At 44.0% G+C, this 117,356-nt stretch overlaps 3 protein-coding genes across 12 annotated transcripts in view; 1 reads left to right on the top strand and 2 right to left on the bottom strand.

Moving 5' to 3' along the window:
• BOK (BCL2 family apoptosis regulator BOK) overlaps nucleotides 1-2,444 on the bottom strand; it is a 17,712-nt gene extending 15,268 nt beyond the window's left edge. Inside the window, exons 1-2 of one of the 3 annotated variants that reach the window (XM_083848212.1) lie at nucleotides 2,122-2,444; nucleotides 867-1,240 (exon numbers count right to left, since the gene is read on the bottom strand). In XM_083848212.1, coding sequence (XP_083704338.1) covers nucleotides 867-1,089 — 223 coding nt within the window. In that variant the 5' untranslated portion in view covers nucleotides 1,090-1,240; nucleotides 2,122-2,444. The remainder of the gene's footprint in view (nucleotides 1-866; nucleotides 1,241-2,121) is intronic. The other 2 variants (XM_083848213.1, XM_083848211.1) reach the window with 2 other exon arrangements.
• A 13,406-nt stretch (nucleotides 2,445-15,850) lies between these two features.
• STK25 (serine/threonine kinase 25) lies at nucleotides 15,851-35,662 on the top strand. Its single transcript, XM_083849233.1, has 11 exons — nucleotides 15,851-16,184; nucleotides 21,959-22,189; nucleotides 23,742-23,798; nucleotides 24,860-24,968; nucleotides 26,129-26,286; nucleotides 26,555-26,740; nucleotides 26,917-27,062; nucleotides 27,722-27,836; nucleotides 28,127-28,198; nucleotides 31,780-31,916; nucleotides 33,494-35,662. Exons 1-11 carry the CDS (start codon nucleotides 16,155-16,157, stop codon nucleotides 33,531-33,533), a joined length of 1,281 nt encoding a protein of 426 aa, XP_083705359.1. The 5' UTR covers nucleotides 15,851-16,154; the 3' UTR covers nucleotides 33,534-35,662.
• Nucleotides 35,663-36,925: 1,263 nt separating this feature from the next.
• On the bottom strand, nucleotides 36,926-116,844 carry FARP2 (FERM, ARH/RhoGEF and pleckstrin domain protein 2). 8 transcript variants are annotated; one of them, XR_014588363.1, is made up of 29 exons: nucleotides 116,716-116,844; nucleotides 112,084-112,307; nucleotides 94,410-94,514; nucleotides 92,972-93,014; nucleotides 88,076-88,154; nucleotides 86,050-86,147; nucleotides 83,703-83,817; nucleotides 75,827-75,974; nucleotides 75,253-75,348; nucleotides 73,701-73,864; nucleotides 73,490-73,558; nucleotides 71,510-71,567; nucleotides 70,532-70,781; nucleotides 60,733-60,846; nucleotides 58,206-58,384; nucleotides 52,515-52,604; nucleotides 51,096-51,229; nucleotides 49,818-49,899; nucleotides 48,749-48,986; nucleotides 47,831-47,961; nucleotides 46,952-47,020; nucleotides 46,476-46,565; nucleotides 45,677-45,759; nucleotides 43,889-44,007; nucleotides 43,010-43,173; nucleotides 41,762-41,874; nucleotides 40,709-40,816; nucleotides 39,762-39,913; nucleotides 36,926-38,595 (listed from the first exon to the last, which is right to left on the bottom strand). XR_014588363.1 is itself a non-coding variant. In XM_083849227.1 (28 exons), exons 2-28 carry the CDS (start codon nucleotides 112,285-112,287, stop codon nucleotides 38,505-38,507), a joined length of 3,273 nt encoding a protein of 1,090 aa, XP_083705353.1. In that variant the 5' UTR covers nucleotides 112,288-112,307; nucleotides 116,716-116,844; the 3' UTR covers nucleotides 37,447-38,504. The 8 variants fall into 8 exon arrangements, 6 of the variants coding, with proteins under 6 accessions (XP_083705357.1, XP_083705353.1, XP_083705355.1 ...); XM_083849227.1 differs by lacking the exon at nucleotides 41,762-41,874 and having other exon boundaries at nucleotides 37,447-38,595; XM_083849229.1 differs by lacking the exon at nucleotides 41,762-41,874 and having other exon boundaries at nucleotides 37,447-38,595; nucleotides 75,259-75,348.
• Nucleotides 116,845-117,356: the final 512 nt, after the last annotated feature.

Raw genomic sequence — 117,356 nt, 5'->3', positions numbered from 1 at the left:
TTTGGGATAACATCAAACAGAAGAGGAAAGAAAGAGGAGAAAGTGGAGAAACCAGTCTGGTCCTGAGTTGGTTAGGCCCAGTTGAAGGTTGCTTCACCAGACTTATTTGAACTTTGGTGTAATTAAATCAGATGCAAATGCTAATGGTAGCTTCCAAGCCAGATGTGCACTGATATTCCAGCCTGCAGGCAAAGAGGGATGTTGGAAGCCACCTCCAAGAAGCAGAGTGCTGGGTCTTGCTGAATAAGTAAGGTAAACAACGGCAAATGAAACATGCCATTAACGCACTGTCACTGGAAAGCAGCTTTTGTAAAATCTCCAGTGCACGCAATCTAAGCAATTACCCCAAATTAAACAGCCCTGCAGTTAGGTGAGCTGCTGCTGAAGCCCAGGTGTGGAGCCACCAGTGCCCTACCAGACGCCAGGCTGGGTTGCGTCACGGCAGCCAAGTCACCAGTGCCTGGAGAAAACACCGCAAGACCTGTTTAAAATGCAAAGCTGACAAAAACTACTGAAAGAACTAAAACTCTTACACAGCTGCAGTCTTGTGCAGATAAAATTGGTTTGCTGTTGGGTTTTGTTGGACTGCATCATACTTTTTAGCTGTCGCAAGTCCTCAGAAAATGAAGCTCTGCAGAACCAGGGTGCTGAGCGATGCCCCAGGGAACTAAGGAAATGCAAGGAGCTGTTCAGGGAAATCACCAAAAGCAAATCCCAGAGCTCACAGCAGAGAACAAAAGCCTCTATATCATCACACAGAAAGCCTCTTGGCACTCATCAGTCCCAGAAACCACACGCCCCTTCTTAGTCTGGTCTGAACTGCTCCATGCAGGACTCGCTTCGCACCCGTGCGCGCAGGGACTTACCCAGCCGCAGCAGTATGGTGGACACCTCGGCCAGCTTACCGCCAGGCACCGGCGCATTGCCGTCAGGTTTGCTCCAGCTGACACCTGCTCGAACCAGCCTCGAATTTATGTAGTCTCTGCAGAGGGCCTTAGCTTGGGACACAAGCTCCTTGTCAGTGGGAGACCTGTCGAACACCTCCATCACCTCTGCAGCGAAGACTGAGGATCGGCGAAGCACTTCCATCCTCCGCTGCTGCACCCACGCCTCTGCACGCACTCTCTGGGAGGCTGACCCGATGCCTTAGGGTCTGCAGGAGCTGCGTGGCAATGCACAGCTCTCCTGATCCATCACAGCTTCCAGCAGCTATTCTCAAAAAGCCGGTCTTTCATTTTACCTGACGAATAAGAGCATCTGTAAGTCCTCTAGGGCCACAAAGATGCAAATCAGAAGCCCAAGTATTATACTGTACAGCTAAGCTAAGCTCAGTAGTATCGCACTTTGAAAAGATCTGTCTCAGTGAATCTCACAGACAAGTGTCCACGTCTTCTTCCTTCAGCTACTCTGACTTCCACTGGCAGCATGGCCCGCAGAGGGGCTGCAGTTGTGCACTACCTGTGTGTTTTCTCTTTTCCCTTTCAGATTCAGCAGCCCTAGAATTACACTTCAGAGAGACGGGATGGTCAGGACATGGAAACAATTCACAGAATGTGTAGACAACCTCAGCTTGTTTCAATTAAACTGGAAAAAACATGAATCCTAAATACCAGCTACAGTAACCTCAACCAGATGCAGACAGGCATTCCAGCTCAGTAGGTCCGGGATGTTTCTAAAGAAATGGCCCTAATGAATTGCAGGAACATGGGTACGGGAGCATTTCAAAGGTCTTATTAGTCCTTAACTCCAACAGAAGACCAGGTCTTTACCAAGGTCAGCTTTTGGTTCTGCAGCTTTTCTTTCTTTTCCTATTTTTTAAAGCAACATACATATTACTACTCAAAATACTTTAGCAACAGCAGAGAGAGCGAAACAGAAAGCAGATTCCAAAGAAAGTTTCCAAGTGTAAATGCCTAAAGAGAAAATATAAAATTTCTTCAGTCACCTGAATTCATCTGTTGATCTTTTTAACCCAGTGCAGCTTTTGAAATCAGTCAGACCAAAGCCTTTATTCAGATATTTTAAATCCCCAGTTTTAGACAGCAGCGTGCCTCAATGAATTTCCAGCTAAACAAAGCCCACTCCTTTTGTCCTTCTCCACAACAACAAAAATGCATTTACCTCTCACGTTGCGCTTTTTCCCCCTCAGTGATTGCTTTTGGGGTTTGGATCCGTGCTTGCTGGGAGGATGGGGACCAAGGAGCCCTGGACGATGCTCCGAGGCCGCTGTCACAGTGCCGTGCCACCAGGCAGGCAGTGCCACTCAGCCTCCCGGGGCTCCGAGGCCACTGTCACAGTGCGGTGGCACCAGGCGGGCAGTGCCACCCAGCCTCGCACTCTCCTGCACCCGCCGGGAGCCCTGGGGCTTGCCCTGCTGCTTTTAAGGGACCCAGAGGCAGAGGAAAGCTGCTGGCTTTAGCCTTGTAAGGAAGATGAAATAACCAGGAGGTGGGGTTGCTGAACACGCTTTCTCCTCCCCTCGCGTCTCTCTTAAGGAGGTTCGCTGGCAGCCTTGGATGCTCTGCCGAGACGCGAAGACAGGACACCGGAGTCGGTGTTGGCCAGCCACTGGTGGGTCCAAAACACTGGAGGTGTCGAACGGAGAGCTACGGCGTGGGGCTACACAAGTGATGCTTACCTTCCCCAGAGCCAGGAGCAGCCAGGTTCAACAAAATCGAAGCGACTTTGCCAGTGGAAAATAGTTTGTCGGGACTGCAATGCTTTGCAGGAACGTGCCCATTTCATTGTGTTAAAAAATCTAACATACAAAGTTTAAAGAAAACATTCCAATTTGTTCCAACATATTCCAAAGTTATTCTCAACATCAGCTTCTTGCTGCATGACCATTGTATTAATGCCATGATTCTCAGCTTTGTTCCTCTGGGCGTGTGATACCATTTCACCTCAATAGACTGTGTGCAAATGTTGGATTTTTTGTTGCTGTCAATTTGGAACAAAGGAAGTTTCAGAAATAGAAGTTTCCTGCAGAAAAATAGGTCCTACCAGCCCAAACACAAACGTTCCCCAAGAAATACGAAGCTGTAGGCTGATAACTAAGAACATGGCATGTTCACAATGCTTCCTTCCCAAAAGGAGGTCAGAAGCAAGAGGGTAACCGCTGCCATCTCTCGCCTGTCGCCTTTGAGAAAAGACAGAGGCACCTCTCAAGGAGTTGATTACCAAAAACAAGCACAACCTGCACCACTGCCGGTCTCGAAGGAACAACCAACCTGTATGTAAAACCTTGCTGTACGATATATCGAGCACCTCGCCTAGCAGGGTCAAGTCGACATACGCGTATGCAGCAGCAGTTAGCTCAGAACCCCTGCCTTGCCTTGCCACGAAGTACCAGAAGTAGTTGCCCAAAGATTCTCTCTGAAGACTGTGTTTTTATCCTCTTGCCTTCCTCAAATTTAAATGTAATCACTGCAAACTGAGATCTGTCCCATGAAAATTGAGATCCTGAGCTGCTGCCCGTCCCTAACGCACACCTTTGCAGCAAGCAGCCCATGGCCTCCTGGAAAATCATACTTTTGCCTTTGCAATTCTGATGGTTGAGGGATCATTACAATTATGTCTAAGCCTCCTGCGGCAGCTGACAGCTTGAAGCTGAAGTCTTATTTAAACTGCTCCTATTCAGCACAGCTCTGAAACAAAGATGAGTGCTTAAATATCAGGATTGCTTAACTAATGATAATGCTTGCCAGAGCTCTGGCAGACGTGTGAGTGCCACGGAGCCTCCCAGCTCTCCGCAGTGCCAAACCCGTCCCACATGTTCCCTGCCCGAATGCCACAGCATCCTGCACCCCCTCAACTTCCACCGTGGGATGTGAGTCTAAGATAAAAAACTAGAAACACGAAGGCTGTGTATAATAAACCACACTTTGTATCAAAAAATACAAACAAAAAAACCCACATCCGTTGCATGCTATTCTACTTTTATTATTTACACACCAAAATATATCTTCACCCCTCTGTAAGTAATAACACATGAAGCTGCAGCACACGGTGCTTAGCTGACCACAAAGGAGCAGTGCTACAAGCCAAGGAGCTGCCAACACAATGTGAGCTCCTTTTTCCATAGTATGTGTAGGCTACAACATTTAGAGGCTAGATGTATGCTGGAAAATCCCTTGCGGCAAAGGAGTATCAGGAAACGGTTCAGAAACACTCATATCACCCAAAACCACTCTTCCCAGTGGAGGTATTACTGGCATGACAGTGTTTTGGCTCCAACAGTCTCCAAAGCGTAGCTCCTGCCTATCTGGGATTACACGATCAAAAGGACTTGGAGCACTCATTTCGTAATACAAGAGCAGAAAAGAGATATGATTAAGTCTTTTAGAAACAGCAAGTGGAAGCGAACCCTGGAGAAACCACATCAGTAAGAAGGCAGCAACAGTCTAAATATATTTATGGACAGCTTACGCTCAATATTAAATAGTTCAGCCATCAGAGAAGCAAGTCTCTAGAAGGGACTTATAAAGCCACAGTGGAGGAAAAATAGCCAGACAAACCCTTGTGGCCTAGGAGGCCATTTCCAGTCTCGTGTTCATAAAGCCTGGTCTCTCTCAGACGGATTGCTTTATTTTACCTCTCGGTGCTGATCCCAGCCATTTTCCCAGATGCCTACAATTCCAGCAGAAATGCAGGGCTGATGTTTTACCCTGCAGAACAAGGGCTCAGGAGAAGCGGAGGGATGCTGAAGAGCTGCCCAGAAAGCCTGGGGACCAAGCCAGTTACAAAAGGTTTCCCTTCGGAGAGGTGATCTGGCAAAACACTGGCACCATGACAGACCAAAGCCTTCTACCAAATCATCCCTGAACCTTCTGCATTATCTCAGCCCGTTGTAACATACCATCCTTCCCCCCTCTGCTTCCTCGTGCCTGATTTTGGCAGCAATACTTAAATCAGTGTTTGTGAAGGGATCATTTATCACTGTGAAAGCACCTGCGGGGTCAGGCTTCAGGCTGCAGTGCCACCAAGGGAACCAACAGGAGGAGCAGGGGGGTTGGAAGCAGCAGTTCTTTTTCCACAAAAATATTTTGCCGGCTGCCAAACAATACATGGAAGTAGCAGTATAATGGAGCCCAAGCCAAACGTTGAGTGCTTTTGACCCTTCCTCTCAACTCTGAAGGGCTTGATTCAAAGCCTGATCTTTAGATCATCTAACTCCAACCTTCTCTTCTCCAGGCCGAACAACCCCAACTCTCTCAGCCTGTCTTCATAGCAGAGGTGCCCCAGCCCTCTGATCATCCTTGTGGCTTGTTTCGGGCCTCCTCCAGCAGCTCCCTGTCCTTCTTGTGCTGGGGTCCCAGAGCTGAGTGCAGGGCTCCAGGTGGGGTCTCATGAGAGCAGAGCAGAGGGGACAATCCCCTCCCTCGCCCTGCTGCCCACGCTGCTTTTGGTGCAGCCCAGGGTACGGGGGGCTTTCTGGGCTGCAGACACACCTTGCCAGACTGTAATGGCCCCATCTCCACCTGTATTCCTGAATCTTACTCTGGAAATGTTTCCCAAGAAGTGTGCAACCAACCATTGCTACTCAGGTATCAAGCCAGCAGCCATCCACTGTAAAAGAGCAGCTTGTAGCTGTTGTTCAACAGATATAGCTTCATTTTTTTATTATTATTTTTTAAAGCAAATAAAATATTTACATACAGTACCACTAAAATAGAAAAAGCAAAAAACACCTAATGAGCTGCTGTGGTGTAACCCGGCCAGCAGCTCAGCACCATGCAGCCGTTCGCTCACCCTCCCCCCTCCCTCTCTGGGATGGGGGAGAGAAACAGGAAAACGAAGCCTGTGGGTTGAGATAGAGACATTTTATTAGGACAGAAAAGAAAGGAAAATAATAATAATAATAGTACTACTAATAATACTGTGTACAAAACAAGTGATGCACAATGCAATTGCGCACCACCCGCTGACCGATGCCCAGCCCAGCCCCGAGCACCCGGTCCCCCCACCCCAGCCAGCCCCCCATATAGTTGTCCAGCATGACCCCATATGGTGTGAAATACCCCTTTGGCCAGTTGGGGTCAGCTGTCCTGGCTCTGTCCCCCCCCAGCTCCTGCTGCACCCCTAGCCTGCCCGCTAGCAGGACAGAGCAAGAAGCTGAGAAGTCCTTGGCTTGGTGTAAGCACTGCTCTGCAACAATTAAACATCAGTGTGGTATCAATATTATTCTCATCCTAAAACCCAAACACAGCACCATACCAGCTACTAGGAGGAAAACTAACTCCAACCTAACTGAAATGATGATGAGCTCACTATCCCCAAGAGATCAGTGAGGATGTTTTCTCTTCAAACTCTAAGCCCCAAAAGCAGCAGATGAGCCTTTGTCTCATCCTAGCAGTCGATCACCCATGAGGGTTGGGAATCACTTCACGCTTCCATGCAAGGACAGGCACGCATACACGGACAGGTGAAGACAGGCAGGTGCCTCTGTCTGCAATGACCCTGAAAGAGCTTGACGTGGGTGCAGGTACTGCTGCACTAGCTGAGCAACATTTATGAGCTCTGACACATTTATCTGCTGCTTAAAGGCATGTGCTGGGGCACAGATGTCCTACACAGGCAGATGGGTTGCTGGATCTGATAAGCACAGATCGGGAGTCTTTGCCCTGAACACATCTGCATGACCTAAGCATGCCCCAAAGTATTTTTGCACATCCAGGATGTAGCCCTGCTCTGAATTAAGCCATTGCTGAATTCCAGAAGGGCTTAGGCTCTTCAGTCTTAGCCTCTAGTGCTGGACAGGGAATCAACTCGGCTTTCAAAACTCTGCCTTTCCAACTGCTCGCACAAGGGGGGTAGGCTGATGTCGCTGGTCTGCACAGATCAAATTTGGAGCACGATTGCTTCAGTTGGTTACAGCGTGCCTCATTTCAGCCATTAGGACACACGGCTCCGTGCTGACTGCCAGCAAAGCATTTCTACATGCCAGGTGCACCCTGAGAGCTCGTGGGACTCCATGCTGCCAACAGTTTTCTTGCAGACTGCTTTGGCTAGCAAGATTTACCTCTCTTACTCAGACAGAAAGGCTGCTTCTTTTTTTCAGGAGCAGCTAAAGTAAACTTAGAGCAGCTTGTTCCCTTCCCAGGTCGTCCCCCCTCATTGCGCCGCTCAGTTCTGTGTGTGCTGGCACTGTGAGCTGGTTCAGGAAAGTGACTGGTTATATTTCACCTGGACGAGATAAATCTTCTACCTAAAGCAGCCCTGCAGACAGAGCTGAGTCAGTACAGCAAAGGTAGCTACAAGCAGGAGGAAAACATCTCAGCTTTGCCATCAAGACAAGTGTCCATGAAACCATATCCCTAGTACTGTTTCTGCATATAAAAATGCAGCTGTGATGATGTGGCGCTTCCCAGTCCACTGTACAAGGCAGAAATCTGCTGACTGAAGGTAATCGTCAGATTCTTCTGCAAGATCAGCGGCTGCTCACTGTGTGCGCTCACCAGCATGTTTAAGATTATAGCTTTCGTGAGTCGTGATGGGAAAGATTTTAATTGAAAGAACAGAAAGAAAGAAAAGAGATGGTAACTTCTTGTTACTTGACACTGAGATATCCAAATCAGGTGTGTACAAAAGTGAGCCTGGACAAAAGTGAGTCCTTCCCTCTGGCAGAATCAGAGAATCACAGACTGGTTTGGGTTGGAAGGGACCTTAATAATACTCTAATTCCAGCCCTCTGCCCTGGGCAGGGACCCCCCCACCAGCCCAGGCTGCCCCCAGCCCCATCCAGCCTGGCCTTGTCACTGCCAGGGATGGGGCACCCACAGCTCCTCTGGGCAGCCTGGGCCAGGGCCTCACCACCCTCTGAATGAAGAATTTCTTCTAAATATCTAATCTAAACCTACCCTCTTTTAGTTTAAAGCCATTCCCCTTTGTCCTGTCACCGCATTCCCACCGCACTCTACCCCCTGACACGGTCCCTCCCCAGCTCTCCTGCAGCCCCCTTCAGGCACTGGCAGGCCGCTGAGAGGTCTCCCCAGAGCCTTCTCCTTTCCAGGCTGAACTTGGGACTTCCTCTGGACCCGCTCCAACAGCTTTTGAAGACACCCTGCCACTACCTTTAGAGGTCCCCTCCTGGGCTCCGCAGCACACCGTGGTCACTGCCAGGCTCAGTGGAGCTGCCACGCGTCCTGGACCGGCGGTGGTTCAGCAGGAGCCGGGATCTCAGAGCCCTGCTTCTCACCCAGCCCTTTAGAGACGTTCAGGGTGGACCCACTTCAGTCGAAGTGATTCAAATCAATTTTAATCGTATTTGAGAATCAGCAAGCAGGAAATCTTGTTTGAGGTCCTTGATTTTAATCTGGTTTTGTATTGGTTTCTCTGAGAGGGTGAGTCTCAGAGGCTCGCAGGAATGAAGACCTGTCTATTTGCAACCGAACACAGCTCAATGTTTTCCTTCTCAGCAATAAAGGCGTAAAATTATGTGTACTTAAGCAATTCTACAGCTGATACAAATGAGAAATCTGAATGCATCCGGGATGTTAAACATACCGTTTCTACTTAGTAGGTTATTTGTTGCTTGCGTACACCCCCTTGAAGGGTGATCCAAATGCAATTAGAGATAGAAAAAAGAATGATGTCTTTATGTGCTAAATTAAATGAACAAACATGGCTTGAACAGGCTTTGAGAATGCATAAAGGCACATGAGACAAAACAAAAAAAAAAAAAAGAAAAAAAACCTTTTTATTCTACTGAACTGAATCAACTGTTGAATTCAATATGCAGTTTGGGGACAAATAGCATTTTCTGGGTATAAAGTCAAAGCTTCAGAGACGCCTTTCTTATCGACCTAGTTCAGTTTGTAACTTGATTATGAGGAACCAGTCAGGTAGGGGGAAAAAATCTACTGCTTATTGTCTATGAGAATCACTTTTCACACAAGGCCTGCAGAACAACCTCAGCATAGCAGTGCTGGGTGCCTGTATTTTGCCAAGCGCGCGCTTTACATCACTTCCGAACTTCAACAGATGTTCACAGATTTAATGCTTTTGTTTTACAGCAGACAAAGGGCTTAAAGATTCTCTTACCTACTCTACATTAAAACTTGCACTAAAAGTTCCCTTTAAAATTCCAGAAATTTCACCTTTGAGTGCAGTATCCCACAGCTTGTGCGGATTAAAAACACCAGCAGTACGCCAGCCAACTCAAATCTGAAGTCAACCAGCAGCAAGTAGGAGGTTGATCAGTGAAACTAGAATTAGGTGAAGTGTTTTCAAAGAATGAAGTCAAAGTACAAAAACCCAAGTTCTGGGGAAGAGAGGTATCTCATTCGAGTGACTGGTTTCGGCTGAAGTGTGCGGAGGAAGTTTCAGACCCAACCAGACGGTTCAATAATGGCAAGTGAATGGTTAGTTGTTCTAAGGGAGGGAGTCAGTGCTGCTTGACGTTGTCCCACGTGGTAAGGACAATTTGAAAAAACCACATACACGGTCAGAGCACACGTTTAATAGCACCGGAGAGCAGCAAGCAGTGTGTACCCTCCCAGGCAGTGAGTACCGCCAGCTGCTGCAGCTTTCCAGTACAGCCAAGACACCTGGAGGAGTGATGCTGACCTTGAGCTATCAGAGAAAAATCAGCTTCACACAGACCTGCACAGGGTCTGTGCCCCATATCTTGTGTGTTCTCCCAAAGAATATTTACACAAAATGTCTGATTTCTCATTTCCTGGTAACCATAGACCAGTCTCCCTGAACAGAAGCCAACACAGCACAACATTTCTTGCTGGCACTGACACACGTACAGCATTTTGTTAGGAGAAATACATCTTTGTGATTTCATGAGAATTTCACTTCTAGAAGAAGCCATGAGATCAGGCCACTGCAGCGTGTGAGACCGATTAAGTAATTTACATAAATTATCACTTAGCCTTGCAGAAACTCATCTCATAGAGCTGTTAATGGTAGTTTTGGTCCAGAGAGCAGAGGCCAAGGAAGTTATTGTTATTAAACAGAATTTTGATGGTGACATTAAGCCCCCCATCAGAAAGATGCATAAGGGAGTAGGTGGCATGCTGACCTCAGACCCAGGGAGCAGCATGGCAGTGGAGAAGCTGTGGATCTCAGCACAAACCAGGGTTCGAGTTTCCTTTCCAAGGAGTCTCCCAGAGGCTCCCATGCTTCACAGCTGTCCTCACAAGCAGGTCAGCTGATGTAAAAGCATCAGAAAGACGTAGTAGAAATTTCAAAGAAGAAAGCTTGAACTCAGAAGGGGTCACAAGCATCTCAGAAGAGTGATTTAGGCTGTCATTTTGATTTCAGAGATCTTTCTAAACACAAGCATGACTACACTGAGGTTTTAACAGAATTATAGCTAAGCTCTGTTCCTGGTTTGCACATGAGTGAGAAAGCAGCTGTTTGCTCCATCTGCACAGGCAGTAGGCAGGCAATTAAAACCAGTCTCTTTCCTCCACTGATTCTGGCTGGTGCCATCTCTTTCTCCTCATTTTCCTCAGTGAGCAACTCCACACGGATTCGACCACATCTAGTGGCTCCAATTCAAAAACATGTAGGTAACAGAAAGTCATATGACTTTTATCAGTTCCAGCAGAGCACTTTGTTCTCTGTTTCAAAGAGCATTTACACTAATATCCGTAGCTGTGTCATGGTTCCAGACAAGACAGTCTCTTCAAACACCCAGCAAGTGCTGGCTGCACCCCCAGACAGGTGCTGGCTGCCATTCACCTCGTCCTTTAGCACTCGCTCCCATCGTTTGCTCAGAAGCCCAGTTAAACAGGGGCCCACCCTGGGATCACCCTCAGCATATGACCTCCAGGGTAGTCAGAAGACACTAACTGGAAAGAGAAAGCCTGCCTGAAAATACATTAGCCATATCCTTTCCTGCCTCAGCAGAGGACAGACGTCTGCAAGAGCCTGGGATTCAAGAGCCTCGGATTCAGCTTCATCAGCTGTTTGCTGCTGCTGCACAGGAACATGGCTTGGAGGAACAAGTACTCCTTGCTCTCAGCTTGGAAGAAGCCTAGTTTAATTCTAGGATTAGTCACTGGCAGGAAAGGGATGCTGAGCCAACCGTAGTGTCAGCTGCACTCTGAGCTTTGCAGCTGCAAGCATCACTCTTGCTTATCCCACTTTGCCAGAAGAATTGGGAGATAAAGGCTCTTTTCTTTGATGAACACTCAAAACAGCCTTAAGAGCCACAATATCAGTAAGGAAAGAAAGCCCCACGCAGTCAGTATTGCAAGATTTGTAGTGACACAGTCTGCAAGCAGGAACAAGAGTGCTTCAGTTTTAACAGGCAGCTACAGTCTCCATGCAACTGGTGATCTCAGGGAGGGCTATCGTCACAGCGAGCGGACTCCCACAGTACTAGCTCAGTCTGATTTATCTTGGAAGGGGACGGATTCCTCCTGAAATTCCTCCTTTCGTTTCCTACAGGGTTTAAGGCCTGGAGAAGTCCATTACTATGCCCATCGGTGGCTGTGATGCACCCAGGTAGAGCAGAATTAATCGGCCCCATGCCTCACACCAAAGGGAGGAGCAGTTTAGGTGTAGATGACTCTCTGCTACCACTTTCCTTTGCTATATTCAGGCTAGACACTCGCTGTTTCAGTTCAAAACCTTCACCAAAAAGAAGGGTGAGGGGTGAGAACATCTCCATTTAACACTGTCAACATAGCTTGCAAATTTAGACAGAGACTTTTGGTATACAGAAGCTTAGCGGTCAAGTCCAGATACCAACCAGAAACCATAGTGAGGAGGAAAACTGCTGGCAACATCCAGCTCTTGCTCCCTTCTGTCCAAGTGCATTCTTTCCTAGGCTTTGAGAGTTCCTCTTGGGGCTGGACAGAAGCATAGACATTGGGAGGGTGACAAAAACAGTAACTTTTTCCTTTCTTTCTCTAGTTTTACTGCTTGAGCACAGCACGCAATAACAGCGCTTTGCCATATTGCTGATCTCCAGAAGCACAATACAGAAAACCACTTCAGCCCCTCGGCATGCTAATGAAGCTACAAATAGCTCCTCTCTGAGCAAGCACTGCAGCATTCAGAGACTTAGCCTGTGACGCTTTTTACAATGCAGTTTTAAGCCACCTACCCTGCTGAGTAACCCTACTGAAGAAGGAGAGCACTCGACCCCTTGCACTCACCCTAAAGCCAGCTGCTGTGCTTGGCACCTTCTGAGGGGGCAGCACCACCACTCCACGGGGTGCCCAAGGTGCCCGAGCTGCTGCTGCAGATGATGTCCGGCGTGCTCAGCGCTCCTCTGCGCTCCCTTGCAATGCTGCCTTTTTGAACAGGGGTACAGAGAGCTGCAGCGGCACAAAACCTGGTGACTCACACATGTCAGATGCAGCAGCTGTCGCATCGGGGACCTGCCTGCATCTCTGAGATAGGTACGGACACCACGTGCTGAAGGAGCTGCAGACAGACCTCGGCGCTGTCCTCGGTGGAAGAAGGGGCCAATTCAAGACAACTCACCAAGTCACAAGTGGGGAAAGCAGCAGCTTTTATAGATCAGGGGTAAGAAATGGCCAAGCTTTACATACAGAGAGGACTGCACACAGTAACACAGAAGGAGCTGGGGCAGGAGACCTCATGTCACCCAGCCACCACATAACCACTTAGCAGCTCTTTCCACCTGTGTGCATCAGCACCACCACCCTCCACGACGCTCACTTTACTCTCTGCTGTTTTGCCCTCATGGTGCCCGAATTGCTGTTACAGTACCCAGGGCAGACACGAGATGCTGGCCATGCAGCAGGAAACCCCCAAGGCCCAGCCTGGTCACCAAACCCCTGCCAACACCTCCCTGTCCTCCACCAGGCTCTTCTTTGCAAGCCAGACGTGCACAGTGTTCAGTTACTGGCTGCAAGCACCACCTCCCACTAGAGGCAGGCCGTGACCCACGCAGAAAAATGAAGCATTTCAGCCAGCAGCAAGAGAGCAACTGGAATTTGGCAGGGCTGGGTGCCATTTGCTGCCTTCCTGAAAGAAGCACGGGCTGCAGTCCGTTGTTGCCACCTGGTGGCAACAGCTAAAAGCAAACCAGGTTTGCTTCAGAAACGCACCCGCCAGTCCCTAGAGCTGCCAGGCGGCTTGCTTCGCCTAGCAAGGGCATCGGAGTGACTCTCCTGCCTCTGCTGCACTCTGCGAGGGGGAGAACAGGGTGGAAAGCCCTGCGGTGCCGCAGGCTGAGCCAGCCCCAGCACCTGGACAACAGCACCAGGCTGGTGTGCTTATCTCAAACCCGAAGGGGCTGCCACACACTGCAGGGACTGGAGGACATCCGTATCAAACCGTGCTGCACCACTCTGCTGTTATCCCAGAATCACGGGATGGCTGAGGCGGAGGCACCTCTGGGTCCACCCGGTCCAACTCCAACAGAAGAAAATCCATTGGTGCTTGAACCAACCACAGACAGCTTCTTGAAAGAGCTTCATAAGCCAGAGCGATTAAGATCTTGAGTTAAGCGCTTGAGTCCTTTCTTCACGATTTGTTTTGGCCCCAAATATTTACACCACAAGGCACGTCTGCAAAGGCACTGGACACTGTTTACTCACTAGCAGTCTTCGCTTTTTTCAGTTGACTGGGCTCCAGACCGACCATCCTAAAGGGGTCTTACCACGCTTCTTAACAGCCCCCCACCCCCCAATTATTGTCTGACCCTCGGAGCATTGCAATAGCTGAAGATATATGAATACAACTGCAGCACCTTTATCTTCAAGTCGGGAAGCAGCTCTGAGTTGTCTCAATGAAGAATTTCTTGTTCTCCAAATCACCTGGTGAAGGGCACTGAACACTGGGAGAGGAGGCTGTAGGACCCCTTGTGATGCAGTCAACGCCTCTAACAAAAAGTAAAAGCTGTGCTACTTTGGTTGAACAGGAACACATCAGTCAAGAAGTTCCTTGTAGCAACTATTGACACCCTTCTCTGGACTCCCCAGAAACATAACCAGCTGTATCAGCTACTGGACAAGAGTTTGAAATGCCTGAGTAGAGATTTCTCTGTTGTGAGAGACATGGGTTATCTGAAGCAGTGTCAGCAGAGTACAAGTTTTCTGAAATAATTACTTTGTATAGAGCGCATTAAGCAATTTTATTAGCACGTTACAAGGGCAGGTTATTTTCCTCAAGCTACCCTTAAGTGCCAGTAGCCTCAAATGGAGAAAAACTTAAGTACATACTAGAAGTGACTGTACTGAAGTACATACATACAGCCCAGAAGCAGATGTGCAAGTGTCAACATCATAGCTATAACCCAGGAAAATTATTGTGTTTTGAAAACTTTCTCCTGGATGATCTAGAGATGAAAGCTCTAGATGTCATTCCAAAATAATAAAATAATGACCCCCTCGTCCCCCACAAAAGCTTGTGTTCTGCAGACAAGAACAGAGCAGGCTTCAGGGTCAGGAAGAGCTTGACTTAGGAACGGGGGCTGCAGCGTGGCTTGTTTCTAAGCGGCTTTCAGAACTAGGGTGGATGTTTTGCTTTCATTTTGTTTAGCAGAAGACTTGTTTAAATACTTCTGTCACCAGCTTTTGACCTAGTTTCTCTTAATTCTGGATGTTCATCCCTCTGCTTTTAACAGGAAGAACTAGAAATGGGAGAAGAAAACCCAAACTGACCCAGTGTATCCCTTTTAAAATAATACTTTTTAGAAAGCTATTTCTTCTCTACCGTGAGAAGAGCCCCCAACAACACATACAGACATGTCGTTTTTAGCTATATTCTCCCACAGCATACGGCCACACAACACACACAGACAGCAAATACGCATGCTTTTGACCATATGCATTTGACATTTTCCTGCTCATAGTTTTAAGCACTTGTAATCAACTTGGGAAAAGGAATAAGAGCCCCCAAAACAAAAGTTGTTTTCTCTTATTCTTTTTCTTAAGGACTTATTCTAAATTAAGCCAACAAAACAAGTTAATTGCTGTTCCATATCACTGTTAGCTCATCACTGTGCCACATGCTAGGCCAGGCTAAGCTCTGTGGGCAACGTTAGCGTGAGAGATTTTGGTGTGTGTCCAGGCTTTGCATATGATTTAACTTAAACATATTTTTCTGAGCATCCTGCCAGATGTCAGGCATCAGGCTGGTACCCGTCTAAACCCCGCACCACCCAGGGGGGTGACCCGTGGGTGTGCACGTAGAGCGTTTCACTCCGTCCTTTCTGTGGCAGAGCCGGAGCAGAACTCCATTTTCCTTCCTTTCTCTGGTAGCCGATTTCTTTCCCACTTCTCGATTCCTCTGTGTGTTCCTAGGTCTTTCAAGTCAAGGCGTTGGGCTGGAACAGAGGTGTTTGTGAGACAGCACTATCACGTTTTGTGGGGCTGGTCTTAATGGGATGAACTCGACAAATACAGGAATCTGGCAGGTGAGACCTTTGTTGAAAACCTTTCAGTTAAGACACAGTGCATTTAAATTAAAATCCAAGAAATTCTCTCATTACTGGGAGAAACCCCCTCATACTGGGAGAAGTTCCCTCATACTGGGAGAAACCCCCTCATACTGGGAGAAGTTCCCTCATACTGGGAGAAATCGCTTCATACTGGGAGAAGTTCCCTCATACTGGGAGGAATTCCCTCATCCTGGGAGCCCCCCGCGGGGGCTGCTGGGCCGTGTAGTCCCCACCGCCCGCCCCGCCCGCGCCGCCCACCCCCGGCGGACTCTCCGCCCCAGCAGCCCTCGCGCTGTCCCCTCCCCTCACCCCTCCCCTCCCGCTGCCCGCCGGGCTCTGTAGTCCTCAGCGTCTCCCCGCGGAGCGTGCGGCGCGGCGGGGCGAACTACGACTCCCGTCAGGCCGCGCGGCTCCGCCTCCCCCGCCCCGCGTCGCCCTCGGCGCCGTGTTGTTGCGCTCCCGCCCCCGCCGCGGCCGAGCTCGGTGTCCCGGGGCGGCCCGGAGCGGGCACGGGGGGGCGGCGGCGGCTCGGCTCGGCGCGGCAGGGCCCGGCATGGCGCCGAGCCGCGCTTCGCGGCGGCACCACCACCACCATCACCACCACCGTCGGCCCTAGGGGCGGCGGGGGCCCTGAGGGAGGGCCCGGGCGGGTGAGGGTCGGTGCCCGCGGGGCCTGTGAGGGGAGCCCCGGGCTCGAGCCGCCGTGAGGGGAGCGGCGCCGTGAGGAGAGGAGAGGAGAGCGGGGCAGGGCGGGGCAGGGCAGCGCCGTCCCGCCGGCATGGCGCACCTCAGGGAGTTCGCCAGCCAGGTAAGCGCGGCCGCGTGTGCCGGGGCCCGGCAGCGCCCCGGGGGGCAGGGCTGCGCCGTCCCCTGGGCATGGCCGCGCTCGGCCCGCTGCCGCCGCCCGCCGCCTGTGGGGCCGGTGCCGGGCCGGCGCCGAGGGCGAGGTGCCGGTGGCCCCCTGTGAGGCCCGCCTCTGGGAGGGGACGAGGGAACCCTCGGCTCCCTGGGGCTGCCGCGGGGCGCTGGCAGCGGGAGGGCTGAGGGGGCGGGCGGTGCGGGCACCCCTTGCGGAGAGGGGCCGGGGGGGAGCAGGGCCCGGAACCCCGGCACGGGAGGGGTCCGGCGCGGAGCCGAGAGCTGCCGCCCCCGGGGGGTGCCCGCAGGTCCCGCTGTGACGGCGCTGAGCCGAGGGGACGCGGGGGGGTGGTGGCCCGGCTCGGGGCTGAGGGCTGGGCCGCGGGAACGGCCTTGGCTCGGGTCTTCGGTCCCCCGAACCTGGCTGCGAGGTGAGCTTGGCGACTGGCAGGCGTCAGCGCTGAACGCGGGGCTCTTTAAAGCGCGGTTTGGGAGAACTTCGGGCGGTTTTCTTTGCTGCTCCTAGGTGTGGTACCACAGCGCTGAAAGCTCCGGTAGTCTGAGGCGATGCTTTCTCCAGACCTCTTCTGATTTAAAACTGATTTGCAATGCAATCGAGTTTGCGTGCTGTCTTTCACATAAACCGTGTCCCCAAAGCGCTTATGGAATTAAATGCAAATATAGTGCCTGGTGAGTCACGGTGCAGGGAGAGGGCTGAAGGGACATGGGAAGGATAGGATACTGTCTGGCTGAGGCTGAGAACTGAGCTCCATAGCTGCGCAGTGGGTTGCTCCAAAGGTTTTTGTACACAGTACTCAGCAACGAAGCTTATCAGAGTTCCAGGGGTCTAATCCCTGAATTGTGAGTGTCAGGCACTCCCAGATCTTGTCATACCGTGACTCTCTGATCCTGGGATAGGAAAGCAGTCTGTTGTCCATCCCTTGGGTCTCTTCAGGAATCCTTGGTGGGATCTCATAAGCTGTTTAGTCGAGGCTCGCTGGCAGAGCGGTAGGAATTGGCCTGAAGTTCCCTTAACCACATTTTAAGGAGTAGTGGGGAGGTCCTGTGAAAATTGTGAGGCTGTAGGACTTGGACTGGGATGTCCGGGGCTCAAGGCGTGTTGGATTCCCTGTTCTGTTGCCCCTGTGCTGAGTTACCTGAGGCACGTTCTGAAGCTGCTTTACCTCTGTGCCTCTGCTCTCCTGCCTGGGCTTATCAGGCGCTCTTTCTTTTCGCGGTTGCCCTTTGCTGTGTACATACAGCACAGCGGGCCTCTGGTCTTTGTTGGGAGCTCTGTCTGCTGGGTGCTGTATTTGTATTACAGTGTTTAAAGCTTAGAGGCCAGCTGTGTTTCCAGTTTTGTTGTTCCTTTATGTGACCTTGAAAAAACCTCTCATGTTCTCTGGCCAATGCTTTCCAACCCTGAGGCAAAAGAATGCTGTCTGTGAAGCAAGCTGGGAGTCCCAGACAAATTAGTATATTTGTGTTTCAAAGTGTTGAACAGGAATTCCCCTCTTGCTTATACTCCAGAAGTCCAGAACTGTCTCAGGTTCAGCAGTTGAAAAGAGGTGTGCACTCATTTCATATTGGGAAGCTTAAAATGTTTCCAGATCCAAACTTGATTTCCCTAAAGAGATCGCAGTGCCTGCTGCAGACGTCTCTGATACGTAGCATGCAACGAGTAGAGATGTTGGGTGGGAAGCAGGGAAGGAGAGGAGGCAACGAAGGAAAGAAGGTCAGAAGCTGAGGTTTGTTAAAACCAACTTCACCCTTCGTCCGTGTGTGGCAAAGGAAAACGATGATTGCTTGTTGGGCTGGTTGGGAGGTACTGCTGTCAGAAGTAACGTTAAATGCTGCCGTGGTTCCACATAAATCTCCGGAGGCTGCCAAACTCCCAGTGGGCTCCAGTTCTTAAAGTAGCTCAGAAAGGGACTTGGCAGCACCTTCTCTATTACAGACTTCTCCCACGTAGAACAGCGATTCTGGGCCTGAGCAGCCCCGGACCAAGGAGCTCTGGCTTCCAGCAGGGTGCAGGCGCCTCTCTGCGCGCTGCGGGTGTAGGGCTGACTGGCTCATGATGCCGAACACAGCTCTTGCAAGCTGGACGTAGCCTGGAGAGAAGACCCTGTGGGGGTTCCAACAGTACTTGCTTCTGTTCCCAACACACGGCTCATCATTCCAGGTTGTAGCTGTGAAATGAGGGCAGATGTTTGTCCTTCTCTAGCCTCCTCTCAGAGCTCGGGGATGTCCTGCCGCTGACCGCCCGTCTCTGCAGCTGGAGGTGGCAGAGCTGCCAAACCCACCCTTTACCCGCGCAGCAGCTGGTGTTGCTGCCGGACTTGTCTCACAACACGCCACGACGTTCAGTTCCTGACGGCTGCAGGGAGTCGCTCTGCTTTAAAACGTGGCATTGTCAGTCACGATGGCAAACGCCCCCGTACCTGCCGTGGCAGGGCGTCCTTCCTGCGCTGCGAGATTAGATCCTGGAGGGCGCAAGCAGAGCGCGTTACCTGCAGGTTGTCCTCATCCCTCTCCTGCTTGTGCTTTTCCTCTTCCTGCGTGTACGACCAAGATACTGCCCTGGGTGTTCTCAGAGCTCCTCCGTGCCTGTCTCCAAGCCATCTCTAGCGTCCGACTGCTCTCAATGGGGAGAAACAGCGTGAGACCTTTTGCCCCAGATCTGCTCTGTAACTGGCATTCAGGCAGGCAAAAAGGTGCGCTGAGGCGATGGTTCCTCAAGAAGCGCCGCGTGCAGAACGAGGAGCCGCAGTCCGTCAGCTCTCCTGGCTGCGGCCTGGAGCTCTGCTTCGCAGCCCTGCTGGGCTCTGTGAGCGCTGATGGAAGTGGAAAGGACCCAAGCCGGTGACCAGCTGCGAAGCTGACAGATGCTAAGGAGCTTCTTCAGGTCACCTGTGACTGTTCATTGCAGGCGGGAAGTGTTTCATCTGGCTCCTGTTACTTTCTACGAATGATCATTTTTTCGGGTGTCTTTGGAGCTTTTCGGCTCCAAAGCACAGATTTGCAGCCAGGGCAGAAACGTGGCAGCTCCAACAGGAGCTTTAATGGACGAGAGCTTCTGAGCAGGTGTCCCGTAGACAAGTGTAATTTCGCCTGGCACCGTTTGTCGTGGGAAGTCAGGGTTGCCTCTACCTCTTGCTACCTGGCCATGTCTTCCGTGGCATCCGTGATGGTAGTTCATAAGGTGTTCCGCTGGGCAGACAGCAGGCTGCTGGAGTCGAGGATCGGCCTATTTTTCTGTTTCTCACCCCACCGCCTCCTTTTTTTCTTTCTCCCTGTTTAGAGAAAGTGAAGAAGTTCATTAACGGACTCTGGTCCGCAGCAGGAGTCCAGGATACTGTAGCGGTGGCTGGAGCGACTCATTCCATCAGGTCACGCTCCTGCCGTGTCACCTAAGGTCTTTGAAGTGTTTCCAGGTCAGTTTTGAAGCGCCAGGCACTGACAGGGTAAATGCAGTACCTACAAGTGACCCTGTTCCCCCCTCGTGTGACGGGCTGTGTCTCTTCCGCCCATCAGTCCCTTGGGCAGAGTTTTCTTGTGCTCGTCAGGTAGGTCTGTCTCCTTCACCACCTCTGCCACCTCCTCGTTCCTCAGAAGACGTGATAAACCTGCATCTAAGTAAGGAAGCTTGTTCAGGAGGTTGCCCAGGATTACAGAGCCTGCAATGCAAAGTGCTGGTTGTCCGGGAGCCAACTGCAGCAGCCAGTGCTCTTCTGCTTGATTTCCCACTCCCGAAGAGTTTCAGTCCTTGTTCTTGGATGTGCCGCGTGAGGCTGAGAAGGGGAGCAGTAGCTTATACCTCATCGTTTCTTTTTTTCTTAGAAAAATGATCGAGGGAGGAGGAGAGGAAGGTTTCCTTGCAGGATTCCTGGGGCTCCTGTGGAGCCGGGTGCTGCTAGGAGACGATCCTCTTTCTCTCCCTGACGTGTGGAGAGGCTGATGTGGCGAGTGGCATTTCTGCAGCGCTGCGGGAGGCTGCAAGGTGACATCTGGGCCACCCTGCTGCCCCTTCCTGTGAAGTCGGTGGAGAGGCGGAAACTGCTGCTGGCTTTTTGGGAGCCTGGGTTAGCCAGACTGTTCTCTCCTGCGCCGCAGCCACCGTTCTTGTGTTGTCTTCTGGCATTTCTCAAGCTCAGACCCTTTCCCCATCCCCTCTGCGGTCCCCGTTACTCATCTCCAGCTCCTTCCATCTCTGCACATCCCCTCCGGTCTGTCTGCGGCGCGCTCGTTCGACGCGCAGCCTGTTTGGGTGTTGCCGTGGATGCAGAGGGATATTTGGTCGTCCTCCTGCGCCTTGGACTGGAGCACCCACGGCAATCCCGCTGAGCGAGCTGCCTGTGAAGCTGACCCCGTCCAGCGACGCGCCGGGTTAGGAAGGCAAACCACCTGCCGGGGCCGCCTGGCTTCATCATTAAGTGGCACCCAGGGCTGCTCGGTGGTGCCCTGCTGCTGGGACCTGGCAGTGGGTGCAGAAATGCAGCTGCCCTGCTCTCAGATAAAATCTCTGCTCAGCCCAAGGTCCTCGCAAGGGAGCGGTCCCTCCGGGTGACGTCCGTGAGGTGAGACGGAGAAGTGCTGGGTGCGGAAAACTTGCTCCAGCAGCTTGCCTGCTTCCTGCAAGTCGGGCCATATTTTCCATGGTTTTTTTCTTTAAAAAAGACTTTTTTTTTTTTAAGGTAGAAAACCTACTCACAAAGCAGAGCAGGACCTCCTGGTCTGCAGCTGGACAGAATGAAACCGAATCAGAAAATCATTCTTCCCTCTCTTGTCCGTGTTTGTCCTATGAAGGAGTTAAACTTTGAAGCCCAGCTGCTTTTTCAGAGGCAGTACTTCTCTGAGGAGGCCGTTGGTAGCTTCCCAGAGGATGTGCTTATCTCAGGAGGGAAATGCTCCTTGCTCTTGCACCTGGGGGTGCCAGCGAGAGCAGAGGCTGTTCGGAAAAGCAGGGCTGCAGGTGGGGTGTCCGTTCAGCTCCCCCATCTCCTCTGGGGTGGCCGCGTGCCTGGGCTCCGTGCTGCTGGCCCTCCCGAGACGTCAGGCTCTGTCCGCAGACGTCTGAGGAGAGGCTGGGTGCTGCCTGACGGCAGGGCAGACGGCTGGTGGGAACTGGTGTTTGTGTTCCCAGCACACGTTACCCTCCACGTGAGTAGGGCGAAAGTCTTTCAAATCATTCAAACCTTTGAATGCAGGAAGGCAAACTGGAGAAACATCCTCCTGAACCTCCGCTGAACCTCCGCTGGCCTCTCGTTTGTGTCCATTTTCTCACCTCAGCCGTTACACGAAGGCTGGCTCTGGTACACCTTGCCTGCCTTTTAGTCAAACACGGATGAGCGCTCGCTCGCGGAGCTGCTTTGGCACCAGTTCGGTGCCTGCGATTGAGCTGCAGGCCAAAGCAGTCCTGTCCCAGAAGGGCTGATGCCATCTGCAGGGGTGCTTGCTGACCTTCTCCTTCCTGGCCTCTCTCCTCTTCCTCCCCCGACAGTCTGCAGGGGCAGAAAGCCCGTGGAAAAGCCTGCTTTGGTTCTCACCTTGGGTATGGTCAGCAAGTAATTTCGGCACGTGGAGACCGTTTAGGGTACGGGGGTGAATTAAGTCAGGTGAATTACGTGGCGTGGGCAGGGAGGTGCGATGACAAGGGGGCTGTGTGGGTGTTCACGGTGCTCTGCCCTTTTCGCTGACTTCTCCCTTCTCTCCCTCCTGGTCTAGCACTCCAGGGTGGATCCCGAGGAGCTGTTCACCAAGCTGGAGCGGATCGGCAAAGGATCGTTTGGAGAAGTGTACAAAGGGATCGACAACCGCACCAAGGAGGTGGTTGCTATCAAGATCATTGATCTGGAGGAGGCGGAGGATGAAATTGAGGACATTCAGCAGGAGATCACGGTGCTCAGCCAGTGTGATAGTCCCTACATCACCCGGTACTATGGCTCCTACTTGAAGGTAGGACAAAGCCGCGGCGATTCTTTTGCCAGCAGTTTGGGAGCGGGTACTGCAGCTGGTGGTGGGCAGGTGCCCAGGCCGTGAGCGTCAGCGTGGCTCTGCCCGCTGCGTTCATGCGGTTTTAATGCGAGGCTGGGATTTGAGGCACTTGCAGGGCACGTGGAAATGAGGTTCCTCAAGTGGTCCCAAGAGCACTGCAGGGAAGAGCAAACTTTGTGCTGAAGAGCTGGCTCCATCCCTGGTTTGACTGTTCTGGAAAGGAAATTTGTGGAATGCTTTTTGGAAATACCATGGTTTTAAGGTTGTACCACTGAGGGCTTTATATTTCTAGAAGGATCCAGGCTGGCTCTGGAAAGAAGAGCTTGAAACTGTGCATCATGGTCTTGTGATCATGTGATACTTCTTCCCAACCCCCTGCCCTCCCAGACAACACAGCACCAGTTACTTTTGGGTACATAGCGCATGGAAATCCTTGCCAGGAAGGGGAGTGTGCTGTTCTGAGGGGAATGCCTAGTTCTCTGCTTTCCAGTGGGAGCTTAGAGCACTCCCTCCGGTAGCACACAGCTTCCTCAGTATGAAACACTGCTGCCCAAACCCCGAACTGCCCTCTGGGCAGTGCTGCCCATGTTTCCACTGCCCCAAATAGGCTGCCAGAGCACTGGATATTGTGGATGGCTCAAAACCACGAAGCCAGTTGGACTTCCACTGCAAACTAGCCTGCAGGCGGGTACAGGGCAGCACTTGCAAATTAACCCATCAAGGACTGCAGCTCTCTTGCAGCGGTCCTGGCCTTGCAGGGAGTTGTGTGGTGAGGGGCTGCAGAAGTGGTGAAATGAGCAGGATCTGAGTCCTTGAAGGAGCGGTGAAGCAATAATAAGGTATTGCTCCCACTGAAAACAGGTTCAGGAATCCCTAATGGAAGCTTGTAGTGGTGATCAAAGTGGCCGCTGCGTGCCAGCTGCTGGAGGTGTGTATAACACTGAGTCTGTGAACGCAGCTCTTGACCTCTTTGTACCTTGATAATTCCTTACATACTTCTCAAGGGCGATAGTGCGTTTTCTCAGCCTTCTGCCAAAAACACCGAGAAAGCTGTGATTTCATGAACCTGCTGCTTATCTCCTACCGGTATCTGGTGAACCTCGGTCTGGAAATCTCTCCTCTGGGGAGGAAAAGAGCGTCTTGCTGACTGTACCCTTCAAGCTGGCAATCCCTTTAATGAGATCAAAGGCTGCAAAGCTCCCCTGTCACTGGCAAGACGTGCTTGATCTTTAGGGTGATGATGAATGGCTCCGGCCTGACAATATGCATATCTCTAGGGGCTGTGTAGTCTGGTGTCTGTAGTGGCACAAAGCTTCTTCAGATAGAGCTGAGGACCAAGAGAAAGAAATGTCGAGGGCGGGACCAGGTCCACTGCTGTCTCTGAGAGCTGTGGTGTGCAGCATCTCTTAGACTATATACGGGGGCTGTTCACGCGTCTCGCTGCCTCGGGTGTTGTACTTGTCTGCCCGCTCTTATTACTGTCTTTGCTCTTGGCTTGTGCTCTTGCTTGCAGGGCACTAAGCTGTGGATAATTATGGAGTACCTGGGAGGAGGTTCAGCCCTGGATTTGGTAAGTACGTGGTAAGCTGTGGGTCCCCAGAAATGTTTGCTGGAGCCTTGGTTTGTGAAATGCCCTCAAGCCACACGCTCACTTGCCATATGACATCTTTTTGACGGCCCTGTGCCTGCAGGGTAGGCAGTGCAGGGCAGGGGAAATGTTTGTACTTCGACAGCTGAGCTCCGTGCAGTTCTCCAGGGTGCTCTGCTGCTTCACAGTGGAAAAAGCCAGTGAAATAAAATTTGACAGCAGCAAGTTGGTTTTGAGCAACACACATATATAGCTCACCCAACCAAAGTTATGGGTCTGGAAAGAGTTTTGGGGATTGTTTAGTGCTTGCATGGCATCAAGGTCAGAAGGGGTCTGGTCTACGATCAGGATTTCCAGGTGTTAAACAATACAAATGTCTAGCAAGCTGCCCCAGATTTTATGGGAGTGCAAATGCAGAGTAAACACATGAAAAAAGTTCTTCTGTGCTGTATTCTTTCACAGGATTTTGCTTTTCGCCTTGGGACTAGAAAGCCTGTTTTTCCAGAGCAGTAACTAAGGTCATACAGTGAAAACTGCTGAGCCTGCACTGATTTGGAGGTAGGGTGCAGTTAGGGGGACCTGTAATCAACAGGAGGCAGGACTAGTTTAGAGGAGAATTCATTAAAAGGAGGAAAGCTTTGGTACAGTACCTTACTGCCCCATAGCCAGAGGGGAAGAGTTCTCCCTGGTCTGTTGCAATGGCTGAAATTCAGCCCTTGCATGCTAGCAAAGAGGTGTATGATCTGGAGAAACTGTGAAGATGTTCTGTTCATCAGTGTATTTCCAAGTCAGAGCGAGACACGAGCGTCCTGCTGTTGTCTGGGAAGCCTTTAACAGGCTGACAGAAAGTCCTCCAAGGATTTCCATTTAGTGTTGGCAGCACAAAGTCCAACGTTCTGCTTGCAGTGTGTGCACCAGGCTGTACAGTAGGCGCTTCCCGCTGAATATGACCTGCTTGGCAAAAGGTTTCCGGGTAACAAATGGAGAGGCTTGTGAATCCAAGGCATTGCTCACCCCTAAATCATCTCCCTGCCCTTTTTCAGCTAAAACCAGGGCCCTTGGAGGAGACTTACATAGCTACTATCCTGAGGGAAATCCTAAAGGGCTTGGATTATCTACACTCTGAGAGGAAGATCCACAGGGACATCAAAGGTAAGAGGAATATCCTTTACAAGAAAGAGAGGCTTTACAAGAAAGATCTCCACCAAGACAGATCCCAAAGTGTTATACAGAACTAATCAGAGAGGTTTCAAAGACTCTCTCCTAGTACTGCTTTCCCTGTTGGGTTGCTTGTTTCTGAATCTGGTGTTTGTCACTTTATTGCAACTCATGTTTTTTGTCTGTAAGGTGTAGAGTAGCAGTAAGGATCTGTAGCTCTTTGGCATTTGCCGTTTGGGCAGGCAGGGGGACTTAAGCAAGGAATCAGTGAATGGTGTGCTCAAATATCAGCTGGCTCCCAGTTACGTCTTTACTGCTGGACTCCACGGCACGTGTTTGCTGGTCATCGTGTAGAGAACTGTCCTTACGCAGTGTCCAAAGCCCTAGAAAATCAGGGTAGCCTGTTTTGTCTTACCCCGTTACTGATTTTCCTAGGCACTGGCTCTGTGCAGCGCACCTGAGGAGCAGTCTCGTGCTGAGCACGGGGCACCAAAGGAAAGCAGGAGGGCAGGAGGACAGTGCTGTGTAGGTGGTGGCCGGAGCAGGGTGCTCAGCGCTCCGACCCTCTGCAGGAGGGCGTGTGAACAAACAGCAAAGAAACCTCATGCCATCTCAACCAGGAGATGGGTAGGGAAGATTTCATTGCATGTGTGAGACCGAGAGTTTGCAGTGCTGCAAGCTTGCAGTCCTACAGCCCGTCCCCTCCCCAGGAACCTGAGCAGTGCGGCTCTCTTCCACTGAGTGAGTGGGAAGCAGTACAAGGCCAGGACGAGTGAGCTGCTTTGAAGGATCTGCAGTTTAACTTGTGCTGAATGTTGCTCTGAAAAAAAAACATCAAAACCATTTGAGGTATCTCAGGCCAAATTGCCTCTTGTTGGCAGGAATCGTATCTAGTGATTGTGTGGCCCTTCATATCTACTCCTTGCTACTGCCCCAGAAATATTCCCCTTCTGATCCAACCAAATCTACAAATTTGTTCCGTGTTACCCAGCAAAGGTCAGAACGTGGGAATGGATCTGGTACTGGAAATCCAAACTGAGAGTTTTCATGGGGCAAATGGGGATGTTACCAGAGGTCCCTTCTCAGTACTCAGTTCTGTGTGGGTTGCAGATCATTCAGAAACCATTGGACTTAATGCTTATTTGTGTGAACAGCTGCCAACGTGCTGCTTTCGGAACAAGGAGATGTGAAACTGGCTGACTTCGGGGTGGCCGGACAGCTGACAGACACGCAAATCAAGAGGAACACCTTTGTTGGGACTCCATTCTGGATGGCACCGGAGGTTATCAAACAGTCTGCTTATGACTTCAAGGTGAGCTGGGAGCAAGAGACCAATTGCTGCTTGGTACTGCTCTGTGTCGTGCTAGGGTTAATACAGGGACTGGAACTGTTGCTTGTAGCCAGAACAATGCTTTCCTACTATGGTTCAGGGTCTGTTGGAGAAATTTGTCTGTTAAGCGTGAAGCATCCTGTCTGATTTTATGTTATGAGCCCTTCAGCTGTGTCAAAGCTGCATGGTTCCATGTTGTAGAATTGCTCCTTGCTCTTTTCTGCAGTCACTGTTCTTGCTCCTCTCTCAGGCAGACATCTGGTCCCTTGGAATTACAGCCATTGAACTAGCAAAGGGAGAGCCTCCAAATTCCGACCTGCATCCTATGAGGGTTCTCTTCCTGATCCCCAAAAATAACCCTCCAACACTCGAGGGTCACCACAGCAAGCCCTTCAAGGAGTTTGTGGAAGCCTGCCTCAATAAGGATCCTAGATTTGTGAGTATTGCTGTCCACCTCAGAACCTGGGTAGAGTATTTTAGAGGCAATGCATCCTCTCTGCTGGAGAAAAAGAAGTGCTGAGCTTGCAGAGTGGACAGGGGAGCCTGGCAAGTACTTGCATGTGTAGTGTACAGACACTGTTAGATGCAGATTGTTTTTCTTATTTGTTCCAGAGGCCAACAGCTAAAGAGTTGCTAAAGCACAAATTCATCACACGCTACACGAAGAAAACCTCATTCCTAATGGAGCTGATCGATCGGTTCAAGCGCTGGAAGTCAGAGGGCCATGGAGAAGATTCAAGTTCTGGTGATTCTGACATGTACGTGTATGTTCCCTGCTGAGGGTTGTCCCTGCTATGCCGGGCGTGCCAGGGGCAGCCTGCTGCAGGCAGCTTGGGTCCTTTTCCCAACCTGGGGTGGAGATCATATGTAGCTCGGGGAGGCCTGTGAGCTGCTGCTGATGGGAGTCGGTGACTGCTGCCTGAAGGAGCAGGCTTTCACCTCCTCCTCAGGGGGACCCGGTAGTCTGTACTCCTCTTACTTCTGCAGTTCCTTTGAGTATAAGAAACCAAAAGTATTAAGAAGAAACATCTGTGTGTAACTAGTAAAACAAGGCTCTTGTTGCCTATATTTTACGCACCTTCAGTTAAAAAAATAGCCTTTCAAAGAGTTATAGGCTTTCTAACTGTGGCAACAGGTTGTGTATGTGGTTTTGTGTGTTCATGTAGGTGAATTCGTAAGGTGGTTGTAGTGATTTGGAAATATATATTACTTGGCACAGGTCTGTGACGCTGTATATGGGCTGTAGAGACTGACGTGGTTTCTCTTTAGGATTTTCTCTGGGGTAGGGAAATGCTTGAAGCCCTGTGGTGATGTAATGATCAAGTGAGGGAGAGCTTGTGCCTGTGGAAATGCGTGGGTAAAACATACAGCGTACGGAGCTGAGGCTTTGTCTTGACCTTCCCCTTTCTGTTTGCAGTGATGGAGACACAGAGGATGGAGACCAGGGTCCAATCTGGACATTCCCACCAACTATTCGTCCCAACTCCTTGAGCAAGCTGCACAAAGGAATGGCTCTGCATGGTTCCCAGAAGGTCTGTTTGCCATCGCTTCCTTCAGAAGTGGGCTGAACTAAAACAAGCTCCGAGGGTCTTGGGGAAACTACCAGTGACTCATGTTCTAAAACTTCCTGTTGTCTGCTATCAAGGGCTAGTGCTCCAGAGCTGCATCTTCCACATTCTTGGGGTAATGCAAGCTGTAGTTTTCCTGAGACCCGATGAAGGGGCTGCTGTTGAGGTGCTGAGAAATTATCAAAGGCTTAGTGGTTTGCGTGCCCTGGAAACCATTGCCTGTGCTTGAAACTCCTTTTCGTGTTGCTTTCTAGCCTACGGAGCCCATCAAGAGGCAGCCACGGTCACAGTGTCTCTCCACGCTTGTTCACCCAGTCTTTGGGGAGGTGAGTAGGAGACTTTGCTGTCTGTGGTGGCTGGAGATGAAGAGATACCTGCTGTGGATATGTGAACATGAAGGGTTTGGAGAAGGGAGGTGGGGTGAGGTAGCTAGTTCCTTAACCCCACTATCATACAATCACAGAATGGTTTGGGTTGGAAGGGGCCTTTAAAGATCACTTAATTCCAGAGCATTCTGGATGTTTTTCACTGGATTAGGTTGCTCAAGGCCCTATCCAACCTGACCTTGAACACTTCCAGGGCTGGGGCATCCACAGCTTCTCTGGGCAGTCTGTGCCAGTGCCTCACTGCCGTGAAGCATTTCTGTCTCTGTTCAGAGGTCTGTGCATTATGTTGGGAAAGTCAGTGTGTTCCTGGAGTATCTTTTCCAATGCACTTGTGGTTGTGGAAGCACAGTGTTGTGTTGTCTTCCGGTGAGGGTAAGGTACAGGTGTACCTGGTTTTTATCTGCATTTTAGGCTTGCTAGTGCCTGGGCAGCTCTGAGCCCTGCTGTTCTGGCCTGTGTGGCTGAGTGCAGCTCCTGTGAGGGCAGGCAGATAGTTGAGCTTGCTGTCAGGGTGTGATCCCAGCTCTCACGCCACCTGCAGTTCCACCCTGCTACATGCAGCTGCCCTCAGCAGAGGCACTGAGGGGAATGTGATCAGACCATGAACTGGCTTTGCTAATTTCTAGGCTGTCGTCTTGATTTATAGATGTCTGCTATTGCTAGCATGCCAAGACCAAGGTGGTACCTGCTGTATGGTGTCTGGAAGGTGGACAAAGAAAAGGGTTTGGGAAGTCCACCCTGTTCCCTTTCCTTGCTTTGTGGATGTGGAGTTGAATTAAAAGCTACGATTATTGACGGGATAGTTTCAGTAATTGTCTTTCCAAGTGGCTGATGTTTTAAGGGAGCAAAAAAGGAAAATGATCATCGGGGGTGGCTACAGGCTGCAGCTGCTGTTCCCAGCAGGACAGTAGGAAATGAGGCTCTGCTCAGAAAGAAAGAACTTACACAGACACCGTGTGTCAGGGTCCTCTGCCTCTTTTCTTGAGGTGCTGGTGACAGAAACCCTCTCTCTCATCATAATGACTTGCTCTTTTCTGTATCCTGATGCTGTTCCGGGGTGGCCCAGCACAGGGCTGAGCTTTTTTCAAGGATGGTCTCTGGACTTGAACTTTCTTCTCAGGTCTAGTGCTGTGTGGAAAGAGGGTTTTGCAGGGCAAAAAAGCAGAGGCTGTTCTGAAAAGCAGGCATTTGGTGCTCTTGAGGCAGCACTGCTTAGGAAACTGAGAATGTTGCTCACTGGCCTCTTCTGTAGTCCGCTGGGCTTGACTTTCAGAGGCAGAAAGCCTAGCTGTCATAGGCCTAGACCTGTGTGGTAAAAATGGGTACTCCTGGTTTCTGATGCAGGCAGTTTGTTCATACAGCACAGTCACTGACTGCTGCTCAGTCCTTTCTGTTTAGGAGCCTTTTGGGGGGGGCACTTGGAGCTATGAGCTCTTCAAACCAATGAGAGCATCTTTGTGCTTCTCCTCACCTACCTTGCTGTGCCGGTTCCCTGTGGGAGGTGACTTCTGGGCCTTTAATTTCTGCTGCTTTGACTCCCTTGCCCCAGGTTCGCTGCCCCTTCCCTCCTTGGATTACACTTCCCGTGGCTCTGCCCATCCTGCTCAGCGAGGTCAGGTACGGAGGAGGTTCTGAGCAGTCCTGAAACAACCTGGCTTCTGCATGCAGGAGCAGGGGCTTGGAAGAAAACTTTCCTCCAAGTCTCATAGGAAATCTGCTTCACTGCCGGTTGTGCACGTTGTTCCTTTCAGCATTGGCTTCCTCCCAACAGCAGGTTTCTTCTCCCTTGTATTAGTGCCTCTTAGATCTGCTGAGTTTTGAACGTGTCTGTCCGTAACAGGGCTGGAGCTGGGCTTTGGGAATCGAGGTCTTAGTGAGATGCTGCTCATAATCTTTTATATGGCTTCCCTGTGTCTGTATTATCGGTTGTTAATGCTGAAAGTGACCCACAGGGGGTCATTAACACAGAAGTGGGCAGTTGCAAATCTGGAAGCCTGTCTGCTCCTTCTGGGGAAGAGAGGACAGGCTCTGGGTGAAGCGTTTGGGCTTGAGGGCCAAGCAGTGAATAGCAGCCGACCCAAATGGCTTTGTGTGGCGCAGCTCTCAGCCCCCTGCTAACCTTCAGAGAGCTCTTCTGCAGTGCAGAGCACAAGGTAGCACAGACTGCACACCTAGCTAGAGGTCAGTGGCCTTGCCTGTCACCCTGGGGGTGACCCTCACAGGGTGACGATGAGCTGAGCTCTCCTGTGGGACAGGCCCCGGGTCTCCTTTTGACCCTGAGGCAGGCAGCCTTTGATCAGGTGGACATCAAAGCAAATCCTTGGCTTTAGCAAGGATACTGTTAGCTAAGAAACGTGTCCTTGATGTGCAGCTGAGTTGCCCTCCATGCCCCCTGCCACTTCTGAATGAGCAGGGGAGCGTGCAGGTTGCTCCCGCAGCTGAGGCTGTGTCCCTGAGCAGTTACCCCGCTGGCGAGGCAGCAGCTCCTGGCTGGCAGCTGTTTGTTTCTGCTGGGAGACTTGGGCACAGGGCTGGCTCCAGCTGGGGGTTAGCATTCATGTTTTCTCCTGGGGCCAGAAAGCAGGACAAGGTGAGCTCTAACAACGAGAGAGGCTGATCCTCAAAGTGCAGGCAAAGAATTGTGACGCTTATGGAAAGCTCCTTAATCAGCACAGCCTAATTGAACCAGGCAGTGGTTAGCTGGCAGACACTGCTTGTTCAGCAAAAGGTTTTGATTTTTGTTCAGGTCACTGCATAATGGTGCACGCTGGGCAGGGGCATGAGTTGCTAAAGTGGAGAAGGTGGGGACATGTAGAAAATAGGACTGCGGGTTTTCCAATAACACACTCCTTCAGGCTCAACATCAAGATTTCTGTAATGATGGAGGTTTAGCTATTTCAAACTGTAATGGTGAAGATTTAGCGACTTCAGATTAACAACAGGAATCATGTGCAAGCAGACTTGCTACTGCTGAGGCCCCCTGAGAGCGTGCTAAAAATGATAAATGCAAACAGGCTTTTCACTTAGGTCATACACTGCACGCAGAGGTCTTGGTGTGTGGGCTTTGTTCCTCAGTTCCCTTGGGAAAGCTCTCTCTTGGTGAGGAGTAATCCTGGCCTTAGGGTTATTTTCTACCCTTTCTTTCTGGAAGCCTTTGACATGAGTCTGGGTGCTAAGCTGTCCTTAGCAGCAGAGGTGACTGTACTGGTTCAGATATGGCTGGAGTTCTTTGTTGTGTCACTACTCGTGGTTTTGGGGCTGTTGATCCATTGCTAATATTGTTTAGGTTGTTTAGCAGTACATCAGAGCCTGCTTTATAAGGACTTCAGTTGCTATTAGTACCTGGAGGAAAGCCTGAATTCCAGACGTCAGGCTTCCATCTTCTTGATTGCAAAAAGACTTTTTTTTTCCCTGAGGAATGTGGGTGTCCTCCTGCACCCTCGTGGAATCATCCTAAAGGGGAAAGGGACTTAACGTCTGCACTGCCTGACAAGCTAACACGCTGTTCCTGGGTTTTGCAGCTTAAAGATAAGCACAAGCAGACTGGAGGCAATGTGGGAGCTATGGAGGAGCTGGAGAACGCCTTTAGCTTGGCTGAGGAGTCCTGCCCAGGCATCTCTGACAAACTGATAGCACACATGGTGGAGCGGGTACAAAGGTGAGTGTCCTGGAGAGTGCGAGGTGAGTGGAGCTGGAGTGAACTGCACCACGGTCATACCCTGTAGCATACCCTGTAACTATGTTCAAGTTTGCTACTGAGCAGTCAAGGCATCTCAGATGTGAATACTGATGACAGTTGACCCAATAGCCCGAGTCACTTCTTCTAAGTGCTTCTCATTTAAAGGAAGCAGTTCTTCCCGCCTCAGGTCCTTTCTCACATTGAACAAGTTTCTGTGGTGTAGGTGAAAGCAGCAGAGCACAGAAAGATGCTGCTGCTCACCTTCATCCTTCATGTGACATCGCGGTGGTCCTGTTACCCATGTGGGGAGGACAATGCAAAATGTCATCAGGATCACTTCTGGAATATGGAACGCCTGATTCATTGTAGGGAATGTGCTTTACTGCACTGCTTGCAGTTGGTTGTTTTGCTTGCTCAGTTTCATGTATCAGGAATCTTTATTTCTATTGGAGGGAATTAGTTATTAAGCCAGTGAAGGAGTATAGTCCAGTAGAGTTAAGCTCTGTGCTGCTCAGTATGTGCTGTGCCAAATTTGCCCCCACTACTAGCACCATGTTCAGTCACATCTGTGTAGTGCAGGCAACAATGTCAGGTCCTGCTCCCAGCTTTATTAGGCTTTATTTAGCATTAATGTGGCTTTTCTCCCTTTCACAGCAGGCCACCAGAAAATTTCCCTCTTTCCTTACTAACCAAGAAACTTTACTTCTAGCTTGCTAACCAGTGAGGGGCCAAACGTTAAGTATCTTGCTGTTTGTATGACCAAAGGAGCCACTCTGTGCTCTGGATGGTAATGGAAATACAACCCAATCCATACATCTTTGAACTTGGGCTTTCTAAGCTTTTATTTATGGTGGTTTTAAGCTGGCTTAGTTGCTGCCTTGTAGCTGAAGGGGCAATTGGAGGCTGTCAAGTGCAAAAAAAAAAAAAAAAAAGCGTTAGATACTAAGGACTGGAAATGCTGACCATCCTCAAGGCTTTCTGTTACTAAGTCATTAAAGCTTTCAAGCAAATCTACTGTGGGTCTGCTCATCCCTCAGAGCAGGAAAGAGAGCTCTCTTCTCTGTTGAGAGCACAGAGGTCACAGAATGAATGTGTCCTGCTGATGCTTGCAAAGGTTTTGGCCCCTGGCTGAGCAGGGGATGCTCAGATGTGCCTGGGGTGACTGCAGATCAGCTGGGCAGTGTCACTGACTCGTAGCAGCCTAGCAAGGGCAGTGCAGGATGGGGCAGAGGCATTAGGTTGGCGCTTTCTTGGAGGTTTGTAAAATCGCAGAGCCACTTTTTTGTTTCTTGCTGTAAAACAACAATGCTCCAAGTTTCTTGTTAGCCTCAACTTGAATCTTAAAGGCCTGTGGAGAAAAAAAAGCACCTTCTTGGCTGTTTTGTTAAGTTGTTGTTTTTCTTTCAAGACTTACAGCTTTATCTAGATAGAAAAAATTAGACTTGCCTCTCAGTCCCCAGAGAGGGCAGCTGGTGCAGCGCGCATGAGCAGCCTTCAGGTGAGGGCTTTAAATGGGCAGCAGTGACCTGCTCCTCCTGTTCTGTTCTTCCTTGCAGGTTTTCACACAGTCGGAACCACCTGACCTCTGCCCGCTGACACAGACATTCCCTGCTGCTGTTTTAAGGGGGGGAAGGATTTTTTCCAGCTTCATAAGAACCACATCTCTAATCCAGACCACCATCTGCTGTTGGATATAACATTGTGTCACGGACTCCAGGACATTTCAGAGCCTTCATATTACACGTGTTTCCATGATAACCCAGGGTGGGGTTCGCAATGCAAGTACAATTTAGACCTTTTGCAGAGCCCGTGATGGGTGGTCTAATTGTTTTTACAATGTAATCAATGCAGTTTTTAATTGTTTCCCTATGGATGTATCCATGTTGGCTTGGTTTGATTCACAGCTTGTTACTGATAAATGGCCGCCTGCTGGAAGAAGGGGAGATTGTCTTCCCTTCAGCTATGTTTCAAAGGCAAGTCCGATGGGTTTAGCCTCCAGCCCTTCATAAAGAAGTGTTTGTGAGCAGTAATGTGTGAGTGCAGGTATGTTTGCAAGCTCTAGATGCACTACAGCCTCTGGGAAAGTTAGAACAGCTCTCCAGTTGTTCTGGAGGATTGTTTCAACTCCTTCATACACTAGTAAAGAGAAGCTTTTAAATTACAGCAGCAGACACGAAAAAATGTGTAGGTTGCTGCTGCTCTTTTCTAGCTTGTTTCACAAGAGGATGGGTTTGTTGACTGCTGCTGTTTTGGCTTTGGGACGTCATTTTGTATTAAGCCTTGGTTTGTCTAATTCAGGCAACAGCAGAACTCGCCTTGGGTCTCTAGTGACTGGGCAAAGTGGTTACATTTGGTTTGGGAGCTGCTGGAGTTCTTTTCCTTGGTGCTTTCTGCAGCTGAAGTGATCAGATACTCGGCTTTTGGCAGTCGTCACCTTTAAGCTCAGTGAACACCTACTGCATGTGCTCAAATGTTGCAGAAGGATTAAAAAGGGAGTGGAGGGGAACAGGACAGCCAGAGACCAGTACTGCCAGGGCTTCAGTTCTTCGAGAGGCAGTACTACACGGTGGAGCAGTTCTTAAGGCAAGATGCCAATTGGAGGGCTAGCAGCAATGGTGTCTGTATGCTGTGGTTGGGAGTTTGCAAAAAAACCTCTAGCCCTCTCTCCTCTTCTTGTCACTTTACTGCTCTTCCTTCAGCCTGGGATGTAATCCTGCTGAAGCCAGGGCTCTGCTCCAGTGTGGTGGTGTTTGCTAGCAGAGAGATGAAAGTATCTGCGGCCCTATTGCCTGCTTAGAGGTATTCCGGTGGAGCCATCCCAATTAGCTTTGCTTTCTGTATAGTACTAGTTTATAAAACAAGTTTTTAATTCGGATTGATACAATCTATACTTTCAAGGTCTAGAAAAAGACTTAGGATAATAACTTCTGATAGCTGGTTGCTTAGCAATCTGCTCTCTAATTGTAAAGGTATTCCCATTAAGTCAGCAAGACCTTAGACATGCAGATCTTTCTGTCTGTGTTTGTGTGTGAATGATGTGGCTCACCCCACAGCCACTGAGAACAAAAGCTGCAGCTGTTCAGCTTTTTTTTTTAAAGACAGATAGGCCACAGTGTTAGTAGTAAGGCTTGGTTTTTGGTACTTTGAGTCAGACCTGCAGATTGTAAGTGCTGGGCTAAAAGTAGCTCAAAAGGAGCATACATTCCCTCATCCCCGTGTGCTGCATTCACTTTAGCTTATGCCTGTCCTTTGCTGTTCCTCTCTGATGGGTAAATACAGGCTTAGCAAACACTATGCTCTCTTCTGGCAGAGAGAAGGTGCTGCTGTTTCATCTTGCCAGACAGCTGCTGCGGAGTGGTGTTTCTCTGTGAGGTGAGCAGTCTTGGAACCTGTATTTATGAAGAACAGAACAAACCCATTTTTTTGCCTCTGGAGGAGGAGGAGAAGTTGTTAATGTACAGAAACAAAACTTACTGAGGTGGAAGGCAGAGGCTGCAGCCTAGCAGAAAGGGCTCCTGCTGCTTTTAAAGTTGCTGTTCATGACGGTAGCAAATTGTGTCAGTAAGGTACCTTGTATTATTACTCACATGCACCGCAGTGTAATGAGTAATTTTTTTAAAGGAAACAATCCCCACAAACTTTGTCCAGTATTCAAAGCAACAATGGTTTTAGTTCTTAAAAACGTTGAAAGGGATCTGCCACTTTCAATAAAGTAATGAAATGAAGGAGGTTGGTGTAACTTTTTTCTTACTAGGTAAGAAGTATTCAAGCTGTGCTTTCTTTCTGTTGTGTGGTCCTCCCCTACATCGTCCAGCCTCGTGTACTACTCCCAGCAGTGACTTTTCTGCTATGCAGCAGTGAGTGGAGGATCAGTTGATGGTAGGTGTTCAGTCTCTGGATTAGCCATGCAAGTACCTATGAGTTATGTACTAACACCTTCAGGGTGTATCCTTCTGCTTTGTTCTTTGGTTCTTTTTCTAAATGTCAAAAGCTGTTTCTCCATCTCATACGATACGGAAACAAGTGGGGGTGAAAAGATTACTGGAGCATGCAGAAAATGCCTCCAAGCTGCTTGCTTAGGGTGAGGCTGGCTTGTTACCATTCATGCAGCGTCTGGTAACGTGGGGTACACCTCACAGTTTAATTTTTAAAGTGTGGTGCTAGGGAGAGGGACTACTGGTTTATGGAGGTAATTTAAAAAAAAAAAAGTCTATCCAATTTTCAGAAGGTAAGCTGTCAGCTATTTCACCCCAGGCAGAAAAGGCTTTGTGCTCCCCCTCTCTCAGAAATATGCATTTCTCCACCTTTCCTATCTTCCTCTCTTCTGGCAGTTAGCCATGTATAATGTCACAGTATACGTGCCAGAGCACGTGAACCCAACAATGCTGCCTTCTGGCAAGCACAGCTTGCTTTTGGGGACCCCAGGGCCTCTCTACTGAGCCTGCTGCTACACAGCTGCTTCGGCTCCAACCCATAAGCCTTGAGCTGCTCCCCCTCAGCTGGTGCCACTGAAAAAGGTGTGCACTTCTGTCCCAGGGGTCAGTGCTGGCCCTCTGCTGGCTCACAGCTGGTGCTGGGGGAGCTCAGAACCATAGTCCTGGCAGCCTAGTGAGTGACTCAAGCCTGGTAGCAATGTTTTGAACTCTGGTGCTAGAAAGCTACAGTAAGTGAATGCCCCTAGTGGCTGTTGACAGGGAACCTGTTCCTGCAGAGGTTCCCTGCAGGAGACCAACAAATGGTCCTAATTGCACAGGGACGTTCTCGTTAAAGAGGAAAATGCTCCTGCTGAAAGACTTCAGCTGTTACCTTGACAGAGGCATAGTCAGCACCATCCAGGAAAACCACCGAAAGCAAAAACTCATTAATCAAGAGTGAAACGTCTTTGGTTGGGGCTGAGAAAAGCAACACTTCTGTGGCGACGCTGTCCCCTCTCCCCGAGCGTGGCCCTTGGCAGGGAGCGCGAGCTCAGGAATAAGAGGCTGAGATAGTTTTATATCAAGATGCTATTTACTTTCAACAGTCATTCAGCGAGATTATAACATATCTAGTCAATCCACATGTGTACACCTAGGACAGTTATTTTTTTTTTAAAAAAGACACTAATAAATTAAGTACATATAACTTACAGGGACAATGGTCATTGTGACAGTGGTAGTGAAGAGTGATCTGCAGCCACCTGTCTTCCCTACAAGGCAAATGCCAAGTGAGCAGTCTGGAAAATTCCTCTTAAGCCTCCTACCTCCAGTCTCATAGACCACAACCCTAAAATAGCCTTGGAGAATGCACAGGTCGGCCTCTGTATGTCCCGTTTCCTCCATCCTCACAACAAGCAACACTTTCTTTTTTCTTTCACTACACTACTTCCTTGTTCCTTTTTCTACTACACAAATACTAAAATAAAAGCTCATCAAAACCATGTCCAACAGCATTTTATGGCATTTACCTTACTTCAGTCCATCTGTAGAAGCCAACAAATACAACAGCTTTACAAAAACAGAAACTGCAACCATTTCAGCTTTAATACAGAGATTTAATAGAGTCCTCACACACTAATTCTCCATCTAGAATCCAGTGACTTTTACACCTTCATTAGAAATGGAAGATGGATCCCACCCCATATTTAAAGGTATGAACAGGGATTTTCAAAAGTCTTTACATAACACAGAAGCACAAGCAACAGTGACTTTCAGAGAACCTTGTTCTCCTATATTGCTTAAATGCCTTGAAAATATCACCCACATAAGGGTGAAGAGTGTTTCCCATCCCATGCCTTAAGTAATGCCTACTACAGGATAAAAGAACTCTGGAGCTGTGATATGAGAATAGCAAGTGACCCTCTCAGCATGCACCATAGCAGAGTTCGGAGGAAAAACCACGCACCCTACCTGTATCAACCTGCAATATACTGACATCTCAACAGCTTAGTTCATTCCTTCCCCTTCCCCCAGAAAATCCTTGCCTTGGCAGCTTCCAAGTAGCAGAATTGTTCTGTAAGAGCTGCTGTTTCTGTTCCCAATGAACTCTTTAAGCTATATGTGTATCTGTGGGGCCCCCGTTAGTCTAAGGCAAGTGCGCCGGCAGGTTGACGTTAACAGCAGCAAGAGTGGCTGGGCAGGCAGCCGCGAGCATCAGGGGAAGGGAGCTGCTGGGAGCCAGCAAGCCTGACGCCAGCACCTGGGAGCTGATCACACCACTGGCAGCTGCTGGTTTCCTCCCACATATGCCGATCATCCAGTCAAAACGTAAAAACAAGGTGTCCTTTGCCTTCAGGGCAGGCAAGGGTGTTAGGGTACAGGTACAACTGGAACAATATACCTTCCACAGTGTGTGCACACCAAAGCTCTGCAGTCGTTAGGTTCTCTCTAAGTGGGTTCAACTGGAGCAGACTTGACCCTCTCCCATACCCTTTGGAGTGGATGTGATCCCTGTCTGCAATTCCCTAGCTCCCCCGTTCCATACCAGGTGGAAATGAGCTTCCTGGTTCTTTGCTTTCTCAACTCCAGAGACTCCTGTTTCCACCTGCCTCCTTTCCTGATGTTTATGGCAGAGATCCAGCTCCGCCCCCCTTCAGTCTGAGTGACTATCCTTCTTGTCCTTCGGAAGCAAGAGACTTGACCTTGCAGGAGAGCTGGTTGCCCTCTTGATCACCTCCATCCACCTGGCAAGAAAGGAGTAACAGGGCATTAGAAGTGCTTAGCCCCTCCCTCACTGACACAATCTCATGCTTTTGTTATGAGTAGGATTACTTTTACCAAACCTCATGAAATATCTGTTTCCCACCATAGAGTTGTGGCAAATACACTGCAGAACATGGCTGCCTGTTCAAGGAACAGCTCTACAATGCTTTGAGCTCCCAGGAGCTTTTATTAGAGCAAATCATGTTCTCTTATAAGTGTGCAGAAGGTGTTTAGCTGAGGAGGACAAGCTACCAACATTTTTCTTAGCGGTATGGATTGTTTCTTACAATCAGCTAGGTTACAGACTTGCTCATATGGAATAAAATGAAGCAACAATGAAGAAAACAAGACAAACAGCAACTGTGAATTACATTTTTTCCCCTTGAAATTACTCTCTGAAACCAGTGGATTAAAGAACACAACTCTGCTGTCTCAGGTAACTGATATGCACGCTGCTCACAAGTGTGTGCTGCTCTTCCCAAGGAAGGGGAAAGTACATGGTGTTTTCTCTTTCTCACTAAAAGCACACTCAAACAAACAAGCAAAAACCCCAAGAAATACCCTGCAAGGCAAAAAGCAACACAAGGGTTTTAAACAGCTAACGTAATAGCAAAGTTTTGTATGTGATGGATTTTAAACACAATTCACTTTGGACTGTATGTGTAAGCCCCTGATAAACTTTATTACAGAGAAAGCAGTAAACTGAAAAGCACCACAGCACTCACTGTTCTCAGCCTTGTGTTATAACTTCTGTTTCTTTGGAGACTGAGAGGAGGAAAAATAAAAGGTATTCTTACCAGAATTTTTACTGAACTATAAATCTGACTCCCTAGACCCAGTGGGGCTGAGCATCTCACAGCCCTTCCATCCATGTTGCTCCCCAGCCCCAAGAAAGCTCCAGACTCTGGAGAGAAAGCAGAGCCCACAGCTCTAGGTGTAACCACCAGCCTTTCCCTGCAAGGATAGCAGTTCTGTTTACGGGTACGAAGAGGAAGGAAACTTCATTACTGAGAATGTGCTGGGTGTTCTGTAAGGTCACTCAGACCAGGAAGTAGTCGGGAGTAAAGAGAGGGCTCTGCATTATCAACCAGTGAGTTAACAGCACATTATATACTAAGAAATATATACAGAGAAAACATAAAATTACCTCTCAAAGGTGTATTTGCTCTCAGCCCTGAAGAAATACACATGGGATTTGAACTGCAGCTTGAAGACATAATCCTTCTGAATGCCATCTGCCTCTACAGGAGAGCTGACTGCGTAGCCAAGCAGCGGGAGACTGGCCAAGGGATAATCGTCCTGGAAGAGCCAAACAGCACGGCCGTACTGCGAGACATCCCCTGCCACACAGCTCCCAGCACTGCTGCACTGTATAGTTTAGGGGCTTTGTATTTTTGCTTAGGAGCGAACGGGAGGAGGAGCTGCCTCTATCTCTTGTGAAGTCTGTGCTAGGCGATAAGATTTCCCCCAGCTCCTCGCACCGTATTACAAGAGTTACTCGCTGCTCTTCCCCTGCCCTCCACTGCCTGCTGGGCTCTCCCTTTTCCCCTCCTCAGCAGCTCTCTGGAATCCCAAGCACAGATCTAACGTGAAAGCTAAAATATCCTTCCCAAAAGAAGTACGCCCCCAAGAAGCCAGAAAAGAATAAACAGGTTTGGGGGTTACTAAGATGAAAAGGCAGGCATTGCACTGCAGCACAGCTCGTTACAAAAAACAGATGCTAAATACACCCCTGGCAGAGAAATTCCTGACGCCTGCGTAACTGTAAACTGTGCTGCAGCCCCCAAGTGAGAGCAGGTAAGAGACAGAGACTGCCAAAGGCTGCTAATTCCCTGACCTCCCTTAGTGGAAGCATCGTGAGACCTCTTTCCCCTCTAATACAGCAGGTGAGCCCCATTAACAGAAATGGAAATCTTGATTACATGCTGCAAGGAGGGCCTGCAGCCTTACAGAGACTTGCTTCGTCAATTACTACCTAGTCTTTCACTGGTTACTCTCCAAATCACAACGAGAAGGGCCTGTAGCTGAAAGCAAAGGATCTCCAGGGTCCCCGCGCTACCCCAAACACCGTCCCTCTCAGCTACGTTGGCTCACCTGGTGCGTTTTGTAGAAGAACAGGCAGAAGTTGGTGAAGACGACCCACAGTTTCTGCCACCCGTTGCTGTTTTTGAACTTCCTCAGCAAGTACCCAGAGAGCTGGTTCTAGCACAGAATGAAAAAGAAAACTGCCATGAAACCACAGATCTCTGTCTTTGGGAAAAATAAGTCAGCTGATGCAGTTAAAGAGCCTGAGGCTCTCGGATATAACTGTTTCTGCATAAAACAGCACTTGCTCCCATGTTTTAAAAGGCCTCCTGGATATTTCATATGGTAACTGAATGTATCTTCGCATCACCAATTCTAGAAAACAACTGTGCTCTGTTCACATGCCAGTGATGAGCAAACTAGCAATTTCTCTCCCCTGATACGAAGTTACTTGATGTTTAACTGCTCACTGGATCTCAGTGTCACATCAGGCAGCACATGGCAGAGTGCCACACAGACCCAGCCGTCCAGCCCCCACTGTCCTGTGCACTCTATGGCCAGGGAAACAGCGATAGCCACAAGGGCATTCAGATAGCCACAAGGGCATTCATCCCTTTATTCACTTTTTTTTTAAAGGCAAAAAAATAAGTACAAGACACTGCGTGAGAAAGAAAATAAAGCAACAGAGGAAACAAAGGCTGGTGATGGAAGCCAGAGCTGTGGACAGGAATGCAGCAGCTAGCTAAGCCAAGCCCCACGTGAAAAGCAGGCTGCAGGGAAGTGCTGTGCTAGTTAAATGTTGCCATTCTGGAGGCAGAGTCACCCAACGTTTGGGCGGTGGGGTAAGGAAACCTACAGCATGGAATGAAAGCAAATGGATTTTAAAATTAGAGAAAGACAGCACACAGCAGAATTACACAGAGAACCACTCTGGGAAGCAGAAATAGAAGGAAATCCTGTACCAACGAGGCAATATTGCAACTCCTCTGCTGGATAAATGGGGCATCCTCGTGCTAGCACAACACACGGGTTCACTAAGCAATTATGGAGTGAGAAGTTGCACATTTTACTTGGCATCCCATGGCTCCTCCCACCAGCGCAGAACTTGAGAGGCATTTTTACCTGGATCATGCACAGGTAATCAGACAGGGATAGGCTCTGGTTCCGGTACCAACAAACATGGGTGATTGTGTTGGGCCGTTGGGCCTGGCCCAGCAAATAGCGAGGAGGAAGCTCTGGAGAAACAGCAAGAGAGCAGAAAACTGAGCAGAGAAGAGGGGGAGAGAAAGAGAAAAACAGACCATTAGGATAAGAAAAGTGATGCCTGTTAAAGGAAAATGGATCGTGGAAAAAAATGACGGTGTTAGAACACAAAACAGAACGATGTGAGAGGATGCTGCAGGAATTCACAGGTTTAATCCCAGAGCCTGTGGGGGCAGGTATTGTTATATGGGTACAGAACAGTGAGAAGGTGCTTTTCCCAAGGGTATCATCAAGGAAAGGAAGGCTTCTTCCCTCCAATAGAAACCACTTTCTTTGCTGGCTGTAATGCCCAACTTCTGGACCCTAAGCCTGTAATCTGTAAGAGCTCCCTTACTGAGCTATTAGTACGTGCCACACACCATGAAAACGCAGAAGCCTCGCTGCCCAACTTTTAAGTTCTTCCATTAAACAAAAAATACCTTCACTGCAGGGCAAGGAAGGCACAAATACACAGATCCATTGTCTTATTGCTGTTTGCCTAGCGAGTAACCTCCTTTTTCTCTTCTTGGTATTTAGGGTATCTCCCACTTCTGGAAATCTTCCAATTATGCCACCCTCCAGGAAGGTTTCCTAGCCAATTAAACCCGCTGAACTGCCTCCTGATGTTAAACTGAGATGCCAACGCAAGCAGCACGCAGAACAGACATCTGTCTCAAACCGTGCAGGCCTCAGAAACAAAACGTGCCGTCAGTGCTGCCCCAAGCCACGCCAAGGGGTAAGGCCCAGCAGAACAGCAGCCCAGCAAACACGTAATAAAGCTCTGTTCGGCCTAACCCAATACCGGTCTAAACTCCCCCTGCAAGGTTCATTAAACCCAAATGAATAATTCAGGCCTAGGATATTAGGGTTTCCTATGAAATTTCCCTCCTTCAGCACATTTTCTGAAACAAAGGCCTGCTGCAGGGACAGCGCGGTGCACGTGTTTGGCGGACACGCAGACATGCATGAAGGTGAGCAAACATGCGGCGGCCTTTTCATCACCCATGCTCTCCCACAGACAGCAGAAGTGCTTCAATGGCAAAATGGAGCATGTAGTGGAGGATGAGCAGAGGCTGAGCGAGCCAAGACGGACAGAGGAAGACGTGAGAGCTGCGCCCTGCAGGGTACCTCAACAGCCACACTGTGGTCAGTCATGGAGACGCTGGTGTTGCGGTACCAGCACACGTGCATGGTTGTGTTGGCACGGTGGTGGCTCTGCCTGTCCAAGGAGCTACGAGAAGAGTGTATGTCATCTTCGGACTCCTGTTCTAGAGAGACCTCATCAGAGGATCCTGGGGGAGGAGAATTCAGCAGCGGTTTAAGAAAACTGTGCAATACAAAGAGCAAGAGGAGCAGGGATTCCTGTAAAAAAGAACAACTGTCTTTCCTCTTGCAGTGGCCCATTTCTGAAATACATCAACTTGAATGTTACACAACTCCTAAAAGTCACTCCAAGCAGATAATTTTGGCTTTCATTACTCAGCTCTGCTTGGGGCAGCTGACTCAATGTTCTAGGGCAAGGGAGGAAAAATAAAAAAGTAACGAACAAATACCCCACACTTCACCTTCAGCTGATCCTTAGTGAGGAACAGAAAGCACTCTAGGAAGGGATACTACAAATTTCACCATATCCACAACACCAGAGATATGCACAAAGAATGCTGGGCTATAAAACAACTTGCTGAACTCCAAAGAAACCACTGAATTTAAGGACAAGAAAACACAACCTGGTTAAATGGAGAAAGTAGCTATATAAGAGATGAATAAGGACCTTATAAAATTAACAATTCTGCAGCTGGAGCATCTCTGCTGCAATTAGAGCTACCAGCAACATCAGTCAAGGAAGACAAGCGTATTTACTTTAACTAAGACATGACAAGAGTACAAGAGCTCTCCAATAGCATATGAATAATAAAATACTTCATTTATGTCATCGAATTTACAATGGGAAAAATGAGGAGGACTCAATGCCTGACACATTTCAAGAAGGTAGGAAACATCACTTACTGTTGGAGCGATTGCATACGGAGTTGTCCAGAAGCATATCAGATTTCTCAGTAGATTTCTTGGCCATTTCAATTGCCATGTTCAGGTCTTCCATCCACTTTCCCATCTCCAAGCGGGTGCTGCAAGACAAACAGTGTGAATGGCGACCACCCCAGCCTGGAGCCAGGGCAAAGTGCAACATTTCTAAACAAAGGCAAAAGTAACTGTCCAATACAATGAGCAGTCCCTTTCCATTAGAATAAAATCAGAAAATTCCTCCAAAACACAAACTTTTCAGACAGGAAGCTGACTTCACATAGCCTTTACCACTATCTTCAAGCCTTGAAACAAGTTTAAAATAACCATTTTAAAACTTGGGCTTCACAAGAAAGAGAATGAATAGGCGGCCGAAGGGCCACATAATATCCCCATTCAGACCTGCCAGAATAATTTCAGTAATAGTTATTGTTCAAGACAAGGTTATTACCCAGCAGAGAAGCCTATAAATTTGAGGTTTAGTGCTCCAATTCTGTACTTTAGCGTACCCAACTCCAGCTGCCTGTTAGGGGACAAAGCCTTCTAAAGCTGATCCTGAGAGAACAGCTGTAGTAGATATCTTAAAGTACATTTCAGATAAAAAGGCAAAAAAAGTACAATGTTGAAGAATATCACTGAAATACAAATACGTATGGTGCTTGGACACCAAACACAAAGTGCTGAACTAAAAAGGCAGCACAGTCTTAGTCAAATATTTTGCATACCCTGTCCTTTACAGCATGAATTGGTCAGGTTAGCAAAAAGATCAGTATAATTCATACATCAGCATACCAAAATGAATTACGCTATCTTCAGATGGATTTACTTGTGGTTAAGCAGAGCAACTTGCCTGATTAACAGCTGAATTAAAGCCTGTATGATTTGTGTGTTAGCTTATGTATTCCACTGTGAGCATTTACAAAACCATTGCACATAAGCAAAGCCTGGTTCTATACATTGCATCTCTAAATGTGCTACCGATCCTCCTTGCCCACCTTTTTTACCATTCAAAACACAGAAGTGTGAGTTACTGCAGAGACAGTTTTGGTGCAAAGGCAGCTTGGCATATTCTCTCCCTTATGTGGTGAGCATCCTGAGTGCTGCCAACCAAATCCTGTCATTTCTGAGCATTTCCACACTTGGGAACTAGCACCAGCTGATGCAGAAACTGCTTCCCACAGAGACTGCTGGGTCCCAGCGGTGCTGCTCTCATCCTCCCCACCTCAGGCTTTTCTTGAGCCGTTGTAGCTGCACCTGCCTGATGCAGTAATTCCTCACACCAAGCTCGCTGCATAAATGACACTGACAAGAGATCAGTTCTCTCTACAAGCAAGCCTTTACTTTTTCTTCTCATCTCCCAGCTTCCTCCATGAGATCTGTGAAGGAACTCTCTCCTCCTTGCATCAATTTGCATGTTCTCAATTTTAATTCTTTTTGGTATTCTAAAATATTTGTCCGCTCACATTTCAGTTTGCCTTCTGCTTTACAGCAGTTGTTTAGAGGATGCCACTGGCAGCTCAGCTAACTAGAAAACAATGCAATAGCAACGTTATTGCTGCTGCTGTGTTTGATAATACACCATTCTTTTAGCTAAACTACTCCTTCCTAAAGCACAACATTGATGAAGGAATTATGAGGTGTCATGCATTTGTTTTTAAGTCATGTTTTCCAAAGGACACAAGAAACACCCCTGTCTCTACACCGAATCAAACAATAACTCTTTGGAGAAGGTATCTCTCAAACCTACATGCATTTGAGGAAAATAAATGTTACCTTGCTGCCACTACTATGGTTTTTTGTGCTGAATAGATTGTGAAGCAGTGTGGGACAGCCCATTCATTCTCACTCTCCTCCACCTGCAGAAAAAGAAAAGGTTTTTCTCATCACTGTTCAGTGATTGGTAAAGACTAAAAACTCTTCCCTTTGGCTGGCTAGGAATTTGAGTCACAATATGACTAAAACTCAGTTGCAGGGAATGCAAAAACAGCTGCTCTTTTATGAATATCACCTACTTTAAGTCTGTTTTTGCTCTCTATAAAAATCTTTATGGTGTGTTTCTACTGCCTTATCTCTAGCCGCACAGCACGACACTCAACAGGGTGAAGAAAGGAGGATTCTGAGCAGGATTCAGCTTACTACTTACCGGTGGGTCAAGCACTATCAGCTGCATATCAAACACAAAAAGAACAGTCCCATTAGAATATGGGGGGCAGGGACACAAGAGGATTGATTTCTTGCCTAAGTATGTACACAGCAAAAAAAGAAAAAAAAAGACAAATCCACGTTCCCAGATAAGCTTCTCAGTGTGGCATGAAAATTAATGGTCAAACGTGCTCCAGCTGCTTTGCTAATGAGATAGAAGGAATAAACTTATCCATGCAGACAAATCTTTGTTTAGCACATAGGCTGAGGCACATGAAGGTCCAGCTCGTGACCAGCAGTACCACAGCTGCTCCCACTTGCCTGAAAGGCGTTTTCTGGTTCAGTCCTCACAGCCCTGGAGCAATGCCTCAACCTGACTTAAAGCATCCCAGTGCACAAGGAAATGACTTTGCAATTTCAAACCCCTTACCAACATCCCATGCAGAGGAAGATGTCCATGAATTTTGAATTGATTTGTCCCTGTAACCCCTTTGCTTGTGTACAGTAACATATCTGAGAACTGAAAAACAGAGGAAGAATACAATCAGTATTCTGCAAACAGCAGGTTGTAACAAGTATTTTTGACATTTTAAAAATCTGTTGTTTAAACATTACAGACAGAGGGAAAACCACCATTTCTTCATCAGTTTGGCCTGCTTTCCTTAAAACAATCCTATTGTTTATTTAGAAGAGAGATAATTAAAGAATTCTGTTAAAACTATCTGCCATTAAGGAAACAGGCTGAACAGAGAGCACTATCACAGTCACCCTCTGTAAAAAACCTTCAGAATAAATTTTTAGCTATGATTGCTTATTTTCATCATAAACACATGAGAACACACTTTCCACAACAGCTTTATCTTGAAGACCTTGAGCAGCCTGCAGAAAAGCAAAAGTAGCACCCACCAGAAAGAACATCCGCTGCTGTAAACCCTTCTTTGTGAGCTTGTACAGGCAACCTTCACGGATAAATTCCTGCAGAGGAAAAGAAAAAGTAAGGCAAAGCTTTATCTTTCCCAAACACAGAATTTTTATGGTTCTTTGTTTTCATCCCAGAGTGTACAGATGTTGATTGGTACCCAGCAATGATCCCGAACAGATTTGTTAAACGCCAAACACCATTCCTTCTGTTTGGTAACATGAATCAGCCCCTTGCTGCAGCCAGCATTTAAATCAGTGAAGCAAGAGAAGGAAAACGAGCAGAGTTCCTGTTGGATTTCAGCAGTTCACCTATTACACTTACATCCCATTGCAGTGATTGCCATCACATCCCAAAAGCATAAGCGATGCTCCTGGGCTTATGCTCAGTATATCTAGCAAAAACAAACAAACATAAAAACCAAGCAGGAACTAAACAAGCTCCCACAAAAACAGTCACCAATGCGGCTTTGTCCAGTGATGCTCCTCTCACCACTGCTATGTTGCCACGTGGTCTCAGTCCGCAAAGAGAGGTTGCATCAGACATACATAAGCAGAGTTGGCAGTGGACTTGTATCGAGTACATGACATACTGCTTCCCAACCAAATACAGAGTGCCGCGTCCCAGCACACCCAGTTTCTGCCATAACGGAAACATGAAACTGTAGCCAGAGTCTAAGCAGAAGCATTTTTATCTATTTCCCTACAGCATCACCAAGGGCTCAATGTGACCTGCCACGTAGACAATTATTATACGAAGCCTTCACAGGCATTCTGGTAGAGGTGCTTACAGTAAATACCTTGTTGAAATGGATTCCTTGGCAATAAAAACAACAAAGGCTGTAGAAACTAAGTGAAGTTACTTACCCTCCCAGGTGCCGTGAGATTATCTATACCAATCAAGTCATGCTGTAGCTCTGTCAGTTTCTGGAAATTCTCCAAGCGGATAAGACTGTGCTGTAGCTGAGAGGTCATCTCTGTGACTTCCTTCAGTGCATCTGTAGGGAAAATGGCACCAAACAGATCAGAATAGAGGAGACAAACTCAGGCCACAAATTTTAACCCTGGAAAAATGAATCTGAAATCAATAGCCAGATTTATTCTTAAGAAACATTTCATAGCTACACAGGGACAAAACAGAGATTAATTAGCAACTGCAAAGCGCTTCCTATGCTTCTGGAGATTATTTGGTATATGAGACATAGCACAACTAAAAAGTAACTACCATGTAGCCAAAAGTCAATTCCAAAATTCAGAACAACTATTTCTGCCAAAGATTCCTTTATAAAAAATAAAATGAAATCTGCAAATGAAATAGTTTCTTTGAAAGTTCTCTTTTGCATTTTCCAGACTAACAGTTAAGGTAATTTTCTATCTGTTGCAGAAAAATTCAGAGCCCTGCACCAGAGCATGGCAGGAGACTGGCAAAGCCTGCTACTCAAAAATTTTAAAGAAGAACAAAATTAATTTTTAAACATAGCCTGAACATTTTTTGAACTAAGCTGCCTTCTGACAGTTTTCTGCTTGATGTATTCTTTTTTCTCAGAAATTTAAATTAGAGAATTCACTTTGCAGTTGTGTTTTCAACAATCTAAATCAAAACTTCTGTGTATTTCTCACAGTTGTGTATGAGAATAAGAGATCCTGAATGAAGAAAAGGATAGTTTACATTGAATGTGTAGATAGAAGTAATGCTTACTGTCTCCCGCAGGGTACCTGCAAAATTTGTTATGTACAGGGGAATGGGATTCTGCCTAGCACATATACAGCTGAGTGCTCACTCACTCCGGCAGTCTGCAAAGTCCCGGTGCTCCGCTGTGTAGTGCTTGCAAAGTCTCCCCAAGATCAGCTTGTAGTGCATTAGTCTCTGGATTGGTTTGAGCAGAAAAGTATTGAGTGGCAGATAGCAAACTTTCTGCAGCTCGAACTCCTTATAAACCATTTCCAGTTTCTTTAGGCGTTTAGTTGCTTTCTCCAGTTCTGTCAGGACCTCATCATGCTTCTGCAAGTAACTTGTAAACTCCTGTTGAATCATAAAAAATTACTCAGATTAAAGGAAAGTCTTCTACAGACTTCACAGTGAATAAGAAACAACTTTTCCCCTCTTTGCTTTTGTCTCAGACCATGACTTTGTAATCCAAGACTGCATACACTGTCATAAATACTGACAAAAAACAGCATTGACTACATTATATGTTTTAACTGCTTTGTTAAAAAAGCAGTATTAAAATTAATAATATTTTCTTGATTGTCAACTGTTTGCTATTTATGTCAGCTGGGCTGATGTTTGCCTTCTATGAAAACTGACGGTACTATCACCAGTTAATGCTTTTCCATTCCAAGACAATTCTTGTTGATTACTGACTTCTTTCAAGTTAGGACAGGCAAAAGTGAGCTGAGGAATGACCGTTCCTCTACTGCAACAAAATGTGACTGTCCCACAAAGGTCCTCTATTCCAAATAAAGGTGCCTTGGATTCAGAACAAACTACTCCAGTTAAAATTATTCACATTTTGGAATTAATCAACCATATGAAACAGTGCCTCCATAGGGGATGGTTACAGTTATGCAAGTATAGCAAGACAGTGAAGCTAATTTAACAATCTTTCCTTGTCTTCTGCTGAGTAGCCAAAAAACATAGTCTTTCCTCGAGGTAAATGTAGGTGGTCAAATAAGCAGCAGTTGTATAAAGCCTTGTTGTAAATATTATGTTTTATTTTTGCTTAGCAATGTTAATTGTTTGCAAGTCATTTCAAGTTAATTTAAAATCCTAAACCTTGAAGTATCATCCTTGACAACAGGATAAAAATGAATCAACAACGCTGAGATTCCATTATTTAAATCATTTAGCTACCTTTAGCGTACGCATATTCCTGAGCATGACATCTCCAATGCGTTGATAATCTCCTTTCATGTGAGCATTGGTTTTTCCTTCCCTGAAAAGTATGTAAAAAGATGAAATAAGAAGATGTAGTCCATGAGAGAGGAATACATTTCCATTTCCTCCCTCCAATCCACCCATTATTTCAAGACAGAATCTTTAAAAAAGGCTTGCCAGGTATCTGCATATTTAAGAACTACTTTTGTAAAATTATGGGAATAAGTACTAATGTTAATCCTTCCTCTACCCATTTTTAGCTGCATTTCCTTTCCCTGCATTTCCTAGCATTTCCATTTCACTGCTTGGGTTGAAAATTTGGTACAGTAAATGTGGAAGCAACATGTAGTAACAAAAACAAAAGCCACACTTGGAAAGCAGAGAAAGGAATAGAAATGAATTTTCCTGAAAGTCTATTACAGAGTTTAACCCTTCAGACTTCTGAATAAATGATGTATTATGATCCCACCCAAGTTTATGAATTTATTTTTTGTTCATACTTTGCTTACTATAATTTTTCATTTCCCTTACTCCAGATTCAGGTTGCTTTCATCTTATACAATGATCTGGATTGTTCTCTCTAGAGCAGAAAGCTTTCCAAGTGAGGCAGAATACCTGGGTATACAGCAGGCTACTTGATTCACCAACATAAAAAGGAAGAGAAAAAAAATTAACTAATGTTTCAATATCACCAAGAGGAGGGAAAATCACCTTCTTCTGAATGATAATTAGATTCTTTATATATTACATCTCAGGCCAGGAGAGATTAGATGCTTTATATATTACGTCTCAGGCCAGGAGAAAGTAATACATAGATTAAAAGACTAAAAACATGCTCTTTAAAGTAAATTGTGCTGCAAGACTGAACTCTAATTACAAAAAGTGTTTTCCAGATTTTCACCAGAGATTCATTAACTGGAAGATATTGAAAAAGCTCACACATTATCTTTTTGACCTTGTGTTCCTTCTCTTTTCTAAGGCTAGAGAAATAACAAGAAGTTATATTACAAAACCCTTGGTCTGGCACACAATTCATATGAATACAGGATAGCATGTACAAGACAGTGCTTGGAAATTTTACTTATTTATTTTTTAATCATAATTAAAATATTTTCCTTGACTCTATTTAAGCAGAAATACCAATTCAAATAGAGAAATACCAATTCAAATACAGACGAAGTACATTTTTGATGTGAGGACATAAGAAAAGGTTCTTTCTGACTGTTGGCCATGCACTGTACTATTAATGCTTACCAGAGCGATAACCTTTGCTCAATTTCTTTCAGAAAGCCTCGATGAAACTCATAAATTGGGTCTATGTTAGAGAAGAGTAATGTCATCAGGCCTTCTGGCATAGCATTCTCCTTGATGACTGCACTGCGAAACCACTGCAGAAAGAATCATAAATTACGTTTTTTTTCTCTGTTTAAGAAACATATTCTATTTAAGGAATTTATCACCAGCATAAACATGCTTCTGCAGGGATGGGGGAAGGAGAAAGTGTATGAACAAGGAAACAGCAGAAAGGAAGAAGAAACATTTAGGGAAGATCTGAGAAAGATGAACAGATGTTATTCCTTTCCTTGCCAAACATTACAAATATGAGGCTTGTTATTGTTTCCAGGCATAAGCATGTTTCTTAATGCAATGATGAGATGGTTGGTAACGACTCTGAGGCACAGCAAATTACAGAGTAACTGCCACAGCTGATGTTTTATGTCTGCTTTTACTTCAAGGCAGAACCACAGCTCTTTCATAAAACTTGTAGCCATGTACAAGTTATTTAGCAGCTCGAGTTGTGTGTCACATATGGCCCTTTATTTTAAATCACTTTTAGTTCCCAGCTTTCTGTCAGGGATGGGAACATGACAGAAATCCTCTGAGGTACCATATGTTCCCCAGCCTTTTAGGAAAGTTCTGGGAAGTCTGTAGGAGGAACCTCAGTGAGATGATGCTCGCTGAATTCTCACAAAACACCTCAACTGACGACGTATGGCACAAAGAGCACAAACTTCTCTTTGATGAAATTAAAGCAATCATTTGTAGAAACACAGCAGCCACATCATGTTCAAGTCTGGAATAAGTAGAGAAATAGCTCTTAGAGAAAAAGAGTTGGAAACAAAGTTGTCATCCAAGCCATCCAAAGCTGTCATCCAACTCAGTCAGCTACTCTGGTCTTTCTCGCCTCCTTAAAACGAGGAGGGGTAAAAAAAATAATAAAGGACTAAACCTCTCAAAACTCCATGGATCCTTAATACTCTTTGAAATTGTCATCTACTCTCATCATCTGAAGGTTCACAAGGAATCCCAAGGTGATGACAGCTAGATTATAAGCAGAGCTGACAGCAACAGCAATCGGTGAAGCTGAACACGCAACATTTTTAGGCTATCCTGATGTACCTCATGTTCAGAATTTTCTAAGAGAGATTTTGCCTACACCACGAAATTATAAGATGTAGCTATTCGAGCTAATGATAAGGAAGTCTAAAGACAATATCTGCTCTCCCACACAAGGGCCTATATAACAAGGAAGGTAAGACCTACGAGGCTCAAGAATCACAGTTTATTGGAAGACCTTCTTCTGCTATCTGGAAGAAATTCCAAATTCTTCCAAATTAATTATTACAAATCTTAAGAAAAAGAAAAGCATTAAAGAAAGCTAAAACCCATTACCACTGTAATAACTTCCAGGTCCTTTAAATATGTCCGTTCTGTAGCAAGAATCTCCTTCGCTATGAAGTATGCCTTGTCAGTTGGATAGCGCTGAAAGAATACACAATAATCAATAGATAGTAAAATACACATGTTCTATTTATTACTAAGCACAAGCTCAAATCTTGCATACGTTCTTCCTTGCTGTAGGAAAACAGAACATCTGATTACTAACAGGACATCTCATATATTCTCAAACACTGAATTCGTTATCAAGTATTTCAAGATTATTAAAAATAGTAATTGTTAAACTTCCATTTCAAAATCAAGGGAGTACTTTACAAAGATATGGAAATGGTTATTTCAGATTTCCTAAACATTTACGTAATCAAATGAAGTACAGCAGATTCCCAGCGCTGCCCTTTTCCAGAACTAGTCTATTTCCGTGTACAGCTTTCATTCCAACCCTCTGAAGACCACATTAAGCTCCCACAAAAATCAGACTGTATGGGCTGTTGGCTGCATGGCTGATCCACAGTCACGAGAGCATCACACTGCTCTGCCGATGCGATGGCAGAGGTGCAAGAGCAGGTGGTGGGTCCCAGGGCCTTCCAACACTCCTGTCCCCAGCTGGAGCACTGCTTAACCTAAAAATGCAGATGCACCACAGCTCAGGGTCAAGCAAGTATCCTGAAAGGACAGATCTGACAGTGCCAGTAAGTGTACCACAGAAAAATCACCATGTAAACACCTTGAAATAGGAAAAACATTTACACTTGGAAAAGGTTCTCCCAGTTTTGCAAATGATATTTTTTTCAGTGTAAAAAAAAAAACAAAAAAACAAAAAAACATGGAAACGATCACTGTATTCCATCACCTTTGCAGTCATCTCCTCCCTGACACCAGGCTGCTATTTAAAGAAAAGAGAACAGAATGGACATGGAAGCACAAAGGAAGGAAATGGTGCAAACAGATGTTCAGGCATTGCAACGAACCAAAATCAGAGTTAGCAAGAAAACATTAATAAAAACCATGAAAGTAATATTTAGAAACTAATCACGTTTCAAGCTAAGATGCTGCATTGTTTCCTCAACTCTCTGCCGTTCCTCAGTCCTGTGCTGAATCCTCGTGTGGTGAAAGTAAGTGATGGGTAAGCCATCCAAGTTATGGGAAAAATCTGTCTTCACCATCTCTGTTCGTCTTGTGGGTAACATCTCTGATTTTTTTCTTCTCCCTTTTCCTTGTATGTATCAAGTTAATAAAAAAATCTCCTTTTTATTAATATTTATGTTATATTGCATCAAGTAAAGCCACTTCAGTTAACACTGGTGAAATCATGGAAGAAATGAAGAACATGGAGAAATCATGGAAGGTCAGTCCACCTCCAGGGAACCTCAACTGGAACAGACACAGCACTGTACACTGAAACTGCTTGCTGTCGTCATGGTTAACAGGGACACAGAGAATCCTGTCGTCATGGTTAATGTGGGGACACAGAGGAGAACTCGAGGTTGTTGAACATTTGAAGTTCATTTTTTTCCCCACCAGTACAAAGCCTGATGGAAGTCTTACCTTTATCTGTGCTGTGACCTTATTTTACAAAGTGTTTCTAACTTGAAATAACAGGCAATGTTCTTGAATATAAAATCTAATTAGCTAATACATACATGCCCTGATTAACCAAGTAGAAGGACAGCAGCATTGCTACCCTTAAAATCAAAGCTCTATTAATAGTGATTTCCAAGATTACATTTTTCTTACACAGCAAGATTGCAAAAGTGCTGTGAAATTTCACTTAAAATATTGGCTTCAGCCTGTGCTTGTTTCACTTAAAATGCTGCCTGTGGAGATTGACACCTTTGAGGTCTCAGCAGCTGGCCAAGCTTAAAAACAATTACAATTTAAAAAAAAAAATCCCCTCAAGGCTTATAGTTTTTATCCACTAGTTTCAGCCCAAAAGAGAACTCACACTGCTTAGATATCAGACTTTGCAAAATGAGATGGAAAGGATTGGACTTCAGCATTTAGAACAGACAATGAAGATACTCTTCATTATTTCCAGGCTATGTTATGCCTGTTATAAGGATAAATGAGAACAAGCATTCAGAAAAAAAAACAAAAACAAAAAAACCCTGAACTATTAAAAATTAATAGTAGAGCAATCTGCCAAAGCTATAAACTCGTATGCCAACCTACAAAATAACTGAAACTACGAGTTCAACCTTATCTACTACAGAACAACTTATTTGTATCTGGATACACCTTATGATACTCCGTCTATTACAGTGTTACATCCACACACAAATTACTGAAGCTTTTCAAAATCTAGCTGGCTTTGCCCATACCTTGTCCTATATCTGCCTTACAAACGCAGCACAAAAGGCCCCATTTTATGACTCTTCGCACTTCTACCTCGAAAGAGTCTAACTTAGACAGCAAGGCTGAAAGTTGGGGTAGATGGGTGGAAACAACCCACAGAATTTCATCTGAACTCCCCGTTACGTGTTAAACCTTCCTCTCTCCTGCAAGCATTTTTCACAGCACGTTCACAATATGGGTGATTCTTAGCAGCAGCACACAGTCTGATGCAGTTAATCTGGAGTCTCCAGAGCTGTCCTGCCAAAAGCTCCCTATTCCTCGTACACTGCAGCACTTGGCTCCTTGTAGCTTCAGGACAGATCACAGAAAGGTTACCCTACCGTTAGAGAACAACCACAGGAGAACTGAGCTTTGGAAGCACTAACACCAGAATAGCGTCTTTGCTCTTGGTGAGATTTCTGTGTATTTGCTGCTTTATTTCTGTATATTACCTGCAGCAGCTGAGAGCCTGATCTCACTGTGTAGAGATCTCCATGCCTTTGAACAGCACCAATCCATTTTGGGAACAAGCACAGGTCAAAAACACCTCTCTATGGGCTTTGGCAAAAAACAGCTAGGTAATAAAGCAAGTTAAAAAACAATGCATTGACAATGCACTGCCCCTTAACTAACTGAAAATACTTCTTAGCAGGAAGGCTGGATAGCATCACGGAAGTGTGTGAATAAAGACATTCAAACCTTCTTAACACCACGTGAAGTCCCCATCACCAATTTCACAGTATGTTTCAGAAAAATAATAGGGAAGCGGGGCTTGAGATCAAGGAGACAAACCAGATACTCTAATTACTGGAGCTGGTGCACGACATCAAGTCTGCTTGCAAAAAGAACTGAGATGAAATGAGAGGGAGTAAGCTTGCACCTACCTGCTGGCACCAAGAAGCACCCAAAGACATGGTGAAGACAGCAAACAGCATGGGCCTGTGGACTTCTTGCCCGAGGATCTTGACAGAGGTAAGATTAGAACGTGAGATGGAGAGAGCAGAAAAGCAAGAGCAAAGAGCACATGAGGTAGTTTCTTCTTGAAGGCTGCAGCGTTGCCATTGACTCCATAAGGAACGGCGCTCAGATGGCAAAGCCTTACACGCACTGTAATGGAACGCCCTGGTTCTTTCTTGAGTACAAAAGATACCAAAAGCCTGGCTGATCGCTAACACTCTGCAAAGCAGGCCAAGCAAGGCAGCTTGCAGAGAAATGGTCAGAAAAGTCTGCTGTTGGGTGGACTTCTGTATCTCACTGGCAAAATGCAGCGCTCTTAGGAACGTAGTTTGTCAGACTCCATATACCATGCCCTTACAACAGCAAAGCCTGGTCATTTGTTATCCAAAAAATAGTCAAAGATTGTGTGCATCTGTGTATGTACACACACGCCCGCACACACAGACAGTTCTCCCAACTGCATCTAAATGCTCAGAGTCACTGCTTAAGAAAAATGAGCTGGCTGGATTCGGTTTCAAGAGGTTCCTTCCAGCCTCAGCAATTCTGCAGATTCTCATTACTGCCAGCAACAGTTACTAAGGCCTGGTAACACGGTACAGTGTGAGTAAAAATGAAGCTCTGAATCACACACTGGCATCCAGTCATCTCTATCATTTTGACAAACTGTGGAGGCACATGAAGCCAATGCTTACCAAAGCACAAGTACAGATGGCAGGGTGAAGTGGTTTATCAGCTTTGCTACATACACCCAGAAGAAGACTGCTGAAGAAGTTCCTGGGAGACTTCAGTCTGAATTTGAAGATAACCACTACTTAAACCTTTCAGAAAGGCTCTACAGTGTTCCTGTGAGCAAGAGCATACATAGATGGTGCACTGGGGAAGAGAAGCTTCATGCTCAGTGGTGCTGAAGCACAGGGTGAGGAGCTGAAGTTCCAAGGCAAAGGCAGAGAAAGGCCTCCAGAACAAAAGCATTTTAAAATTACAATTACTTGAAAAAAGTAGGGCTGAATCCCGAATGCTACACGGGGGCAAGGAAAGCTCCACACCACGAAAACGTGCACCTCCCTCAACTTAGCAGCTTCCTGTGGTGATGCTGTGGAGTTCCCAGTGTAAGTAGTGCTTATTGGTAGTAAAAAAGGAAAGAAAGAAAAGCAGTCTAGACTAAGGATCAGCAGCTAAACAAAAGCACATATTGAAGACCCAAACTTGTTCCTGCTTTGAGACTTCTTGTACCCGCAGAGGTCACAATTATTTTTGCTTACCTCTTTATAGAAAAGAAGAGAAAAGAAAAAACAACTCTCAAGCCCCTGCAAGGCCCAGAGCTTTATCAACCATTCACCAGACCAAAGAACCAGTCACACAGAGAGTAGCTTCAACAATATAGCCACCTCTGGTGAATAAGCCCATGACTGACTAGGTGTAAAAGGAATCACCTTAATGCCTGCTGCTGAGAAAGCTGCAGTTGAGATCATGTCCTCTACAACTAAAGAGGAGACACCTCAACACTGCTCTAAAGGTCCTGTTAAGATTAGAAAGAATGGGTTGGAGGACTGACATACATGTTGCGAGATTTTACAGAGGTAAAGAATATAAGAATGTACATTATACATTAACAAATGTTTGCTCTAAGCTACTCTCTATGTGGTACATTACATTACTTTAGAACACATTTTTTGTGAAGTGGCAACACTTTGCACTGACAGCACAGTCCAATAAATTGACACAGATTAAATTTGACTGCATTCAGCAAAGACAAGGCCAGGTTCAATGTTACCCCGTGACATAATTCTTCGTTATTAAATCAGGCAAAAGCAACTCATTTCCAAAACCTACAACCATCTCTTCCCACAGCTTTTCAATGTACTACCATGTTGAGAATCACCTTAAACGTTTCACTTCAAGTGTCCTTTCAAATAGTTTCAGCACAAGGATGAACCTTTTTTACATTCTACCATAACACAGTTACAGTCCAAAATGCATCAAGTGCACTGTTTTATACCAAATATACATCAACTGTTCCCCAAAAATAGCTCATCTTGGGAAGCAGCATCTCATTTCCATTCTAAGGTAGAAAAGACAGGTTGTGAGAAGAGCTTCCTGCTGCTCTGGGGCCCTCTGCAGTGAGCTCCTGCTAAAATACCAGAAGGTCATCCCAGCAACCAAAACAGAATCCACCAAGACCAACAAGGCAGGGGGAGACTCCTGCCCTAACAATGAGACAAACAGGCTTGATTAAATCTTCAGCACTGGAGTTTTTAACATTAATAACCAAACACACTCATTTTCCCAAAAAACATAATGCAATGAACATTCAGTGACCAGAAAGCATAACTCCTCACCTGAAATGATCATTTCACTCATTAAGTGACTAAATTATCTGGAGTGTCATTATCTCACCTTACGTTTCATTTCGTCATCCTCTTCTATCCTGGCACCGCCAGCATCACTGAGGACCGGACTCAGAAGAGGAGATGAACCCTGGCCAGCTGCATTCAAATTCACCTGAAACACTGTGTTCAAACCCAGGGGACTCTTCAGCACAAGTGAGGAGAGCTGAGAATGGTCCACTGGGAGGCCTAGAGGGGAAGAGAATGAGAAGATGGAGCGGAAAAAGAGAAAAAAATTTTTGAAGATACCGTGTCTAAGACAATTACCCACTGTTAGTGTAAACCATAATTGCTATTTCAGAATATATATATATATATATATATATAAAGAACATACATCCAAATACTTAAGCATGTTTTTCAAAGTAAACAGAGTTTTCTGTGCAAACCAGCTGTTACATGGCTGTGCAGTAAGGATAGATGCCTTCAGAACTACATTTAGTGGTAGAGATAAATTGCTTACAGTCTAGGAAGAAGTGCTCAAATCCCACTGGATTTTGTTGCATAACAGGGTTCACAACGTAGGATTATACTGCAAGTAGCAAGAACACACCTTTTAATTCTTCCTTTTCTAAAATAAGAATTACTTTTCACCCCAGTGAAATCTAGGATAAATCCTTGTGCTACTTCCCACTCCAGAAAAAATCCAGAAGACAAACATAGTAAAAAATACTTTCTGAATTCAGGGAATCTCCAAAACTGTATTCATGGGAGAAGAAAACAGTTGTAGACGAAAAGGGACCACGTGACAGATTTCATTCCTGGCTCTTCTGCTATGTGTATAAATGGAATAATCCACTGATCTCAGGACACCGAATTTGCAGCACTACGTAAGATGAGCATTTTAACTGGATGGATACAACCCTGTACACAGCAAAGCACGTCCGAAAGAGGAGCAGCATGTGCTGCTTTGCTCTGGATTGGTAATTTTATTTTTTTTAATTTTATTTGTGGACCCTTTAAAGATTTCCAATACTTAAATAAAGCACCACTACAGTGAATTTAAAGCCCATTAGTAGTAAGTAGCTGCTGTCCTCCGTTTTGCAGACTCCCTAGATACAACATGCAGATACCTGTGGGGCCCTGCAGTGAGCACGACTGCAAAACCTGCTTTTTCGGACCAAATGAAGGCAACAGACACTCCAATTATTCACACTAGAGCCATGACATTCCTACCTAAATTGAACCTTTTTTTTTTTTTGACCTTCCCTATGATAAACAGCCAAGCTTCATCAGATCAGACAACTAAGCAGGCACTCAGTACTTCAGTATCTCTCACTTCTACTGCACTGTTCAAACGTTCAGTCACTCTTGCAACACTCCCTGGCATTATTTTTTGCATTCCAGGCAGAAAGCAAGAGCTAAATCACCTGACCAAAGGCCAACAGAAAACCGAGAGCAAGGCCAAAAATATGAGCTGCATTATCAGCCCTGAGCCTCGAGCTGCACCTCCCCAGGCATCAGCCTGAGCAGCTCCTGCAGGCGTTCCTGAAATTTCCTTCAGTTCTGATTTTCTTGTCCTGACAACTGCTAACTCCTGTCCCCCAGGGAATTCCTACCTGCCCACAGAGAGCAGGTTGACATCTCCTACACTTTCCTTCCGTATTATCACTCCCACCGCAGATTCAACTTTGCACGACTTCTGCATGAGACCTCTGTATTAACCCTCCCATTGGCTTCACTAGTCGTCCTCTCCCCGTTAGCAGACCACTTAAAAATCGCCTCAAAAAATCTTTTCGGACACGCACACCCCACGGCACACGTGCTGGGAGAGAAGTATGAGCTTTCTCGTTCCCAGCGGGCAGGAGCCAGCTGCTGCTCTTTGGCTCAGGAAGCAAAACCACTTAAATGCGCAGTTGCGGCATGACAGTGACGAGGAAGCTGAAGTGCGTAATTTTCACATTGACAAATGCAGGAAGCTAAACAGTGCTGCGCTCGGTCACCTGGAAGAGATTCAGCTGATTAAGGCTGCGGAGTTAACTATTAATACACTAGCCAAGCAAAGGCATTCTGAAGCGCACGTTGCTCCTGCCTGTGCATTTCCTTCATTCCAGCTACTTTTAATGTTAACACCGGGAAGCGACAACGTCTGACATTTGTTTCACCCATGCGGGGCCAAGAGTCTGTTGGAAGGCTGCTTTTCCATGTCACGGACGGTGAAACAGCTTCAGAACAAAAAGGTAACCAGTGCTAGAGGGCAGGAGGCCCTTTAAATTCCTGGAGTTTAACACGATGTGGCCACACGTTCCAGAAGCTTTCGTATTAGTTACTTCTGGGTAGACAGACCCACTGTTCAGACATGCGGGGAGCAGAGGGATGTGATTTACCACAGACACTCCACCGCCCGCCTATCTCCGTCAAACCATCTGGCTTTCACTTTGTCACTCCGTCAGGAGAAGACGGCCATTAAATCTATTTAAAACACTCATTAGCTCATTTGTATCTGACACGGAGATCCCTGTTCCCTGCAGACAGAGTAAAACGAGAAGCCCAAAGCAAGGGCCACGGTGCTGGACGCGAAGGCAGAGCTCCCTCACCCAGCACTGGCACCGGGGCCTTCTCTGTGGCAGCTGCCCGGAACATGGCCGCCCTGCTGCCCACACACAGCCTCGGCTCGCTCCCCAAGGATGACAAGGCACCGGAGGCAGACTCTGTAAAAGGGACATTCCTTGGTTAACGTGCCATCCAAAGTTTGGCTTTTCTAGGAAAGGCTGCAGACCATCATGCAGAGCTGGGATGTTTTTTTTTAATTGTTGCTATGTTTGGGGATTTTGTTTGTTTGCTTGCTTTTTTCACTGCTTTCAGCAGGCATTGAACATAGAAAACTCCTTGTGAGGTGGGGACAACACAGGTGGGAAGGTGACGGTGCGGGAACACGTCCCCAGACAGCACGGCCCACAGCAGCAAGGTGGGCAGGGGCCTGCTCGCAGCGGGGCCGCCCAGGTGCGTTCTGCACCAAGCAGAAACCACTTCTCTACAGTCAGCGCCCAAGGCAAAGGTCTGAAATCGGGGAGCCCTGCCGTGAGCAGGAACGTGTTTCTGAGCAATGACGTGGGTATTTCCCTACGTAAAGGAGACCCTCAGACACACGACTGCGTTCTGTGCTTTCACATCGCATACAAACATCAAGACATGGGAATTCAATGTGACATTTCACATTCTCTAAATAAAACATTTAAGAACATGAATACTTTCTTAGTTAATTATGCTATATGGTTAAAACTAAGTATCCTTAGGCAAACAAAACCAGGGTTTCATAACAAAGACCAGCGTGAATATAATTAAAAAAAATTCACATCTAACAGTAAAACATTCCATAAGCACTGGATTTGATGAGCACAGCCACACACTTCAGTGAGAATGCCAGCCTTATCTTTCACTGCTACCGGATAATATTGTCATTTTTTTTTAATTATTGTTTACCTTGCCTTCTTTTGTCCAGCTCAAAAATGTGAAAGCCTCTACCTAATATACAAGACTATGACTCAATATAAACATTTTCTACTCTATTTTTTTTTACTGATCTTAAGTATATACAGATGTGAAGATTCAAATTAAAATTTGAAATAGAAAAACATTTAGAGTATTGTATGAAACCAGTCATAGAAGGTGCATTATTGGATTATTTTAGGTCTACTTTTAAAAACCAAACAAATCAAACTTTAGGCCAGCTGCTATAACCATTACCTTACCTTGCATTTTCATCAAGAGTACTTGAATCACACCTCTCTCACTGGCATTATTAAAGTTAGCATGCATTTGTGTTTTTTTATGTTTGTTTCTTTTTTTTCCTGTAGTTGCATCTATTTAAATTCACGCCCTATATCCAAAATCCATTTGTAATAAACTAGAATTGTCCTTGCAGAAAAAGCAGCCACACATTTCTTAGTGGCCTTGCTCACAGAAATACTGCAGAGATCTTCTCTAACCTGTCAGGCATTTCACAGGGAATTCACATCTTTGCCCAACGCAAACCTCAGATGTGGGTAGTGGAGGAAAATTTTGGAAAACCACTACCTGACATCAGGGACTAAGCATTTGTGCAATCAGCAACAGAGAAAGCAAGGAAGAAAGCAGAGGACAGCCAGGTCTTAGGCCTGACTTGTCAGTGAGCCAGTTTTGGTACCACATTAGGGACAGCAGTGGGGAGATGTGCTGGGGAGATCCAACCACCTTACTGGTCAAACTTCAAGAATGAAGAGGAACCAATATATGAAAAGTTACAGTTAGTTTCTATGAAAAGAAAGAAAAGCTGAATATGTGGAGAATCACTGGCTAGGTTATACTTAGCCATAACACTGACCTTTATCATTTGAACCATCTAACTTCTGTTGTCTAAAATCAGTCATGTGATGTTCACCCTAGTAAACTGCTAGTTGTCCACATATGTACCCACTAAGATTTTTTTTTTTGTTCCAGTTATAAAACAAGCTAAATACTTATACAAAAGTTAGGAGAGAATACTTCACGCCTTTGTTCTCCCACACATGGAAACATCAAATAATTAAAGATTTAAAATTGTGTGCCTGAGTTTTAATTGTGGTTTTAATTTTAAAAGTGGTTCTGGAAAGCCAGCATGCTAAACCCAACAACTCTCTTTCCTGTATGCCTTCAGAAGCATGTCAGATGGCATTAAGAAAAGAAAGTTTTTGTCTCCCACCCATCCTCTCATCAGCACTGTAAATCTTTAGAAATGCAACACAAATGTGTTTCTTTTTTTCAGTGAAAAAATCTGCTCTTTAAGAAACGTTCAGATCCACCAGGAAAAGGGAGATGACTGAGGTGGAATTTGAACTAAAAAAAATAACTGTGAACATAGTTATGCTGGCTGAGAAGACTGAAGTTTGATTTTCAGATCACAGAAATCAAATGTAAGATAGATCTGTCCTGTCTCGCATTGCAAAGATCACTGCCTAGACGTTTCAGAAAATAGAAGAGAAGCACACAGTTCACAGCTCCATGTGCTTTCCTCTGAGATTAACACCATTTAAAGTGTTAAAGGTTCCCACTAGAGGACTAGACCAGTACGTTAGAGCACTGTTTTTGCTAATTATATTGACTAGCTTTTACTAAAAGTTTAAAGAGAAGCAGACTTCATTTGATCTAGATGGAGTCAACACAGGGTGAAGGTTTTGGCATCACTTCTCAGTTATTTTTCAGAGGATATTTCCATTCTTCAGTCCAAATTAAAGCACTGCACATAAAGCTACGCTTGAACATGAAGCTTGATAAAAAATAAGCTCAAGCCAATATTGACCTGTACGTGTTCAGATTACTACTTCACACAAACCTCTGCAGCACAGCTGATGTGAATGGTCAAGGTTTGGACCTAAATGGTTTATTTGTTGCAGGTACATTATTTTCTTGATTCTATGTGAATATTGGTTTAACTTTGCAGGGAAAACAGTCCACCAAATTCAGCCCCTGTAACAAAGTAATATGACATGGTAAGTTCTAAAATCTCCTGATATTCCAAAGGAAGTCAGTGGCAATTTGGTTAAATAATTCCTCCTTGATGAAAAACAAAGTGCATTAGAGTGGGTGTTTTTATTTCTAACTCAGTAAATATCGTATTGAGAATAACTCCAAAAAAATACACAAATTCAAGTTAGCCCAGAAACCTGCTCAGTTTACTTATATGCGTACTACTGACTTTTTTTCATCAAATGCTTACGTGATCAAGGAAAAGATTTACCCACATCTTTATCACAAATTCCTGAAGGTGAACTCTGAACCTGGAAAATATGAAGCAATCAACTGTCTGCATACCCCATGTTTAGAACAAAGGATAGGTCTTCTATAAAAACAAATATACAGAAGACAGTCCAAGGGTCATATCGAGCTTAAAAGAATATGAATCCACAGTAAGATTCCACTCTAGCAATTATATTTAATTTTTACTCCCATTTCTATTCCAAACAAAGGTTTGCAGAAAACAGTAATCTGAAAAACACACACCAATATTTGGCTGTGCTGGTACTTTCAACAAAAGGATGTAAGAGGAAAACTGCCTTGAGAAATCTGTTAATAAAACTCTAAGATGCTTTGGCTAGCAGAACAAATATTCATTCTATTTCAAACACAAGGGTAACGAAAAATAAAGCTAAAAAGCCCATGATGTCATTTATATCCAAGTTTTCCTTATTTTATTGCATAAACAATTAAAATTATGAATTAGTACAAATCTGCAGGTTCATAACTGGCAATCTCAACAGACACAAAGATATTAAAAGTCCCAACATGTAATTCAATAAAACATTTACTGTATAAAAGATAAAAATTCAAGAGATCAGATAAGAAATTCCAGCCCTCTTTGTTTTCTTAATGTAATCCTTTCCTGAAAAGAGTAGCACCTAGTAAACTGGGGATTCACTCTAACCAAAGCACGTGTGTATCTGTACATATTGATAAATAGGCATTTCTGGTTTCTTACCAAGCTGCAGAACTGTCACAAACCACACTCTTGGCTGCCATCTGAGACTCGCATATTCAAACAACAGTAGAATATTGTGACTTTAAAAAATTTGTAGCAACACCTTCCCACAAACCAGGTACAATGAACCATGTTCCAAAGCTACAGCTCGCTCTGTGGTCTAATTCTGCAATAGCCCACAAGCAGATAATAAATTAAGTGGATTTTATGACACACGTTTGGAACTGTAAAGTCTCCCCATCTTCATACATATAGTATATACGTAGGCTCATACATATACACAGCATTTGGACAAGTTCAATGTAGGATCTACTAAATATAGGTAATGACAGCTAAAAGTCTACAATGAAGATTGTGTTGTGTATTCATTCACTCAGTCGATACCTGATAATTATGGCTTAGAACTTTTTGCAAAATGACAATAATGGGAATGACTTACCGACAGGTTTGCACCAAATTGCGTAGAATAATGACTTTTATTATCTTCTCCGCAAAATCTTACCCTTATCAAGGTTTGCAACTAAACAAACTACCACCACCACCACAGAAAGAAACCACCGACCAAAAAAGAAAAAAATACAAAAATCAACCCTTAAACAAAATCACCTATGATCACAATACAAATATACACAGGAAAAAGGAAATCAATACTTGGTATTATCCAGCGAATCTGAAATTCACTGGAAATTAAAGTGAAGGTTGAGAGCAAAGCAATGTGTTGCCCTATTCCATTCTAGGATAAAATATGGTAATTCCTGGGAAATATACAGCAAGTATTACTCTAATAATGAATGAGTATTTTAAAATTACAAAGTATACACACAAGCAATAATACAGGCTAGTAAGGTTTACCAATGTTTAAACGGGTGGCTGATAGGTCAGAGAATATTCTATGACCAGTGTTATGTGCAAATTAAAAGAGATCCACTAACTACAACATACACAAAGATCAAAATGTTCTCGTGTAGTGCTTTACATTTAATAAATGCACTTAAGAGCAGAATGGTTGTAAATAGGCACATACGACAATATAGGCGCAGATTAACTTATCCTTTTAAGACACTCATTTCTTCATGTCTTTTAGTCACGCTGCAAGGCGCACACTGAGTACCGCAAGAGAGCTAAATCTACAAACCTAACTCACTTGGAAAAGCCAAGAATATTGACATACCCTTTATGGCTGCATATATTTGCTGAAATAGGACCTACCCAACAGAAGGGAATACAGAAGCAAAAGGATGGAGAACAGGGGCAATGGGTCAATGGCTTGCTCCCCCCTTCTCAAGCACAGCCGTGCCCGTTGGTGCACCGTGTGGAGCAAAAGAACAAACCTGACAACCCCAGTGGTTCTTTCTACTGGAAAAATGCAGCACTAGAACTGCACGTCAACGACAAATCTAAGTACTTTGAAGAGCATGACGTCCCTCCAAGCCTTCCAGAGGCAGGGGCAGAAAGTAAACATGAAAGAACATACCTCCATGAACGACCACATCAGGGAGAGGAGAAGACACCCATTCACTTGCCATGGACAAGTGAAGTTTTGCAGCCAGGGTTTCACCTGCTCCTACCACAGTTCCTCGTATTCCTCCTTCTCAAGGTGAGCATGCACCATAAAGATCTCCTGATTCTTCTTATATACTCTCCCCCCTTTTTAATATCATGATCCCTGCAGCAGCTTTCACTGCTCGGGATCCATGGGGGTCCCAGCTCCTGATGCTGGCACTGTTTCAGCACCTGCCAGCACCCCGCTCATCTTCTTGACAAGAAAACTTGGGTGCTCAGGAAAAAAATGAAACCAGTACGAGGAACTAAGTTTAAGCAATTTCAACATTGTAAAAAGACAACAAAACAACCCCAGGAGTAACTCGGGCAGCACAGCTGGTATTCAGGACATAACCGCACTGCACCGAAGTTCACACATTACCTTACACTATTGAAAGACTGCGTACAAACAGAGAAGGGAAAGCCCTTCCTTCTCTCGCCTTCTCCTGCCATATCAGGAGGTTGCTGGGGGAGAAGAGGATGCCTGGCATGACTCTAATGCACCTGAACAACTGGTAATTGATGCGTAAGTCACTGTGCAGCACTCAAAGGCAGGCTGGTTTTTACTCCCGTCTCCATCAGAAAATAAATCTGAAATCACTCCTCCGCAGGAAATCAAGAAGCTTTTCTCACAGCTTTCCTGCTACAGGGAAACTGTGACATACAAACTAGATTTTCTCCTCTTCTGTGCCTATGTGGAAAACTGTAAATAAAAGAAAATAGCCAATCATGCAACAGTAGGCTTCAAAAGCCATATAGATCTAAAAATCAGAAAAGGCCAGGAAAAAAAACCACCGTGACAGCCATAAGCTACCAGTTACCAACAGCAAAGATGTAACTAGCAGGTGCCAGGGGCATAGGAAGTAGTACTGAACCCCTACAGAAATAGCATTCCAGCAGGGTATCAGCTAGTACTGAACTCTAGCTCCTTTAACCAGGTGTGCCTGAGAAGCACATGTCCTTTCTCTGCTTCTCCACATCCCACACCTGGGAAAGGAGAAAGCAGTACACTGCCTGCAAGTCCACCACAGTGTGCGATCCTAGCAAAGGACACTGGTTTTTAGGTGCTGACCAGCATTGTCTTTATGCAAGCATCCCCACTTCAGATACAGAGCAGAGTCAGCAGATGTGAAAGATCAGTGCTCCTGGTGACACACTTAACTAAAACCTTAGCCTGAAGAGCCTCGTACCTGGATCAACGCTCCCCTTCCCCACACCCATACCCCAGCCCGTCCTCTCCTGTGGTTAGACACATCTTGCTCTAAAAGCTAACAGACCGGGACCCTAGTCACTCCAGCTCCTTTAAAAAACAAAATGGGTATCAGATTGAGACTCTTACTACTAGATTTTTTAAAAAAATCCCTGAGATTTAAAATTGCCAACAGAAATTCTGCATAGCTGCAAAATACAAGGAGAAGAAAAATATTAAAGGCACTTCTTGGGACTGACTGCTCTGAAAGACAATATATCAGCAAGCCTCCTCTCAGGCTTACCAAGCGCACTTATTGAAATTACAGAAACAAGCTTTTTTCTCTTCTTAAGATCTTTGGAAATTCTAGAGAATTTAGTTGGATTTATTCCTATATTAAGCAACTGTAACATATTTAGAGAGAATGCTTGTGATTGAGGTATGAAACATAAAACAGACGCAGACGTACTTGTATGAAAATAGTTCTATCTTGATTTTTGCTTTTTGAAGATCAAAGACATTAAAGGCTGCCTTCTAAAATCTTTATCCACATTTTAGTCCCTGACCCTACTACTTGTAAGAGAGTTAGTAGACAGAAGTATTTTTTCTGATTTTCTTTTTCAAGTTACATAATGTAGTTGTGGGAAGGAAACCAGACCAAAGAAAAAAAAAGAAAGGAACCAGCTTTTGACACAGCTGAAGACCTCCTCCAAGTGCCTATTTACAAAAGTCACATCTATGACAATTTCCACAGGTATGAATAAAGTCAAATCAAGAGCTACAGAACACACATTCAACAGGGGAAAAAGAAAAAAAAAAACACAACTCAACACACATAGCACTTACAAACAAAAAAGACCAATTAAACAGCTGCACATCCCTGTAAGTTCAAACTAGTTCTAAATGTGCTTTGATTTTCTGTGCCACTGGCAAATGCGACAAGTTTCTAATGGACCAACAGTGATCCCATTCAAACACAACAACCACAATGCTAATAAGTACCGTGAGTACTAATCATGTCTTGGTTAAGTACTAAGCTAGAAGAAATGGGTGACTAAAGGATGTTTTACCTTGTCATGTTCTACCACACATTGAGAGGAATTCCCTTGAATTTTTAGTTATCAGAATTTTGTGAAATACTGGTATTTTGTAAATGTTTGACTAAGAAGGAAGGTCTTTTGGCAACACATAGAGACAACACGTAAGAAAACTGATACGAAATATTGAATATAAAATTATACTTATCGCAGTAAGCTGCTTATTCTGGAGGCATTGATTGTACTAGTACTGCACTATCTCCTCCTTTTAATAAAAAAAGTCCATATTTTAAAGAAAAAGTTAAAGCTATCACCAGATTTCCCTGCACCTGTCTTTCCCCAGATCAAGTAGACTTTTATGAGCTAATTTGTAGGCACTTTTATGCAGCATAATTAAATAAAGAAAAAGGATTAGACAAAAATGCAATGGGGATTAAGTGCTTTCGCAGTCTATGCATGCATCTCCAAAGTACTGAAAAGCAGAAGTGTACTTTTTTGTTGCTCGACCGTTGAAGGCACTTCGTAGTCAGAAAATACAACGATTGTCTTCACAAGAAGTTTTGTTGGCTCCCATTTTCATTTGATCATGTTGCATAGTTCTGTATCTTAAAAATATCTTTCATAGTTGACTTGAAGATTATCCGTTTTTGTTTGTTTTTTGATTGTGGAAAAACAACAACACAAGGACTCTCACTGCAGTGCAGGACAGCAGCTAATTTACTGGATGTGGCTGCTCATTAACAAGCATCTGCAAAAACAGCTGTTGTGTTCAGCATATTATATCACTCTTACAGACGTGTTCCTAGCCAAAAAAATCCTTCAACACTATAGTTTGTGATGAGTCTGCATGAGTGAGCTGATGGTTCTTAAGTTCTCCGAAATCAGTGGTTTTTCCTACCTGTAGTATTTTGAGGACATTGTAGCTTGTTATGACACATTCTGGATGTAGTTTGATGCATATAATGCAGTACCAGAGCTAGGATGCTTTAAGAGAACTGAAGAGACACAGGAAAAAAAATCACTTATGGTATGTGATTTAAAATCCAGCCACTGGATTAGAGTTTTCTCGTTTAAAGTGACTGACATCACACCTTTCTGGCTTCTAAGCCTAAACAGCTTTGAGAAATCCCTCCTAAAAATCAAGAATCAATGATTGACATGCGCCTTCTCTGTCCAATCTTCCTGAGTGAGATTTTTTAAATTATTCTGAAAGTCAAAAGTAAAGTTCTCACCAGTTGCTTGAGCAAAAGGATTACTAAAGACAAGGTTTACATCCAGTGGTGCAGCAGTTTCAGAGTCCCAGGAGTCTGTATCTGTACTGCTAGAGTCTTCCGTGGTGGTAGGTGGATAGCTCAGCTGTTCTAGCTGATCAATGATGTCACTGAACTGGAAGGCTGAACTGGACTCAGAGCGGATTGAGTAGGCTGGGAAGTTCACCATCGAGCTCGCCTCCGAGTGGTTAGCGGAGCTGTATGTGTGCAAGGAGGACGTACCGTTTAGTGGTAAATTATTGAGGGAGCTGCTCTCAGAACGGTTGTTGATGAGCGAGCTCGTTTCAGAAGGGCTCAGGAGGCTTTGCATTCTGCTTGCTTGTGCCTTAACCTCAAACAACTCTGAGGTATCTGATGGCCTCTCATTGCCATTGAAATCACTCTCTTCTTCAAATTCAAACTCGTCTTCCATATTCATATCTACCGCTTCTGTTGAGTACCTGTCAGGGCTTGACTGAGAAGAGACCGTATTTTGTTGAAGGGCATCTTTAGTTAAGCCAGGCAACTCTGACGCATGCTTTGAAAAATCTGAGCCCTTTAACTCCAAACCACTGTACACGTATGAAAATGCCTCAGAGCCCCCAGCAAAAAAGGAAATTTCTGCTGGGTCGTCATCAATAAATTCCTCTGACACCTGTAACTGTGAATTTGTCAATGTGAAAATAGGGGCGCCCCTACTGCAGTGCTGATGCTCTTTTTCAGCGACAAAACCACCTGTGGTAAAGTCATCCTCATCATTGTCATTTTTACAAAGAGCCCTACTCTCCTTACTGCTCTTCTCTATGTCTAGATCTAAACCACAACCACTCTCAGCAACAGGACAAGCAGGGTTACAGTTTCCTGCAACACTACCAAACCCAACACCTTGGAATGACTGGAACGTGGGAGATCCGGGCTGCTGCATCAATTTCCTCCCTGTTTCTTCTACAGGCGCTGCAGTATTTTTCTCCGGAATCCTTGTGTATGGCACTCGGGGGTCCAAAGAGGAAGGGCTGGTTTCTGCAAAGACGGGCAGGACAGTAGTAGGAGTGGCCGATGAATGAAATGAGTGGAAGGGGACAGTCGCTGAGGCAGGAGACCCTGGGGTTCTCAAGCCCTCAGTGAATGCAACACTCTGAGGAAAAGAAAGTAAGAAAAGAACAGGTAACGAGATTTTTATAATACAAACAAAACAAAACCAATGTCTGTCTCCTGACGCAAAAACAATGCGTGCTTCAACAAAGCTCACTTTATAGCAAATAAAACTTTGCGAGTAGAAATAGATCTAGCATCCCCAGTAAGAGGCAAGATCTTTTTTCCCCAAATTCTGGTAACCAGATGGAAAATTGAAACCATGTATTTTATAGCCTCTGCTGAATAGCATAAACAACAGAAAATAACACAAAACAAGAACTGCCAAATCTTCAGTGCTTCCTTAGCCTCTCACATGTAATGCAAGCACATTCAGTGAAACAATAAACCGTTGCATTTATACGTTTATTTCTTGCCTGTGGCTGTAGAAGGTATCCATACAATGAATTCAAGACTTCCACAAAAAAAAGGCAGATAGTAACTGAACACAACCTAATCCTCTGAAAGAGTAACATACTAGGAACTATGACATCTTCTGAGTTAAACTGAACTCTGAAAAGGAAAATATTCACCTTAGATTCCATAAGCTACAACTATCAAAACTGCTACTACTTGCAAAAAAAGAAGAAAAATTACGCATCAGAGACAAAGATTAAACAGTGCAACTGATTCCAGACAAGAACTGCACTTAATCACCTTCCTATGCAGTCACCCTGGAAAGGTGCTTGTCAGCTCTACTGATTGCACTGCCTACAGTACTGCAGAACTAACCTGTTTTGGCACGTCTGTGTTTGAAGCATGAGAGGACACTCTGACTTTGCTGTGCCTCCTGCAGAAAAGAGAGCATCCTGTGAGCATCCAAGACATCAATCAGCCTTCTCCCTTCCCTCTTCAGCTATTTACATTCTAATAGCCAATAAAAAAAGTCTTTTACTACGTTCTGTTAATAACTAGTTCAAGATTTTAAAATTGACAATTGTTCTAAATTGAACAACACAGGAGTAAGAAACATACAGAGAAGCAAGATCCAGATCATTCACACCACTGATCTCAAAAGCAACACGGGGCAAAAGGATAGATTAAATAGCAGATTTAGATTATTCCTTTGTCCTCACTATAAACTTCTAATTCATTCTGGTTTTGAAACTATTCATTTGTAATCTGTAACAATGATTATAAATAATATTTCAGTCAACCATCTATTTAATGGCATATAACATTCTATATGTTAAACTCAAAAAAGTGGTATCCTGCATCACAGTCATGGTTAAAGTTATTCTATGGCAATCATTTACTAGAAAATCAACCTATCATAGAATCATTCAGGTTGGAAAAGATCCTTAAGATCAAGTCCAACCATCAATCTAGTACTAAACAAGTGACACTTGTCATCCAGCAAAGGAGCTCAACTGTAGTCCAAGACATTAAGTAGATGAAATGCAAACTTTCTGAAATTCCTATTAAGCTCTTAGAAACTTTCAGATAAACAACTGTGAAGAGTTTCCCACATGTGGATAGAATGGGCTTCACAGTCAAGTTTAAGTGACATAATTTCTTAATAAAAATGCACACTCCTCATGTACGTGTTTAGAAACAAATGACTATTTAAGGTCACTCTTTCATACTTGCAGAACCCAAGACCAACTGTATGCTCTACCACAGGCTACTCGTGTGATTTTAAACACAGTCTTAACTATGCTTCAGTTTTCCATCCGTACATTACTAAACACAAGGTCAAAAAGGGTATATATATTAATTACTGAGTATTGTTTAAAATTACTTTGCTGTACATCTTATCCTACACATCAGGTAATATCTGTAAATATCAGTGATCGTCACCATCAGTATTTAGATTGACCTCAGGGTGCAACCTCTACGCAAGAGAAATGACACACTACTGCCCAGGGATACTAGTTGCATTACGTTCTGAAAGTAACAATATGATGAAAATTGTGTTCAAGAATTGAGAACTATGACAACGCCATTTTGGATTTAAGCTTGAGTTTGATGTTACTGCCTCAGCCGTTCTTCGGTGTCCTTCTATCAAGCCACTCTAATTTCTAATACTGCAAAGCAATGACGATGAAGTGATGAGGACTCAATATTTGCAACTTAATACTGCCAAGAAAGGAGACCACTCTCCCTGTGGCACTGTTCCCAAATTTATTTTGGACTTTTTAGAGTCAAATCAACTCTAGTAGTTATTGTATTGCAAAATAATTTGAATAAATATAATAAAATGAATAAGTCTTTCACTGCCCAGTTAGCAAGTTGAACTGTCTTACCTTGTGACAATATAAATACTAGGACACAGGAGACAGGGACACAATAGGTTCATCACTGTTAATATGTGGAAGTACAACATTGAAAAGCATCAGGCTACATCAGCTTCAGGAAGAATGGATGAAAACAGGACGCTTAATTACCGCTACCCCTTGCTCAAACACATGAACAGGGTGACATACATGCGTCTTCAAAATACACTGAACTTCTAGATTTCTAAATCACACGCTGCCCACTTAAATTAAAATGCAATACTGAAACTTTTATATGCTTCTTTACATCGTAATGCGATTACAAGTTGGCAAAAAATTTAGTTCAGCTACCTTAAATTTGAAGCAGGCCTTAGTAATGAAGAAGTCAGATAATGAAAATGCCTCCAAGAATCATTTAAAACCATTGAAATTTAAGAAATAAGGGTACTGTGAAAATCTCAACTACGTTACACCTTACAAAATAATTTGCATTTACCTTTCATACGGAGTTTTTCTCATCCCACTGTCCTTAATATAATCCACTAGCTGCTTCTGTGTTCGTCCACTGTCAACCCATAAAAGAACAAACATTATGAAATGCAGTGAACAAAAATTATGAGATTATTTTAGAATACTTTTTCCTTTTGATCTCATTTTCTAAGATACAAGTAATTCAGCTTTAATAAATTTGTTATGTTTCTTCATACCTGTATCTGAATGATGACCCTCTGGTGAAGAAGACTGCTTTAGCCTTTGGCTTTGGCTGATCAAAGAGCCTAAAAAATGTATGATATTCAACACAGATTTTCCAGAAGTTTTTACACTCATCCCTACTTCCCAAAAGAAACTCCAGCGTATCTTGATATGGGCCCTGGGAACAGAACACAAAAACCAAGTAGCACATAAAATGGCAACGGAATAGAAAAGGAAAGTACAAATACATCTCAACAAAAAGGCTCAACTACAGTGAGATACAGTACTCTGCTAAATCACTTCTCATATGCTTTAAAGCAATGGATATGATTTTGAAAGCAGTTTAAATCATTTAATAGCTTTCAAAAATATTTGTTAACATGGAAAATGGAAAAATGCTTAAAATGCACTCAACTAAGACTTTAGTAGCATGCTGGATATATTCCATGTTAAGAAACACTGATTGTAAAATTTGCAATTTGAAAGAAATTAAAATATTGAAGTGAATAATTAGTGATTTTAGAATACTTTTTCCTTAGAGGTTCTGATGTTTGTCTCTCACTTCATGAGATTTGGAAGAGGCAGGAAAACGCTGCATACATCAGAATACAGTTATCACATAACATTTCTGAGGGTTTCTTTGTGAGACATACGCAGCCAACCTGTCCCATTTCAAATTTCTGAGCTACACATATCTATATGATGCCCATATATTTTTTTTCCATTCTAATACAACCCTAAGTTGAACATAAACCTTTATTACAGTGTGGAAGTAACAAAGGAAGCACCAGTAACTCTGATGACATCCGCAATAAAAAACATCTATTGTAAATCAGCCAAGCATGAAAAATAACACTTCTACTATACAGACATATAAAAAAGATAAGGCTGTAGTAAGAGTAATCACGTAGTTCTTAAAAGTAAGCTCCAACAATATCATCTCAGCCAACTACTGTTTCCTGAGGCATATCACGTTACTTTATTCATATTTGAATCAAGAGATTATGTACCAGATTTTTTTTTATTCAAGCAGCTTATATTCAACAAGTTCCTGGATAAAACAGTCATAGAAAGTAAACGTCTTTTGTATCAGCAGTGTACTAGATTGTTGTCCTAAGGAGCTACAGTCAAAAGCACTCCCTAACAAGTTTTTATCTGAAACAGAAAGATTTATTATGTCAATGCTTAATTTAGCTCAGCTCAGTTTGACTGTAATGGAACAGAGGGCTCATATGAGGCATTCATATCCAAGAAAAATATTAAATACAACTTTTTCAGAGTAAAAGTATACAGACATTACACACCAAATACTTTATTTCAATTTTTTTTTCTGTCATATTTACACACATGTATGCCTATGTCAGAGATACAATGAGGCTGATACACAAAGCTAAAATCTTTCTTAACAGACATGGAGTGAGAAAGTAAAGATTTTTACTTGAATAGTGAAGCCAAGCCTAGTTTTCTGAAAATGTTTTAAAAATTAAAAACTCTAAAATTTTTCGTAAGAAAAAAAATAAATATTTTTTTCAACAATGACAAGTCTGTTATTATGGCAGAACTTACACAGACCTCTGGGTGGAGTTTAATAAGGAATCTTTTCCTCTTGAAGCTTAGTTTTCGGACCTTTGACCAGTTAAAGGTATTGATTTTTGTATTGCCCTGAATTGAAACGATAATAGTTAAAAGTGCAAAAGTTTCAGAAGAGCAGCAAACAGAGTTCTGATGCAGGCATACAGATACATGCATGTGCACACACACCCCATCCCATTCTGTTCAATTCTTATTTCTTGTAACAATATCCTGTTAAGCAATTTTATCTTTTAGTACAAGACTAACTACAAAGCTTAATGTTTGTGCGTCTCTGAGCAGACACTAGAAAACTGAATGGAAACCTAGAAAGTTGGAATGGAAAAGAACATTGTAACCCCACAGATATTCAGGATATCTTACCGTACAAGCAAGATTAGGGTTTCATTTTACTTAATACAATAATTTGTGGGCCTAAATGAGACTTTGTTGACCATAAAAAATGTGCTATATTTTACAATCAGACACACTTGAAATTAAAATGAGACTTACTCCCAAGACACGCTAATGAAAAGAGACAGATGCACCTGGTAGGCTCTGCCCACCTTACCTGGAATACCAGCACACCCATGTGTGAAACAGCTAGGTTAATTTTTGTGCCCTCACGGTCAGATGCAAGGTGAAATCTGATGCCATACATCTCCAGTTTCCGAGCAATTTCAAGCACTTGGAAGTCTGATTCAGCAGGAGTTTGACCTCTGTCATGAGGAAGAAAAAGAAGGTTTTAAGATCAATTTCGTTGTACAACACTGACAACATAGCTAAAATACTTAAGTTGTGACTCTGGCACTAAAGCAGAATTTTCTGTCTAATCCAGTTTGGCAGTTTCACTTCACGTTAAGTACTATACTGAGATTTTTTTAATAGGAGGAACATGCAACAGCAGATGACCAACCTAAAACGTCCCACAGACCGAGGCACTGAAACAAATGCTAACTAGTTCAGCTTCAGCTTTTTCAATTTAGGAACAATAAAGTTCAGCAAATGAGAATTCAATCCACAATACCCCTTATTCTTCTTGCTTGTATACACATTAATAATAACCAGGCAAAAAGTGAGAGATGGAAGTCTTACGTAACCAGCATGACAAAAACAAAGCAAACACTGCAAGAGTTTCAGGTAGGGTTTCAGGATTGCATTAGAACTATTACACTAGCACGTCTGGGTGTAATCCTTTCCCCCAGTCTCAGGTGTTTTATTTCCTCCTTGTCAAGGAATAAAGAGAAGGATTTTTAGAATTGTTTCTGAAGTATCATTTGTTGTTGAAATAATGTTGAAACCATGAGGAAGATCGATACAAACACAGCATCCCCTTTCTGAGCATGCATAAAGTCCAAGCAAGTACGGAGAATATTACAGATCCTGTCAAGCACCAGTCACAGATTCAGCATCTATTTATTTCCCTGTAAGTTTGCTAAGTCCAGCACGTGAAAATTTATTTTCCTGTACTACACCATGTCCGGTATTTCTTTTCCCACAAATTTTTCTCCACGAGGGGGAGTTTGCTGGGTTTCTGCACATTTTCCTGCTAGTGCCTCATGAGCAGCAGGCTTCCTGCAAGCAGGGGTGGCTGCCGTCAGGCTCCTCTGCACAGTGAACACAGGAGCAGAGGAACCCTTCGAGCTGGAGACACGGAGCCGCTAAAACACCTTCTTGGCCCTGACACACAGGTGGGGCAGGGCTCTCAAGCCACTGAGACAATAATTGTGAGGGCCAGGACACCAAAATATGGACCACCCCAAAACGTAGCTCTTAAAATCATCCACTGAAATACCAGTCCTCATATTGGTGAGACGTTTTCCTTATGATTCAAAACTGCTTGTATCATTCTGGGTGGGTCCAGACTGGAGTTTTAGGATACTCCGAGAGGAAACAGAGCTGCTGTGGAGATCAAGGAGCTCTTGCTGTACAAAGTACTGCCATTAGGCTGCAAAATAAGAAAGCCCTTAATGCAAACACAAGCCTGTTGGCACACTGAGTGCCTATTGCAGTCTCTAAACTAAAAGCACGGCAAGGCAATGCTGCAGGCCGATTTGGGGCATAAACGTGGTCCAGGAGAGCAGGCTGTGATAGCGAGGCTGAAGGCCTTCTCCAGCACCAACACCGCAGCACCACAAGCAGCACAGGAGCTGCTGGGGCACTGGTAGGCAGGACTGCATCAGCTGCAGCCATATGGGGGACGCCACCGTCTCCCTGCTGAAAATGCTGAGAAATAACAAACATCACATTCCTTCCAAGCAAGAGCCGCAGCAGCCATCCACACTCCTGCACTGGTGGAACCATTCCTGCAGCATACAAGTTTGCTAGGATAAATGTAATGCCACAAGGGAGACATGAGAGATAAAACCGATGATTATTCTATTTAGGACCAATTAGGGCTGAAACCAGGTTAGATTCCTGCACACACGGTCAAAGACAAATTTTTAAAATCCCGTTTCCACGGACTTGCCTTCCTTGCATAAATGTCTTCCATCTCATTAAAACAGATGACAAACCATTTATCCCATGATCTATTTTTGTGTACCACGTAGTGCCAACCAACGCATCAGTTCCAAATAAATTCTCCTGCTACCCTGGCTTGCCTTCCCACACATTCTCCTTCTACCTATCTATAGCCATCTTTTAGATTAAACCACTTTCTTTTAAATACAAATGGAGATTGTTGAAGTAAATGGTTATTAACATTTAAATGTAGTAAAACAGGAACGACTACAATATTTATATTAACTTCATGTGAGAAATTCACATCTCAAACTCAGAGTACAGACAGAAAACTTACTTTTTATAACATTTTTTAAATGGGAGTTAGAAGAAATAATGTTTCTTTGATTCTTAGTATAAAATACTCCTTAGTCTAAAGCACACACATACATAAAAGGGCACTGAGAAAAGTAAGCCTGAAAGCACATATACTTGACGATATGATTTCAACAGTTTTCTATTGCCTTATTCATTCTGGAGAAAAAAATCCAAAACACTACAACAGGAAATCCATTTTTTTTCTTTTCCTTCCCCCCCCCTCCAACTGGAGAAAGCAAGGATTCAGTGAAATTCCTGACTTCGCAAATTCCAACCTTATCCCAATGTCAAAATTATATGACCATGTATGTATAAAGCAATTGTAAAGAACTGTGAAGCACAAAAGAACAAAAATCTAGTTTCAAATGGAAAAATAGATGTCAACCAAACTCCATAAAGAGCAGTGGAGTAGTATTTCAAGCAGTATTAACACCACATATGCTAGTTATGTCTAGGAGCTTAAACTGGTAAAGCACATTTCTCTTTCCCTTTCTGAAATGAGTAATGCCGTAATAAAGCATTTTTATACCGGCTTTAAGCATTACTAGCATTTCTTCCAGATTCCTTAATGGTGTCAAAATAACTGCAGTAACATGCTTTCTGTTTATTAAACATACAAGACAAGACAAAAAAGTTAGATCATAAATATTAATTTTGGCCACAGCTTCTTGAATTCCACTCTAGGCACACTGTGCTACCACCCACACTAATTCCTGGTATAATTCTTCTGAATAGAGCTGCATTAAGAATGAATGCAATGCTTTGTCTTTAGAGAGGATGCTAAGGTTGCTGAGGCTGGAAGGGAAGGGAAGCAAAAAACAGTATAAATAGCAACCAGAAAATGTGAAAGTATGTTATTAAAAATTGTTGAAGAACTGCCCAGTATAACTGATGCAGAATGCCTGTATTTTATGTTCTGATCCATCAGATACAAGCAAGAGCACGGTGCATCTCAGGAACAATAAAGAATTTTTGAAGGGTGTCCTCATACACAAAACCTGCCCGTACCTACCAAACAAGGAAGAGTCTGGAGTGGGGAAAGCTAGGAGCGATGCCAAGCAGCTCTCGCTGCACAACAAACGTTTACAAATGAGGAGCAGTTTCAGAGTAATTACCTCAGATGTTTGCTGGAGACTAAGCTGTACAGACCAGCCCGAAAACAATCTGGTCTAATTTTGTTCATCCATTAAGCAGATAAATCTGCTTAGTCTTCCCCAGGTCAATGGACAACAGACTACCTTTTACAAGTATTTTCCAGCAAAAACTGCTGTCAGTGCAATAGGTTTTAATATAAAGGTTCCTTACGTACACTCATCTAGACAAATATTTGTAAAGTGTTACAATATTCATGTGGCAATCAGGACAATTGCTTCAAAACATGCTGTTAAATGTCCTGTGATGTAGAGAGCTTTTAAAATCAGTGATTAATACAGAATTTTAAAGATCACGTAATCAAAATGCTGTATTTTCACAGATCGTTTAGGCTATGAAGCAATCTAAAATTACAGTTTTTCTAATTTACAATTTACGATCATCCTGGTTTCAAAATAATTTAAATCACAGACAACCAGGCTAACATGTTGTGAAAGTACACGAGGGTTAACAGCAAATGGAAACAGATATAAATCTAACAAATCTTCTGTTTCTTTCCTGACTCACATACACACAAAAACCAGAGCCATTTGAAGGCAAGCATATTATGTTAAAAGAGAAATCCATCAAGCAAAACAGAATCTACACTTCTCTTCAGGTATCCACTCGCTGATGTTTAATTCTGTACTACAACCACCTCCCAGCAAGCACTCTACTTGCATTACTTGCAGGAAGGCAGAAAGCATTAGATTTTGAGCATTTGGGACACCTGGATTTAACTGTACAACCACTAATACAGCATCTTCAGAGTATAAACGTACCATATAAGTAAAATAGGTCAAGTTAATTCAGACTCTCACCAAAGCAAATAACTAACGCACTGCACCAAAAATACAACTCATCTTGTTTACTGCAAAGTTAAATATAAAACCCATGTTTTTGTACTTCTGAAAGTAAAAATAAGTATTTGTAAAAGAAAAAAAAAGCATATTTAATAGAAGAAAAGCTTAGAATTCCATCTTTCTGAATACAACCTCCTCAGTAGATTTGCCCTTCTTTTGATACAGAACGGATACACAGGTTCTGTTGTATTCCTTTTCTACCAGTCCTAATAGTTACGGTGAAGCTATGTGACATCAAAACACAACTTTCTGATGTGAAGAGACACGCCACAGTGCCATCCACAGAGATGAAGCACCCCCTGCGAAGCCATATGTACCCTCCCACATCCACAACTCACGTAGGGTGCCAGAATGAATCCTGCTGTGACTCCAGCCTGAGAAAGCCAGATCGATGCTCCCAGATTGGTATTGCACAGAAAACGACAGCACACTGGTATATGAGTAAGCGTGTTTAAAACAAAGTAAGGGCTGCAGAGCAGAGAAACAAAAAGAGAGGAGATGATGCAGCAGTGATCTGGCGATAAGCCATCTCATCAGAAATGGGTTCCCTTTTCAGGAGGCTAAACTTACAAGATGTCTCTTTCAAAAGTAATCATTAGCTGAAGAAAACAGCAGCCTGGCAAAGATAACCAGAGGGAAAATAAGGTGAAATGAAGGAAACAGAGTGAAAAGAAAACCCCAAAACAAAAATACAAAGCAAAGGCATGATAAAAAAGAGAAGAAAGATTTTGCTCATTTAGCAGAGCTTCACATTGGCAGGAAGGAGACAAATGGATAAGGTCCATGCTTCCACTTGCTCCTTGTAACATGGAAACGCGGAAAAATATGTGCAAACTCTGAGAAAATGTGGGACCTTCACAACTCTTACTAAAAATGGAAAAGGGTGGCCAATACTCACTGGGTAAGGAAAAGAGAAAAGAGACGTGTAAGGAAGTCCTGGCTATTTTTAGGATCGCAATGCTTCCAAAATTAAATCTGTGTAAGAAAAATTTTCCAAAGAAGCAAGGAGATTTAAAGCAGGCCTTGACGCTACTCAGGTATCACTGATATTTGACTGTAACATTTTCTAGCCTAAATGCCTATAATCTGAAATGCTTTGAAGGTATGCTTCTAAAAACATGGTTTTAAAGGAAGGTTTGCCATCATTTCAACAATATGGTTATGCTAGACACAATTATCATCAAACTAATGAAAAGTACACTTATGAAGCATGAAATCTTTCCCTTTAACTTTCCTCTGACTTTTTCCTCTTATGTGAAAATATAAAATTTCCTTTATTGTATAAAATGACGAAAAATAGCTTGTTTGGGGAGGGAAAAAGAAAAGAAAAGAAAAAAGAAGAAAAGCCCAAGGTTAATTAAAAAAAAATACCAGTCTCTGAGTCAGGACAGACACTGCCTTTCTGTCAAGAAAAGCAAAACAAAATTGCAATCAAGCAGAAACAATTCAATCAGATCCAGCCACACGATCAACCAAAGACTGTTCTTTGCGTGGTCTGGATGTATTTATCCCAAAACTACAATCTCACGCATTTCATCTCAAATTTGAAAGCCATCAGCCTGTAACACACAACATTATCAAAACCCTCCTTGAATCCGTTTGTAGCTTCACAACATCTTGCAGCAGTAAGTTCTACAAGGTCATTATGAGTTGTACGAAAAGGATGTTCCTCTTCTTCTTTTAATTTGCTTTGAAGCTATTTGCTGACTTGTTTCAGCACTTCTCTCTCTTGACATGAGAAATAACGAAATATTTCTGTGCAGTAAATGATTTTCCTCCCCCAACTCCTTTTCCCATGATGAAGAATCCTAACATACATTTTAATTTCCTTCAAAAATTACTTCAAATTACTTTAAAATGACATTTAGTTTGTTCCTTAATAATTCCCACCCACACCTCAAAGTTTTGAAAGTAGAAAACAACTAACAAATATCTTATTTCATCGAGATTCAACAAAGCTGAAATTCCATATGTATTGATAGTCAGAAATCTACAACTGCAATTAATTATTAAAATTGTCAGGAACTGCTTTTTTAATATTATGCAATGTATCTTAACCTTAAATACAGGTGCTGCCCTGAAAAACCGCCTTGTTCTGTCTTAAAAGAAAGTCTGTCAGCAACAATCCCTAAGTTTACCTAAGCAGAGTGAAAGGAAAATTCAAGTTTCTAATAATGTATTTGGATTATGATGCACAGCCACGAGCATTAAATCGCATGTGTTGATATTCACACCTTATAAAAGCACTTCAAATTGCTAAATCCTAATACACAAGATCTCAAAAATTACAGAAAAGACAGACCTATCAGGTGAAATCAAGCTTCTATCACCATTTTATTAAACATCTCAGTATTTACCCTGTCAACTCTGAGAACTGCATGAGTGAGGTTAGAAGACCAGTCACGACAGGTAATAGTCTGAAATTTCTTATCAATGTTAGCATTGCATGCTTAAAAAGATTAAAAAGAACATAGCTGTAGCAAATCTAGGTCATGAAGTGCAAACACTGATTTTCTGAGTACTGTTTTGGTTACAACGGAACCTCTTCACTGGTGGACTTTTCTTTCACCAGCACCATGTCTCCCTTATACTCCAAATCTTTTTACTTCTCAAAATATTTGACTAAGCATATCTTCACATTTTAAGACCCGCTAAACAAGACTGAAGACGTATGACCTACCTGTATTGTACGCATGCGATGTGGGAGAAGTGGACATTTCTAATAATAAAGCACTCATTTTTGCACTTCCTGACTGTCTTCAAATTAATTTTATATTTGTAGTGAATAGCTCCTTCGTCCCTAATAAACTTTAATTATGTCAAAAATACTTTGACTATAGAATCAGGTATTGCATAAATTCTGATGAAAGTTATTTCTCCCCTACCTCCTCTATCCTTCTCCATTTTCTTCATGCTTTAAAGAGTACAATGTAATCTATTTCTAATTATTTAGACAAAAGCAAGACACACGTACTTGACAAGTTAAACTTAACCTTTGCAAACCTGAAATTCTGAAGAATTACAAACCATTATTACAAGCTCATGATAGGTTTCTTTGCTGTTTTATTAAAAGTACACTGTAATATTACTTGAGAAAAGCTATTGCCCAACAACTATGGCCTCTTCTCCCATCTTTCCCACTCTCATAGCCATACTACAATTAATACACATTTAACTTGTGTAACGAAAAACAAACATTCACTTTTGCTATCACCTGTCCTCTTATAAATGCCCACTACACTACCAAACGTCCACTGGATTTGGAAAAGTGTAGACGTTTAAATAACGCTCTCATTGTGGCTTTCCTTTTGCCATACGCCTTTAATTTAAACCACATGTGTATGGGAAAGTCAGCACACACAAACCTCTAGATTGCCCTCAGACAAACTGTCTTGTTCTCCCAGTTTAAATAGCTGCATCGCTATATTCACACACAAAACAGACTAAAACATGTTAAAACTTCTCATTAAAAAAGTATCAACAGTAACTATTGCTACATCCATCCTTTCTAATTAGATATAACTGGTGTTCAGCACGTGCATTTTAATGCCATCCTATCACACAGAGTACTCAACCCCCAGCAAGCCAGTCTGCCAGCTCCCCAGCTCCATGGCCCTGGTCCCCCTCACTTACACATGCTTCCTGTGGAACTCCAAGATCTTCCCTTGGATTCTTTCCTGGTTTGGCAAATACTGGTTTGTTTTCAGGTGTTCCCGATCCTCTGATTCATCGAAATCCCCTATTTCAGCTATTACAGAAAATAAAACAATGTTAAAATACAAAGAAGCAATGGAAAAGGAACAAGGACAGAAAATACTTCATAAGGACCTGGGGGAGACCCCAAGAGCTGGACTATATTTTCCTTTCAGCATTTCCAGTTTGTTCATTACACTTTGTATCCAGCTTCACTTTACAAAACGCACACATCTACCCCAAGCAGACTTCCCGGAGGTTACAGCAGCACTTGAACATTACTTGAAAAACAGACTTGTTTAAAGTCGGAGATGTGGGACTCTCAGAAAAACTCAGTTGTCTAAACATGCCTTCTTTGCAAATGCCTCACACCACACCTGCATATTTATTTATTTATTTATTTTAAATATACATAACAATAGTTATGGATAATCCTACTTGGTAAGAGAGCAAATTAAATTTTAGGAATGGTCCAAAATTAAATACACAGCAAGAACAAAAGAAGTCTTGTGTGTCCCTATAAACTCATATAGTGCCTACATCTGGATTTTTGGCCTCCTCTTCACATATCCACACTTTTCAGAAATGACACTATAGATTTAGGAAGAGATTTGCAGAAAAAAAAAAAGATTTAAAAGTATGGAACAGCTTCCATCTAATAAAACATGAAAGAGACCAGAAGTCATTTGCTTGGAAAAGAATAGCATTAGGCACACAGGACTTACAGCAGATGTATATAAAACTACAATTTGAATGAAAAAAAAAAATATATATATATATATATGAATAAATTTCATAGAATTTTGCATTTTAATTTCATTTGGTAAATTCATAATTGCTGGAAAAGTAAAAAATAAAGAAAGAAAAAAAGAAAATGTTTTCCTGTGCAACCTGAAAAATTAAGCTGGGAAGCTCATTTTCACGGGAGGGTGCCAAAAATATAAGCAAATTCAAAAACTAATTTGAGAAATACAATGAAGCAAAGTTCGGCAAGGGAAACAAAGAGATAAGGAGTCGATCTGACTTTGAAAGGTCACATGCAAAGAATGTTGGATGGATGCAGTAATGGAAGTATCACCAGATGCTTGTTATGTTTCTCACATCTTCCCCAGAGCATCTGCTATTAACTACTGTCAGAAAAAGGAGAGTGGACTACATGAACTAATAATCTCATCCAACACAGCTGTTCTTTAACAGAACATGGCAATATCCTGTTTAAAATCAACCCAGCATACGAAACAACAACAACAAAAACGAAAGGTACTTCTGTAAAATAATTTTATGTTAAAAATAATCATATTCCTTCTTGTTTCTACTTTTCTAGGAGGGTAAGAACAAGATACGCAAGGCTGGACACTGAGATTTGCTCAACAGCTCCATGCTGTCCTGGAATTGTTCCTAAAACATTTGCAAAGTTTTGACAAATCATTAGCAAATTTTAATTGTGCAACTCACTAACCACATACATAATACAGTTTTGGTCTTCCAAAAGATAACTAATATTATTATAGTTATGTTTTAATAAACTAATTAGGAGTAGAGAACTAATAACTACTTAGTAGTACACATATGAAAAAGTGTAATTTAAAAGCTTTTGTGTCCAGTAAGCAAGGAGGCACAAAACCCCATTTCTGCAGCTCATATTACAGGTTTGGCTGCTGCTTGAAAGGGCAGGCTAAGCTGAACTCATTTGGTCTCGAAACCAATCAGTCTTTCAACCTGCTTGACTTAAAGGACACAATTTTAGCTCTTTAGCTGCTTACAGACTGAGTAAGCAGAAACATGGAGAGCTCCCAAATCAATTGCTTCCAATTTCCACTTCCACTCCCTCCAAAGAAAAAAGCTGCTGACAACTCTAGTGTTGAACTTGTTCTCTCACATTTCTAGTTTTATTTCTGAAACGTCAGCCCAATCTCTGTATGTTCATCACCTTCCAGCCACTGGAAAATTTAGAAACTAACTTAAGGAAGCACAGCTGTCTGACAGTGACCCCATTTGCAGAGCCAGAGCAAGACAACACGCAGGGGTTTTGGTTTTGTACAATCTCCTCAGAGCCAAAGTTATCTTGTACATAAATAGCAGCTGCTCCCCACAACACCAGGAACTAGCTAGCCCTGACTGTAATCCCACTGTTCAAAACAAGCAGGTTTACTGCATGTATGGAAAAGAAACACTGCGAGACAAAACCCTCCTAGTTATCAGAATGCAGGCAAAAACTTCTGTATGCTCTTAAATTCAACGTAGCAATAGCAACATCAGCTGATGCCACCACAGTGGCGATACTAACATTGCAAAAGATGAGAGATGAGAAGAGCTGCCGTATTGTCACTGCAGGTTAGTCGTTCTTCTGCCAAGTCCCTCTTGATTTGCAATGCAAACAAATACCTGAAAAGAGAGAGTAAGAAGTACAACCTTGACATGGGAAAGAATTTTAAAACAATTGAACAGTATTTAAAAAGAAAAAAAAAAAAAAAAAACAAAAAACGAGCATCTCCTAATTCTCCTGCTCTCCAAAAACAACATAAAACGGAAGCCTTGCTATCAAGAACATCCAAATAAAACTAAACCCATGACTAATCCAGCTGCGCAGTGCAATTTATCAGCGTAAGTGAACGCACTGGAACAAGGAAGCAGAAGGAAAACCACACTCTTTAACCAGCTTGAGTTATGAAGTAACAGCAGCTGTAATTTTTAGCTGGAAAGAAACTTAAGGAAGACTTCACTTGATTTTATTTATTAGAATGGAGCTGAGAGAACATTACTGATCCTAGCGTCTTGTTAGGAAAAATATTTTTTGCTCATAATTCATTTACTTGGTGATTGCATTTTCCAGGACAATAATGTCAGCAGTCTATAAAGACAGTAAGAAATTACACTGACTTTTCTTGTGCACTATGATAATTTACCAAAGTATTTTCCAAAACACTGGTTAAAGACGAATAGGTTTATTTGAAAAAACGCAGGGAAAGAAGAAGAACATGACAGGATCGAAAGTGCAGTGATAAGGATGAACTTAGAACCTCAACCAGTACTTTTTTTTTTATGAATATAATGTTGGCAAGTCTTTTGTGCTTTTCTTTTTACTTGGAAGAAAGCGTGTAAATAGGCAGCAGTAAATAAGCAATATCTTATTATTATAAACCTAAACTAATAGACTGATCAATATTCTTTAACGAACTATTCAACTATTAAAAATAATTGTAAAGACTTTACAAATATTTAAAATCTCTGAAAAGTGAACAAAAGATTTTTTTTAAATGAAAATTAATTTTAAAATAATTATACATTAGATTCTCAAGGCAAAAAGATAATAAAATGTATACATTTTGAAGGCTTTTTTTTTTAAGTAGTGTAAGAAGCTACTAAAGACTATCCTATAACATACACTCTGCATTCTGTGTACCTGACTGTGCGATATTGGCTTCTTCAATACAGCTACCATAAAGAGTCCATATCCTTAATAGCATTATGAAATACCTTGTTGCTCTAAACACAGACCATAATTCCACAATAAATACTAAGTAAGTAGAGAAAAACACAGTTCCTGCTCCAAAAAGGTATATTCGTAAGGAAATTCCTACAAGTAACAGTAATTAAGAAAATTGGGAGTAAAGGAAATACTTAGGTAATATCAATCATTACAAGAGGCAATCGCATCACGGGAGTTATCATCCTTGCTTGCTCTTAAGTATATCTGAAGGATGACAATAAGGAACCTTTATGAATCTATAAAAAGAATTCCAAATAAACATAGTAAATCTGGAAAAAGCATTAAAGAAGCTCTCTAAACATTAAAAAAAAAAGTCCTTTTAACAAGCACAGATTTCAAACCACATTCACTGGTGCTATTGAGTAATTGGGTCTACTTAATTTACCAAAGGTTCACCCAAAGTTAGCAACTGGCAAAAGTAACCCATTATAAGCACCAGTGATAAATCTGAACAGTAAAGTGTCTTTGCTAGTTGCAGTGTACTTAAAACTTGGACTTCTGCAGCTTAAAGCATAAATCATTTATTAAAATATGTACTGATTATTTTATACAGGTTCTGTTTACATGTGTTTCCCCTGTACCCCGTCTCTTTTGATACTGTGATGTTTGGCAAGACCTAACTTGTACTGTTTTCTGTTTTGAAAAATGTTTTTTCTGGTAACATTCTCTGCCAACACATTAAAAATGTGACACTATTTAAAAGTGCTCTTTCACTTATCTTCAGCGTAAGTCTTGCTTGGAAACAGATGCAATGACCTCCTATTCTCACTTTCCTTTTATTCCAGAAGATAATGCAAACCAAATTCTTCAGAAAATACTTTACCTCGTATATTCCTCTTGCAACTGACCCGGGTCTGGTGGGAAAAACTTTACAGCTAGACGAAGCATTGTAGTCTTTGGTCCTATAAGAAAAGTTAGTCATTTCACAAAAAAAAATTGATCTTCGTAAGCACCTGCATATTATGCTTTCCAAGATCCACAGAAACACAACACACAAAGTCTAGCCAGCTTTCAGCTTGCCAGCTGGCTACGGTGGTCCTACGGGGTGTAGATAATCCATATCAATACAGGTACAGCAAAAAGGCTCCTTTTAAAACTATGTATCTATAATACTTCCAGGGCATTGAACAAAGTAAAATTATTTTGCGCAACATGAGGACTACAGAACAGCTACTTGACTGCTTTCAAAAGCATCGCAGACGATCCTGCGGGACATTCCCAGAATGGGAGGACGGAGCAGCCACGTTGCACAGCTCCCCCCATTGTGGCTGCCTCCAGGATCTGCCCAGGAGAGGAACCCAGGAGGGCAGCTGGACCCTGCAGGCTCCCCACAGGGACCAACGGGCATTTGCAGCCCGCTGCCAGCACGCCCATTAAGGCCCACTTCAGCCCTTTTTTGCCATTGAACTCATCAAGCTAGGCAACACAGAAAAAACTAATTTAGGTTTAAATCTAAACAGAATCTGAGATAACTGGAATTACCCTTCTCAGCTGCAGCAGCTATTCTTTACTCAGAATAAGACATCATAACCTGGACCCTGCGCTGACCCAGGAGGGAACATCAGGATGGGATCAGCAAGCCCAAGGCAAGGCAAGCCGCCCCCTGGAGAGCAGCTCCGCAAAGTGCTTTGCGGCAAGAAAACCCCACTGCGACCAGACCCCATGAACAGTGTCAGCCTCATGCCAGTATTGTTGGAGGACTGTTAGACAGTACCCCAGCCATTCACTGGGCCCTGAGCAGATGCTGCTGTTCTGCTCGTTTGTCTGCTCTTAAAGCAGGAAGGGTTTAGTGTTTTGCAGTCAGTCCGAGCAGTAGGACGTCTGTGAACAGATCGCCTGCACCAGCCCACCAGGAACTGTGGGACGTGGCCCAGTCCCTGATGCTGGGCTTTATCCCTGGGCCAGCTGCTCCAGGTAACGGCGAGCCCATTTCTCATTCACACACAAATCTGTGCCACCAAGCGCGCTGCTACGACAGTACCAGCGAGACTGCAGGGGAACGAATCCCGAGAAATTCGAAGACCAGGAAATTCTCAGGGAATTCTCCAGGCCTCCTGCCTTCATCCCCCTGACAACTTGAGAGAAATCGGTTTTCTCCTGCTCTCGCGTTCTCAGTTGCCACCAAGAAGGGAGGTGTACGGTTCTCCATAGGATTTTAACACGTCCATCCTCTCATTTGTTAGCAGAGGAACAATGAATTTTGCTTCCTTCCTTGGAGAACTAACTTTCAGACTACCACAGCCAGCTCGGCCTGAGTTACCACAGGTTTGGTGAATGAAAAAACTAAACCACTGATCCCTAATTAGCACGTGATATCTAGAAACAGAGGCTGGAAATTAAACTTGTTAATTATACACAAGGTTTACATTTGGCAAAGTCTAATACCTTATTTCAAGAATTTTATAATTCTTGAGATACATCAAATGCAGAAAATATATGGTGTTAATGAACCAGGAAAAACAAAAAACAAAAAAACACCACCAATAACAAATCCACTTTACTTCAATTTCCCAAAATTGCTCTTAGCCTTTGGAAAACCTCCACAAAGTTAAAAACAGACATGCATGTTAACCACACCAATCAACTGGAAAATATTGTTGCAGGAGCAATTTTGACAGCCTTCTGAATGCTACATGTGTTAAATGACAATAAAACTGCATAGTTGTTTTTGCGGCACTTTGTATCACAACTTTTCTTTTTGTTTTTATTCTTGCCTTTTCTCTACAAATTATTTTCATTATAACTAGGAAAAGACTTTTAGCATAGTGCAAGGAAACACCGGACCAGTCTTTACCAAGATGCAGAATGTACTGTAAGAAGCCAAATCTAAAAGCAAACAAACAAACAAAAAATCGGGAAAAATTACCCTGGGGTACAGTGACCACCACACTCTATAAACCGGCAGCTCCTCAGAGATGGTGCCCAAATGTCATCTCCATACTGTGTGCCCATGAGGAAAGCAGGCGTTTGCATCCGCACTCATCACAAAGGAAAACCCAGAAAGGCATTTCCATCTAGGCTGCACTTGAGGCATTTCTGATATGCACTTGTGAGCACTAGCTGTGCCAGAAAGCCCCCGGGGAGGAGGGATGGGGAGGCACCGGCACATGGTGCTGCCAAGAAAAGGTTCCAGCTCACAACCTTTACCCCCCCGCTGCTCAGAGGAATGATTCATTGCTTCAAGAACCCCCTTAATATTCCCAAACATCTGGAGGAAACCTTTCAAAAATATTACATTTAGACACTAGAGTTGTGGAAAACTGCCAGGTTATTTCCCCTGCAGCAACGCTGAGCTGATGCTGAGCACACCTGGAAGCCACACACCGCCGCACTGAAAAGCCACATAATCATTCTTTCCCTCTTGGCACGGGCATGTGAACTGAATCCTTGCTGCAACCCTGTGTCATAAATTTGAAACCCCCTTCCCTGTAAATTGTCCATCCCCAGCAAATTATGCATACATAGTGATTTAAATTTGGATCAAAACATGGAAATCCTTTTCTATTTTCAAATTGGTCATTGTCTGACTTGCAGCACAGTAACTGCAGCATTACAAATGGGCTCCGTGGAGATGTCCCTGTGATATACAAACCCCCAGAGGCACACGTAACTGCCCCTGTGAGACCATAAACCAAAGCACTTCACGCAATGTACCGGAATGGTTCTGTAATAGAACTGAGTATGTTCCTGCTGAAATTAATCAAAAATAAAATCCACATCATACCAAAGAAAAGTTTCATACATCTCAAAATAGGTCATCACCTAAGATCGGCCTGAATGTAAATTTGTTCATCTAGATGTTTTTATTTTTGAGGGCATATCTGAGATTCAGAACTACATGCATACAATTACACAGCAATCTCCATCAGCTCTGTAAACTACCATCTTTGAACTGTATTAACTTAAAAGCCCAGGATAACATCTAGCATTCTTATACTGCTGTGCTAAAAAAGAAAGTTATAAAGTTAATCCCAAAATTATTAAACTTAAAACCAAACCAAACAAACAAAAAACAACCAAACAAGAACCTTAACAGAACTGTGAAGGCTTTTTATTCAACAGTACTGTCTAAACTCTTCTTTACAAAGATGCTCCTAATGCCATTGTATGTCTGCTACTGGATTCAATGAAGGAATAGCCTAAATCACTATTTTTGGAATTAACCTTTTAATTGTAAACATTTTCAAGGTGCTCTACATTCATATTTAAATTTTTAAAACAGCAGAAAGCCAGGAGGGGATTCAACTAGCAGTGAAGAAGGGCTCTCTCCTGAGCTACCAAAACCATACAAATTTAAAATTGGGTTCAAAATGTGAGCATGTGACAGACTCTACTGCTTAAGACGACAGATTTTTTTTTAAAGACAACTTTCAATGTCACTGGCAACATAACCTGGGTGGCAGGTCACCAAACAGCTGAGCAGCCATAATTTCTAGCATATCCCCATGGTCTCAGACCATTTTAGGACAATATATGTATTATGAGTGAACTTGTGGCCATTGGCCTATTGTCTAAGGCTGATTTTCCCCTATTTATATAATAGAAAGCAGAATCCAGCAGTAACCAAGCAGTATCACAGACCTGTGTTCCACCAGATCTTTTGACTGAAACATAAATCCTTCCAGTAGGCAGCTATGGAAAAACAAACAAACAAACAAAAAGCCTAACTGCATGGAGTATATAAAAAGATGACACAGCAACATTTTTTTTTAAATGGGAAATGGAGATTTGAAGTGGTCAGGGATGTCAATGGCAGTAAGAAGGACTTCTACATTAGTGACAAAGTGAAGATCAGAGAAAATGTTGGCCCCTTGCTGAATGAAACAGAAGACCTGGCTAAACAGGATAGTGAAAAGGCCACGGTGCTGAATGCCTGCTTTGCCTCAGTCTTTAGCAGCAAGACTGGCTGGCCTACAAGAATCCCAGGTCCCAGAGACTGGGGGAAAGGCTGGAGCAAGGCAAGCGTACCCTTGGTGGAAGGGGATCAGGTCGTGGAACACTTGAGCAAATTGGACGTTCGTATGTCCATGGACCCTGAGGGGATGAACACTGAGCAGGGGTTGAACGAGATGGACCCAGAGGTGCCTCCAGCCTTAGCCACACTGTGGCATTCTCCACGCACACGGTTAGAGATCACTACCTCTGCTCTCTCAGTGAAGCTGTTCCTGAGGAGACTTCAGAGAATTTCTGACAATGAGAAGGGGAATACCCACCATGTTGCAATTCACTGAATATTAACAAGCTCTGAATTTTGCCTGGCAAGGCAGAACAATGGAGAAGGCAATTGCAGCTTTTGCAGTCCTTGTGAAAGTTAATCAGCTCTCAGACAGGATCACGACTGTAGATGTTACCTCCTTGCTCACAATGGATTTAAAAATCCAGAATATTCCTTTTTGTTTTTCTCCATTGTAAGACAACACAACTTAGAAAAGCTCACAAACACCAAATGTTATGTTTCACTAACTTTACATCAGCTGATCCGATCTATCTAGATATTTATCACAGAGGAAGAATCATATGCTCAGTAATTTTCCATTCCACCCACCACATACTACATATTAAAAACATCAGGTTTGCATGCCCAAACAGGAACCATTATCATCCCTACCAAATACAATTTTCAGGGAAGAATAACCAGTAAATCAAGTAGTAATTATGAAAGCAGCCCACATAAAGTAGATGCAAATTAAGAAAAACTTCCTTTTTTAAAACTACTTACTCCGTACTTGTTTAATAACAGGTTTCATAGGTTCCAGCCAAATCTGAAATTAAAGAAAAAAATTACAAACTGGCATTCATTTGAATACAATAACATCAAAAGTAAATTCAATTTAAGCAGTACTTAATATATATGCATTTTTTCCTCACTGTAGCAATGCAGCAATTCCTTTGCCTCAAAAAAAAAGTACTTTCCATTTGAATTGACATTTATCATGTATCAGTACAAAAATCACTGATCCATGCTTAAAGCTCATTTGGACAGAGAATGAAGAGTCACTTCAGCAAAAGCACATCACCAATGCTGAGGTGGTGCACAGAAACCATGCCAAAACATGACAGTAGAGAGAAGCCCAAGTACAGGACTACAGAAGATCTGGGCGATGCGACAAGGCCGGAGTTTTTTCCTTTCCATGCTCTGTCCATCCCTCTCCTATAAAATGATACTTTAATATCTTTACTCTTCATTCATTTGCCACAATTTTGTTCTCTCTTGAACACACAGATTTTTAAAGAAAAACTGTTTTCATTCTAGTAACCATAAAACTATTATGATGTATTCTGAGTACTGAAGTCTTTATTTTTATTTTTTTTAACCCCCCCCTCCAAACAAAAAGACATTAAAAAAGCCATAACAGAGCAATGGCCTAGGTGAGGTCCTTATCAGTCACTTCTCTTGCAAGAGCTGAGGATTTTAAGAACCTTATTACCAGAAACACTTTGGAAGCTTTGCAAAAGAAAAATAAACTAAACAAGCTTTGCTGTAGTCCCTTGGCTCAAAAGCAGCATGCATTAGTGCTGTTAGCATTCTCTATGATCTCAGTCATACTTTCTGCATGTAAGACCTAGAAGTAGAAAACATAATAGAGAAAGAGAACAAAGGCCCCATTTTAAGAACACCACTCAGTTTAGAAGCTACATTGCCCTCCTTGCAAGGATAATCAATTAGGATGCTTACAGAATCTTATTATTTATCTAGACCAACGATTAAAAGTGAATGCAGGCCTATACAGCTGCTGGAGCCTGTATGTATTGCAGAGAGGTACATAATGACTCTTCAGGGAAATTGACTGAAGTCTGAATTAACTGAATATGAATGTCACCACCACCAAAACTACACATTTAATATGGTTTTGTAAGGGCTATGCAGACTATGCTTTGAGTTACTAATTTTTAGAGGAAAGGACGATTTTATTTATGTTTCTGAAAGTGGAAACATCAGCAGCTACATAACTGCATTATATGTTTTTGAGATTTAACAAGATACAGAATCTGATTCTCCCCCTCTACTTTATTAGTTGACACCGTTCTGATGAGTGAAGTAGATTTACAATAAATCAAAGAGAATCCTGCAGGAGACTCCAGCACTTTTGACACTTAAGCAACTGCATCCGCTCAAACTTTTTATTGTAATGAATTTGTCAGGAAACATTACATACCCAATATGACTGGATGTTCTGGAACTCAATTCCAAAGTAGTCCGATTCATTCAAATTCAGATGCTTGTAAACTTCTGTCAATAAAGCCTGGCCATAATATTTGGACTGAAAAAAAAAATACAATGAGATTAAGACAAACTAATTTACAGCAAATTAGAAATAGAATATGGCATCTTTAAAAACTATAGAAAAGATTTTTCACATTAGCATTGACCACCTTTGCTACTGTAATGAGCAAACACCCCCTAGACAGAGTGTACATACAGCCAAGTTCCACAGAATGGCAGCCAGCGATGCTGGAGGCCTCTGGAGGCCATCTCTACCTGACCTTATCTATGTGAGTGGACAAGATCAGCCACAAGCTATGTGTGGGTCCTTCAATGAACCAGCAACAATCCACCCATGTAGCCAGCAACTGTGGCTCTCCCCCAGCCAAAACTGACTGACGCAGGGGCTGTGACACCTTTTGTCCCCACAGAAAAGAGCCTGGAGCGGGATTGCCTCCCCCAGCCGTACCACTGCAGCACGCCGCATTGTCTCTGTCGAGCTGCCTGCGATGGAGCCCTCCCCACCAACCCTTTGCCCAGCCTTTAGGCAAGCTGCGTGCAACGCCACAAAACCAATGCTGACAGAAAGCAGCTGTGGTAGCGCAGGTGGAAAGAGGGAGTTTTCACAGCACACCCAGAGCGAGGGCACACAGCTCCGCTTGAGGCGGCATCCGACTGTGGTGCCGGGCCATGCCGTGCGCCGTAGGCCGTCACAAACCACTGAGGGAAATCTGCCACCATCTCACAAAATCATTTCCTCCCCCACTCTGGCTTGTTTTCATTGACACTGATGTTCCAGCTAAACACACCTGAGGCACTCATGTCACTCAGATTTCGTTTATTTGGAAAAGTCAGAGCTCCAGAAGACACTACAGTTTTCCCAGTAAAACAGGTACAAACAGTTCCGTAATTGACTCTCTAAACTCAGAACAGTAGATTTTTTTCATGAGGGTAGGTATTAAAATAATTAGTAATAGAGTAAGTCATTTAAATGTGCAAATGAAAAAACAAGTCCTTTTGGTTAAAATAAGAGGGTTTAAAAAAATATAGAGAAGGTTGGGAAAATCACTCTGCATTACTGAAATTCACAAAAATTGAAGAGGAATTGCTGCTTACAAGACAGACCGACTGGCAGTGGTTTTTAGAACCATGCAATCTGGTTGTATCACTTCAAAATACCTCTGTATCACTTCAAAAAAAAACTCCAGTGAGAAAGTATGACAACTGCAGTACTGGAAGTCTGAAGCAGCACTGGTAGTCTACCTGACATGAACAGCTGACTGCATCCAGTGCCTTAACAAAGGAGGAAAGTACAGAAATAAAAGGATAGAAAACGATATGAAATCAGCAGAAATCAGCTCATCTCTCTCATCCACGCTTTCATAAGTTATGTTTACCCATGAAGGCAACCAAGATTATGAAGCACAAGTCAGGTGAATTCACATGGCACAAACAGCATTAATTCCAGAAGTTGCTTGGTATCCCACTGGATCAAGCCTCTGATGCTGAAACCCCCAAATAAACCTGCAGGTAAGCAGACGAGATCCAACACGGTGAGAAGTGCTCTCCTCTTTTTCTGGTTACAGAAACATTTTTACCCAGTTTCTGCAAGCAGTCTGCCTCGAATTTACCCGAAGAGCATTCTTCCCTGAGAAGACCAAATAGTGCCTTTTCAGTGCTGCATTGGAGTCTTTAGACAGGAGCACGCTGCTGCTTCCAGCTCCTGGCCTCATGGTGCACAGCAGGCTCAGACAGACAGCCTCAACACCGGCCTCCAGGCCTTGGGTGCCGTGTAAACCACGCACAGAACGAAGGAAACACACGCTTGCCCTGCCTCACCACTTCTAAATGAGACCTTCCCGTGAAATTTAGAAACAAATCAATGTAATATTAGCATAAACATTCTGCCATTTCAGAAAACAAAACAAAACCTCATGGCTGATAACCTTCCGCTGCTCCCGCGCAATGCCCGCTATAGCCTGGGGATAAAAAAATCTTTTTATCTTTTTATTCTGAAAATTCGACTACTTGGATCATCCACCACAGAAGGAGGAGAAATTCTGGGAAATGGAAAATTAATGAGATTTGGTAACAGAGTAACAGAGTAAGAGGAAACTGTTGCAACTGATTAAATTCTAAAGGTACCATCCAGATGTTAAAAGTGTAAAATTATTTTAATTAGGCTTTCAACTATAAATTTAGGTGTCATTTACAGCAACGGCTTAAAAAACTCACTCTAAACTGAGTTTAATTTCATAGTGCTTCCTTCAAAATATAGACCAATGTTAACAATGTACCATTTTAATATATATATATTAAACAAAAATCAGTTACAAAAGCTTGAGACTGAACACAACATTTTATTCTGTCTCAGATCCTGTGGGAAAATTCTTCTAACAGATATTCAGTTCCTCTTTTTTTGTTGTTATATTTATCTATTTCAATATGCCATGTTATAACCATTCTTTCTGAAAAGCTTCTTAACATTTTGAAGTTTACAGAAACGTATGTTCAGTTCTGCAGTGGATAGCTCCATGTCATTGTTGTATCTGCATGAAAGCAGCAGAAAGTAAATCTTCTAAGTAATTATATAATTACTGTAACTTTGACGTCAGGTCAAGAAGCTGCATGAATGCAGAATATAAATTCACAACACAGCATACTTTCCATTCCAAAGTTCTCAATTACTCTTTATATGCTGCCAAGATGATGACTAATGGTATTACTGAATTACTAAATTATTACACACACACACAAAGTGTAAAAAATTAAATAGGCAGCTAACAAAAGCTTCTCCCAGTGACCCAGCCCTGAATTTTTTTTCTTCAAATCAACTTGTATATTCAGCTCAAGGCTGAAAACTTCTTAAAGCCATGGAAGTATGGTATCGGGATGGGTACGTTACACTGTCACTGCACTAACAGAACACCTGTGTGGCAATCCCATGCCTGTAATTTAGGGTGAATAATGCATTCAGACTACATGCACAACAACTAAAGCTTTGCAGTTTTCTTAAGGCTTTGTGATATGACTACCCCCCCACCCTTAAAGTGCTGTCACATTCTGAAATTGAAATTATTACTGTATGTAATGTATGACTAATGAATAGATCATCTTTCTCATGGAAGTATGAAGATTTGGCAGGTGAACTGAGCAGAGAAAAAAGGGATATAAGGAATTACTCCACCAAGAGCTGGCCAGACGTTAGCTGCCTATGAAATAACAGCCACCACAGCCAGTCTTGCACCTTTGTGCATTTTCTGGTATTTAGAAATAGAGGCACAACTCAATTCAAATTCAGGAGAGCTAAGGGAAGAACAGGAAAATTCAACATGAGTGCATGGAAAACATGACATTTGGAAGTTTTTATGCAAGTAGATATTCATCACCATATATGCTCAGGCCCTCCTACATCTCCTACAAGCATACGGGGGGATTCCATAAAAATTGACATGAACCCGAGTGATCTCACTTTTGTTTCAGCACTGCATACTGTGATGTAATGCAAGACCTCCAATATGGGCAAACCAAACTTCCCATGGCATAACATACATCGTGTTGCTGAGAGTCCACATTATATCAATTAAGCTTTGCTGACATACCTAGCTTGGATGAATTTTTTACACCGAAAAACGAGGCAGCCTTTTGTTCAGCAATCTGATATCTATCTCTGCCACGATCAGCTTTGGCTGCTTCTACCTTTGGGAGCATCACAGGACACTTCTTAAAAAAAAAGTTTTCATAACAGTATAAAAGTAACATAACTTTTACATAAAACCAGTATCAGAAAGAAATAGAAGCAAACATTTTAAACTGTAGTTTCTTTACAGAACAAAGTATCTACTTTTTTTTAAGTCAGTCAATACATTCAATGTTAGCAGTTTTTAGGACAGAAGAGTATAAGTAAATAAAAATGAGGAGTTGGAACAACAGTTATTGTCATTTTGTAATCCCAACTGTTACTTTCTATTTTCTTAAATATGATATATTACTGCCTACCTAGCAGATCCTCCCTTTGTTGGACCATTTTAGCTTCGCAAGACAGAAAAACAAACTAGGAACACAAAGCATATGATTTTCAGTGGACCATATTTCAATATTATCGAAACCAATTCTTCCTCAGCAAACTCCTAAACATGTCTTTGAGAATATCTTAACTTTCTACTTCTATGCACTTTAACTTAAAAAATAACAACAAAACAAACCAAAACACAGTATTTTTATAAAGAGTATTCCTCTCATTTTCCAAAATGGACAAACCGCCCTTGCTCAAGCTTTCCAAAAACGAAATCCACTTTTGGCAGCAGTTAGGCTGGAAAAAAAATTCAGTCCAAAAGCCAAGAGTTTGGAAAAAACTGAGAGTTATAAAACAGAGGTATAGAATGGAAACTTTTGTGTGAGCCAGAACAGCAGGAACCACTGGTTTCCAGCTTCAGCAAACACCAGCTGACCTTGGATTTTGTGTTAGAGAAATCTGCAACTGTTTGGAGACCAAATCCTCCAGTAAACAGTATATGCATGAAAGGAAGAAGTTTATATTTTAGATCACCACTGACAAATGGCCAGGACAGAGTGCATCGCTAGCAGCCAAAGAGAGCCTTGAGCATGAAAAGTAAACTGAATTAGATTAAGACCCCTTCACATAGATGGAGGTGTTTTTGGTTTTGTTTTTTGGTGTGTTTTTTTTTTTCCTTCTGGTGCACTTTTAGTGTTCTTCCTAATGAAAAAAAATATTTCTCATGTTTTAGCAAATTGAAAGACGACAATCAGCAATTATACGTAGTAGTTACACTAAACTTGTTATTTCCTTTCTTAACCAGAAACACACAAACAATTCAGTGATTTTATAGCTCTGTTTATCTACATTCCTTTTAAAGTCTGTTAGATCTCTGTCCAAATGTAGTTTGATATATCAAAAGCATTTCAAAACTCCCTATTAATTACGATATCATTAATGCCATGTGTAAACAAAACTGCATTTATGAATACAGGCTGTGCATTTAAACCACATTTATTAGAAAGAAGGAAATAATACAAGATGGCAAGGAATACCATTCACTGACATCAAGATTTTCATGGCTAAAAGAAGAGGAGCTTAAGGCTCCGTATTTCATTTTTAATCCACAGGCTGGAAAAGTGAAAATAACTGTCCCCTCCTTCACTACTTTTAAAGTTTCTTCAACTTTGATTGGAACAAATAGCTGATATGGAAATGGTCCCTGTTTCCCCACACACAAATACATGTCTTTACTGGGACCCTGTATCACTTCACATAATTCACGTGCTCAGCCAAATACTGCTTAAATACCATTTCAATTTAGTTTTCTGAACAGCTAACAATTTAACAGTAACTGTATGCTTTAATAGAAGATTATTTCATTTTTCTTTTAACAGTTTGTGAAGAAAATTGTATTTTAAATACATGTATTTGTTTTGCTGGCTTTCATATACCAGCAGGTCCCAACTACAGCTTATTTTACTAAGACAACAGCAAAAAAAGTTTCGAGTGCATTTACCAACTTGCAGAGCACCAGCCATACAAAATACGATGTCAGTGGATTGGACCATCCTGTACAGGATCCTCCTGCCATTCCATACCATCGCAGTTCCTACCTGTCATTTATCAAGGCCATCCTGATTTGTTCCAGAATTAAGACAAGAGCTGCAGGAACCAACGCAGCACACAAGCAAGATTTATAAGCTGCTTCCAGTTTTCTAGCCACTATCAACTCATTCAAGGTAACCAAAATAATTACCATTAGATTCCCGCCAATAAGACTACTCTGAGTCCATTTCCAAAGTTCAAGTGCCCACAACTACATAGCAAATGGCATTTGAAACGTTCCAGCTCGTGCTCTCACCCCTTGTCTAGGTAATCTGTCCTAAAACAGGGCTGAACGTCGAGGAGCTTGCAGGGCCACGGCTGTTACACGTCTCCTCCATAGCTAAAATAGTTGCTTTTTCCGACATCAATATGTTTAACTACCACTGGCACAAGTTAAACACACAATTTTCTCTCCACCTTTCTTCTTTAGCACCCCACAGGTTGTTTTAAGCACTGCTTATGATTGACTTGCAACTATGGCAAACTTGAATTAGTAGGGAGCATGAAATTACACGCAGGTGGAAACAGAACAGCTTTCTGTGTGACTCTGGGAGAAGAAGCCTCCCACAGAAAGGACTCCTACCTCCTGAGTTAAAAAAAAAACACAACTGTGTATCACGGTATTTCTACATAGCACTGAAATCAAGTTTACTCAAATATGGGTACTGCAAGATCAAACACAAACTTCTGAGTTAGTTTAAGATACATTATTATGCTGCATACTGGGCATAATTATAGCCCAATGAGCATGTTTTCGTTAAAAAAAAATTGACTCCCCCCAATTTTTTTTTTTTTTTTTTTTTTTTTTTTTTTAAGATTTCTGATTTTTTAAACTGAATCTGCAGCCAATTTATTCCAGAAATGTGAGCCCCTGGCTCACTTAATTAAGGCTAGCTTTAAAACCTGCGATCATTTAAAGGTTCACGCAGTGTTGGAACACTTCGCTGCCAAATGAACCAGCTCTACCTACCAAACATGCTTTTCCAGAGTGGCTAGACTTGCCAGATGCCTGAAAGTAGGAAAACAATCATTTGTTGATGTGGGAAAAGATCCCCAAGAGGGAGGGAATTGTGTGAACAAGATTGGGAAATGTGTACTTCGGTATATAGCATGGTCCCAAGCTCAAAAAGAACTCTAGTGCTGAAGTATAAGGAGCACTAGAAATAAGACACATGGTGCTTTCAAAACCAGCATAACAATTGAGGATTGGAGAAACAAACAGTTGCCAAGCGCTATGTACAGACAGCACATAAAAGATCCACTTGAAAATTATTGGGAGGCGAGCAGAAATTCGCTGTCACTTTTATCACTTGGAGAGCAGAAAAGCCCACGCACATGTCCCCGATGCCTTGGGTGCCAACACTGCTCTAGACTTGCTAGGGAAAAACATTCTGAGGTTAAGTCACTGAAATTCAAACTGAAATTAAACACCATTGGAAAGAGCTGATCGGGACACTGCTGCTCAAGATCCTGGTCCTCGATTGAGCATGCTGATCTCCCGACCACAACTGCTCACAGGCACTGGAAGCCAAACTTCTACAAAATAATTCTCAGGATTCATGAGGACAGCAGCCTGCAGCTGTAAGGATGAGATAATCATGATTTCTCCCTCCTGCTCCCTCCCAAGCTTTAAAATTTAGGTGGTCGTATGACACATTAGCATGTCCCAGCTATATCCCAGCTATTCTTCTCCCCTCACAGCCACCTTCAGAGGATACAGGACAACGTGGCACCAAAGTTCATACTTGGTAGCAATTAAATGCCAGCGACTGCAGCATCTGCCCTGGGGTGGCAGAATCCCTACAGCAGGGGGATCACGGCTGTGGAAATGACAGGGAATTGTGCTGCTACCAGTAACACTGGGACAGTATTTACAAGGCATACTACTTCATATCATCTTTAAAAGGCTGAGCAACACCACACTGACAGCCTTTCTTAAACACGGATCGTACACCAAGGACCCCGCTTTGTCAGCTCGCTGCGTGATGTGCTCCATTGGTGACAAAAAAACCAAGACCAGATAAAAGTGCATAGTTATAAACAAGGGCTGCTGTCAAAATGGACAGCATGCCATTGTTAGCCATCCTCAAAATAAACTTTTCCCACTTCAAGAAGTGAGGGCACATAGCAGAACATCTCAGTACCCGTTTTGTTCACGTAGGCCACAAAACAGCACAATCCAAGCTACGAAATCAGAAGAGGTTGGGGATCTCTGTATTTCCCCCAGCTTTGCCACTGAGAAGGCTCTACTCAGCTGTGCAAAACACCACGTATCCCACGGCTATTCCCTTTAACATGCCACTCCACCTAATGCACGTAAACTGTGCACACTAGGAACCTGCACGGCATCATTTTGTATTTATCTACGGATAGATATATAAAAAAAAACAAACAACACCACTATTTTAAGACATTTTAAATACAGACAATGCTTTGCTTCCCTTTGTTCACAAAAGATTACTAAAATTGCAAGTCTTTTTCCAGCAATTATGCTTTGGGGTCAAAACTATCATCCACGCCAGCACCAATAAGACTGGACCCAGGGTTTCATTGTGGGGCACGATGGTACTCCAGAGATCTTTTGGCATTTTTGTCCACTTATCCCAAGTCGAAACACGAATGCATGCCAACCATCAGTAGTTGAAGTCCAGATCTGACCGGGCTAACACCCATGCTCAGCAGGGGTCAGACAAATAATCCGACAGAGCCAACAATCCAGAGCTTTTCACAAATGTAGCAGCTTGCTAAAAAATACACAGAGTGCATAGGCAAAGCTGCTTCCCCATAATATCTCCCTAACGTGCCCTGAACAATCGAGGAGGATCAACCTCAGAGAAGATGCTATACTTGTTTTACCTCTAATTTCCCACATAAAATACCTAAAAAGGCTGGCACAGAGCTGTAAGGAAGCCTACTGCAGGGGAATATTTTAAAATATCGAGGAAATAGAAAGATCATAAAAGATTATCTACACAAAGCAGGTATTTTACAGGAAGGGCCCAAACTATCTTTTCATTACAAACATTTGTGCCTAATTTAACCTTTCTGTACCTAACGTAACCTAAATTGTACTCACTGTCCTTACCTCACTCATCACTGTACTTTGAGCAGAGCATCGACACGATGGCAATGGGTTAATAAATACCTATCGGCCAGATTAGATAAGGCTGAAGCTCTGTTAACTTTCCCACCTCCAGCAGGAGACTTTCCTGCTTCTTTGGCTTTGGGCTGGCTTCCCCAGCCTGCCAGAGCAGCAGACTGAGGGGCACGACAATGTGAACACGGGATGATTTTGGTTCAACGACTCACAGGAGAGCTCTAACAAGGAGCTTCTACAAAGAAGGCTTTGGGGTTTTTCATTTTTAAAAGACACGTTTTGCCTTTTCCACTTTGAGTCAGGGCTCCATCGAGCACTGTGCCTAAGCATTCTGCCAGAGGAGACAGGAGGAGCAGAAAAGCAGCTTAAGGAACAGAGAAGCCAAACGTGTCAGCCCAGATCTCCGAGCTGGGAAGGTGCACCTGCAACCAGCATCTCCCAGCTCACCAAGGACCTTTCCGAATCACTTGTGGAAACATCACTGTGAGCAGCTGTTAATAGTTAGCTCGCTTCATCCCACTTTCCTCCATCGCAAGGCTGGGACTTCTAATGAAGTATGGGACTTCTAACAACTTCTAACGATAATGATTCTAGTGATGTTTTCAAACCTGCTTTCACAATAGCGATAGCACTCCAAAAAATAATAATAATAAAATAAAATGGCAAACCAGAGAACCAGAAGTGTTCTACTACAGGTGGAAAGAGATCACCTAGGAGTAACGGAGTAAGGCACTTCACATACAGAGAGCCTGACTTGCATTTCCCCTCTGCCTGTTTCAAATCTGTAGATTTCAGCCCCGCAAGTCAGCCCCTCAATACCCAACGTCACAGCTTTAAAACGTCTTTTACACTAGGTATCACCATCACAGCACAGTTTTTCACACAATCATTTTATATTCTCACCTTTTTACACACGTAGGCAACATTCAAGGCCTTGCCAGCAATGTGTTTTGTTGCAAGGAAACAGATGGCACAAAGGTATGCTTTTGCAACCCTGTTTGTTTAAATGAATGTTCCTAAGGTTGTGTTTCTCTGAACGCAGCGGGGTATCAGCAGGCTCCATCCTTGCTCAACGTCAAGTCCCTTTCTTCAGTAGACACGGACCAAAAATTGCTCTGAACCATGTCTTAGCACACCATATTTCTGTAGCTGTCTTCAGCTGACCAGGGTTGGCTTTGCTTTTTGTTTGGTCTCCTTTATTCTCGCTCTTTCAGGCGCTATGTATTCTACAGGATTATCCATCTCGGGGGCACTGCTGGCCACCCGGCTCTGCACGCCACCCACTCAGAGAAGGCTCCCTGACAACCACAGGCTCTTTTGCTACAGAGAATTTCTTATCGCTATTTTGATAGAATGGCCTAACACTAATTTCAGCTGACTTTGTCCATCTTTCATCACTAGACTGTGAAAAAGAAATGAGCATCTGCATTCTGCAGAAGCGTTTAAGAGTCTAACACAGCATTTCCTTTGTTACTGAGCAAGACACATTATTGGAATTAGTAAGGAAGGTAACAGCTTTTTTTTTTTTTAACACGTTTCCCATTTTTAAATAAAACCTGCTCAATTAGATTATGTGTTACTTTGGAAGCCATTTGGAAGGAATTAAACAGAAGAATTGTATCACTGCATGTACATCAGATTATTAAGTTATGCATTGGTTTACCCTATCAGATCTCTGTCAGACAGAGTAATTCCAAGCAGGAATTACTCAGTGCGCTTACAGCAAATTAAAGGAAGCCCAAGAAGAGTTTAGCTCTATACCAACTCAGTGTTAAGCTGAGCAAACGCAGCTCTTGTACCATCCCTCATTCACCCTTCTGAATTCATGTGAGAAGAGGCTCTCATCTATGCACGTCCTATATAATGTATCACAGCCATACAGTGAACTTGGTCTATTACATCTATATTGCAAGGACTGTGATAACACTTGATCACTGTTTTACTAAATGTTTTCTGGGTTTTAAGTCACTTTACATGCATATAAGTTTTAATGCACTTTTCTTACAGGAATATTCAGATTGTTTCTCCTTTGCTGAATTGTAACTCAATTTTCTTTCCATATAATTGGACACAATGTCAAAAGAACTGCAAAAGTTGTTTCTACAATATAAATTAAATTCCTATCCTCCTTTTAAAAACAGGCTGTCAATGAAACGGCTATGGTTTTACCTTTCCCCACCCAATACCACATTCCTACATAGCATCAAAAGAGTCAAGCACCCGAACACGAAATAACAGGTTTTGAAAGTACAGAGTAGAATCAAGCGGTACATAAACTGCAAAGCTTCAATTACTTTCTTTTTAAACCCTATAATAACTTCAAATTTTAAATAGTGAATTACTAACTTTCACTACTGAGGTCAGACAAAAATAAGTTCTAAGGCACCTTATTTGCCATATTTAGGACAGTCAAAGCAGAGCAATGACAAACATCTGGCTATGATTCTTTCTGGAATTTTGACTATTTCTTTCTACCGCCTTTTTTTTTTCAGAGAAGAAAAACGCTGAGCTTACTAATACAGCATTTTGATTCTTTTAGCATAGCGCTTAATAGGATTCAGAAGCAGTCTGTCCTCCCACTTCCCACATATTTAAGCTGTTAATACTTCTACAGCACAGAGGGGAAACAAGCCTTTACGAAACGAAGGGCTAAGTACACGAGCGGGGGAGAAGGCACAGAAGCAGACTCATGTCAGAGCCTCGCCTGCCAGGGAACCCGAGCCTGGCCGCCTCGTCCTGCAGGGAAGCCTCCCGAGCCCAGACACTGAAGAGCCACAGGAAGGACTGCCCTTCGAAAAATGACTTCAGAATAAATGTTTTCCGGCTCCCGCTACATGCTTTCTGTTCTTAACGGATGCATATTTCTTAATTATAACTCCTCAGTAGCAGTGCTTTGCAGTCACTGAGTTTGCATAACGTATGCTTAAGCCCTGATGAAATTCTTAAGGTCACTCACGGCGCTGGAGGGAGTTCCTGATAAGCAACACTTCACATCGAGTGCATGCTGAAAACGCTCCCTTCAAACCACAGGAAATGACAGGGTATGTACAAGGCTCAGATTGCTTCCTCCACAGCCCCATAAATGCTCCTCAAGACCTAACCCAGTTCCTGATTTCAGGGCCTCCGATTCCCAGGGCTCCAGCAGCTGCTCCGGAACAACCAGTACCAGGAAAGGCGCAGCTTTCGCGACACTTTAAATTATAGATTAAATTACAGATACATTTTTAGATTACAGATAAATTTTTAAATTACAGATAAATTAATTTACAGATAAATTACAGCCTGCAAACGGCAGACAAACCAGAATAACGAAATGTAGGCCTGACATAGAAACGTGAAGCAATTCTGCAGCCTAACAGTAAAAGTTGTAGATTTAAATAAACAAGGCCAGAGTCATACAGCTGACCAGAAGACTATATTGCTGCTAGACAGAGTAGGCGGCAAGTCACCGTTCTCCACCTCGTGCAGAAAAACACTCATTAATTCCTTAGTTATACAACAGAAGGACTGGCACAGAACAGCAGTAAGCACAAAGCAGACACAAGCAGTGAGGGGGCAATACTTAATGAGAAAATACAGGGGAAAAAAGTGTAATTTTACTCGACTACAGCATCCTCATAACCTGCAGGGAAGCCCTGTCCTTCCCCGCCGCTCACTCCACACATGCCAAAAGAAGGAAGCCAAATGGCACAGCACGGCAGGTACACACAACACGCCACGAGCTTCAGTTTGAAAGAAAATGAGATGCAACCATCTGCAAGAAACTAAGCCACATCCAAGGAAACAACAGGCATGGTAGAAATGCATAAAAAAGAAAAAAAAACAGCAACAGAGTATTTTCCTGAGGCTTCAAGTTCTGTGGCATGAGAATACCTGCCCTGGCCTTACCATGAAAACCCCGAGCAATGCTTGACTCCAGATCACAGGGAGACCACGGGACATAACTGAAACCCCAGCACAGAAAACACAAGCTAGCTGAAATGGAAAGGTGAATTCAGAACAGCACAAAGCTAACACAGTAAATTATGGCGCATGACACGTGGATATCCTTAAGTTTTACTTAGGCAAGTTACTTCATTATATTAAAAAGAAAAAAAAAAAAGAAAGAACAGACTTAACTGTTCAAAGCAACTTGACAAAGAACAGCATGAAACAGAAATTCTACTTTAAGTTTTCCCATTGAACAAAGCAGGCAGAACCACCTGGTTTTGCTGTGCTATGATTCTATTACGGCTACTTCATTTTTATGGAATTCATTTGCAAGTTGGTAAAAATATAGAAAAATGCTACTATAACATAACACAGGTATTTCTCACTAACTAATTTTATTTTCAAGTAGAAGGAGAAACAGATACACTCAGCAGAAAAAGTGCTAAGTTCTACCCAAAAATAGCTTGGTAAGCTTCAAGTATAAAAACCTAAGCGCCTTTTTCCAGGACACTTATTCATAGCATTAAGTCTAATTCACATAAGAAAGGAAGCATATATATTTCCTACATCAGGAACAGGATATAGACCAAATATTTAACACCACATTACAGCAGCAATTCCGTTCAACATCTTATAAGCTAGTGCAAAGAAAAAACAGGGCCAGAGAGAGGCAAAGACCCAAAATAAATATATTACATCAGAGAAAACAGCTAGAAGGTCTGGAAAGTTTGACCCTTTTCTTGTAAACTAAACCTGATGTTTCACTTACCTCGACTTTAAGCCAGTATCAGCCTCCTGTCTACCATCAGTGTGGCACAGAAATAAAGGGCATTGTTTGCCTAACAGATACACGTGCTGCACTGTCTTTGACAGCCCTTATGTGTATCACTCTAATACACTCCACTTGCAGCTCTACTGTAAATCTATGCAAAAACTTTCAGCAACTCTAAAGCACAGCTTCCTATAGCTGCAAATTCCTGCAGCCTAAGTTGCCCTTTGTTGCAGCACATTTTGCTGTCTTTCAGAACCTGCACCAGGCAAGTACAATTTCACCAAGCGGTCATTTCGGCAAATTAAACCCAGCCCAGACCATTCCATTTATTTTTATGCTGATCAAAGGCTTCCAAGTTTAATCTCTTAAGAAATTTGGAAAAGCTGGCAAAACTTCTATTGTACAACCCCGCTTACTTTGAAGTGTGCCCATGATCTGAATTAAATTGAATTCTCCAACCATTCATCTCGTAGTCTGCAAAAGCACCCATATGGACAGACTTAGCTCCGAGGGAAGAGGACAGAGGACAGGTGCCCCTTGACATGGAAGTTCTGAATTAACTAAGCAAGCTGAATGTAAAAAGGAAAAAAAAAATCATGGAAACGATTAATATTCCAGTCTAGTTTTGAATGCTTATGTTTCAGTCTCTTTACTGTTTGGGAGGGAAAGGAGAAAGGATAAACACACAGTTTTCAGCTTTCTGAACTCTTATAAAACATTTAAGCTCCATGCTTGAGCATTCAGGACAGATTCCCCAGAAAGGAGTTCTGCCTCAATGTGCTTTAAAGAATGGCTCTCTCTTATTGATTAAAGAGATTCATAATTAAAAAGAAAACCTTACAATACAGATGGTTAGTAAGAACAGAGGCAGTGGATCTTAGACAAAAGACAGCGGATTTTAGCTGCACTGAACCTTTAACACACTGTTCTAGATAAAAACAACAACACAAAGGAAAGATTTCCTTTTCATTTTATCCTTGTCCCATTAGTCATGCCATTTTGTCAGTCCCTTTTTGCTCTTAGGTGAGTTAAAAAACACAAACAATTGGAAGAGCTGCCAAACAAGGGCATCTCCCAGCACCTGCCACGACATAAGTAAATATTTCAAACGCGGGTTGGAGAAAGGAGGAAATGACACGGAAAAGCCTGTAAACATTAGATCATTATGGCAGCTACTCTGTTTATCCTATACAGTTAAAATTGCTGGCGTGGACCATTTTCGGCAGCTTCCTAAGAGATGTAGGATACGAAGCTCCTATGCCATCTTCCTTGCAGCTCTGCAGAGAAAAGCCCCTCTCCAGGAGATGACTACCACGCCAATTCTGCTTCCAAAGATGTACAGTTTTTCTCAGTAAAAAGCTACTTGCCACAGATCTTAAAAACAGGAAGGAAAGTCCCTTCTGCCCTAAGATACATCTCCCTTAGATGGCAGTACCAACAAAACATACGAGAAAGGCCTTTACAGCTTAGTCTTCAGTCCTGCTTCCCTTTAAAGACTTCATTTCCTTCTCTGCCTGCAGAGCTTTTAAGAAAATAGCTGAGAAAAAACGTGACGGGTTCTCTCTGATAAACTTTTATATGCAGTCAAGGTCCACCTTTAACCAGTAAGAGATCGTGACTTGCTTGGGAACACCACGTTACCTTCAGGTTACCTGCCCACACTGAGCTCTGGCGCCGGGAACTCATTGCCTGCTTCTGGGAGGCTCAGACAAGCTACACAGCACATTCCTTCTTTACGCATCCACATCTTTTCATATTCGGCCCTCCACAACAGAGCTCTTGTCTGGCTACACTAAGTTATTGCTGACCTAGTCCAATACACACAAGCCACACGAAGTAGGTAGTGAAGACAACGTGACCTCTCATTCCCAGACCCAGCTAAAATAAGCTTGAAAGCAAAGCGGAGTGGGCAAGTGTCACTCAAGTCAGAGCTTCAACCCCTCTAGGACAGCTGCTTCATCATCAATTTATTCACGGCTTTTTCAAAAAACTGTCTATCCAAGACTACACCACCTATTTACCAAACATGACCGACTTTTCTTAATTCCTCCCCCTTAGTCCCCAAGGGAAGAAAAAATCAGTTTTCCATCAAAACCAGCAGGCAGCAGTTCCTGCTACCCCACCAGGCCACGGAGACAATTAGGAGGCAGGGGGGTTGCAATTTAATACCTCGTCCCCATCTGACACAACATTTTTAGACAAAAGCAAAAGAAGATGTAGGCAGTGTGTCACTAAGACTCACTAATGGTACTGCTGATGACTATGGATCTTTCTGTGCTCAGTGACCTACAGACAAAATCATTCCTTCTCCTTACTGCTTACAAGAGGCAGAAGTTTCTCAGCTGTTCAGTTCTGACAGACTTCTTAAAGAAGAGCGGTATGATATTAACTTCTGCCTCAGCAAGCTAGTTGCACAAATTCGGGTGTTTCTGTGGATTTCATAACCAGAGAGAGCTTTCCAGGTAAAAGGAGATAACGAAGATTGCTCACAATTAAGAGAAACCTCTTGTCATGATGGAGAAAAAAATAAAAAATTAAAAAAAAAAAAGGCAAAAAATGAGACCAAACAGGTACTATGGCCCACTCAGAGGATGGAGCCGAGCCCCCAAGGACTTTGGTAGCAGAGATAAGCAATAAGCCATTGCAACAATGGAGTGAGCTAAAATGGAGTAAGTTTTAGCTGTGGAGAAGACCCAGTAACATCCTAGAGACCATACAGTGCCTCTGCAGGAGGCAGCCAGCTGAAGGAAATGAAGGAATCAGAACAGAAACTAGATTAGTGGTCAGACAGGCGAGACTGAAGTATGATCCACAGCAGTCCAAGACCAAAAATGTAAGAGCAAGGAATTAATGGTTTTGACATGTGGAACGTGATGTTGACACAAATATCATGAGAAGAGTAGACAAAAAGTTAGTACAAATATGACAGGGAAGAAAACGAAAGCATCTATGCTAAGACGCAGATAATTTCTGTTCATTCACATGAATAAAACGGGGAACTAGCAGTAATAAGCTCTTCATGGATATTTTTACAGCTCATGGTAAGCTTGCAGTGATTTGCAAAGGTACAAGGTCGTTGCTTTAATTTTTTAAATCAAAAACACAAAAGCTCCAACATCTTCATCAACTTGAAAAAAAAGAAATAAATCACACTTCACGAGAACCACAGATTCTTTTTTAAAGCTATTCTCACAAAAAAAAAAAGCAACTGTTGGTGTTCTGTGTTGTAAGTAAAGGACAGATGGGTTTGCTGTAACCTCTGTGTCCTCAGGTAGAAGGATACAGACAAAGCCTCACACAACCAAAAAAAAAAAAACAAACCAAACAACAGATTTCATGTTTGAGACTTGAACAGTCATGCAGCAATCCACAGAGGACATGGCAAAAAGCTGCTGTCTTTCTTTAGAGTTCCACAGACATCATTCTTGCTCCACTTTTAAAAACCTGTTTAAGTCTATGCAACAAATTAAGGCTACAACTGCTAATTATAAAGTGAATTTTATACTAATGTAGAATATCCAATAGCTGAGTATCTTCACTAGCCCAGAAATGTTCTCCAACAATAATTCTTCAGGCAAGCAAAATTAAAAGTCTGAGGTTAATGCTGAGTATGAAACAAGAATTTGAAGAGCGATTTTTTTTTTTTTAATAGAACTACCCCGATTTGAGTGTGGTTTGTACTCCTTAAGGCAGATTTCCCCAATTGTTAAGCAAGCATATTTTTAAATACTGATTTTCTGAAACACTGCTACCCCTCTGGTTCCTCCCTCTCAAAGTGTGAAAGCAAGCAAAAGCTTTCTGATATGAACTTGAAGAGGACATAAACCATTAAAATAATTAATGAAAAGTAGTAATTTAAAAAGCCCTTCTGCCCTCCCAACTGCCAAAGCTACGAAGATGCATATGGCTCAGGAAGCAAGAATAATTTGGCACAAGACATTTGGTGTTCCCCCAAAGCAAGTAACGGTCAAAATTTCTTGTTAACAGTATGTGCTTGTATTGAAATAAATGTCTGTTAAAAATACAAACATCTGTTAGACTACAAGATTTTAAAAAACAAGATGTCCTACTCACTTCACTACATGTACGTAGGCAAATTCCCTACAGGACTCTTTATTCAGATACTGCCACAAAACGTCCCAGCTCTGTATAGCAGGAGATCCTGTAGGCTTTACATTTTCCAAAGCTACGTGTACTTGAAACCAGGTTTAAAACTCTCTTACCTCGATGTCAAGTACTTCCACTGTGTTGTCCAACATCTTTATTTTGACCTGCAGATCCTTCTCATGCGTTTTGGCAGGTGATGATGACATTGCAGTCGAGAGGTTCTGTCCCGGCTCCAACGTGCTCACTCCAGCGCTCTTCTGGGCACCCAAACGAGAGCCAGGAGTCTGCAGGACTCTGTATGTCCCTTCTATCTCTCCCATTTTTCAACAGTGTGCAGAGCCTAAACAAAACGTAAAAGAAAACAGAGAATTACAGCCTGAACACCAATATCCCACGTGAAAATACCACTGATGCCGAATCACAAGCACAGCCCTTATTTAATGCTCTTCACCCCACTATCAAAGCCAGTAATAAATCTGATGAAATGCTGGTCAAAAATCCAGCTGCTGGGAAGAAAAATTGGTGGTGAGAAAAATACCTATTCCAAAACATGGTTAGAAAACAGTATATTCCAACCTGTGCCGTCCCGCCTCCTCTCACACTGACATTTTAATTTCCGATTCATTTTCGTGCCGATTCAGCTCCCTGTACCAGGGCACCACGAACAGCACAAGCACTGCTGCCAGCACAGGAGAAGACATCAGGAACAGACAGCCAGGGGTTTAACACCGGGCTCTTCCTTCAGCAGTACCTAACCACTTACCTGACTGTGCTACAGCCAGCCCGCACCCTGAGATAACAGGAGCAATTACCTTTCTTCATCCCTTAAAACGATGACTCATGTAAAACTGTAACTACTTCAACCAGTGCACGCAGCTCAGGGCCGTCGTAACGCAGATTTCTGTGGCAGATAACTGTTCTTAATCTCATGAGCAAACCTGCGCTGTGCCCAGATTAAGTCAGTGGGCAAAAATCTCAACTGCAGAACCCTGCTGCAGCTCAAACAGCCCAGCCCTGCCCTGGCTTTCATGGTTCGGTGGCAGCCACTGCAAGGAGAGCAGATGTTTAATTTAACACGGAACAAAAAAACCTCAGAGCTGTTGTTTGTGTTCCCAACCCAGCTCAACGGGACCAAACACTCGGGGCCACGTCTTGTGCAAGGAAAGGGACACAGAAAGGAGAGCAAGCTGCTCGGCGGCGCCCAGTCCTCAGGCTGCCAGCCTGCTCCCGGGGAGCAGCATGCAACTCCTCGCCCGCCCTCAATACCCAGCGCCAAGCTCCCCTCGCACCAGGAATTGCTACGGCTGGGCATCGAGGAGAGGTGCCGTGAAGTCAGGGGGGGCTGAAAAACCCCAGGTGAGTCAGCAAGGCTTTGAACGCGGTGCCCCCCTCCAGCCTGCGTGCGCAGCCTTCTCCCAGCGCTGGCCCCTGGCTCTCACAGGCTGCGGAGGGGTGGCAGCACCTCCAGGGTGGTGGCAGCAGCATCTGGGAACTGCCTCACACGGCTACAGCACTACAAAAACTGCAGGGAAGTGTTGGGTGCTTGCTTTGCAATAGACCTGTGTCGTCTAGATAGGGGAAAGGCAGATGATGAAAGCACTCCTTTGGCTCCCTGTGCTTTGCGCAGGCAGGAAGGTTTAACACCTCAGAGCAATGGAGCCAACCTTCAACATCATTTAAAATTAGTGTTTTAGGCTTTAATCCTCGCACTTGTAAAGAGAACATGAGGTAGCTCGAGTATCAGCAGCCAGCTTGCGGACCAGCAAATCTGAACCCTGTAACTGAAATGCACAGAAGGACTTTGCTACTGCTAGTCAGAAGCTTACAAGCAACTGAAGTTGCCCAGAATTAGTTACAAAAAACCCCACGAGGCCGTTTATTAGACAACTGCTCTTAAAATTAACAATCCATAAAGACATTCGTCTAGTTCTAAATGAACAAGTACCAGAAGGAGCAAACACGACGGCTGTTTAAAACGAGGAAGGTGTGAGCAGGACAGCCGTGGAGACACGAGCACAGCCCTCCTGCGGGCAGGTGGAGCTCCCTTAGCAGCAACTCCAGCAGCTTCCACGTCGGCTGAAGCTAGACGGTACCCGAAGGTGTGTAAAACAGACAGCCAAACTCCAGAATAAACCAGGAGTTCCCGGGTATTTTTACTAGCTTTGCTGATAAGGCAGGAAAGAGAAAAGTCACGTAAAACAGAAACTGCAGGTGGCAAAGTCCTTCCCCCTCACAGCTGTTAACAGGAAAAGTGAATTCAACTAGGTATGTCCTCACAACTTGCTGGTGACACAATCCTAAACACATTTACCACTGCACCAGTCCCCAGCTAGAATCTATTTGGCTTTTTAGGGTCTAACAAGCATCTAGGCAGGAAACATGCTGTGTACAAGGAACCCAGGCCTCTCTGGAAGAGAATTTCCCTATCTGCTGCATGGCAGTTGTGAGCATTTTTCTATGCCAAATGCCATTACAATCACTAAAATAGCCCCAAACAGCATGGCCTACCGCAGCACAGACCGATCCAAGCACTACTTTCAGTTGCATCACTGGTTACAGCCACATCCCTATTTGTTCTTTACACTGGCAGCACGCTGGCTGCTATTTCTTAACAAGAAACGCTGCATTACGATTTAGGAAGCATTTCAGTTAAAGGGACTATCTAAACCAAAGATGGAGGAAAACGAGAGCATAAAGCTCAAGACAAACTGCAAGCACTGGGGAGAAAGAGAGGCTGAGCAAAGTGTCCAACAGCAAGTGAGAGCACCTCCCATCCCAGGCAAGCCAGAACAAAGTCTCATCGACCTCTTCATCAATATAAAACTAAAATGCAACGTTACCACTGCATTAACAGTTCTAAGAAAACAATCTTCCTTGTATTCACCCACCCTAAACTTCTTTGCCTTGAGTGCTTATCATGATAATTTCCCATAAATAGGGACCAGACATCAAAACTCAAATCAACTGCCCAAGGCACAGCGACACAGCGATTGTCACGCTCAGCCCCAAGCCAGTCTGAAAGAGCAGCTGGTAACAAAGCTTTAAAAAATTGACATCGTTATGTACGTTTTGTTGCCTTTTTGAAATAGCTTCAAAGCCGCAATGAGTTTAATCTTCTGCTTTGATGGAATACATTTCTTTTTCAGAAGCGAGACGGCGCTTTTCAGCTAGCAGTAAATCTGGAAAGGCAGCTTATACCTGAGGATATGGCTCCTCGAGATGCCAGAGGTTTTCAAGGGGACTTCTCCGAGTACGGTACCTCCTGGTAGCGACAAAGCGCCACCACGATGCTCCATCCTCGGTTCCCAGCTCCTCAGTACGAGCAGGCTGACACGTGCCTCCGTTACACAAGGGATTCCAAGAGACCTGCGCCTCGTGAGACCCTGACAGAGCGCTGAGGAAGCTCTCATCGGGAGAGGAGCTCTCTTGGACAGTCCTCAAAACAGGTCCCTTCACCTCACCAAGAGCAAGCTTTCATCTCATACTCTTTTCACTAGAGAATAACCACCTGCTAATGCTACTACAGGCCATTTCGTAGCAGCGCTGCCAAGCTGGCACCACCTGATGCTTCAGGAATCCAACAGCTACAGTGACTGAAGACAGAGATGAAGAACACAGGACCCCAGCTGGACCTGGGCGAAAGGGCCTCCTCTGAAAAGCATGTGCCTCTCCCTTCAGCCCAGGCCCCTTGCTTCCAACCCAAACGCCGTTCCCCCCGTTACCCTGGCCCTGTGCTCACTGCCCTCTGCCATCGCTGCATCCTTGTGCCGGAGCCCACAGCTTCCCCAGGCTCCCTGAAAGGGGACGGACACACGGGGAAGGCTGAGGACCACGGCCGGTCCCTGGGGCCAAGCGAACCGAACACGCAGGGCTGCAGAACAGCAGCGGGGTGCTGAGGGGCTGCGGCGCACCGCTGTCCCCGCTCAGAGCCACCAGACGTGACAGCAGGCTCTGAAAGCAGGCGGCTTCGGGCACGCTGCTTTAGCCGGTTACAGAACATCGGAAGAACAGCTGATTTCCACCGCTCCCTCGCCCGTCAGTTCCTAAATCCCACCACCAGATTACCACCTCCGTGCACGGACTGCTCTCTCGAACGCCGTCCGTGCTCCTAGTGAGCCGAGAGCACAGTTAATGCAGCAGGGGCAGAAGGCAGGAGTTCTCCCCAAAACACGGCCACGGCGGCCCACGAGCACGGAGCCCTTTGGGGTCCCACCTGCAGCAGCGCTCCCGGGGCAGTGGGAACAAACCAGACGCGAACACACGGCAGAAGGAACCACCACGGGAGCTCTTCGCGACCGAACACAGTCAAAATCCACGCTCCTCCATTTTTGTTTTCCACAAAACCTCCCCCGTTGCCCGCTCCGAACTCCATTACAAAGAGGCGTCGGAAGCAAGAGAGGAGAAACGAAGGAGGGAGCGGCCGAGAGTTACTCGGGATTTTGGGGGGGAAATCTCCGCAGGAACCCGCCTCCGCCCGCCGGGCCCGGGCAGGGCACGCAGCTGGAGGCTGCAGACCCCGCCGGGAGGCTGCCGGGCACAGCACCGCCTGGACATCGCCTCCCGCAGCCCTCGGCCGAGAACCCGCAGCGAGCGCAGCGCCACGGCGGGGGCCGGACCCCCCCCCCCCAGCCCCGGGCCCGGCGCCCAGGCCCCGCTCCGGGGATCCCGCCCGCAGCCCGGGGGGGGACAGCGGGGGGACCCCCTCGGCTCCCCCCGCGCCGCCGGCCCCGCTCGTCGGCCCCGCTCACCTCCGAGGGCCGGCCGCCCTCCCGCTGCCGCCTCGGCCTCGGCCTCCGCCGCGGCTCCGGCCCCGGCCCCGGCCCCGCTCCCGGCCCCGCGGCGCCCGCCCCGCGCCGCCATTGGGCGGCCGCGCCCGGGGCCGGGCCGGGCCCTGGGCAGCCGGGAGGCGGAGGGCCGCGGCCTGCGGGCGGGCCCGACAAAAAGGCTCTGTCTGGAAGCCGAGGGGGGAAGCGGGGCCCTTCGGCTCCTCCGGGCGCGGCGCCTGGATTCCCCGTGCCCACTCCAGGCCCCGGAATGCCGCTCGGGGCGGCCGCCGATGCCGTCCCCCTGAGCAGAGGCGGCCCGGCCCCGGCAGGCGCTTTGCGGGGTTCCAGCAGCGCGCGCGTCGACCCCAAAATACGCCTTGGGCTTAATCCCGAGGATTGGGATCTTGTTACCGGGTGTCCGGTGGGCTCAGGAATCCCCGGAGAAGTCCAGACCCTACAGAAGGACCCTCAGAGCTGGTGCCAGGATACGTACAACTGGGGCCAAGTCCTTCTTTCAGGCAGCTTGTACTCCTACTCCATCGCGTAGGGCTGCCTTATCCTTCTCTGCCCTGCACTGCTGTTTAATTCATTCCGACAATACTTTAGGGTTTTAAGAGTGAAAA

Source organism: Anser anser (assembly GCF_964211835.1).
Source record: "Anser anser genome assembly, chromosome: 9".
NCBI lineage: Eukaryota > Metazoa > Chordata > Aves > Anseriformes > Anatidae > Anser > Anser anser.
This window is presented reverse-complemented; position numbering and strand designations above follow the sequence as displayed.

Bases quoted from the DNA above. Each gene is read 5' to 3' on its own strand.
- STK25 (XM_083849233.1), top strand. From the start codon at position 16,155: ATGGCGCACCTCAGGGAGTTCGCCAGCCAG. The intron at 16,185-21,958 runs GTAAGCGCGGCC...CTCCTGGTCTAG, and splicing joins TCAGGGAGTTCGCCAGCCAG to CACTCCAGGGTGGATCCCGA. The intron at 26,741-26,916 runs GTGAGTATTGCT...TATTTGTTCCAG, and splicing joins TCAATAAGGATCCTAGATTT to AGGCCAACAGCTAAAGAGTT.
- FARP2 (XM_083849232.1), bottom strand. From the start codon at position 112,287: ATGGGAGAGATAGAAGGGACATACAGAGTCCTGCAGACTCCTGGCTCT. The intron at 83,818-86,049 runs GTTAGTATCGCC...TTTCTGTAATAG, and splicing joins CATCTCTCATCTTTTGCAAT to CTGAAATAGGGGATTTCGAT. The intron at 43,174-43,888 runs GTAAGTGATGTT...CTCCTCCCCCAG, and splicing joins CGTATGCAATCGCTCCAACA to GATCCTCTGATGAGGTCTCT.